The 123830-nt window shown below is 46.3% G+C and overlaps 4 protein-coding genes across 5 annotated transcripts; 2 read left to right on the forward strand and 2 right to left on the reverse strand.

Moving 5' to 3' along the window:
* The first annotated feature begins 31724 nt into the window (after positions 1-31724).
* On the forward strand, positions 31725-32326 carry LOC148592830 (GSK-3-binding protein-like). Its single transcript, XM_088533605.1, has one exon. The coding sequence runs from the start codon at positions 31763-31765 to the stop codon at positions 32324-32326; it is 564 nt and encodes a 187-aa protein (XP_088389731.1). The 5' UTR covers positions 31725-31762.
* An 18214-nt stretch (positions 32327-50540) lies between these two features.
* ESRP1 (epithelial splicing regulatory protein 1) lies at positions 50541-77539 on the reverse strand. Its single transcript, XM_088533637.1, has 15 exons — positions 77408-77539; positions 77163-77291; positions 76374-76487; positions 73963-74077; positions 68046-68144; positions 67900-67954; positions 66025-66135; positions 65806-65938; positions 65680-65722; positions 64121-64422; positions 62373-62591; positions 60078-60276; positions 58345-58513; positions 52339-52444; positions 50541-50827 (listed from the first exon to the last, which is right to left on the reverse strand). The coding sequence occupies exons 1-14, from the start codon at positions 77537-77539 to the stop codon at positions 52354-52356; spliced, it is 1911 nt and encodes a 636-aa protein (XP_088389763.1). The 3' UTR covers positions 50541-50827; positions 52339-52353.
* A 4306-nt stretch (positions 77540-81845) lies between these two features.
* VIRMA (vir like m6A methyltransferase associated) lies at positions 81846-106437 on the forward strand. Of its 2 annotated transcripts, none has more exons than XM_088533632.1 (24): positions 81846-81915; positions 85139-85254; positions 85502-85588; positions 85991-86039; positions 86605-86773; positions 87302-87424; positions 87914-88201; positions 88900-90043; positions 91053-91544; positions 92271-92425; positions 93479-93561; positions 95383-95476; positions 95601-96145; positions 96735-96970; positions 97669-97921; positions 99076-99293; positions 100494-100626; positions 101752-101904; positions 102279-102439; positions 102630-102726; positions 103821-103987; positions 104167-104498; positions 105282-105425; positions 105892-106437. In XM_088533632.1, the coding sequence occupies exons 1-24, from the start codon at positions 81853-81855 to the stop codon at positions 106047-106049; spliced, it is 5460 nt and encodes a 1819-aa protein (XP_088389758.1). In that variant the 5' UTR covers positions 81846-81852; the 3' UTR covers positions 106050-106437. The 2 variants fall into 2 exon arrangements, with proteins under 2 accessions (XP_088389758.1, XP_088389759.1); XM_088533633.1 differs by having other exon boundaries at positions 97672-97921.
* Positions 106438-111982: 5545 nt separating this feature from the next.
* Positions 111983-118577, reverse strand: LOC104571898 (E3 ubiquitin-protein ligase NRDP1). The gene is made up of 6 exons (XM_010219039.2): positions 118339-118577; positions 117021-117160; positions 115444-115606; positions 114428-114548; positions 113223-113464; positions 111983-112349 (listed from the first exon to the last, which is right to left on the reverse strand). The coding sequence occupies exons 1-5, from the start codon at positions 118542-118544 to the stop codon at positions 113228-113230; spliced, it is 867 nt and encodes a 288-aa protein (XP_010217341.2). The 5' UTR covers positions 118545-118577; the 3' UTR covers positions 111983-112349; positions 113223-113227.
* Between the last annotated feature and the right edge of the window lie 5253 nt (positions 118578-123830).

Genomic DNA, 123830 nt, shown 5'->3' on the forward strand with positions numbered 1-123830 from the left:
TAGCCCCCGCTGCCCGGCCCCTGCTCTTGCCTGCTCTGCCCCTGGCTATCACCAGACGCCCTTGCTACCCACTCGCTTCTTTTTCTGCCAGCTGTGGTTGACCCTCTTCTCCTCTGTAGAACTATCAACCCAACAGCTCCCCGAAGAACTTTTCATTAATATAATTTATTAGTTAAATGGTTCCTCTGACCTACTTCTCGCTCGACTAGCACGTCTCCTCGTCCACTCAGGGTAATTGCTGCAGCCCCTGAACTCCGCTGCCGGGGTTTAAGTGCCCTGACATATATCACTGAGTCACAGGATATTAAGAGAAAGGTGAGAGGATTATTGGCGCACGGCCAGCGGGAGCAGATTGGATTTCTTGCCCAACCACTGAGACATGCGGTTGTGCAAAGAGGGCTCGTGAGGGCTGGTTTAGCCCTTCCTCATCACTCCTGAGGGGGGCTACTTGCACAGAGGGGACTTTTCCCCAGGGATTGGAGATTGCATCCTGTGAAGACTGGGCCAGGCGAGGGAGCCCTCCTTGCCCACCTGGTCTTACTTGCTATGGACCCCCTCCTGTGAGGCTTTGCAGGATGAGCTGCCCAGGAGAGCCAGAGCTACCTGCTCGTTTAGGAGCCCTGGGAATGGTCTATCGCTGTCCGGATGTGCCAGCCCTTGTAAGAGCCCATCTAGGGGGCCTGCTCTCCCTGTCAACGGGCTGGGGTTTCTCCCATCAGCTGTACCTCAGTGCTCCCCCTGGAATCTCCTCTTTCTGAATTTAAGGACACATGAATTCTGGGTTACGGATTTCACTGAAAAATTTTGTGGCCCGGTATTCGCACTTCTAAACTACAAAGCATTAAAGAGCACAAAACACAGACACTGCCTTTGCCAGGAGACCCCTGTTCTGCTTCCTTGCTGCTTTTCCCAGGGAAAACAGCACAAAGTGGTCATCAGCGCGCGGCGTGACCCCGGCAGTTGGCTCCCACCTTTCTGGGGCTCCTCCTTCCCTCCCCTCGCCCTCCCGTGCCCCCCACACCACAGCGAAGGGGTAACTGCAGAAACCAGAAACCATGGCAACCAAAACTATTCTAATTTATCTCCAATGAAAGGAATATAAGCGTGCAAAATCCCTTTAATGGTTATACCGGGCTACTTGGTCCAAATGTCTTTCTCCCTCCTCTTTGGAGAACAGGGATTTCAAGTCCGGCTCCTCTCCGAGAGCAGCACTGGGGCTGTGGGTGCCATTTGCCACCGGCAGCCACCGGCCCAGCTCTTGTCCCCACAGCTGCCCCAGAGCTATGGGGGTCCCCAGTGCCCCCACCCTGCAACCATCCCAGATGGACCAGGGTGCTCATATGGCGCTGGTCCCCACCACAGCCCTCGAAACCACCCTGGTGGTGGCCTTATCCCAAGGGCTCTTGCTGGGCTCACCACGTTTTTTGGTATCAGCTTTGAAAGCTTCAGAGCGCATTGTCCAGTGCTGCTCAGAGGTCACTCAGTAAAAAAAAAAAAAAAAAAAAAAAAAAAAGGTGGGTTTTTGCCGCTCTAAAGGAGAGTGAAAGATGAACTGTTTGACTCCTAGCCTGCTTCCAAAATAGAACGATAACTATAAGTTGCCTTCTTTAGGCGAAGAATGATGACAGTGGTAGTAAATTTATTTTTGAGCTTGCAGATGGATGAATGTCAAGTGATGGTTGGGAAAAAAAGAAAAAAAAAAAAACAACAAGCAAACTCTGGCAAGCAGCTATTTTTATAGGATAGTTTTGTGTTGAAATTTCTATAAGTTGGCAACAGAGCCGTCATGAGACCTTTTATCCAGATAAGACCATGCCAAAATCTTCAGGAAACATCTTGTGCATTTAATTTCTTATTTACAAAAATAAAGAGAGGGAGAGAGAATGAAGGCTCAGGGGAATATATGCAGACTTACAGTGTCTGCTCTACAAGAAACCAAATGCTTTTTACTATGCAGATGAAAATGGGACTTTTCCCAAACATGCCACTTTGGATATTCAAATCTGGTGTGACTCCAAGTTAGATCTTCGACTGGATTTGTCTGTGGGCTGGTGGGGAGATGTCATCCGGCAGGGGAAGCAAAGTTCACAAACCTTAGGTACAAACGTGGGGTATCTCACCTTTAAGGTCAATGAGCTTGCTGAGGGAAGACCGGCTCTCCAGTCTCTGCAAGCATGGCTGTCTTGAAGATAAGAAGTCAAAACCTGACCAGACATGTTGCTCCTGCATCTGGCCTCTCTCTCTGCCTCCAGACAAGGCCTGTTCATGAGAAGTGTTGAGCCAAACAGATGTCTTCTGCCTCCATGGCAGTTCCAGGCTCAGTCTTCTGAGAAGTGACTTCGTTATCAATGTTTCCTGCTTGTGTTTGATAGATGGGAAATGTCTGGACTTTCTTAGATTTCATTCTATGTCATGAAAATGCTGCTGTGTGTGTGTATGCTTGTATCCATCCCTGATATCTGCATGCAGAGGCACTATGAAGAAAACTTTTTAGGTTTAAACAGCACTCAATGTTGGCTCATAAAGACAAAACTGTTCCATATTTTAAAACTCTACAACACTTGAAACTGTCCCAGGTAATTCTGGTAGCTAAGAAATGTCAAAATGCTGCTTATTTGAGGAGTTCTTTTGACAGAGGGGAGGAAAGGGTTAGCCACTCTGCGAGAGCGGAAACCTAAGAAGGGAGCTTCATAACTGGCTCTGTGATTGGAACACTAGATAGTAACGTCTCAAAATTAAACTATTTAAGCAACTCCAGTTTCTAGATTAAATTGTCTTTAGTATGTTTCTTTAACTGAGGTTTGTATCCAGAGGGACAGCTGCTTCCCAAAGATCATTTCTTGAAGTTTGCAAGGATTTTTGTGTTACTGGAATTGAATCATTTCATTCCAGTCCAATACTGAGACCGTCTTGATGCATTTGTCAGATTTTGATTTTTTTTTTTTTAATTAGCAACTTAGCCTCAGCAGTATCTTTTCCTTGCTTTTACTCTCTTTGTTTAAACTGAGTTTCTTTTAGTAAATAAGAGGATCAGGAAAGGATGGGAATTGGCCATCTGAAAGCTTGACTGGCTTTTCCAAAATTGTCCCCAATTATTTCTGTAAAGATCCATAGCGAATTCCACAGTTTTTACACCCATATGCAGTTGCAAGCAGCTCGCTGGTGTTCCTGGTGCGATCTGTTGCACATTTGAACGCTGAGGGAAGTTTTGAAGCATTTTGCTCACAGTGCCCAAGTCTTCACAGTACATCAGAGGTTGTTTGCTGAGGTCACATCTGTGGCTGAGCAGCATTCATGCGTTCTCAAAGGACCCCACGTGCTCACCCAAGAGCTTGTGTCTTTTTTACTCACCTTTTTTACATTCAAGACATGGCTGCACCGCCAGGTTCAAACTAAAACCCTGAGGCATCAGCCACTAAACATCCCTGTGCTTGTTGCATTCTTGAGGAGCCTGATCCAGGCAGATGAAAGAATGTGAGAGAGGGAGAAAAGACAACAGAGGGAACAAAAGTTTAGTCAGGGCACGACGAAGGAAAATCATTATAGATGGGAAGGGGTCAGGGGCCCTGAGGGTGGGTCAAACTGTCTGAAAAGGTCAGCAGTGGCTGTCTGAAATGGTCAGCAATCCCTAACCATCACCATAAACCTTTCCAGAGTGAAGGGGCACAGAGATGGGTGAAGAAGAAAAAGGAGGATGAGGCAAAGAGCACTAGGAGATGCTCGTGAGCTCCTCTGAGGAGCCAGAGTGTATGCTCTTGAGCTTGGTGCCTGGGGGTCTCACAAACCAGCTCCCCTCCTATGTGGTCCCCCAGGTGATGGGATGTGACTACACGATGTCAACGAGATGTGACCCCCTGCACTGCAAATGGAGCTGTCAAGTAGTAGGTGAAAAAGAAAAAAAAAAAAGTATTTTGCATGACATGCAGCTGTAGATAACAAGGTTCATATGCAAGATATCAGAGTAGGACCCATTCTGACGCACGGTTACCCCTTTCTGCTCTTCCCATGGCAAGAGGACAAACTCCTTTGACAACCTGAATTCTGGCCTTCACAGCAGATCTTTAGCAGAAGCTTCACAACTTGAGCAGAACAAAACCAAAAGACCATTTAATTTTGTGCCACAGGGTTCAGCTGCTTCTATTGGAGTCATATTTTTTCGGATAACATGCATACTTTAAAGTGTCTTTGAAGGTATTTTCTTGTTTTCTTTAGGGTATCTGAACTTCTTCCTTAGAGTCTCCATTTCCCTTACAATTACTAGTTCTCTTAAAAGCTGTAGCTAATCATTCCTCAGGCCTGCGATCTTCTTGCAACTGGATGCAACTACAGACACCAGCTGGATATGCGTGTCCATACATTAGCTTGCGTGTAATCGTTGGCTCAGGGCTTCTGCCTGCAGGAAAAGCCACATAGGCAAGACATGGGTGTTTCCCATGCAGAGGGCTCAGCCGAGCCCATTGCATGTGCAGTGAGGAGGAGGAATACATCATCCTGATGGAAACTCGTGGAGGTTTTGTGCGGGAGCTGGAATGCATGAGAAATGATAATACATTGATTAGTCCTCTGAGTCAGCCATGGACGCACCCTGGCCACGCCACCAGCTGGCCTGTTTGTCTCCCACGTGTGTGTCCTCTCGCTTATCTGCCTGACTCATCCCAAAAGCAGCTGATAGCCGAGATAGGTGGTGCAGGCTGCTCATGGTGGCCCTGGGGCCTGCTTGACGTGCAACTTCTGCAGGCCTAACTCTGGCACCGCCAGTAACAACACAGCAAACAACTTTTCTTTGTCAAATCGGAGGAGAAAAGAACTGAAGGCATCAGGTGTGTAATCAGAAAAAGGGATCCTGGAAAGGAAAAGTGAGTTATGCGAGCTCTTGGGAGAGGAAGACTTTTTTTTTTTTTTTTAAGAATTCCCTTTAAAGAAAGAAAGTGTTCCCCTTTCTTGCACTTCCTCTAAAAACCATGTCACACTGGCACTAGTCTCACATTTCACTTATGGTGACCTGCTCACCATGAGTAAAAGAGCAGCCTCTGCAGTAGCAAGGACAAGAGGTACAATCTTTCAGACAAGTTATAATAGGATTTCATTAATACATTAATATAATTCTTGCTATGTTATATTTTAATGACAGGGAGGTTAACATTTGTTAATAAACATTTGTGGAGTGTGCCTGATTATAGCAAAATAACCAGCAAAATGGCACTGACATGCCAGTCCTGGAGATCTGTGAGCACCTCCATTTCAGCCAGTTCCTCATTGCTTATGAACTCCACCATTTGGACAACAACAACAACAAAAGTCACCTAAGCTCCTCTACAATAGTTATTTTTGAACTCATGGGCTTTGAGCTTGGTGCAGCTGTAGTGAGTATGAAGGGAAAAAGGAATGAGGGAAGGATGCAGAACACTTCCATCATCTCCCCGGGGTTGTGTCACCCTGACCTATTATGGCCACCTTTAGAAAATCTAATCTTTTCCTCCCTTCTTTGAATTTGCAAGGAGAAAACAAGGGAAGCAAAAGGTGCTGCTGGGTGAGGGTAACTTGCTAGCTTGCAGGGGAGCAGCTCTTTGCTCCCTGCCCTACACTGCTCCAGGTACATCCTGTAGGAGCTGTATGGGGTCCTGTGTCCAGGATCTGATGGCAGTGCAGGAGATGACATGGGCCTGGGTGGGACTTACCAGCACATAGAGAGAGGATGGGACAGATCCAGCTGTGGTGGGGATGAGGGAGGACCTGGAGCAGCTGAAAGGAGCCTTACAGAGGTGCTTGTATGAGCGTAGTAACATCCTAGGGGAGATAAGTAGCTGGAGAGGTGCAGCTGTGGAGCTGGGATCCTGCAGTATGAGGCTGGAGTCAGAGGTCTCCGCAGGGGATGGAAGGCCGAGTGGAGCAGAGCAAGGTGGACAGTGAGGGCTGCATGTCCACCGGCACTGCCACAGGCTGCTGCTGCCTGCAGCCGTGCGCAGGAGCGACGGGAAGCCCTGCCGCTGTGCGAACTCTGCAGCGTTCCCACGTCTTGTGTGGGCGCTCTGTACCCACTCACCCTCCCTCTAAGCGGAGGTGGCCAGGAGGGAGCTGCTGTGCCCGGATGCCGTCCTGGCCCAGCAGAGCAGCGTTGCCGTGGGCCGAGCGCTGTGGCCGCCCGGGCCTGCCCCACGGCCCCTGCCCAGCGCTGCCTGCTGGCGGCTCACGCATGCTGCCGGCCCAGGCCCAAGCGGTGCCTCGGCCCGAGCGGCACTGAATCCCAAGCAGCACCTAATCCTGAGTAACGTCGAATTCCGAATAATGCCGAATCACGAGCAGCACCTAGTCCCGGGAACACCTAATCCTGAAACACCTAATCCCGAGTAACACCTAATCCCGAGCAACACCTAATCCCGAGCAGCCCCTAATCCTGAGTAACACCTAATCCTGAGTAACATGCCTAATCCTGATCAGTGCCTAATCCTGAATAACACTTCATCCTGAGCAGCGCCTAGTCCTGAGCAGTGCCTAATCCCGAGTAACGCCTCTTCCCAAGCAGCACCTACTTTCGAGTAACACCTAATCCTGAGCACTGCCTAATCCCAAGCAATGCCTAATCCCGAGTAACACCTAATCCTGAGTAACACCTCATCCTGAGCAGCGCCTAATCCTGAGTAACACATAATCCCGAGCAGCGCCTAACCCCAAATCAGCCCTCACAGCCTTTACTTTCCAAGCTAAATCCGGTGTCTCGGCCTGGCGTCGGCACCTCCTTCGCCTGGGTGAGCGTCACGCTCCATCGCCAAGGGCTCTTGCCTATTCTTCTGTTGGGGTGAATCTTGAGGAGGAAGCCCAAAGCAGCGTTGTTTTGTGGCACCCTCCCTTTCTGCCACTCCGGTTGTTGCCGTGCCGGGCTGAAGCCCACATGAAAGGTCCAACCAAATTCACTGCAAAGCCCAAAGCTCCTGGAGAGAGATACATGCTTTAATTTTTATCCTCAAGCACTGCTCTTACGGTCCATGACGTTCATTGGAGTTGAACCACCTGCCGGAGGAAAGCTGGGAGATTTCTAGTTTTCCTGCTTGCCTGGATTTGTTTCTTGCCATAGGTTTTGCCACCTCTGGCAGAAGCAGGCACTGCCTGGGCACAGGTGAAAATTCATCTTCAGCTGCTCTTTGGGCACATGAGCTCTGCTCAACATTTTGCAGCTTCTAAACCCCAAGGGGATCTCTGGTTGTTCCGTGTTGTTCCTGCTTCAGTGAGCGGAGGGGCTAGCAGAGACACCTAGTTAAAAGCACTGAAGGGGCTTTTCAGGCATGAGGCCCTAGACTCTTGAATTTACCACCCTGCCAACTGCCCAGATCTTTTAAACTTCTCAAACGCATTAGAAAGACCTTGATTTTCCACCATTTCTGTAGCTGAGGGGGTGTAAGAGCTCCCCTGGACAAGCATTCAGGGACGCTATGATTTGTATTATTTATTTAAATAGGCAGCTATATCTCGTAGATCATTTGCTTTGCTCTGCTGCAAATCATGCAGTTTACATTGTGCAGCATGTGTTGGGGATATGTGTTGCAAAGAGGCCGGGACAGGCCCTTACATGTCACAGGTGGTGAGATACTATCACACTGGACCAGATTTGCTTCTCATATCAGCAGTTACAATTCCTCAGTAGGGCAGGATTTGTTTGTGAAAGTCGTAAATTTGCACATTATTTCCAGTTATGGGGATGTTTGACCTAGAGCCAGGCAAGAGGGAGTTGTCAGCAGGACTGCTGAACTTTGGGCTCCGTCTTTATCCATAGTGAGGCTGAAAGAGGGGCACTTAGGTGGCTGCAGCCCACCCTGTTCCTCCCACCTGCTGTATTTGTAAATTAACCACCTGCATGCAAGCTATCCTATAGTCTGGTATGAAGGGATATGCAAAAGTCCACATACAGCCTCAAATCTACTTGCTAAAGACCAGGGTTTTTTTAGAAAAATGTGAAGCTAAAACCTTTCTTTGAGGGAAATTCTCCATTTGGACATTCAAAATCCTGCTGCGGACTGAACCTGGCTGTGGGGCCTGCGACACTTCCAGAGGAGTTTGACAAAACCTCCTTCAGCGAGCGGAGCAGCTGGGTGCCAGCAGATGCTGCGATCTGCCCTGCTTGTGGCGTGAACCCCGGCTTGGCAGGAGGAACTGGGCCCTCGGCGACTACAGAAAGGCTTTGGAAATAAAAGTTTATATTTACACAGTACATTTCATCCCAAAGGACCCTAAATCACACTGCACAAACTTCACACAAACAGCAGGCCTGAAATGCAGCCGGGTCTGGAATGGAGGGTGGCAGCCAGCTGGCGTATGGTAATGGGACAAAAATAAGAGAGCAGACTATTTTTGGCCAAGGACACCAGGGCAAACCTCTCTATTGCGAAAGTGCCTTCAAACCTTCAGAGAGCAGTTTTACTCTAAACAGTGATTGTGGGTAAATGGGTCTTTTGTAGGCAACAGACTTGTTCCCCAGCACATCTGGGGAATTCGCACTCTAAAATAAGTTTTCGATGTGTTTTATTCCTGCTAACGCTGCAGAACTTCCTCACCCAAGATAGCACATTTCTATTCCAGCTCCTTCCTCATAAGCAGCCCTCGTGGCTGAGGGCGGGAGGTCCAGAAGAAGCCTCCCTGGCTTTCACGACTGATCTCACACTCCCTTGGCAAACCTGGAAACACAACGGTTTAACTTGTCGGCTGGCGAATCTGCGTGTTGACCAGGACAGATTTCTGCAGCGCCTGCCAAGGTAACGTCTCTGAACACAACTGGCTTTCTAACATCAGCGCAGAGTGGACGGCTCCTGTGAAAGTCCTGCCTAAAAGACTTTGAGAAGAGACAGAGTGGGCAGTGTCCTCGCTGTGGGGCCCCCATTGCCATTACTGGAAGCGGGGTTGGATGGTGCAGTGTCCTGAAGCGGTTACTGAGACGTGCAGTGTTCTTACAGACATGCGTTTGCTTAGGGTCAAAGTGGGGTCAGTCTCACCTTAGCCACACGCCCGGCTGGTGGTGCCGCTACCTGCCTTGCAGCCAAGAGAAGGGAGGGAGCGAGAGGCTGGCGTAAAGGCTGCTCCTTCCGAGGAGCCACCCAGGCTGGTGCAATTCGGGGCTGCAGCTGCCCGCCCTCCCTCCAGGTTTGTCACCCGCCATGTTACCAGCTCCTGTGGCAGACGTTGGACACAACTGGCAGCCGGTTGCGCCTCACGCCGGCTCCCCTGCTCCCTCTCGCCTCCCTCTCCCATACCTGGTCACCGCGCTCCATCCTGATTTAGCTCAGGCCGCCCTGCGCCGAGCACACGTGTGGCGCTGTGCGCGACGTGAGCAGGCTCTGTCCACCTCACGTCGTCCCGGCACCCTGTGTCCTCTGAGCACTTTGTGTCCTCCTGGGGCAGGAGCACAAGCTCCCCGGGCTCAGCTGTGCACCGGTCCAACGAAGGCAACAACCAAGTCAGCAAATCAGTGCAAGCCCATCACTCTCCACTCATACACATGATTTATGGCAGTTTTTTGCCATGTGAAACTCACAGGAGCGTTTCCTATCAATAAAAATCTTAAAGTGGTATTTCTCTATCAGCACAAATGTATAAAGTTTGAGCAGCACATACACTGCAGATGCTGTTAATAAGACTTAGATATGGTTAGTTTTCCCACTCTTAAAATTCATTACAAAGCAGCACTGAAGGCCCAGTGGACTTGGAGCGGGGGTGCAAGGGAGACAGATGAAATTTCAGATGCTGAAAGTGCTGGAGTTCAGGGCTGCCTTCTCACGGGATCCCAAATCGTCTTCCAGCACAGCAGAGTATCTGGCAGTGCCCTTTTCGCAGCCTTGTGGCTCTCGCTGGGTTTCCCCAGCCCTCTGCACTAAAGTGCTTCTTAGCTCTCTGCTTGTGCCTGACAGGAGCAGACGGTCCCAGGCTGGGGCTGCTGCAGAGGCGCCTGTTGCCAGCCAGGTTTTGCCAGGCTCCCTGCTCTCCTCCTCTTCCAGCGTCCCCAGGCCCCCTGCTCGCTGCAGCCCCGGCTCTCTGCCCACGTGGAGAGCAGGACCGCGACCAGCCGGGCCCGTGCAGCGAGCCCAAAGCTGAACACAAACCCTGCTCTGAGGGTCCAAATCACAGAGTCGCTGTTTCCCAGATCTCCCAAGAGTGGGGCAAGGCTCCAAGGATGGTATCTAGAGTGGGGCCATCTCTCTTCCCTTTAATTTGGCTGGTCAGAAAAGTGGGTAACGTTTACATGTTACTTCTTTGGCTTTCCAGGATCCTGAAGGGACCTGAAAGTGAAAAAGGTAAAAAACAAGGAAGGAAATGTTTGGTGACCTCATTCAAGCTCTGAGAAATGCGGAAACACTCAGGAGAGGGTTTCTTTGGGAGGTGCAGAGACTCAAAGGGCCAAAGGGAATGCAGGAGTACTCTCATCCTGATCAAAGAAGTGGTGGAAAGGTGGTTCCTGAAGGTGGAGCCACCTTTGATATTGTGAGTAGATTGGGAAGCCAGGGCACACCGGTTCCTGAGATTTCGAGGCAGGGAAAGCTGGTCACATGCATTGGGAGGTCTTCCACTGTGAGTCAAGAGCTCCCAGCCGTGTGTGCTGAACTCTCTCCTGTCCTTTAATTTAACCCCCTTGTGTTTCCTCTGTTTGCATGACATCATTGTGTTTTCCAGAAAAAAAAAAGAAAAACAAAAAAATGTTTTGCACTAGTATTTGTCTTCACTTTAAAGCTGAACTAAGCTGAACTATCTTTTTCTTTCTTGCACTAAAATAATCCAACATAGAAAATCCATCAAGATCTAGACGAGGCCCTCAGAGCTTGTGTGAAGAGGCTGCAGGCAGGCAGTGAAGCCCCACAGGTCAGCATGGAGGGCCCTAAACTGCTTTCACACAAGTTCTGCAGTTTTATGCACTCAGGAGCGTACTCAGGCATTCCAAAAAAATCTCACAGAGCAGCAACACGGAGCCTGCCCCCTTCTCCAGCCCCTGCCTCCTCACACAAAGCCCTGCAGGGAAACGCACTGCTGGTGACGTTCCCCCACGCGCACTCACGTCCGTGGCAATAGGAACCATTACTAAAGGAGCGCAGCAGACACTGGCAGAGCTCGCACGGTTATGTGACATCCACGGGTCCATTCAGAACGAGCAAGGGCTTGCCGAGCTTGCAGGACTCGCACCTCATAGCCAAGGAAAGGTCCCCGCAGCACAGCAGGTCGCCATATCAGCGATGCGCTGCCCCACACACCATGACAAACACCCCAGGCACCACGTCAGGCCGCGTTCAAGGTGCTGCCCTCAGCAGAGGTGTGGGAGGCGCCCGTTCTGGGAATCAGTGCCCTCGTGGAGCACGGCTTGGGCTGCTGGAACAGCACGGGTGCACCTGGAGCTCCGCTCCCCGGCCAGCATAGCCCCTCTCCCTGCTGCTGTCACCCTGGCACTTGTGACTCCAGAGCGGGGTTGCTCAGCCGTTGATCCAGCTCATGTCGTCAGCGCAGCTTCTCACAGCTGGGAGCTCCGCTGCACAGTTCAACAGTTCGTTTCTATGATCCACATGTCCCATAAACATCTCGCGCAGCCATGCAGGAAAGGGACTGACAAGATCTTCTAGGAGCTACAGGAGAAACCCCAGCACTGCAGATGGCACTTTTAGTATCTCTTGGTACTCTTTGTAAAGACCAAGACCTTTTAGCATTTGCAGACTTTCCACAAGTTCTGCACTACAGCAGAGCAGCCCTAGATGAAGATTTACCGGGCAGCTGTGGGCCGGGGGTCCCACCTGTGGTGGGGTCAAGGTGGGCAGCAGTGGCTGTGCAGCGACATGGTCTGCCCCATGCAGGTCAGGGCTACGAGAACCTCTCTGCATTTGTTACCTCCAAGCTGTAGTTCAGGGAGAGCAGCAGAAAGGCCTGTGCTGCCAGTCAGGCTTGGAGAGCCAGGCACTCTCGTACCTGACATTAGCAATGTCACCAATTCCCTTGGGAACTTCCCTGTTCTGCGCTGGCGAATTCTTTGCACATGGTGATGGCTACTTGCTTTCAAGCAGAGCATCTCATGTGGGCATGGGGATCTCAGATAACCTGCCGAGGTGCCCTGCACTGCTTCTTCTCAAATAGCTCCTGAAGCCGGTCTGAAGCATGTTCCTGTCCCACAGAGTGGAGAAAAGGAGGGGATGGGACATGGAAACATTTCATGGGTAGTTCCTCCAGGAAAGCACCTTGCTAGGCCATAGGGAGTTCCTCATCTGCCTCCTTGCTCAGCTGGCACTACTGCACGCAAGGAAGAGAGTTTGGAAAAATGGAAGCCAAAATTGCGTGGGGCGGTTGTGCCTGATTTGAAAACTTGCAGCTCTCCAAATGTGTTCACACTAACCACCTGAATGCCTGATTACCAGCCCTGGTCCATGGGGAATTGTCAAGGGCTTGGCAAATGTGCCAGCTACTCCAAAGAGGTGAATCACAGGGAATTAAGTCTGAATGTCTATACGGGAATCTGTGACTTCTGGCTACACGCTGTTACTTTGTGCCACCATGGCCATGGCCCAGTGGCACCACGGGGCAATGTGAGATCCCCACGCACGTTGCTGGCCAGCTCCTCCCTCCCTGTCTCCAGGTAGAAACAGTGACTTGCAGTAAAGCAGGAGCTGTGTGTTCATTTGAGGACTGCTCCTGCATACTCTTTTGTATGAAGTAATTACATTGCAACACCACACTGCAAAGCAAACTGCTTTGTGTAGCCAGCCCTAGGAGACATGAGAGAGCTGCTCCCAAATCTAGGCTAGGATTTGAGCCTGTGTTTCTGCGAGAGCTTCAAACGCTTTCCGTTTAGGCCATGGAGTTACCTCCTTGAAAAAGTTATGAAAATCCACTTTGATTTTCAGTTTGTACTACACCTGCAGAGGCTGAATCAAAGTGACTTAAATCATGGCTTTGATGCCCATTCCCAGGTCCTGGGTAGCACGGAGTTTCCTGGGCTTGTGGGAGATTCGTGGCTGTGCGCAAGGCTGGGCCCTCGGCATGTGTGGGCCCATCGCCCTGCTAGGATGCTCCCAGCCCTCCCTGGCACTGCCGGAGCTCAAGCACTCGCGATCAGAAACAGCGGAGAGAGGTGATCCAGCAACATGGGGTAATGGGTGCAAGTTGAAACACAGGCAGTTCCATCCCCATGTGAGGAAGAACTTCTTTCCTGTGAGGGTGACAGAGCCCTGAAACAGGCTGCCCAGAGAGGTTGTGGAGTCTCCTTCTCTGGAGATCTTCAAACCCCGCCTGGATGTCACCCTGTGCCACGTGCTCTGGGTGTCCCTGCTGGAGCAGGCGGTTGGACTAGATGATTTCTAGAGGTTCCTTCCAACCCCAACCCCAACCATCCTGTGATTCTGTGGTTCTGTGTGCCTCCCACACACCCCAGTATAATATGCTGGGTATTCTGAGTTAGCAGTGTTTATATATGCCCATATCCAGTTGTTTATATTCAACTTTATGATTGCCTTCACGGAGCTGTTTTGCTGTTTCTGGGATGAGGCAATCTCTGTTTGCACTGCTTGGCTGGCACATGCTTTGCTGTATTAAGGGGGGTTGGGATACTCCCTTCTGGCGTCATTGCACAGACCCTTGTAGAAAATGTCATATCTGTTTTCTCATACAGCAGCACCCATAACAAGTGTCTCAGTGTGAAATACAGGGACTTACTTTCTGTCATAAAAAAGCAGCCTCTCATTGTACAGCAGAAGTTGAGATGAGTTAATCTGATCTACATTTACTGCAAAATAGGCAGGTTATTCATCTGTGCTAATGCACTGTCTCAAATCAAAGAGGGGCCAAAGGCTCGAGACTTCCAAGGCTCAAGCTCCTTCATTTCTCAGAGGCTGGTGGGGCTTCAGTTTAATCAAAGATCCCCACTTGGCCTGGGAAGAAGAAACTCGTGTGTCTCTGGGCTCGGATGCTCCCTGTCATGTCTAAGGGTGGGTATATGATCGTATAGGGTACTTTGCACATGAGCTGGGTAGTGGAAGGGGACCTAAACAGGAACAGAGCAGGTCAACTGCTGCAGTTCAAATTTGACTCTTGGCCCAGGAATGGGAAGAAGATGGGGGCATTTACCCTCTGCTGGAGGCGTCCTGGGGGCATGATAGTGTGAGTGAGTCCCTAGAAAGGGGCTAAAGGGACATTTATTCCCAGACATTCATTCCCAGTCCTGTCACTCACCTGCTAGGTGACCTACAAACAAATCGACTACCCACTTGATACTATTGGTGCTGTGTCTGTACAGTGGGTAGGAAATATCTGCATCTGAAAACACTTGGAGATCCACCAGTGGGAAGTGGTATCTATGGTGTCCCTGTCTCCTTACTCCTTGTGCACAGATCCCGATTTGTTTGTTGTCAGCAGAAAATAAGGTGGGACAGTGTCCCCTTCCCCTCCAGCTCTGCCAGGGGGGATGGAACTCGGACAAGGGCAGGAGAACACGGAAACCGCAGAGCAAAACCTTTAACCAGCTCTGGGAATGTGAATGGAAGCCACAATAGAGGTTGAATTGGTTCATCTTCTGTGCATCGATGAGCTCTTCTGTTCCTCAAACTGCCGCAAACAAATTCAGCAGCTCACCCATATATATGTATTTTAACTTTTAGAAAGATTAACATAGATTTACATCTAAGAAATCCAGCTAATTCCAGGCTAAAGCGCTGGACAATTCCTCCCGGCTCCCAGGAGGTAGCATCATAACCCACTATTAGTGGTGCCACTTGCAGTTATTTCCTTCCCACATTTCCTTTCAGGTGTCACACCAGAATGCTATTTCTTTTCTTCCTGAGAGCACTATTTTTAAAACGGGAGAATTGAGCATTATTAATATTGTAGGTGTTGTACTGTGCAGCCCCTTATGGAATGGGGTGTTTATAGCTCTGATGCTCTTACCCAGTCCATTCGTAATCAGAAGTAATAGTTCTACTTTAGCATTTGCTCTGCTTGAGGATGCTGCAATAAATTGTGATGAGGCAGAGCTTCACTGCAGCTGTGGCGTGCAGTTTTACTTCTTTAATGTTTATAGCTCTTTTACATTATAGGAATATCACCAGTCCCAAGGATTCAGCTGTCATGAATCAACCCTCAGAAAATAACGAGATTTTACAAAATGTATGCATTTGGAGTGGTTTTTTTTTTTATTGGTATTCAAGTGTTTCAGGCTTTGTGTCATGCTGCCGGGCTTTCTGCTGCCAGCAACTCATGTTCTCCATCTATAGGTTTTTCCATCCCTATTGCCCTTCCCGTCTTTCCCTCTTTATCCCCATCTCCTTTTGTTTTCCCATCTCCTTACTGATGAGCTCTCACTCCCCTCCATCACCTCTTACCTGAGGACCTTTCCCGACACTCAGACCCTGTTGCTGAACAGCGGAGCATGACTGGCAGCAAAGCTGGGAGCAGCAATGCTGCCCAAAGTACCTTTTCCTTCACGGGATCTACAGGCCCACGTGGGAGCTCTTACTGTTGCCTCAGTGCACGCCGACGAGACGCGGCGCTCCCTTTGCCCAGCCTCCTTCTCCTTCATCCTTTAAAAGTGCCCCCGGTGACAGAGACCATGTCTCCCTGGGAGTATGTGCAATTTCTAGCACATCTGGTCACTCCTGCAATATCAGTGCTGAGTAATAGTGAAACGAAGGCACAAGACTTGCCCGGCCTGCAGTCCTCAGCTGCCTGCACTTGTGTGTGGCCACAACCACCACCCGCTTATGTGGCACCGAGGACACTTACAACGCGGGGAGCCCCCTCCAGGGGTGATGGGGTGTCTTCATCCTACTGCCACGAGGAGGGGGACTCGTGGTGAGACAAGCGCTACGTCCCTGCCAGGCACCAGCCCGGTCTGCCCAACGCGTGTGGCTCCGCTTCCAGTGTTCGCCTTCGGCTGAGGTGGTGGAACCAGGATGTGATTTCAGAGGAGGAAGGAACTAAATCTGCCTGGGAGGAGTGAGTTACGAGTCCCCTGATGCAGCCACAGCAGAGCCAGTGCCTGGCGAAGTGCTGCCCATGAAGGAAGTGCAAGGGCCACCTCCGTTGCTAACGTCCCTGGTTCCTCTTGTGAATAACTTTCTCAGTCAGCGGCTCCCGAAGGGGAGTGCGCAGGGAACCCCTCGGCCTCCACATGGGCTTATGTAAGAGAGGAAGCAGCTGGGCCCTGACATTCAGTGTGGCCCTTCAGCTGGCAAACTTTGCTTGAAACCCTGCACACAAGTGTGCTTTGCATCCTCCCTTATTTTGCCCAATTAATTAACACTCAGCAGCAGCATCACTTGTTTCCATCCCCTTTTACATACCCCCCGTCACAGCAGAGAGCAGTAGCTGCTCTTGTAAAACACTGTGACTGCCAAACAGTGTGCATATAAGGAAGAAGATGGGAAAAAAAAAAACTGTGGGTACCCTCTTAGTACCAGGAATACTTTCAGACAGCAGCTTTCTAATCCAGGTCAAAATGCAAGTGAGAGTTTTACTCTAGACCCAAGTTCATTGGAGTCATGGGAATAAAATGCTGCATGATTTCATGGAGACCAAGACTCAGGTTTGGAGGAAGGGACTTAATTGTTGCTCAAGGACTTCAGTAGCTTCAGCTCTGGCTCAGGTGCTGGTGTCAGCACCGCTCCAAACAGCCTGCAGCAGCTGCTGCTCTCCTCGCGCACACCAGCTACGTGCCATGTCCCACGCCAGCCCCAGTGTTTGTGTAGCCAGGCAGTAACCTGCACTAGGAAACAAGCCAGCAAAAATATATATATTCCCTGGTGCCGATCACGACATGGCCGCCCAAATCCCTGAGGTGGCCCAGGCTCCAGGACGGGCAGGAGATGTCCCTTCTCACCACAGCTACGTTGTTAACGGGGATGCTCTCGGCCTGGCATGACCACAGAGGCCGAGCTGCTCCGGTGGCTGTGGTGGAAAGGGAGGAGACCAGATTTCTTACAGGCTGTTAGATGGCTCCGCTCTCCAGCGTCATTTCAACCGCAGCAGTCAGATCCGTGATCCATGTCACTTACTCAAGGACACACGTTGGTGGCCGTGGGCCTCCTCGTGCTTAATGGGGATGATCTGTACATGCCCTGTAAACGCCAGCGAACACAAGGCAAGAACGTGGAGACTGGCATTGCTACAGTGGTGTTTTGCTTACTGGGCTTTTCCAGTCGCATTCGAGAAGACCACACGGGCTCTCCTGGGAAGAAAGTCTGCTGACAGAGATTTGTCTTTCCCTCCCTTTGAATCCAAAACGGCGATGGAATTAGACACTCCTGTCAGATACAAAACTCCAAGTTTCACTTTTACATCATCCATTCAAAAACAGCTTAGCCAGGGGTGTTTTCCTTCCCCAGTTTCTCTTGACTTTGAACACCAACTTTCAGTCTGAAAAAAATATTTACAGCTGTGTTATATAAACTAATGAAAAACAGTGTTTAAAATGAAAGTGCTGGCACGACTTTATGGAGAACAGCAGTGGAAATAGCTGTATGGCAATAAACGGGCTACCCAGTATGGTTTATTGTTTAACTCGTTACTTACTTTAGAAAATTGGGTTTATGTTTCCAAATGTGCTCCCCAATTCTGAGCCCCCTGAGACATCTGCATGTACTGGTTCGGTCACCCAAGCCTGAACCCGGGTGCTCTCGTGGGTACGTAGCCTTGGAGCGGTTCAGTGGGAAACGAGTTTTTCCAAGCAAGAACTGTCTGTCCTTCCATATGCTTCACAGCACAGACCACATGGTAAATAAAGCCACAGTTTCTAAGGTAAACAGCAAGCAATCTTGTTTAAAAAAAATATAATAAAAGGACAAGGAAAGCTTTGGACACAAAAAAGAGGTTTTTTTTGTTGTTGGTGGTGATGTTTTTTTTGCAGCTTACCACTAGGAAAAAAAGAAACAAAAAAAGATTTTATACTACTGCAGCATTGCCTTCCTCATGGGTAGCTGTGATAATTTCTTCTCTTGGGGTGGCAATGTTGTGATGAGATATTCATAACATGCTAGGAAAAATGTTTCCTTTTTAAAGCCCATCACAGCAGCATAATAACGAGCCTTGTAATCTGTCTTTCCTATATCCCGAAATCACTCGATGGAAATGTGTTTTATAGGCTGGTTGTTGGTGTGCATATTAAAGCCATTGCCGAGGGAAAGCTGTAAAACACACACCTCCTCGCCGCGCGGCACACACGGGGCTGCGCAACGAGATGAGGCCATAAAAGTGCTGCCTGGGCCAGCCTGGGCCAGCCAGAGCTCCCGCCGTTGCTCCCGTCGTAGCTCCCGCCGTTGCTCCCACTGTTACTCCCGCCGTTGCTCCTGCATCCCAAGCAGCTCTGGCTGCAGCGTGAAGGAGGCAACAGTGCTAGCCAGATAAGCTGCAGTAAATCGGCTATAACATGGCTTGGCTGCTGGCCCAAGTAACAGCTAACCAGTTTTATTTTAATTATTTGCTCTCCTTCTACATATAGCAAAAGTTATGGGCCAATAATAAGCATAAATCATGGCAGCATGTAGTGGAGTTTCGGAAATTCTCTGCTTCTTTGACACACTGCATCCTTTGCCGACTGCCGGGAGATGCGAATAATTCTGCTTATTCCTTTTGCTGTGGCTTCTCTCTTGCACCCTCTCGTAAGGGTTAGTCCTAAGGCTGAACATTGGCTCTGATGTGGCTATCATCTGATCAGGCAGTTCATTCTGGAGCTCCCGTACATTTTTAATATGGTAATTTACCCTTATACAGGGCCTGCAAAATAGGCGTGCTCTCCTGAGACCCCTGGGGAACGGGCTCCAATTAGGCTATGTTTCCAAATCTGGATTGTAGCCACAAAGCAGCTGGGCAGTGAAACCAGAGCCCTGCTCCATCCTCCTGCAGCCATTGTGGCCCCTGCATCCCAGTGCAACAAGCCAGCAGAGCTCTGTAGGAGTGCACGGCACTGGGAAACTGCTCCAGCTTTGGAAAGCTGGCATGCTGTTTTGTTCCCAGGCTGCTTTTTCAAGCTTCTGTTACCAACGGGGCAGCAGGCAGCAGCATTGGCAGAGATGGGAATACCTTTGGCTGGCATTGCCTTCACTGCTTCCCTTGGTGGGCCTGTCACTGGTGTCCATCACAGAAGGGTCATATCAGGAACCCCCAGCTCTGAGGTACGCTGCCTCCGAGCCACTTCCACCAAGCCACTATCCGCGGCATACAAGTCATAGAATCATAGAATTGTTAAGGTTGGAAGGGACCTCTAGAGATCATCTAGTCCAACCTCCCTGCACACGCAGAGTTACCTAGAGCACGTGGCACAGGACTGTGTCCAAGCGGGTTTTGCAGATCTCCAGAGGAGACTCCACAACCTCTCTGGGCAGCCTGTTCCAGTGCTCTGTCACCCTCACTGTTAAGAAATTTTTCCTTAGGTTCCTGTGGAACTTTTGGTGCTTCAGTTTGTGGCCATTACCTCTAGTTCTGTCAGTGGCCACCAGGGCAAAGAGGCCAGCACCATCCTCCTCACTGCCTCCCTTGAGGTATTTATAGACACTGATCAGATCCCCTCTCAGCCTTCTCTTCTCCAGGCTGAACAGGCCCAGCTCCCTCAGCCTCTTCTCATAGGGCAGATGTTCCAGGCCCCTGATCATCCTTGTAGCCCTGCGCTGGACTCTCTCCAGCAGCTCCACATCCGTCTTGTACTGTGGGGCCCAGTCTGAACCTGGTTTGTCCCATAGGCAAGAGACTCAAAGACATGAACGTCTCTAAAGTGCTTTTGGAAGTAGTGGTGGAAGTCCAACCTTGGTCTCCACTGATGAGAACTTTGATTCTCCATGGTGATTTCTTGCCCCATCATTCTGAGCTGCTGTGTATGTAGAAGGACAGCCAGTACACATCCCTGCTAGAGATCAGGTCCCTGTGATCCTGTGAGGGCTCTTGGCTGAAGAGGTCTTGATCAAAGCATGGCTTTGCAGCATAACTCCTGAGCTGCTGTAGGTATTTTCAGGTGCAGGTAAGATCCTACCGAATCCCAAATATTCACTCCTTGATGTGCACTTTGCCCAGTACGAATGACTATCAAGAGCACAAGACAGAGGAGAATTAGGCCTGGGAGAGATAAGCTTTAATAACTCCACAGCCTCCCCGAGGAGGTAATTTGTGCAGCAGTTAGATAAAGCAAACACTATTGGAATTTAACAAATACTGCAGATTAATAATGGGGGGAAACAGTCGCCATTCCCGGGGCAGGACATGGGTTGTTTCATTGATATTGCTGCAGTGCAGGGAGACTGAAATAAATCGTGGCTTAATTAAAATAAAATGTAAATAACGGGAGACAAAGGCAGTGCTGATGTTCTCCCAGCCAGCTCCAGAAAGTGCCATCCCTGGTAACGATGGGCAGAGCTCACCTAGGCTGGCAGGAGGTGGACACGTAGGCCCTAAAGATAAAAACTGTGTGGGAAATGCTCTGTGTCAGTCTGACAGCTTGGTTAACCCTATATTTTTGTTGTTATTAATGTAATGTGTTGGTTTGTTGTCCTCTATTTCCAGCTGCCGGGTTCAGGCGGCTCTGGGCGTTGCCTCAGGGCGGGCGCGAGGCAGCCTGAGGTGAGAGCCTGGCGGCTGCCCAGCCATCCCCGGCCCGGCGCCCAGCCCCATGAGGGTCCTGGCGGTCATTAAAGGAAATGAGCTCCAAACTGCACGGGAATAAATAAACGGGAGCGGTGCCGGAGATCGGAGGGCGGGCACATTTGAAGGTTCGGCGGCAGGAGCAACGGCACGAGGAGCGAGGCGCCCAGGAGTGACGTCGCGTGTTTGGCTTGCCAGGAGAGCTGCAAAGGTTGCGCTGCACATGCAGCCTCCCAGAAAGGATCGCTTTGCTCCAGGGAAGCTGGCATCCCCCACGCTAACGACCTGTAAAGTCACCCCCAGCAGCGCCATGGCAGCATGTTGCTTCCAAACTCGGAGCAGGTCGCTTGCAATAAATCTGCATCTGACGCCGAGGCTGGGCTCATCTTACAAGGAGTGAGGAGAGGAGTGAGGAGCACTGAGCGCAGATGTCAGCGCCCTGCCCTGCAATGTAGCCATAGACGAGCGCGTAGCTTTGCTGACTGCTCTATATGTCCTTGCAGCATGCGTGACGGGTAGGGACAGCAGTACGTTCCCAAGGAAGGAGTCTTAGTTGACCTATGACTTAGAAAGGACTCTATATTTAAGCAGCTTCTTCTATTTAACAGCTTCAAATATCCTACGCTATGGGAAATCAGAAGTCAGACCTGATCTGGTTTACCTGCTGAGGTCTGAATTTCAAGGGTAGTGGTTGTCCTGCTGTCGCTGGCGGCAGGACTTACCTAACACAGCGTCGCAGGAGGTTGCATCTTTACGTGGTTATATTTAGCTCTTCTGATGCTTATCTGAATTGCAGCTGAGTACAGGGAAATAGATCCTGAACTCAGATCTGTGCAAGTATGAATAGGAATAGCAGCAGCAGCAGCAATAGTAATGCCTAATTATTGCATCTCCCTGCCCAAGGAATTTGGCAATTTTCCTGTTTTACAGGTATCTGTATATCATATTTTCCACAACAGCTTCTTCCCAGATAATCCCTACAAGCCAGGAAATCTGCCTCAATAGTAGGTGCCTGTGAAGCTGATCATACAGAACATATGACCACATGCATAAAATGAACAATCTAACATCTAGAGTATATTTGCTTCCTTTGATATCATTTAATTACAATTCTTTTTGTGTTATCTGCAGCAATAGGATCAAAAAAATGTAGAGTGACTTACCAAAAATATATCTCTATACAATTATTTGTGAATAAAACTCACATTTTTCTATTCTATCTATGGACATGTTTGCTTATAAACCTATTTAAAACACTCCTCTAAGCTTTCCGAGGTTTACTTGCACTATTCCGTAGTTCTTTCTACTGCAGAACAAAGCTGACATCTCCAGATGGCGAATATAAACATGAAAAGATGAACCGTCACTCACAGACACGTGGGAAACATTTGTGGAAGCTGAGTATACGGGGTTAGAAGAATTTCAGTAGTAGAGTAAAAGTTCTGCGTACGCCGTTAATGCTGGCGCAATCGATCTAACTGACACGCTGGAGGTGGCGAGCTGCTCTCAGTGCTTCGCTACCCACAAAATGGCACTTATTTCTGGAGTGCTGTATATCCAGGAAATTATACAGTAAATCAAAGGCACAAATTGCACCAAGTGTGCTATAAAATGTAGCATGTCTTAAGTGACATACACGAAGCACGTGCATGTGCGTGGCTAGGAGAGCATGTACGGGTCTCAGCCACTCGGCTGAATCAATATGTGAGTGTGTCACAGTTTTCAGCATCTCCTTTTATATAATCAGATAACTGTGACTGCAAATTTTACTTGAGGACTGACAGTTTTACATTACAATGGCTGCTTTGTTGCTCCTAGCAGCAATATATATACAACAAATCAGAAGGAAAATGCTTTCCGTCATATCAGTGTTTGCCTTATTATTAGGATGAGGAAGGATGTGCAGGAAGAAGTTCTTTTAATTTTTTACCAGTACTATTAGTCTGTTCTAGATATTGGCAGGGGTGGGAGGGGGATCTGCCAAAATACATTACACATTTTGTCTCAGCTGTAGTGACAGAAGGCATTCAGTGCGAGCTGTGCAATTCAGAGCATCTACGGATGGGAGAAAGAGTTCATTCAAACCCGTGAATAGCTAGTTTGAACTTTGCCACATCCCCCAGACAGAAATGGTTTTATAAGTAAAATATTTGATGAAGTTTCTGCAGCAGGAGAGGCTCAAAAATCTCACTCTTCCCTTACGCCAGCTTCCACAGAGAGGGCTATGGGTGGCACCCGCCTCATGCTGCCGGCACCCATTCTGCGAGACACGCTTGCATCAGGGCCCCATCGCTTTTACGGGCTTTTCTGAGCACAGACCCCAGCGAAATAGTGGGGCTGCCTGTCAGGACCACACTTTCCAGCACTTTAGTTCAAGTCTACATACAGGCACTTGCACGCATTTTTTTCCCCAGACATCACTATACACTACCACAGTTTACTGTCAGCACCGGAGTTTTGTTTATTCCTAAATTGTGATTAAAGTGGTGGTTTTGGAAGGGCTGTCGTGTGAGCTAATGAGTGGCTGTCGAGCAGATCCGCATGGTTCCACTCAGCAGAGGAGATGTGCTGTGATATAGAGCCCTAATAACTGTCCTGCACTTGTATTGGGGTCGCTTCTACGTCTGTCTGCACAGCAAGACTGAATGATGCACAGCCATGGTGTCATGTACAAGCCCAAAATAGCTATAATGGTGCTAGCAATTAGACATGCCATGATAGCTGTATGCTAATTTATTCCCCTAGCAGAATATTTTCTGTGGTTAAAACTGAATCTGCTACTGTAGCTGCCACAGTAAATTATTTTTGCCATTAATAAGCGCGGAGGGATTTCAGGTGCGTCCTAGCGCAGGATGCGACCCAGGCAGGTCCCTCCGGCTGGGGCACTGTGGGAGGCTGGTGCTCATCTCCTGCCTCCGCTCTCCCACTGCCCAGCACCTCGCTGTGGGGCCAGCAGATCTCCACGTTGGGCCAGTGCTCGGCTGGCCCCATAGCCAACTGCCCAGGCACGGCGGGGGAAGCCGTGAACCTCGGCTGGAGGCCGGGAGACAGCAGCTGGGGTGCTGGGATGATGTGACTAAACCCATGTGAAGCTCATTGCACCCTTGTAGGGCTGTTTTGCAGCTGGCTGAGCCCTCCGTGGCTCTGGTGAGCACCAGCCCAGCTTGGAGATGGGCATGGGTGGGAAGAGCTCCCCATGGGGTGGCCTCGGCCGTGTCACCAAGGAGCACCTCCATGACGAGGCTCCTCACGCTTGCTCAAGGCACCTTGCAACGCTGTGAAAGTGGCACTGTCTCAGCCCGGAAAGTACTCCCGTGGTCACTATGTTCAGCCTGTTACTGTCCAAGGTTTCTTACTGGGCAATACAGCCTTCATCCTCTTTGATGCCTTAGAGGAGCTTTTCTTTGGGCCTTTTGGGATTGTATGTTTCTTTTATACCAGAATGGTTTTATGGAGGAAGAGCACTCTAGATTCACATTCACTTCAAGAAAAGCCGCCTTCAGTTTAATATTCTGCCCACTCCAGTTGCAGAGGCATCGGTGAGCACAGCGTGGAGAGCTTGGCAGCTGAACGATGCTAGGAGTGATAATAAGAACGTACATGGGAATCCCAGGAAAATCTTAATCATCATCATTAACACTTTGGTTTTTGTAGCGCAATTCCTGCTCCAGTGCATCGTGTTGGCTGTACCAGACCATGCAGTGCCCAATGCTGATAAGAATATGTATGAATATGAAGAAAGGCAAATGCTGCAAGGCAGAAACTAATCACAAAGCTGGAATTGTCACAGGAGGTTTTCCTTTTGATATTCTGAAAGTATTCCATATGTGTGCTTCAGGTGAGGTCTGTTTTGAGGTAATAGTTCCAGTGTATAGGCATATCATGTCTAGCTCTCCTTGCTTCTAGCTTTGTTGCTTATAGATGCTTGCCCCTTCACAAACCACACAGCAGCTTCGAGGTCACCACTGGTTTCCCAGCTTATCTTATTCAACGAAATGATAAATGAAAGCAGTGAAACCCCCCAGGGCACAACAGCAATGAATTTTGGCAGGATCAGTGGCGAACTTTCCTCTTGGAGTCCAGCCTTCAAGAAGAAACACAAATTTCAAGTACGGGCCATTTTAAAGCAGATTATCGGGGTACATTTGTGAAAAGAGCAAAGGAAGGAACTTCTAAAATATATGAACTCATAATGCTAACGATACATAACTGGAGCGATGGCTTGCTAGCTGGATCTAATGTGTGCTTTATAGGAAGATTGTAATGGAAGTTAATATTATTAAGTGCTTTATAAAATGGTTCATTAACTGAAAAAAGAGTATTTTTTTCCTTGAGCAAATTGCCTTAGAAGTGTGAGCCTTCAGGGTCCTGTCTGCATTGTTACAACAGAATTGTGTCAGCAGTGCTACTTTATAAAGTTTCAAATCAATCTTACAATCAGGGCTTTTGTTTATAAGCTCTTTGGGCTTCATTTCACTGCAAAGTCAACCTGAGCTATAACTTATTCCAGTTGTAATTGGAATCCTCTCTGCACTAAAACATATTAAGTGTAGGTCTGCGGGTGCTTTTGATTTGAGGCAGCGAGGCTAATGGGAAGATATAGGCCAATATTAAAGTGAGCCTCTCTCGTCAGCTGCTCTGTATTGCGAGCACAGATTTGTACCATTTGAATGCTGCTGCTCTTCCAAAGCCTCCCCATTAGTCCTTTTTTATTCCCAGGAGGGATCCTACTAATGCCTGGGACAGAATTAATAGCACAGTCAGCTCACGGGGCTGCTAAGAACCATCAAGGTTCTTGGAAATCTCAGACTAGGGTTTCACAGTATGAAGTTTTTATGGGTAAAACTGACTTTAATCGTTCCTGTCCCATCACCCTCCCTCAGCTGTGCCCTTCCCCAGCATTGCTCATTTCTGCTGATCCAACACTTTGAAAAGCCCTGAGAAAGACAAGTTTGTGAAGGAGAGCTTGCCGGCCCACAGCGTGGGCAAGTGCATGGCAGGGGCTCCGGGGCAGGTGCAGGAGGAGGCAGGAGGGGTCACAAGCCCCTAACCCAGCGCTGCTGCTCAATGCTTTGTGTCCTGGAGCCGAGCCTACTGCACCAGGCACGGGTGAAAACAAGTATTTTGCTGCCCTCAGCCTGAATGATGCTGCCAAGAGGGAAGAGAGGGCAAATCTTCCATGATGATGAATGTCTCCCGTGAGCGGAGAGCACATTTACTGATAGCTACAGTGAGGGTCCTGTGAGAAGAGTTCATACTGTGAAACAAGAGGTGCTCCCGTAGCACTTCACCTGCCACGTCCCCCCTCCAGGTCTCCATCCCACGCTGGCACAATGCGCCAATTCCCGGGTGGGAAATGCTCACGCGGGACCAGCTGCAATGTTCCCCGCTCCCTTCCCCTCCGCCTGCTCCTCCCGCTCCAAGGACAACTCAACCTGCTCCGCTGCAGCTATCGATGGCTGCAGAGCAAAGCCCGGCTCAAAGGAAAAACAAAATCACAGCTTTGTGCTCGTGCCCTTGCCCGTGAAGCACGGCAGTTCAGCAGCACCCTGAAGAGAGGACGAGTGAAGAGCTGCAGGCAGGAGCTTCAACCTGTTCCAGGCAGGAGCTTCAACCTGTTCCGGCAGAACTCTTTTCTCCAAGCATCTCAAGAGTCCTATACTAGGAGGAGGTTCGTGACACGACCTCTGGTTCTTACTCTAAACTATGCATGTATAATAGCACCCAAGCATCTCGTGAAATCTATTACACCGGGCATTGTACAAACACAGCAAAAAGGTGTTCCTGCATTGAAGGGGTTGCAACCTAAAGGGCTGTTTTTCATTACCCACCAAGGGTGAGTTTAGCTCTACACAAAATATAGAGCAAAACACAGTTGCTAATGTGATGGAAATTATTACTGTGCAAGAATTTATGGATCTTGTTTGTTGACTTTGCTGTTGGGAAATTCACTGTCTAAATATATTGGCTTGATTTAATAAGGGAGAAGCAGGCTCAACTAATAGGAGGCTTTAAAAAAATAAGCAGACGGTGAAAAGGAGAGCTTGAAATAAGCCATTACTTCAGTAAATGCTTATGGATGTTTGAAAATAATGAGGGAAAAAAAAAAACAGAAAAGAGGGACACAAGTAGATCAAAAAGACTGTCTTAGCCAACAAGGGAGCGGTGCCATGGATTCAGGCTGTCACAAGCATAATTTTTTAGAAGGAAGAAGGGAAGGTCTTTAAAGAACCTACCCCTACCTGTCCTGTTCTTAGGGGCTAATACAACTTAGATGAAGTTTGCTGTTTTTTAAACTTTTTGCTAATTACAGACTCGTGCAGAGAAAAATGGCAACGATCAAACTTCTCACCTATTGAGTGGGTGCTGCTGGTGGACACCATGGTGTTGTCCAGGGCTAGAATAAGAGCAGGAAACCTGAGGCACGTGGGAGGTGCTCCTAACAGCACAAAGGGTCCTATCTGATGAGATGAAACAAGAGGGCAGAAGGCAAGAAACGTAGCCACTATCTATGGCCACTTCAGCTTCCCCAAAATGAGGCCAAGTGTTGGTCATGCCTCCACCCGGAGATGAGCAAGGCTGCAGCAGGGATTTTGATGAAGGAATCTGGCAGTCCTTCCGAGGTTGCTGTGATCCCATGGAATTGGCTCTGGACCCTGTAGGACAAGGTGCTCTGTAATTTTGGTCAGGTTTACTTCAAACACAACTAGAGCAGGAGCTTTCTCCTGCCTATACACAGAGCGGGACGTGTTCCCAGCAATCGCTCTGTGCTGCCTTACTGACTGTGGCTCTTCTGTATTCAATGTAGATAGACTTGTTTTAGCAGAACCGTCTAGAGACATGTCCAGGTGACAAACAATTACGTTGTTTTCCAATTACTTTGATTGAAAGTACAGCAATAAGCAGGGCTTTTTATCAAGAAGTGCACAGAGAGGCAGGGAATTTGGACCAAATATGGCATTCTTTTGAATCTGAAGTACATTTCAAGAAATGGGGCAAAAGTCTTTTCTCACAGAATTTCAAGTTAAACATTTAGTGTCACCCCTGCTACATACACTATAATATTTGAAATCGGCAGATGAATCGAAGCTATTCGCAGCCATCAGATGCATGGAAAATCTACAGGATCCCACACGACAGATCACACCAGGCCTTCGCTTTATATGCAACGCTGCCACGGACATGCACGCGGGTTATGAGGAGGGCTGGACGTGCCTCGGTGATGTGAACGCGCAGCCGAAGCGCTGGCTGCCCCGCGGCTCCGCGCGTCCCCGCGGCGCCCGAGCGCTCCGTGCCCACGGCGGCCGCCTCGCTGCTGAACTCACAGGGCCGTTGCACAAGGCGGCCTGGCGGCTCCCAACAACCAGGCCGCTCCGCAGCTCGCGGTGAAGCGACCCCTGTGATCCAGGCACGGGGACCCCCAGCATCCATGGCTCGTGAGAGGAGGGAGAAGGCCTTGGGGAAAGGGAAGGATTGAGGCAGCAGGCCGAAGGAAGCTTCCTGTTGTCCTGCCAAAGGGCATGGGAAATACTCACCCGGAAGGCATGGAAGAACTGGGATGCAGCAGCTCGATTTGCCAGACACTAGAAGGATGAGTGGAGCTAAAGACCACTTTTGTGTCTAAAAAGTGTAAGGAGCAGTAATAACGTCAGCAAAAAGGGATGATGTAACACCTGGCCTTGCTAGTAAGCAGTACTCCTGAAGTAAAATCCGTAGGTAATTAAGCAAACATAAACAAGAACGACACATAAAGATATCCCGTACATTTGAACTGAGGTTCTTGTGTTGTGACAAAACAGGCTTATTTAAATTTCCTAAGAATGACAGCCTACATTTTCAAAAGCAACTAGCATTTTCCATTTTCATTGAGGTCTTAAATTGAGTATTCCAAACTGCGTAAAACTGTTGGTCGACATATTTACATTCACTCTGGGAGCCAGCACAAGACTCGAGACATTTCTGCTTATTAATTCCCCCGCTTCGATGTGTTTGGATTTTTCAAGTTGTGAGATAGTAAATACACTTGTGTCACTTAGCAACCCTCGCTGCTTCTCAAGGAATGTCTTTTGTTCTTGGAAATCCACTGTGAAGGCAGGTTACAAAATGATGACTGGGGGAATCTAAGCTCATCTTATTTGGATGGTGCTCCGGCCTCTCCCCGCTCTGCACTCTAAAGTGTGCGTGGAGGAAATTAATTTATTTGCATGAGTATCGTTCAGTGACACTATTGTTATCAAGAGAATCTCTGCATATTTAACAGATATGACAGAAGTTTCTGTTGAAAATAGAAGACACGAGAAATGGCTACGGAAACAAAGGACTGGAAGGGACCTCTTGGCCCTGGGTTCACAGAGTTCAAAACCCTCTTACAGTTTTATAAACAGCCCTATAAATACTTGACTGTTATGATGCAACACCACTTAGCCTCTTCCATGAACTTATCAATATGATTTATTTTAATACGCAGCTCTCAAGTCTGACATCACCTCACACACTCTCAGCATAAGGTTTTGAAAATGTAAACACCTGCGCAATCCCTGCGCCTCGCGTCTCCTTCCCCGCGACGGGGCGGTTGTTTTCGCCCGCCGGCTGGAACATCCATACGCGTGCGCCCCAGCACATCTGTGCAGTGGAAGCGCCTCTGCTTCCGTACCGGCGATTACACCTGATTCCAGAATTCAAAGGTAGAAGTCACATACACGTGTTTACCTTGCCAGGATCAATACGAAAGATAAGATATATAAGTTGATCTTTATATTTTGCAATCCAATGTAACCTTAGGAAACCCTATAAAAATACACTTAAATTCTATAGATAGCCACATCATTAATAGAACTAGAATGTGTTTATGAAACTTCAGATTACGTCCCTAGGCAGAGGGGATCTGAGTGGAAAGCTCACTAAAAAGCTAAAAATACATAAAACACGTTTTATAAAAATATGAGCAGGTAAGTATAAAGACAGAATACAAATTAGGAATAACAATATACAGAAAGGAAACAACTATTTCTTGCAGCTGTAACCTCCTCTTAATAGAATAGATAACATTTTGCAGTGGTAATTTTGGCAGTCCCAGAACAGAAGCAGACAATACAGAGAAATGTATCAATCTCAGAGAACAAAACAAAACAAAAAATCATGGCAAAGTTCATTGTCGGACTATCTGACAGGAAAATGTTGTCAACGCTTTTGCAACTTTTCTCATCCTTACCTTTATTTTTAGAAGACCCTGACCCTACCCTGTACGGCTGGAAGATGGGGGTGTTGCTTCAAATCCTTGTGGGAAGCAAAAGCCCCGCTCCAGATCTCATGGCCAGCAGCAGGACACAACGCGTGGTGGTTAACCCCAGAACTTTCAAAAGAGAACTGTTTTCCAGGTACCCTCAAATCTTGCTATGGTGAATGCAGAGCACAGACAGATGCCTTCATGGCTACAGTGTGAGAGGTCACAGCCTCCACCAGGCAGTTAACCCTTGCTGATGGTTACAAAACACGCGCCGTGGCTCATGTATGTGCAACTCCATTGCAAAACCCGCTATTTAGGCTGTCCCAATTGCCCCGGCCGAGAGGCAGCAGCCAACAGGTAATAGCTAATAACCTGCTGGAGTCATTCCTGCCGGGACCACCGGGCCACAGCTGCGGGCAGGTCAGCAACCCCAGACCTGACTGGGGCTACAGGAAAGAGCCCGGGTGCTGCAGTGCCGGGATCTGCTCCTGTTCCCTGCAAGGGCAATTCGTTGAAGGGGAACTTCAGATCCGACTTGGGATATATCACCTTCGCGAGCAGTTAAGCCTCATCTTTTCTTTCACTAGTGTTGTGCAGAGGGTCGTTAGGACACCAGAGTAACGGCTGAGATTCATGAATTTCACTAGGAGAGCGTAAACCCAGATGCCCTTCTAGGAATAACTCCCAGCAATTCCCAAACACTCATTTGCTGAGGTGTAAAACTATTAACCCTGATTATCAGCAACCAACCTAAGTGTTTTCAGTGGGCTTAGTCCTGAAACCCTCAGCACATACTTAGCCACTTGTCAATCAGTTGTCACTTAAATTTTGCATTAGAAAAGATCTAAGGACAGGGGATTGTGTTGATGACCACCCTCACACCTCCCCATCTCCCTGTCTGCACAATGATCCGCAATGATCCGTGCTGCACTGTGCTCTTTTCCCAGCACATCCCAGCTTTTCCCAGCACATCCCAGATGGCTAGGGATGCAATGAAGGGCCATCTTTGGTTATCACTGCTGGGCTCCTCAAAGTCCCAAGTGCACATGTAATCACCAGCCGCACTAAGTTTTTGCTATTGCTTATTTTGCTGAGGAGGAGGGAAAGAAAGGGCTGGAATAAGCTGTATTGGCTTAGTGCAGTTTTGCTGCTCCCAGATTTACCTGTTACCTATTCCAGAGTGCTCTGAAAACAGAGCTGGCGTGGAGCTGACGTGGATCCACCCCCTACATGCATGTTTGCCCTTCACTATTCTCCTTGGAAAGACACCGCACACACCAGTGAGCAACAAACAGCAGAAGAATTAAATATATATATATACATATATATATACACACACATTTCTGACCAGGGGAAATGACATTCCCTCCTTTTGTTACCTGTGCGACACCCAAGCTCGGACTGTTACCAGCCAGGCAGTGCAAACACTCAGACTACACAGGGGTCCCGCGGGGGCGCGCGAGGCCGGGGCCACCCCGGGGAAGTGGGGGAGATGGCGGCGGCCGCCGCCATCTCCCCCCCTTCCCCGGGGTGGCCCCGGCCTCGCGCGCCCCCGCGGCCCCGCCCCCCGGCCCCGAGGTGCGGGGTTTGAAAGCGGGCGATACCACTCGGCGCGCGGCCGCGGGGGGAGCGCGCGCGGCGCGGGGCGCGCGGGCCGCCGCGGAGCCCCCCGCCGCCGCCGCCGCCACCGGGGCCGGGGCCGGGGCGCTGCCGTTCCCGGAGCGGCGGCCCGAGCGCGGCGGCCCCAGCGCGACGCGGGGCTCCCCCGCGGCGGCGGCGGCGGCGCGGGCGGCGCGTTCCCCCCCGCCGGCGGCGCGGTGGGAGGCGCCCGGCGGGCCGCGTCACCCATTGTTTACAAACCGAGCGCAGCGGGCCGGGCTCCAGCCTCGACCGCAGCCGCCGGGGCCGCGTGCGCTCGCGTGCGGCGGGCGGCCCCCTCGGCGCTCGCGGGCGGGCGGCCCCGCCGAGATGCCGTGCCGGCCGGGCGAGCGCTTCCTGCTGCTGGAGCGCCCCGTGGGGCCGGCGGGCTCCAAGGAGGTGGACGCGCTCGTGGCCAAGCTGGGCGAGGTGCTGCAGCTGAGCGCGCAGCGGGCGCCGCCGCCGCCCCGCCACGCCAAGCACCTGGGCCCCGGCAGCGCGCGCGACCGCGCCGCCCCGTACTCGCCGCGCTGCCCCGGGCCGCTGCCCGCGCAGCACCGGCACCGGCAGCCGCCGCCGCCGCGCGGGGAGGCGCCGCGCGCCGAGCAACAGCAGCAGCGGGTCGCGAAGCAGCTGTGCGGGCGCGGCTGGCTGCGGAGCGCCGCCCGCCGGGGGAAGCAGCCGCCGCCGCCCGGGCCCGGCGAGGAGGACGAGGACCCGCAGCGGCTCCTGCAGCAGCTCATCCTCTCCGGGAACCTCATCAAGGAAGCCGTGCGGCGGCTCCAGCTCGCGGCCGCCGCCGCCGCCGCAGCGGCCTCCGCGGCGTCCAGCGGCAGCGCCTCGGCGGGGAGCGGCGCGGACGGCGACGCGGCGGCCCGGCAGTCCCTGCAGTAGCGGCGGGGGGCGGCGGGGGGGCCTCTCGCGCCCTCTCGGACTCGTGGGCGGCGGGACCGGGCCGGGGACACCCCCCTCCCGTCCCCCCCACAAGGTGACCCGGGGCCGCCGGGGAGCCCCGCGGCCGCCCGGCCCCGCCGCCGCCTCCCTCCTTCCTTCCTCGCCCCGCGGGGCTCCTCCTCCTCCTCCCCCCGCGTCGCGGAGCCGCCGGGGGTCGCGGCGCCCCCGGCCCGAACCGGCGCGGCCGCGCGGGAGCCATTTGCAATAATCCGGCGGGAGCTGCGCGGGAGGCGCCCGTCGTTTCCTCTTTTTATTTTTATTATTATTATTTTTTCCGTTGTTCCCCGTCGTGACTGTGTGAAGCCTTTTTTTTTTTAAAAAAAAATGTGAATCTCGCAAGCTGGAAGGCAGCTGGACTCATAACTGTAAAGCCTGACGCGTCAACGGAGCCCGAGGCGCGTTGCCCACATAAGGTAGCCGAAACAAGTTTGTTTCTTTATTTCTTAAAAAAAAAAGAAAAAAAAAAAGAAGAAAAAAACCCCTTTCCCTCCCCGCCCCCAAACAAGCTCAATGGCTCGACTACCGCGGCAGCTGTTGGTTAAATATGTGCACTTCGTAGCGGAGTGTTTGAATGCGTTCCTGCTGTGCAGGGCTGGCTGTCTCACCGAACCTGTGTGTACCGAATAAACGTGCTCTGGTTTTTACGCTCGGCTCCGTGCCTCTTTGCGCGGGGCCCGGCGGGGAACGCTCCGCCGGGAGCGCTACCGCGGCACCGACGCCTCCCGTTCTGCGGAGGGGGAGGCAGGAAAACGGGACGCCCGTCGGTCACGCACGGAGCGGCCGCGGGGCCCCTTTGTTCGCGGCGCCCGGGCCCCCCTCGGTGCGGGGCGGCTCGGCCTCCTGCCCCGGGAAACGCGGCCGTTGGCGCGGGGCTTCCTGGCCGTTCCTCAGGGAGCGGCGCGGGCCGGCGCGCGCTCATCGGAGCGAGCTGGAAACGGGCAAAACGCCGAACCTCAAACCGATATTGATGGGGTTTTAACACCGGCTCTGAATAGCCTTCCGTAGGTAAATCCTGCATTGGGTTTTCTTTTCTTTCTTTCTTTCTTTTCTTTTTTTTTTTTTTTTTACAAGTCAAAAAAATGAGCCTCAAGATGAGCACTGAGCGCATCAGACAGACCGGAGCAAAACAAGCTCCCAGCCCCCACTCAATTTGAGGTAAAAGCTGCTCCTTTGAAGAAGGTAGCAATCCCACATGAAGGAAAATGGAAGATGTTTGCCTTTGTCCAGGAAAGCCATCCGAGCAGCTAGGCTTGCTTGTGTGATTAGCGTTTTATTTTTTTTCTTCAAGAATAAATTAAATCCACAAGATACATTTATTTTACATTTCTCTGCTACTAGTTATTCATTAAAAGCTGCTGCTGAAGGTTATTTTTTATAGTGTTTCGTGGAAATCTTTGTGCAGCAGAAGCAGTATGTGTTTATTAGCAGCTTTATCTTAATTAATTTATAAGTAGATTGCAGTTTTCCATATCAAAGCATGTAAAACACAAAGGAACAAGTTCAGCGCATTTTAGAAAAATTGTATCATAACCTCCTTAATTGCTAACATCTGATGTCCTCCTTTTTCTCGTAACTTATGCTGTTTTTCTGGCATTTTGCACAGCATTTATCATTAGTTCTTACCCTCTCATGCAATGATGCCATGTGTAGGGTGCCTTTATTTCAAAGGAATTTTTATTGGAAAATCGTGTTGCCTTTTTTTCCCCTGTAGCCAGGACGAGAAAGTTCGATAGAACGTAAAACCATGAGCTTCAAATCTAACCACTAGCCGACAGCTAAAAACCTGGTTGCTCTTACGTTTGTCCTTGGGATGCTTGGACAGATAGGTATCCGCGGTGAAGCTGGACTCGGGGATGAGTATTTTAGTGATATTCCCCAAAAGAGGCAGGGGAGAAGAGCTAGCACCCTAAGGAGCTGGGGGCCGAGCTCTGCCTAAGGCCCAGGCCGGGGCGCCTGCCGTGAGCTCGTACCACTAACAACGCCGCATTCCCCCTCTCCGTCCCCCCGCCACAAATCCCAGCTTCCGGATACTAATGAGAACAGCTAACTTTACAAGTGTCCTTTGTAGTCGTTGAAAGCCTCGAGACATTCCTTTTAAGGATTTTACTAGAATAACACTTTTCAATAAACTGGCAGTTGAAGTGAGGCTTAGAAAAGATGCTAATAAATTTCACAGTGACTGGCTGTTTTTTGAGCTTCCTAAATTAGTTCTAGAATAGCTTTTGCTTTCTCCTCTGTGAGATGCTGGGAGATGTATATATGAAAAGGGTTGTAGTGAGCTAAGCATTATGTAGAGTGTGTGATGATTTGGTAAAAGGATTTTTGGCACTTGTTTCGGATAACTTGCATAACTCCCTGATGCGTCTTCGCTGCTTGTAATGTGAACATTCTAAGCTCATGCCAGTAACCTTTAATACAGCATCATATCTTCCTTATAAGTCTTTAAAATTAACTTATTCAAAATAGAGCATGTGTAGCTGCTTCTTAGGGAAAGAGACTAAATGCAGCTTATTTTGGTTTTGGAAGCCAAGTCTTACAAGATGTTGGACCTATTGAAACATTGCAGCAAGTTTTCCATTGATCCTGGTTCCAAATCCTGGTTTTCCAACACTGTCATGCAGCCTCACGCTGCGCTATGGGCACGTGCAGACAGAAAACGAGCTTCTATGTAGAAGTCATTGCCTGCTTCGTTTCCTGCATACAATAACAGATGTTGAAAGGAGAAGTAAACAGTTTTGCGAGCTTTCAAGATGTACCCATATTTTAAGGGTAGGATTTCCTTGATGTGTCTGACCAGATATGGTCCTAAACAAACAATCATCTGTTGGTTTCTAGAGGAGCGAAAAGTAATCTTGGGTACACAGTATCCTTAGATTATCTCCATTAGTAAGTGAAAAATAGAGGTTACTTCAGCTTTAAATTGGGCGTATTTTGGAATCAGTGTTGCATTAAGCAAGTCCATCAAACTTAATAGGGATTAAGTTTTCATAAAAGGTATTGCAACATATTTGGGAACAAGCTTTATTATATTTATAGGGGACTGTATTTGGGGGATAGACTTGGTTTTAAATATTCTTGTAACTGGACGCATGAAAGACTCAAAAAAACCATCGTCCAGTGTACTTCTCCATGGTGTTACATTACCATGACACAAGGCTGCTGTGCTGGCTTTGGCATTAGCAGTCCATGGTGCAGCTTAATTCCTCCTCTTCTCTCATGTATCTTTAGCTCAAGTGCAAGTAATTTATGCAGCCAGAAGTCTGGCAGACGGGATGGTTTTTGTCTGCTCTCCTGGCCTTGGGTCTCCCGTCTACCTTTCGGCTTCATAGGGTGCGTTGCAACTGCTCTTGGCCGCCCCTGTCGAAGTTACAGTGGGCAGAACAAACGTGGGAAAGCAGGGGCCCATGTCAGAGTCCTTAATGTCTAATTTGAAAGAAGACTTTTAGCATATAAGTAAGTGCAAGGGAGCAGAAGGTTGGGCGCTGGTTAGCGCACAACTTGCAGACTGTCTGACCAGAACAAGCCCCAGCATCGGCGTCCTCCAAACATTCCCACCTGAAGAGCATTTCTTTTTCCTTCCTTCCTTCCCCTTCCCCAGCCTCCCAATTCTCCTCTCCTCCTCCTGCGTTTTCCCCTTATGCAAGCCATTATTTTCAGCTTGCGTCTGTAATCTTTCATCCTCACCTGCCCCTTATTGCATGGTTTCCCATGTTATTACTCTTCCTTAAGTCCAAGTAGCATGTTCTCCTCATTGGTAGCTAATTTTTAGCTTGCTTTGTCCTTTGACTTCAAATGTTGTTGTTGCTTCGTCACTTTTTGCTAAACAAGATCTGTTTTGCTTAATAACTTTGCATGGTGTTTGTAGGAGGACTAGATGCAATATGTCTTTCATGTTGCTCCAGTTCATGCAAGGTAGGCCAGAAAAGAGAGGTGAAATCCGAGCTGCAGTGAAATCAACAGATGAAGTCAACAGAAAAGCTCCTCTAGACTTCAGTGGGAATTTCCTCCTGTATTTTTCAGAAGTAGCTGGAAAACACCACCTGAAGTGCTCTGGTGACTACATAAACACCTTTGCAGCAGCACAAAAGCGACATTTGCAGCCTTTATTCCCAAGACGTTTGTTCACATTCTCTCTTTCCCAAATCATGCTTCCCAAAAAGATATTGTAATTATCTGAATAAATTCAATTAAATCAGTACAAAATGGAAATCGCATTCTGCAAACTGTATGACAAAAGACATCCCATTAGGAAAAAGGAATTAGTGCCCCTACCAAGAGCAAGGCTGCAGAGTGATCAGAGCTATATTATTTTACCCTGTAGAATCCTCGGCAGAGTGAGCTACAGGAAATCAGGCTCCATAAATTCAGAGGCACACAGAATTAGCTGCTCCTTATGCAATATCCTGTACCTAAATTGTGTTATTTTTGCTTCCCGTGATCTAATCTGGTGATGCCTGGTAGACTAATACAGTTAGCTATGGGTGCTCTTCATTGCTAGAAGCACGAGGACAGCGGGGATCCGAAAGAAACTGTAAAAAACACCTCATCCCTGTGCGCACCTGGCAGCACGGACTCGGCGGGACTTTCCTGAAGGGGTGTTGAAGAAAGGCTGTAGCTACACAAAGTTCAGCAATGTGCCCAGTTGCCACCCAAAGAAGAGGTTTTACCGCAGCAACAGTTCTCATATCAAAAACTAAAAACCTACTGGAGCTTTGATAGTTGGAAGCAAAGTGGCAAAGTAGATAAAAAAATAAACCCGTTTTCATTTTCCTCGCATGTAGGCACTGTCAGACCCCATCTGTGGCGCCTTTCGAGACACTGTGCTGCTACCCTGAGCGTTACGAGGCTGGTTGCACCGGCTGCCAGTCAGATATTATGGTCAGAAATGGAGAAATGGTGTCTGATTGATTTTACAGTGCAGAGAGGCTTTTGTTTTGCAGCTCAGTGTGATCAGTTTTAGGAGCAGTACTGAATTAACTATCTTTTTAACGTACATTTGGTGTCACTTGATGAGACAGCACCAGGATGAAAATGTTTTAATTATAGAAAATGGACCCTGGCTGGCTTAGCACTGAGTATTTGCTGCTCTAAGCATTTTGCCACAAGAGGTCGATGCTTATTCTATCTGTATGACAGTGATTGTCCTACTTTGAGGGCTTAAATCCACAGAAGCAAGAGCTCTAAGTTAAGGTGACATTTTGGGTTATTAGTGTACTTACGTACTGCAGTGCCTCGTCATTTTTACGAGACTAACCATTTCCCACAGCAACCAAACAAGGCTAAAGAGACGACTGATTCCCATAAGAAAGGGACGGGTCTGCCTGGAGCCTCCCATACGGGGAGCAGAATGGAAATAAGGGACTGTTATTCTCACCTCTTCATTTGCATAGATCCTGTTTTTTGTTTGTTTGGCTTTTTCCTCCTTCCCTTTTTCCTGTGGCGATCCTGTCCTTCGAACTGTGGCAAGACAGGGATGATCTTGGGCGAAAGCGCAAGCGGACGCAGCTGGAGCGCTTTGGAAAGGCGCACGCAGCTGCTCTCTGAACTGGCACTTGTGCACAGGGTCCAATGCGCACGTCCATTAACGTGTTAACACTAAAAATGAGACAGTTGCACCTAAGGGACACATGCAATTAAACAGAAATAACTTTAAAAACAGATTTTTAGCGAAGTTTTAGGATACAGCAAAGATTGTGGAAGGATATTGTTTTGACTTTTGTCTCATTATCTCAAGTTTAGGGCAGAAATTCTTTTAGTGCAATATGATTTATGTCTCATGTGTGCCTTATCTTGACAGCAGATAGGTCTCACATAAGTAAAATAGCATCAGACCCTGCCAGAATCTATCAAATTATTTTAAGAAATGGAACTTCAAATGGGCTTTGTTTCACCCACTTGCTCCTACACAAAGCAAAAAGCTTCATCATAAGCAAAGTGTAAATCCATGCTGAATGATTCCTCCAAGGATACTGTGTTCATGCAGGAGTGACTTGAAATTTGCAGCTGGCGTAACACAGATCTGGCTGCCGATCATAATGGTTTAATTTGATGTTAGTAAAACTCCCAGTTCTTTGGGCTTCAGTATTTTTAACTGTGATTGCAAGTTTTTTTTTTTTTCACTCATATACATAAGAGTAGAGGTTTCTCTCATATTTTCCACAGTTAGAAAAGTTTTCCTTTAGTGTGAGACCAGAAGAAAAGAGAAGGAAATTCATCCGCAAAAGAACCTGTGAAAAACGTTTAGCGGTTTTAGATTGTATCTCTTTGGGGAAGTTATATTAAAAACTGGCCTTTGATTTTAAACGTGGCAAGCACAGCCACTTAGAAAACTGAACTAGATTATGCCAGAGGCACTTTTAATTTTCTAAATTTTAGAAAGGTGCGAACTGGAGGGAAAGGGTTAACCTGAATGTTAAAGCTAGATAGAAAGATAAGGAAGGATAGAAAGAATAAAGCTTTTTGGTGGGTGATTTCAGCTTTACAAGTAGTCCACTCCAATATGTTTGAACTTGTATGACCCAGCAGCAGAGTTGAATAGATTGACACCAAAAATGATCTTTCATTAGGGACAGTTCCACATGATTCAGTCTTTAAAACTCTAAGAACTGTAGTGCTGGGTAAGATCTGAGCTCTGGGTGGTGGCCTTGGTGTTGGTCAGGTGCTTGATGGCAGCTGCTGCGAGGTGGAACATCCCCATTTGTTCTCATCCTCATGTCAAGCAGTTTCACCTCCCCTTGGAATATCCCTTTCATATGGAGGTTTTGAATCTCTAGTCATGGTCTTAGGTGATTTTCTTGCTAGCTGTGCATGACTGATGGGGTGCTCCTGATAGCCAGGTCAGCTGCTGAGTGCCAGTGTGAGGAGCACATTGGGACCGTTGCCCATGGAAGCTGCCTCTGGAGAGGTGCGTAGGATTGGATGTTGCGCTCCCTGCAAGGACGCTCTTCAGGAAATATTGGAACTGGCCAGAAAGAGAAGCAGATGAGCAAGAGAACACCACCCCCAAAGTTGGGAGGTTTTGAAGCAACACAAGGAAGTGAGAGACTTTACAAAAAAGAATGAGTTCAGGCAACCCAGCCTGAAGTACCTAAGCTGAAGCCCAGAGGTGCAGTTACGCCTCAGTTCCCTTCCCAACTCCCGGAGAGGGCAATTACTGAAGCTTTGAGAGCAGATTATGGACCCTGTCACGAGAGGGAAGAGACCATTCGAGGCCCCTCAGGAGAGCTGTGGGCACCAAGGAGCTTCCTGGCGAGGCCAAGCGGTGGCGCAGAGGGGAAGCGAGGCAGGCCCAGCGCAGGCTGCCCACAGCAGCAGCTCTCCAGCCTTTCGTCAGTGCTCGTGTGTTCCTGCCTTCAGCACCCGCTGGGTCACTTGGGTTTTTTTCCCTTTTCCTTTCACTGATCATCATCTGGACCGTGGATCTGCACACGCAGAACAGAAGTAGGTGTTTGGGGCCTTGGCCGTGTTCACTTCTGTCATGGTACTCCCCAATTCCCAGCCCTTGGGGCCTGAGTCTTCGGTCCAACAGAGCACTCAGAGGCCTCTGCTTCCCCCATCTGCCCTAGGCAGAAGTGGAAGTAGAGCATTGCCCACTTCTTATTTCCGTCGTTGTGGCTATAAAACAGAACTGGGAGATGTGTGCAGCCTCTCCCCTGGTTATTGCAAAGCAGTAATTTTGAAAGCAGTGAAGCTAAGCAGTTACGTCTTCCTCCTTAAGTTACTTTTTTTTTTCTTTATTAAATTAGTTGCTGTTGGGCTCCAACCTATATGGCAGTGAGCAAAATTAAGTATAAAAGCTATCCGTCATTGTATTAAATACAAAAGGTATCTGTTGTCCCGCTGCTCTGGCCGCACATTCGTCAGTGATGACGAAGCGCTCGGCAGACCAGACCTCCGTGTTTGTGTGGTCACCGCAGCCCTCACTGCCCACGGCAGCGCTGAGGTCCACGGCGCGGGCAGAGCGGGGGACCGCCTGCTTCCCTTCGGCCACCGGCGTGATTCGGTGGTTAACAGCACGCTGGGTACAGCAGTACTCCTGAGGCGCTGGGAATCTGACTGAAGAGTTTGTCGCATCCTTGAGTTTCCAACTGGTTATAAGGAGAAACCTCTTGCCCGTGAGGCCAGTGTGGCACTGGAGGAGGTTGCCCAGAAAGTCTCCATCCTCAGCAGTTCTTAAGACCAGGCGGGGTAAAGTCCTGAGCAACCTGGGTTGATCTCAGAGCTGACGCTGCTGTGAGGAGGAGGTTGGGCTAGAGGCCCCCGAGATTTTTCCAACCTGAATTATTGCACGACCCTGTGATCCTGCAAAGTTGGACATGCACTGAAAGCAAAATACTCCATTCCAATGGATGAGATTTGCCTAGTATTTCCCTAAATCCTCAGCTACTAATACGGAGTTGAGGATACATGAATTCCTTCAGCAAGAATGTAGAGTTCAAGACTTAATTCATCCTACTTTTATCTTGAGCGCTATTCTCATTTATATCCTGTCACTTCCAGTACAGTTTTCCATGGCTTCTGGACAAGAGAGAAGCCCCCGTCCCCCATTTGAAGAAACTTTATTCCCTGTGCTCTTCGGATGATGTTTGTAACGGCAGTTCTTGTCTCAGTAAATCTCGTGCCCTGAGACCTGGCAAGAGCTGACAACATCCTCCATGTCCACATGTGTGATCCTAATAGGGCAGGGAATTCAGTATCCTGATTTCCTGAAGCTCGATGTTGCATCTTCAGTAACGTGGCCAGGAGCTCAGTCTGCTTCTGAATGGCAGCGTCTCCAAATCTCCTCTGGAACATCAGGGACACCTTCTCAGCAAAGCAGCGCTCCCTCCAGCCCCAAATTTTAGAAGCTCAGTGGCACACACAGAGAGACAGGGAGCGATCTGTGCTGTGCAGAGCATCTGGAGCTGCTAACAGCAGCACGTACACGCCGGGAGCAGAGCCGATCGGCTGACACGTGTCAGAGCGCCAGCTCCACAGGACGAGCTGTTCCTTCCCAATTAAACCTCAACAACATGCAAGATGATTAATCAGGCTCCTCTCCATCATTTTCTCTGGGATAGAAGATCAAGCACAGTTTTCTTTTCAGGCATGTCTCTGCACAAGGGCTGTTGTAGATCCTTTACTCTTCTCCCCCCTCTTTCCCGAATTTCCTTTATTTTTCCTGTGCGTGAGGCGTGAGCAGTGCTTCCCAGAGCGGCGCGCACTGGGCAGCGCCGCTCACTGCCATCAGGCACTGCGGTGCTCGTCCTCATCTCCATCCCTGCCTTGACGAAGCCCGAAGAAGGAAGCCCGGGAGAGCCCGGCAGTGACAGCGCACGGCGGCACTTCCCGCTAGATACCCACGCACTGAAAGCAGACACTCCATCACCGCAGCACACAGGCTGGCAGCGACGACAGGGGTCTGCTTACTAGTTCAGATACGTGCTGCCAATCCGGCCACCCTTCGTGCTTTATTGATCAGGTATTAATTGCAACTTCCACTTCCCGCCGCCAGAGTCGATGGCCGCATTGTGTGTGGCAGCGATCGCCCGCTTGCTCGTTTCTGCTTTTGTTGCTAGCTCGGGAAGCTCAGCTCCGCGTGCACGCTGCGTACACAAACACAGTAGTAGGCTTGTGCTGCTGTTTTTAAAGATACACATCTGCTGATACTAAAAATAGGTCTGTGTCAGCAGCTTGGTAATTTTAGGCTCAATGAGAATTCATCCCCATGGTAACTGTACAGTTGTTGAATCATTTATTATTTGAGCTTCAAAATCACAACAGTGCCGGCAGTTTTCATCCTTTGAGCATTTTTAAGGACATTCTGCTGTAGTGCGGTGCTGTTTGCTCCACGTTGTCAATGTTCATCAAGCAGCCACCCTCGATCGGCCTCCCTGCTTCTCCTCGCCCGCAGCAGGAGTGGGATCCTAGATAGCAGCGTGGCAGTTTAAATGGGTTTTGCTCCTGGCAGGGCTGTTTGGGGTGCTCCTGAACCCCTGCAAACTGCTGATTCGCAAAGCGATGTGGGCAAAACTTTTAAGCGCAGCCCTGAGGTCCGGGCTTCGTCTTTACACCCAGCAAAGAAGGTCCCTCACGCCTCTGTGTCGCAAGGGGGGTTGCAGATAAGGGGCAAGCAGTTTTTAGCGGTGTAGATAGGTGGTGGGGGTACACGGCCTGGCTTCTTGAAGATAAAAGCTGTTTGTACTTTCTCTGCGCACTGATAATGCACATTAGCATGTTTATCTTGTGCTAAAACAAAGAAACATCGGCCTGCTTGGCTGACAAAGCACGAGGTGAAACTCGGGCTCTCTGAGCCCAGCCTCCCTGGGACTCGGCCGGAGCGGGGGCCACCGGGAAGCAGCACAGCCTGGGCTGGCAGCAACCGCTTCCAGCCTTGAAACGGCAGAAATAATTCAGCACAAGAAACACCTGCACACCGTGCAAATGGCATTGAAATGGCGGGACTGGGAGATTTCAGGAGGTTTTGCATCACAGGCACCAGCTCCCTCACCAGCTGGTGCTGCCGCAAGCCCTTTTTTGTTGCACCATCGATGGGCTTGTGATTTACTAGAGTGCAAAACGCAGCGAGCTGCTACGGGTTAGGCAGAAGAGGTTCAGCAAAGTCCCTTTTAGTCTGATAAACTGGAGTCTGAAAGAGTGACCCAGAAACACAGACACTATTCCCAGGTTCAGGCAGTTGCAAAGTGATATGCTGCTTCCTCCTAGATTAAACATTATAGCTATTGTATATTGTTGTGACTGATGCTGTATTTTTAGTCCAAATGCACTTTCATTTCGTGAGCTTTTAAGAGGCTCGCGGACAACCTAATCTGCAGGGTGCTTTTAAAGTGGCTTTTATATTATTAGTTTACCCAGTTGAACAAAGCAAAACAAGGATGTGCAAGTGCCTCATACATCTTGCCTGCAGATGCCTTCCACCTTAAGCAGCTTTCTGTAAATCTGTCAGGATCCCAAGCATGTTGTGCATCATTAGCAGAGGATTTGTCAGGTGATCCTTGCGCACGCTGCAGGCAGACCACAAGCTGCCGCTAAGAGCAGCTCCTTCCCCCAGTCCATGCGGGTGTAATGGCTCCTGATGCCAGTTACGCACATGCAAAGAGAAAACAAACTGGTTTCCCCAAGGACAGGGTGAAAAATATCCAGTCTGAAGGTCAGAATCTCACGCTGAGGCTCTGCTCCCCCACCTCCTGGCAGGAGGGTCCACCCTCTCCTCCAGGAGGCTGCTCAGACCAGGGCATCGCTTGGGGACAAGTGTCCCCCCAGCCCCGCGGTGCCGCTGGGGCTCCTGCACCCACAGAAGGCCCTTCCTGCCCACGGCTCCGTGCTCTGGGGCTGGTTTTGTTCCTCGCCGGGGGCGGTACCGCTGTGGAGCTCGGGCAAACCAATCTAACCCCATTCATGTATTTGAATTTTGAGGGCGTTAAGTTGGAGCTGGTTTAGTTTTCCTGAGTAATGGCACAAAGAGAAGCCTTGGCGCTCGTAAACATGGCTTGCTCGCAGCTCAAGTGTTACACCCTTGTGTTTGGCACAAGCACACGAAAAGCCACTTAGGCCTGACGACACTTTTATATGGGAGAATGGCCTTGCATTCCTAAGGAAGAGTCATCCTCCAGTTAGCACAGAAACTTTTATTCCGCCAAAGGGAAAGAACAGGTGAAAAAAAAAATACCCAAACATCAAACAGCATCTCTGGGAACACTTGCTTCACGACGAAGGCTACTTCTCTGTTTTATATGCCCCTTTGCAACTGTCCGGGACTGTATGGACATATTTCCATTAATATTCCTGCCAACAGTCCCAGAACAATTTTTAATTCTAGAAGGTAAACCAAAAAAATAAAAATAAAAAGAGCATCTGGTTGCTCAGTCTGTTCATTTAATTAAACCAGAATTTTCCATCCCTCTGTCAGTTGGGCTCTGTACATTTATTCCGCAGCTTCACTGCACACAGGCAGAGCGGGAAGCTGCTGCCTTTTTCTGTTTCCACCTAAGAGCTTCCACCTCGGCCACTCGCTGCTGGCCGGGCTGCAGCCAGACCCTGCACTGGGAGAACTGCCCTTGTAGCAGGTCCAGGGAGCCGGTCACGGCTCGCAGGGTTGGTAATGAGCTGGGAGGGGGAGAAAATCACCTGCACAATGGAGCAGAAGCGACATTTATTTCCAAACCTGCCCTGGCCAAGAGCTTGTTCCCCGTGGGTCTTTCTCCTTGTCACGCGGTGCTTCGTGAGCCTCGCAGTGCTGGCCGTGGGCTCTTGCCCCCGCTGAGCGGGCCCGCGGAGATCAGACCAAGCACCCAGCCCTTCCCAAACATGGCCGCCCCCGGCCATGGAGGTCTGAGGAATGACCCCCACATTCCAGAACCACGAAGGGTTGAGGTTGGAAGGGGCTTCTTGAGATCAGCTAATTCTAACCCCTCTGCTCCAGCAGGTCACCTGGAGCACCTTGCCCAGGACTCTGTCCAGGCGGCTTTTCAGTATCTCCAAGGATGGAGATGTGGCGCTGCTGAACTGTGGCATGCAGCCAGTACAGCTCACCGTAGCGCCCGTTTTTCTCTTAGTCACCATTTATTCATACTTACCTTGTTAAACATTTTTTTTAAACCCTCCTTATTAGGGGAAGAGCCTGCCACTGCATGGCAACATCCCTGGCCACAGTTGGCCATCATGGGCCATGGCCCCATTGCAGGATGATGGCACCCCTGTAAGCAACCAGTTACACAGCTTTAACCCAGGGTGCCACCAAAGGCCAAAGCCATCAGCAGGTACCAGCGAGGTCCTACTTAACCTACAGGGCAGCTGCCACTGGTGGCCACGCTGGAAAGGGGAGCCCGAGCCAGCTTGAGACTGGGGGATCACAGTGAGTTTCAAACTTCATCTCTAAGTTGTCTCCTTCAGCATAGGGTGCTTTTTCAGCTGAAGTCACAGAGAAATAATGAGCATGTGTTGACATTACACTATTTCTGCAGTCACTTTCAGAAAAGAAAAGCTTTCAAAGCCATCTATCAGTTCTAGCTCAGTAAGTTTTTTCCGTCTGTTTGTAACCGTATTTTCCACCTGAGATTTTGGTTAGTAAAAATAGCTCACTCTATATTTGTATCACAGTAGTGACAAGGGTCTTTTAGCCGGGAGCGGCTCCCTGGCCGCGGGGTTGCTCCCCCAGCCTGCTCGCCACGGCTTTGTAGTGGGAGCCGGCGGAGGCTTCCAGCCCAGCCGGCGGTGCCGGTGCCGCCGAGCCGAGGCGAGGAGCAGCGGCCTGGGGCCCGCACGCCGGCAGGTGGCACACGCAGCGAAACGGCTGCTGAGCTCGCACTGCCCGGCCCAGCCCGGCTCCGTGGAGCTGGCAGCATCCCGGGGAACAGCTGCATCCTCGGGAAATGGCAGCAACGAGCATGGAACCAGCGTGTGTATGACGTCAGTGTATGTAGAGCTAGGGACAGGCGCAACTATCCCAAAGCACTCCCCGCTCTGGTATTGTGCTTTTATTGCTGTTTAGCCTAAAAAATCAGCTCACTGCCTACCCTGCTGACAGGACAGGCCCACAGCATTTCCAGCCAAGCCGCTCTGCCCCTCGTTTCCGTTGCTCCGTGTGACGATATTCGCTATCTCCCTCGAGGCCCTGCTCGCAACATAAAATCGTGGCCCCAGGGCATGAGCGTGGGGCAGCTTTCACTAACGAGAGTGATGAAGCTGGAACAAAACCCCAGCTTGCCCTTACCCGGGGGCAGGACCCCACACCCCGGGCGCCGCAGCAGCAGGAGATGGCGGCCGCGCCTCAGGGCGGCTCTGCGCCTCAGGGCGGCTCTGCGCCGGCGGCTCCCCGTCCTTCTTGCTTCGCGCCCGGCTCACGTGCAGCCTGGGCCAAGGGCAGCGCTGACATTTATTGTCTTTCCTTTAACTTTCCTTTTTCTCCCCGCTCTCGCCAGCGTTGCCTTTTTCACTGTGATGTGCTGCGTTCCAGCGGTATGGGTCTAGGATCTCACTACTCATAACTATGTAGGTTCCCAGTGGTTTTAATGCTCAAGGCAGGCAGCAGTGCTAAAAGCACCCTGGAAAACAGAATTTCCCTTGGAAGTACACGGCCATGTTTCAGCCACGGGACTTGTACAGTTGGGATGAGCCGGCTGCGAATTACGAGTTGTGCTCACAGAGCCAGAGCGTTCACTCACCAGTTATTTTCATCAACGTACATTTATCTTCAGTTTGCAATCTCCAGAAAGGAAACAGCCTGGACCCACAGACCAAAACATGACTAAAGACTTAAAGCATTGGATAAAGTTTGTTTTTGATGGCTGAGGCTGCACTGTAGGAAACTGGGGATGAGAAACTACACTGCTGTGAGACTGGGCAAAGCACACTCTTGGAGCAGCTCTCCTTGGCGGCGGGAGCTGCTGAAAAGCCTTCCCGTGATAGCAAGAGGAGACTCCATCTACTCTTCAAAACACAGTTTTTCATGACAGGCACCAGCTGTCGCTAAAGCGAGGGGAAAAGCTTCCCTGCATGCCTGTTCCCAGCGAGGGGGAGCCACAGGCAGGAGCAGCCGGAGCACCCACGTAGGATCGGGATCGCTGGTCTGGGCCACGGGAACAGCTCGTGCCACCCGGCCTGGGACTTCAGCCTCGATAACTCCTCATCACACCACCCGTCTCCCAAAAGCACCCATCAGCTGTCAAAATGTGGGGTGGAACTTTTAGGAACTCCTTTAGACTCAGAAATAAATCCTCTCTTAAATGTAGGGCGCTATTTTCATATTAAAAATCATGAAAGAATTCTCTTGTATTTGTTAAACAAATTGCAGTACAACAGGAAAGGGATTTTAGATGATCAATGAGGGTAATATCACACCTGCAGACTGCTGTGCTGACCCCAGGAAGCCCAGCAGCGTCAGACAAAAAAAGCCAATTAAAAGAAAAGGGCTCAAAAGTAAGCTCTTAGAAGAGCTGAGTGAAGTACACAAAGATTTTTAATTTGGGAAATTCAAAGTACAGGACAATATGTCTTCTTATACTCAGTGGAGAGGAGAGAAAGGAAAAGAGAGAACCAAGATGAAGATGTAGGAGCCTGAATAGTGGATATGTTTTTACCGTCATGGCGAGCAGAGCTGCTATTCCTTAGGTTATTCAGATTCGTGGAAGGTATAGAATGCATCCATAGTTTATTTATTAATCTTTTTAACATATAAAACCACCTAATTTACATATAGGTTTTACTAAGTCTGCAGTTCAGAAAGTAAATTTCCTCCATGTAGTACAATAATTTTAAATACTTAAGAAATTATAGTATATATTTTCAATTTTTTTCAGATTAATTCCAGTTATTACCTTTATATTACATAGTATTTACATCTCTGATGAGTGACACATTCACACCTTGTATCTTAGTCTACAAAACCTGCAGATCGTGTTCTGTGAAGAAAGTGGTATCATGATAGAAACTAAGGATGCAGAGGGACCCTGGCCTGTTCCCATGTAGGACAACGGGATCCCCTGGGCCCGCATTGCCTCCCCAGGCAGCCCAAAGCTCCAGCTCACTCCTCTGCTCCCAGGGCACTTGTTCCAGGTTCTCTCTTAATCACCGTGCTGTGGTTCAACCCACCCCTCCTCATCCTATCCCCAAAGGGAAGAATTTATTCCTCTTTTCTTTGTAGCTCCAGTTTTTATATTGCTGTCATCATAGCTATCCCTCAAGCTCCCTTTTGCCAAGGTAACCAATGCTAACACCTTCCATGCTCCCTCGGGATCTTGTTTTGACATCCTGAGTCCCTTCTGTCACTCTCCATTTGGTCCGTATCTGTCTGCAGTTTTCGCGCTGTTAGTTGTAACATTTTGCCGACGTTTTAGCAGCACTGCTCAGAAGACCGAAAAACTCCTAGCATGTCCCACAGAACTGCTGTTGTTGTAGCTCCCTGGGAGATATGCTTTTTTTCCCCCTCAAAAGCATTTTGTTCATGTTACCTGCATACAGGTTTTGCGATCTGTTTTCCCTACCTTTTTCTGCCCTACTGCTTCCCACCCCGTCCTTCCCCACCTGTATTTGCTCCTGTGCCATTAACAAGCTTTCTGCCAGCATTGCTTCCCGAGGGCCTTATAGAGACTGACTTTTCCCTGGGTGTAACTATTAATTCAGCATTGCACTCCAAAATTAAAGGCAGAATCATCTTCTAAGAAAGAAATGCTGAAAATAAGATTTAAAAAATATTTTGCACCTATTAATCTGAGAGACAACAGAAGAAAATCCTGTTCAGCATAACTCATGTTTACAAAACATGTTTACATGATTTAGAGGAATGTCATGGCAGCTATATCAGATACCAACAGTACAAAGTTCACTACAAGAAAATATAAATCTAGATTACTAACTTTATGGTGACGAGGGTTAAAAGGGGGTACATAGGAAAAAGGAAAGAGAATACGGGGAAAATGGAGAAAAAATATGTTTTTATATTATTAGCTTTATTTCTAGTATTGTTTGACTGCACAATTTTCCCTCTTTGCCCTGTTTTTTTCCCTTTTATTTCCTATTGGTACAAAAGTAGCTATTGTGGATTTGGGTTTAAGGTAAATAAATGCACCTTGGGGAAGAACAAAAACATCCATGACCAAGAATGCTCTGCAGAAACTCAGGTTCAGGATCCCCAAGAGCCTCCCCAGAACCATAACAAGTGTCACCAAACTGGTTCCCAAATTCTGCTCTCCCTGACCCCAGGGCTGGGTTTGGACAGAGGCCGGGGAGGCCGCCCTGGATCACAGGGGCCTCCACCAGGCCCAGCCCCAGGGAGATGCAGGCAGGAGCAAAGGCTGGCACAGGGTGGGCAGTTGTTAAAATAAATTTATGTTCTTTTGGGGACTGACACATGGCAGTAGCCTCTTGTCTTCCCTTGCTTAGGGGAATATCCAAAATATGGTTCCCCAGGCTGGGGCTCAAACACCCTTAGTGCACAGCCAAGCCATGTACATGCTTAGAGAGGCTCCCAAGAAAAGAAACAGGTTAAAACCTGACTTTAAATGAGCCAGGAGGGCACCTCCAGCCAGCCTTGATTCCCTGCAGAGCTGCTGCAGCCTCTTGGAGCAGGGGCAGCGCTTCCAGGGCCTGGGGCAGGAAGGGAGGCCGCAGGCTGCTCGCCCGTGAGGCCCTGCTCGCCTCAGGGCTGAGCTCTCCCTGAGGAACAGCACAAACCAGGGGCTGCAGGACCAAGGCAGCGTAGGGGCAGGCCCCAGCTGCCAAGCCAAGCAGAGGACATGGAGTTTGGTGTTAAGTCATGAGAAGGGCCTGTTTGCCAAAGATTGGGGCAGGCAGGGACATTCTCCTGGCAAAGAGATCCCGTTAACACAAATACTTCACGACTTGCTTAGGGCCAAATTCAAGACCAAACTGAGGGGTAAGGCCCTGGTTTGTAAGATTTGTTTTCAAGGTGACAGAGGTACTGTCCCACTTAGTCTTTTTTTCAGGCTAAAAGACATAATTACTTTCTTTACTAAGTGAAAAGTTGTCTGCTTAGAGCAAACAGGGACCACACTTGAACTACCAGCAACTCCCCTTTGAGATCACACCTGTATTAGCCCAAGAGCTGAACAGCAGCTTCTGCACTGCTTCCTGCAGACCCTGCAACAAACAGACTGGCTGCAAGGTCTGACAGAGCAGGGTTATTTCTTGGAGAGGGAAAGATTAAGTACGGAGCAGGGTGTGCAATGCATAAAGCAGAAAACAAAACAGGTGCAGTTATTTCTAAGATGCAGCATTATCAGAGTTTTGTAAGTGTCTACACATAGGTCATTTAAAATGTCAGTACCTGAGTACATAGAGCACACAAGGTAAGAATCAGAAAAAAAAAGTATTTAACATCCTACATCCTTGTATTTTACAAAGTTACTGCATTTTTTTTCTTCAGGTAATCCATTTTACACTCCTAACCATTTCTGTACTGTGTAAAAGGCACCTGGGTAGAATGATATGTCAAGCATACAGAAGCTTCTTTTGCCCAGAACAATTAGACAAATATGTACACGACAAGAACATAATGTTTTATAAAATGTCAAATGCAGAGTAAGAGGTCTTAAAATACATTGTTAAAAAATAAAAGGTAGGTAGTGTGCAAAGTTACATAAAAGAGCTTTTGGATATTTCAGAAAAAGTGTTAGAACAGTAGATTCAGGGTAAGTTATTTCTGTGTTCAGAGCAGCTTAATACTTGATGAACGAGAAATCCTCAAGACCTTGAGTGATTTCATCACCTGTGCTCAGTGAAGGGCTTACTGGTCTGGTGACAGTGGTTGGGTGTCTGTGAAAATTGTGCATCAAATTAAATTAGATGTCCATATGCTGATTTCCAAAGCTCTGGTGATTTTTTCTTCAGCACAGTTGGCTTGACCAGTAGTAAACTGGGAATGTAATCAAAATCTCCATCTAGGCATGCTGCATTTGTTCAAAACTTCAGAAAGTTTGGAGAAATCTGCATGAAATAGAGTTGAGCAGGTCATTACATGTTAGAGCAAGTCTTAATTTTTCATTTTCAAGCAATCAAATCTTAACTAAAGGGTTATAAGCTTCAGTTTTCACATTTCATTGTAGTATTTTGGTGACATTCTCTGTTCAGGAAAGCAGTGTTTCACCAAAAGTAAGGTAGACTTCATTTGACATTACACAACCCCTTAGTTTAAGGTAAAATTTTACCTCTACTTTCTAAATAGCAATACTATTACCATCCCTCACTGCCTGCTTGGCATCTGTCTTTCCATTTATGAGCCAGCACAGGTATGTAGTAAACTAGATGGGGTGCAAGCTTCCTAAAAAGATAAACCTTTTGTCCCTCCTTCGAGTTGTGTTCATGCAGGCACAGCCATGTTCATGCTGACACAGTGCAGGTGTGGAAACAGGCAGCAGTGCGAGGTGATCAAAGCTAGTTTATGCCAACATGGTCCAAAACATCTCTATACAACAGACTACTGTATGGATGGGGGTCTTGCTGTATCAACCCAGCTGAAAAAGCTGTTTGACTAGCTGAGGTGGCTTCCTACTTTAAGAGGCCTGTTGAGTGAAATGCAGCATCTGTTAAGAATAGAAGCAGCAGAGATGCCATAGCTGCAGCTTAAGATTTTGCCCAGAAAGGGATTACACACTGGGCTAAACTGCCTTTATTTCATAGAAGAGAAATTGCTAAAAGTTGCCCTCTTGTTTATTCATGTACAAAGGGAGGGTGAAGAGAAGGAAGGGCAATGAAATCACCCCATTTCTTTTGGCCACATTTTTAAAATACGTAAGACTACAGAAGCATTTTTGTAAGCATACTTCCAAATCCTGATCTATAACCACTGCACATGATAAAGCGCACAGTGCAGATGCCAATACACTGCTCTTTAGTTCAACTTGCGTTTTTCTGCACAAATGCTTTCTGGGTGACTTCACCCTTTGACTGTTCCTATACAGAGGATCAAGTAAACCAACCTTGAAAGGCTAAATTGGTATGAGCAGGAAGCCCACAAAAGCAAGAAAGTAGCTGCCAGTTATACAAACCCTGCCTTTGTTGCTAGAACTCTACCTCAGCACAAGGTTTAGAAAATAGTTTCTGTTGTTACCTAAGAGAATAGGTCATTCTGCCTAATCAACATGAAATCCTGCTTCTAAGAGCTGCAGTGCATTGCTAGCAGAGTAACATCATCTCCACACTTCGCTTCTCACAAAGAAATCTCTGAAGAGTTTTCTGGGAAAAAATCTCAATCTCAAAATTAAATCCTGAGGTAGCATGCACTTGGAGCCCTGGGAAGTACAGAGAGCAGCAGCCCATGACAAAACTAGAGTACTCAAATCCTTTAAATGAAGGACTCAGTGTGACATTCTGGACTATGGCAGAAAGCAGCCACATTCCCAGGGTGGCAAATGAATAAAATGATGTTGAGTAAAGTGCTTATCTGCAGTGAACACTTGATACCCCCAAGCCCATTTCCTGGGGTTCATTCTCCTTACCTTCTCTAGGCAAGTCTAACTGCTGGGACCTTTAAATGCAAATCCATTCTTTGGACACTGCGCTGGCCGCATCACTTGTGTGTACAAGTCCATCCTCTGCTGCATACTACAAACACAAGTTAAGACAGAAGCAATCAGGAGCCAGGCTAGTGCAGAAGGGCAGCTGGCTATGCTACCTTGACCTTTATGAAGGCTGTGGGCAGGTATCAGCTCAGGCTACATAATTGGCCATTTGTGCTGCTCTGTCACCATGGCATCAAGAGCAATTCAACAGCAGAAACTACACTGGGATAATCAGCCTCCCAACAGCCTAACACTTGGGTACACACAGGATCATGTTGGAGACGGCCTTTCGACTCGGGCAGCCAAAACAGACCCATCTCGAGTGCTCACCTCAGGAGAGCTGCAGCAAACCTCTCCCGCACTGCCTGAGCCACACACACACAAAAACGTTCCAGAAAAAAAAGTAATCCCACACCTAAGAGCCCACAACAAAAAACACACCTTGTGCAAGCCTCGTGCCTTCCCTGCGCAGCAAGGGAAGGGTCCTGAGCCAGCAGATGGGCTGTCCCCACACAGGGTGCTCTCGCTGCCCCAGCTGTGCGCTCCTGAGCCCCCAGGGCTCCCTCCTGCGCTGTGCTGGGGCAGCTTTTTGCAGGGACTGCCACAGAAGCCAGAGCAGGGAACACTCCCTTCCCATGCTGCTCTCACCAGGGCCTGCAGCTGCTTTTGCTCGAGTTGGGCAGCTCAAACTGCAGCTCAAACTGCAGCTCAAACTCACGCAGGCAGAATCTGCTGCCTTCGCACCCAGATGCGGCAAGCACTTGCCAGTTTGTTAGCCCCAGGCTGGGGCCAGGCTAGGATCCTCTGATGTCTGGCTCCCATACACCCAGGCAGTGTGTGAACATGCACTACCCCACAGCTGAAGGGCTACAGCTACTTAGAGGAACAGGGGTGGTCACGTTTCAGCATGGACAAGCAGCAGCTACAACATGTCATCCTTTTGCAAAAAAAAAAAAAAAAAAAAAAAAAAAAAAAAAAAAAAAGGCATTAGGAATAAGAGTGTGCAGATGGGGACAAAGTATATAACTGTTCTAGTCTGCTTTTTCCTAGTTAAACAAAGCCCAGAAACAAGTATTTGCATATTTTAACCTGTGGTCAGGGAGAATTTGTACAACTACTCTTCATAGGTTCATGTTGCCCTCTGACACAGGTGCACACAGGTGGGGCAGGGGTAGAGAGCTCCTCACATCAGCCTCACAAGGCACAGGCTGCACCCTTCCAGCCACACTTCTCATTCCTTCACAACAAGAACCACCTTTACTCTGAAGGGCCTGCCATCTAACCAGAGAAAATCCAAGTTTGAACCATGAATACAAGACAGAGCACTTTCTTCCACCTTCAGTGTAAGCAGAAGTTGTCCACCACATCAGCCTTACAAAACCTTCAGGAAGTTTGACACTCCACCCCAGGGTCCTAAGAACAGGAGATATTTCCAACTACCTTTGGGGCTGACAGACAGCAGACACACACATACAAACCTGCCACACAAAGACAGGAGTCTCTACCTTTAAAATAGGAGGAAAAACATCTATTAAATTGGCAAATACCAGAGGTATGAGTGAATTCATACAGTCATGTATTAATCAGAGAGAAACATCTAGATTGCCCTGTCTCCTCTTTAAACATGGATAAACAGGACAGACCATGTTCTCAACAGGGTAGGCTTCTTCGTGAGGGAAGTTATCACCTTGGGAGGCCTTACTCTAGGATGGGACCAACTCCACTTCTGGAAGCCCAGGAAGCTCATTGGAAACAAATGCCACCTGTGTGCAGCCAGATAGACTGCGCAGAGAGGAATGTGTGGCAGGTTCTGTAACGCGCAGCCTCCCGCCCACGTGAGGCGGCGGCAGAGCAACAGGCATGAAGCAGACAGCCCAAAGCAGCTGCGGGCGCAGTCTGCAGCGGTCTGTCCTCAACAGTGCTGGAAATGGTCTGTCCTAAACACTGCTGAGACTTTAGCAGCCACCAAGAGAAGGCTACTGGCTAAGCAACCTATCTCTGCACCCTGACCAACATGAGCCTCGCTAGCCTTTACATGTGAGCAGTAAAGAGCAAGTGGATGACAAGCCTCGAGGCACAAAGGATCTTCTTTCTCACTACTGGATTGTGTTCCTGCAAATAAGCAGGAGGAGAAAAACCTCTATCTTCAGATCAATCACTTCACCCAGCTTGCAGTGTAGCAACATCAATTAATCCCACGTACTAATCCAAATATTTCACTAGATACCAGCAAAAGTGTGTTAGGAGGTGGCAGCAGGAACAGCTAATTGAATGTCAATCACTCAGCATATTAAGTGAACAGAAGGGATTGGGATCTTTAAATAGAACAATTAGTTTCCATGACATGTGGGTGGGAGAAAATAGTTGGTCAAGTAGATCTTGGATACTGCTGCCAGCAGCAGAAACATTTCTGCAACTTTATGAATATTAAAGACAGAGTGCAGATGGATTTGTCAAAAAAGCCAAACCTGTGATGGAGGGTGACTCACTATGAGCAAAGGTAGGTAATGAGAAGTCCCATGTTCAACCACTTGGTTGTCCATTTACATTACAGTGATTAAAAGCCACGAGTAGGCTGTTATCCTCAGCAAGGCCAATCACTGAAGATGTGGTTTCATGCAATCCAAGCCAGCAGAGGTTTTAATAAGCGAGTACTGCAAGAGCTGTGGTCCAGAGTATTGCTATGAAGATGCTCTTTCTGGCTGCAGCTATTCTCCATCTGTGACACACCTCCCAGGCTAAATACACATATGGTCATTTCCTAACCTAGTTCTGTCAAGTGATCCTGGATAGAGAGATGCAAACAAAGCCATTGGTGGCAGCTCTGAATATCACTCCTAAGGCAGTCCACTTATTCCAGCCTCCTAGTTTTACAGGTTTAAACAGGTTGTCAATTATGCTCTCGTGGATCTGAGCAATGATCAGGGTTAGGAAAAAAAAAAAACACAGATTTTTTTTAAATAGAGTCATTTAGCCTATAGACAACAAAAAGCAATACATAATCCATGGCAGGAGGAGGTGGAAGCAAGCAGATGAGGACACTAACAGGTCTCCCTGAATTTCCTAATGCAGGCGGTGTCAGACTCATGCCTTTAACTACCAAATATAAAGACTTGCTAATGTGAACTCCTCCAGATATGGGCTGCAAACACATTGCTAGGAGAGGGGAAGTGATCTTTCAACCCAAACTCTGCAACAGTTAGACTAGCAGAGCTGACTAAAGGTACACAATCTTTGGAAGAGACCCACGCTCACAAGCACTACCAACATATTTCTAAAGATAATGAGGACACAGAAATAAACATTTACCCTCCCAGCTGTTTCAGTAGTCCAAGTGTTTACCATAAGACATAGCACATAAGAAAAACTACAGTTATTCTTAGTTCAAGGACTTCCTGAGCCAGATGCAGTTTTGTGTGTTCACTAACTTACAATGGGATTTCCTGGCCCCGAATTTATCCAGTTTGGACAAATTTCAGCTTTTGGCATCTACTGTGTCTTTATTAAGGAGTCATACCAACACATGGCCCACTGAAGAACAACCTACACCAACATACTACCCACTGAAGAACAACCTTCTGTTTCAGCCTAAAGTATTTGTTGCCAATCTCGTCCTCTCCAGCTGAGGTATGATCAAGTATTTTGACAGTTTTTTGATGTTTTCAAGGCACTCTTTAGAAGTGACCGAGACACCCCAACCAAATAAAGAGGACTCAGCTTACTATTCTAAAGCTACAAGCCCCACACTAATAGATATCAAGTGTCTGTATAGTAATGTTATCATAGCACATGCTAACGGTGGTCCAGAATACAGTTACTCTTGACTTTCAAAATATACATATGCAGAAACTAGTACATCTGTCTATCCAGGATTAGATAAAGAAATCCCTTTCTCTGAATTTTTTGCTTTCTTGAAAGCCAAACATAATTACAAGCTGAACAGAGATATCAAAAACTGACAGATCCCAAATAAAAAATGAAGAGGGAGAGCAAGCCATCTTAATAGCACAGAAGGCAGCCTTTTCTTTGCATTGTCAGTTTCATTGCCCAAGCTAGAACAATATTAAGAGGATTCCAAGAGTTCCAGGGATTTCCTGACAGATTCAAGAAAACCAAAGCCATTTTTCACCCCTTGCCTCCTATCTTGGAGGAGCGTGTGGAAAACAGAACCAACTATTATAAAGCAGCTTGACCTTGTGAAACACCTTTTGGCAGCAGGTTAAAGAAGCTTTCCTTAACAGTGAATATTTATAGAAATAGATTTATGACATTGTCTGATCATTAGCCACCAGCTCTGTATTGCTTTTCCATGCATTTATAAATGCATGACTTAGTACAGAGGATACCCCCATTCTTTTCTGCTGTACATTTAACTTTTTTGAATTAAATTTCAGAATGAGAAAACTTTAAGAAAGTTCTCACTGTTATGTAAAAGGAACCCAATTACTTATTACATTCTTTACAAAGCATGAAGCTTGCATTAAAAGTGAAATTAAGTCTTACACTTCTCTAAAATACATCAGCTTCAAAGGATCATCACTGCTATTAGTCATGAATAAGTGGTCTGTAAATCAAGTGTGTTCCAAATGAAAAAGCAACATCTAAATAACAAACTGATACCATAAAATGGAAAGCCAAGCTTATTCTGGAAATTCTACTATCTTTATTAAAAAAGAGTATTTTTTTACTACCATAGAAACTATGTAAAATTGCTTCCTAAGAATAGATTAAAAATAATTAAAGAGTGTTTTGACTTAGGATTGATCAGTCTAACCAACATGTGTCAACAGCCCAAACCACTGCTGACAGGACTCCTGTGAGATCTCGTTCAGTGAGATGTTTCTGTAGAGCTCTCCTGAGTCTGCAAGGACCATTAAGCAGGGCAGTATCTCAAACTCACTACAAACTACTACTTCATATTAGAATTGAGGTTACTGTGTTATGATGACACAGAAGTATTGAGAAACCTGCTTTATACTGCCAGGGCAAGTTTGGGACTTTATTTTTCTTGATCTTACGTAAGAGAGGTCAAATTTGATAACATCATAACTTGATGACAGACATGAAGGCATTCTAAAAATTCTCAGAGTAGAGAAAACTTACATTCTAGTGGAAAAGAGGATAAAAAGAGGAGCTCAAATACACTCTTAAAGAAGCAAGAAAACCTTGGTTATTTCACAGGTACTACAGAGTCCATCCTGTAGTCCAACAACTTCATGATCAGTAGCTATTTAATCCTTTCTCTCACCATAAAAGCAACCATGAAAACCTGCTGGAGGGCTTTTGTCAAGGAACTTGCTGAAAAATCCCAGAAGGGAAGTAGTTTACAGCCAATAAGGAGCCCACCTCTTTCCAAGGCCTCAGGACAGCAGGGAGGAAGTGGCATCAAGAGGTTTTTACCCTGGAGGACACAGCTAACACCCTCAGAAGCCCCTTCACAAGAGGGAGGATGAGGTTGGGTAATAACTTTAGATGTATCAATGATATTACATTGAAGCATAACAGAACTGAATTTTCACCATAAAGGTCAAGTGACACTTTATTATAGAAATAAAGCAGAATTTTGGCAGAAATGATTGTAATAGACACCCATCTACCCCTTCTGAAATAAAGGGCAAGGGGCTTCTTTACAGATGCAAGAAGAAATACTGGACCTGCCAGATCCTACCAAGGGTACTGCAGCACACGTCCAGGAGATGGTTCTGGGAAAAAGTCCTGCTTTAACTAGGCAAATCTAAACAAAAGCAAAAAATTGCTACCTGAAATACTCTATAACCTGGGAAACCCTTAGACATCCTGAAAATCACTTCCCTGAAGAGAACATGGAGCAAGCTGTTCAGGGAAGCCCAGGCCTTTGGGATAACAGACAATGTTCTTTCAAGGGCTTTGGGCATTCGCTTCAAAGGACATCTTTGCTCCTGCTTGGTTTCTCCTCCGCTTTACCTGGGGTAGTAGGCTGTGTAGTTCATGAAGAGCTGGGTCCCAGCAGGGTAGTAGGCTGTGGAGGGCTGCAGCGTTCGCGGGCTCAGGAGCACGGACGGCTGGTACAGGGCAGCTTCCGTGGGCACAACCGCAGCAGGAGCGGGAAAGGAGTAGGAAGGGGGCGAGAGGCCTAGAGGGGAACAAATGGAAAAGAGATCAAGACCTTTGAAATTCCAGCATATATGTGGTGTTCATTAGCAGAACCAGCTTTCAGCCAGTAAAGGCCCTTCACTAATTAAGGGGCTAATTCTCTTGCTCATCCCAGAAAATAAATCTCTGGGCCACTGATGTGGCTTGGCTGTAGCACCCAAAGTCAAACAGGCAAAAGCATGGGTTAATAATACACAAAAAGCCTCCTCACAGTCTAGGAATATTGGGAAACTCTGGGAACTTTGGAAAGAGGCCCTTTTTCCTCTTGTCTAGGCTCAGATTTGAATGAGGTCTCCATTTAAGAAGACTCAATCTCTACTTGAAGAAAAAATTCAGAGTCCTAAAAATCTACCTAACATTCCTCACTGCAGAAGGTAGATTTTTGTCTTGATGTTCTGGTTCCCCGAACAGATCTATCACTAGTGGAAAGGAATAGTGACACAACAGAAAAGTGTTCTGAAGACTACCTTATCTATAGCTAGAAAACAGGGTAGGGCAACTTAAGAGATTCCCAAAGTGTGAGACTCCACTCATGGACATGTTCCAGGAACTGTCTGGAGAAGCTTCTATTCTTGTCCAGAACAGCTGTCACATACATACCCTTCACTGTACACCTCTGCTTGCACTGCAAAAAGTGCTAGTCAACTGCAGAACTCGTGTCCAAGGGATTAGCTGAACTCTGCTCTCACTGCCCAAGAGGAACCACTTCCAGGAAGTTTGCTGTCAGATTTGCCAGTCTGACTAGACTTTAGAGAACATTCAATTTCTTAAAGGAAAAACCCCACACACATGCAGAGAGAGCAAATACATTCCCCTACCCTGGCTACCCTGCCACCTGTGACCTTGGAAGCAAAGGATTATTTTTCCCATAGGCTGAGATTTATATTGTGTGCATGCCTAATAAGTAAGCCCTTAAATTCTTAAAGCTTTTTTCCCCTGCAAGTATTTGTCCAGACACCCCTGTTCATTACAGAAGCTCTAAGGAGCTCAAGTTTAGAAGTTATTATAAAAAACTTCTGCAGTTCTCCCATGGAAGAGCTATGTGCATTTTGCTTCCACACAGGCAGCCTCAATGCTGCACAAACAAAAAGCTACAGAGGAAACTGGCGAGTAACAATTTTAAAGGTAGAATACTTGTGGTCAGGTCCCAGAGGAGGGCATTACCAACGGCCTCATAAACCAAGTTTTGGATGGGAAAAGGAAAAGGCTGTTCACCATGACATAAATACAAGTCAGTTTAAATGGGAAAGTGTTATTTAAGCCCTCGGCAGTCAAATTACTTTTCTGAATCATGGCTCACCCTAGCAGGGCCGAGAGGAAGTTTGCTAGGGGGAAAGCAAGAGTAATTTGAAAATAGTTCATTCGTAGCAATCCACAACCCAGGGGAAAAATAATGATTGCAAGCACTGATGATTTAAGATGGAAAGGCCTCATTTCACCACCTGCATTTGACACTCCAAGAACCAGAATCAGAGTCAAGAAAGCAGCTCCAACACCTACCCGCACATAGCGTAGAGTATTGGCAAGACCTGTGCCAAACTTACATGGTAACTTACATGGTGGTGGGGACAAGCCATTTCGATTTAAAGTGCCCCCCATTAATACAAAGTTCATCTCCTCAGCAGAACACTGAAAGACTTCAACATATCTGTCCTTCATAGTCTTCTTGTGACACTTCTGCGCAGCCAGAAAAGCTCGGTCTGCAGATTTCATCTGAATAAAAGCATCTCCCGATGGACGTCCCTGCAGACAAAGCAGACAGATGTTTCTGGAGCTCCCATAAAGCACCAGCATAACAAAGCTTTGAGCAGTAGGAGCACTCTTTATATCCATATTTTATCATTATTAATTTTTTTGCTCTCCAAAACCAAGCTCAGTCATTCCCAGACTGCCTGTTGTGCCTCTTGTTTAAATATGCCTCCAAATTTCCTACTATTGCCAGGGAATCCTACCTAGTCTTTCCACTACATCATATGGACATTTTTATGACCTGTGTTAACTTTTTTCTTTTTATTTACAGTTTCAAATAAGTTAAGCTGTATTGTAACTTGAACCATGTTTATTCCATTGTTAAAAGCAAAACAAACACATGGTAGATGCAGCACTTCCCAAGGGCACTTTACTGAGACTCTCAACAAATCAACTTATTGGGAATAAGCAATTAGAGTATCTGATCCACACTTAATGACCAGTGATTTTTAAAATTCAAAAGGTAAATACAGCTTCAATTGCCAACATTAAGCAATTTTAAGCCCTATATGTGCTAGAATATTTTAGAAGGGCACTTGCCTAAGGCTGATAAAGCAGGTGGGCTTGGTACACATTTGTAGGGAAAACACAGCCTTACAGACAGCCATAGGCAAATAATTCTTCCCTTTATGTGCCCTACTGCAGCCACACAGCTATTGGGCTTAAAGTAGCCAAAAATACAGGTAGAAATGTGAGGTCAGCTCTAATTTAAGTTCTGAGCCAGTTCTGCTAGTTTGAGGCAATAACAGCTATATTGCCATCCTTTACACACTACAGGAACTAGAGGAATTGAAGTCAGGAATGGTAGGAGTAAGTAGAATATTCAGGAAAATTAATTACCTTCTCCCTCCAAAAACAAAGCAAACAACAACAACAAAAAAACACAAAACCAAAAACAACAAAAGCCCCACACCCCTGCTTATGGGTGTCCATTGGCCTAACCCAAAAGGCTACACACTCGCAGCTGTTTCTTCCTGCAGACTATCTCACTGCTGCTAGCAAGGGCTGACTCTAGTGTGAGCCACTCATTTGTGCTTTAGCATCTTTATACTGGTCTCCTCCTAGCTGTGTAGATTCCTTATAAAATTTCTCAAGCCTTATCCATGGCTAAGTCAAGTCCTCACAGACCCAGGAAACTTAAGACAGTATTATAACTACAGTCCCTTCTCCCCCAACATAGAAGCCTTACAAGGAAGGATTGGAAGCATTTTGCCATTTAAGACAAGTGCTGCTCAAAAAAAAAAATAAATCTAGAAAAGCCACTTTCAACCAACAGTAGTTTTCAGTGCAACTACTCAGGGCATCTCCATAGAGTTAGAGGAGCTGCCTTCTCCTTGTCTTCACCTCCCCCTAAAGTCCCAAGGCTATGCAGATAGAGGAGGAGGTCACAACATGTGGCTTAGTTTCTATGGAAAGTTATTTAGATGGTTTCCAGGAAACAATGGCCAGAGATGTGACTATCTCTGCAAGTCAATGAGCTGTTAATTTTGGTGCTTAACTGTGAACATGTAAACATTAAAAGAAGTCAACCATGCAGTTCAGAAGAGCCAGAGCTTCCTCTGCTCACATGGCCCACAGGAAATCCTTTGGTCTCTAGGAGGCTGCAGTCACAGGTGTCCTCAGAGCCCCCTGAAGCAGGTTGTTCAGCGAGGCAGGCGCCAGCAGCCATGCTCCTCTGTGAGCTGCCACTGGCCACGCTTTTGTGGGAGGCAGGGTTGTGGAAGAGGAGGAATTCTGCATGCTGTTGAGCAAGGCTTTTAGCTCAGGCCTCCTACAGCGTGGATGAGAGCTGCTGCACGGGAGCACAGGCTGGCACATGCCCACCCGGGGGCGGCAGCTCAGCTTCAGGCATGGGCCTCTCCAGAGGAAAAAGCTCCGTGGTGCAAATGCAGCAGCTGTTAGCAGGGTTCAGATAAGCTAGAGCATCTGTTGCAGCTGCTTTCTTGGAGTAGAGCTGAAGGAGTTAATGGCACTAGTGTCAGTGCCAAAGGTGCCCTTCTAGCGAGGATATCACCTTCTGCACTGTGTTCGTGTACACAGGCAAGTGGCACAGGGCAGCCAGAGCTTGCACTTCTGTTGCACCTACCAACCTGGTGATTTAGCACCATGTGAACTCCGTGGGTCCGGATATCTGTCGAAAACTCGCCCAGAAACTCCAAAATGTCCTCAATAGTGGCAGCGTAGGGAAGGCCACGCAGGCGTATGCAGTCTCTGACACTGGTGGGAGGCACATACTGCTGAGGTAGCACTGGGAGGATGGGCGGCGTGGGGAGAGGGATGAGCGGCGTGGAGGAGTATCTGTTCAGCACCTGGACAAGAGAGAACAGACCCCCCTCGTCATTCTGCACTGCCCAAGAACTGAAACTCCAATCCCCTCTTCTCACTCTGGGCAGTGTTTTAAGAAAACTGAAAAGCTAGTTTCTGGACCTGCACTTAACTCCTATTGTTTTATACCTCCTTGGATCACTTTTGCCTGAAACATCATTTGGAGCATTTACTTGGACTATCAGGAAAGTTTCAAAAGGCCTCTTGGACCATGAAACTTGTACGTATACAGCATCTTTATTGGAAAAGTCTGAAAGCTTTTCCATCAACCAAAGGTGCATGGGAGATTTTCCCTCCACATTGTGTGTTGAATCTTTACTGTGGAACATTAGCAAGTAGAAAGAAATTTCACTTCCAGCATTGACTTGAGATACCACAGTCCAAGTAGCACCATCTGCTGGGTCACAGCAGTTGAAAGAAAACAAATAGACTTTGAGATTTCCTATTACTAACAACAACAGAGCCAAAACAACACACACCCCAGCCTTGCCTTGTCAAGAACTAGCTGACTGTTCAATCACTTCAAATATTAAGTTATCTGAATAAGATTAGGATCACTTTACATTTAAACAGGTTTCAGAGGTTTTTCCCTAAACAGAATACAAAGCAGTGCCTTACCACACTGAGCAAAGCAGGACAGGAGGAAGAGTTGCAGTTATACTTTGCCACCATTAGTGTCACCTGCAGAGCACTGAGGCAGGCAGTGAAACCTCTGTATTTGTGGAGTGGAGTGAACCCCCGAGAGCTGCTCCATTGCCTGGTTAGTGAAGTAGCTACTGGCAGGCCATGGTCTGCACCACGGGCAGGACCTTCAAGGTATGTTTAGAAGTAGGTTACTGACTTCAACCCAGGATAAGCTCTGCAGATCTTGGGAGACAAACACACTCCTCTCAGCTTCATTTCTTTTCCCTGACATGGGAATTGCAATTAACACCACGTCAAGCCCCATTTGTGCAAGAGGCAGCAGTTTCACAAGGCCCTGCCACCCACGGCTGGGCAGGCAGTGCTGGCACAAGTTAGCCAAGGCCTGTGCTCACAGGCAATTCTTGAGAACCTTCAAAAACTCTCTGAAGAGGCTACCTAGATCAAAAGGCTTTATTTTGCTATCCCAGTGACTAAAAATAAATCTTGTCTATCAAGATTTGTCACTGGCACGCCTCCTGAAGAGACCTAAGCCACTGGGGGCTTAGACAGAGCCAGGATCTCCAGTGCACAGCACTAGACCTATGTAAGGCTTCCTTTAGAACTGCTGCTTGCGGGGCTATCAGAAGATAAAAACAAGGGTTTAGCATATGTAGAAGAGTCATACACAGCAAGACCCTTCATTTAGGGAAATTAAACCCTTATGGAAATCAGAGAGTGCTCTTTCCAGCAAGAGGAGTCAGAGAAGGCTGGGGGGGAAGGAAGGGGAAGCTCCTTAGTCACAGCCAAGCAGTATTTGCTTAAGCTATTGTATGCAAATTTAAGACTCTGGATTACAAGCTTTACAAGCATTTGCAAGCTTTATACCCACCTGCTGAACTTCTGCTGCAGTGCTCCTGAAGAGCTCAATGTACCTCTTCCCCAGCAGGTCCTTGTGCTTTTTCAGGGCATTCTGCGCGTACTCCTCGCAAGCAAAGAGCACGAAGGCGTCCCCCGTGGGCCGGCCGTCAGGGTAGGTGACGAACAGGACGCCCTCCTTGCCGCCCGTCACGGGGCAGTGCTGCCCGAAGAAGGACAGCACTTCTTCTGTCGTTACGTTGAAGGGCAGCCCTCGCATCCTGACGATCACTTGGTTTTCTTTGGATAGGAACTGTGCCACCTCGTTGGAAGTGCCTTTAACACAAGCAGCACAAAGAGCTACGTTGCGGCAGCCGCACAAGCGGGGCTGGCACTGCTGCCGCCGCCTCCCCACACAGCTACTGAGCAAGCATTTGCCTCCAGAGGCAAAGATGTCCCGGTCTGATGAGCTAGAAATATTACATCTAGGCTGTTTCTCATGGACGTCCAGCACTGCTGCTGCTTTGTCTTCTGAAGGGGATTCATCCTTTTCCAAAGGGAAAGGAGCAAGTACTAACAACAGAGCCCAGGGAAAGCAGCCCGGGATTCTTTTGCATGAGCAGTACCTGTGCTGCCAGGAGCAGCTCTAGGAGATCACTGTTGCTCACTTTTATGTTTATACTACTCTATCCAAAGCTAGCTGGCAACCAAGTTCACACCTTAATACGGTCCTTTCACTTACAGACATCTCAGCTTTGTAGAACTTCACAGAACTAAGTTTGGTTGTGCCAGACACATGCTATTTTCCCTAGATTAGTGGGCAATGTCTTGACTTCCAATAGCATAGGTATTCTCAGTCCTATCGGTTAGCTAAACATTTGACATCTTCCCTCAAAACCTGACCCTTCAGCATCCAGGTAGCCACTTAAGATTTTTGTTGTTTCCTGACAGACTTCTTGTGGCAACCATAAAATAATATTGTAGATGCATAACAGTTCAGTGAATCTTACTCCAAACCCCATATGCTTACATCATTATAAAGGAAAGACTATGGGAGGGTTTGTAGGACAAGTTTTTCAGCCTTTCAAGTCAAGGTTTAGAAATATTCCCCTTAAGCAAATATTCTCTTTGAATTTCCCCTTTAGTTTGAGATGGAAAGAAGTGTTTGACTTGAAGAAAAAAATCAATTCCATAAATCCCTTGTCACTTACACTGTAAAATCTGTTTACATGCAAATCTCTGCAGCAACAGCAGTCATTGTTTTGAGAGACTACTCTCTTTTTCAGCAATCAGTAACATTTAAGTCCTGTCAGTTAGGAAGATGACCTGGCAAATTACATTCATATGCAGAATCACCTCGTCTAATCAAATCCTTATTCGACAGAGTGCATGAAAACAGCAGGGGTGTGAAAAAGAGGCAGATAAATAATGAAACAGCTTGGACTGCGAGCAGAGTACATAATAGTCAGCATGCCAACCACCTCCTTGTTCACAGAAAGGAAGAGGAAAGACCACATCAACAAGAGCAGATTATAACCACAAGTTACAGCTGCTGATGGAACAAGCCCTCCCTTTCCACAGCCCAGAATTTACCTCCTGCTATTTTAAGGAAGTCTTCACCTGTTGCCTTGTACACCTAATGCAAAAGAAAAGAGCATGTGATTGACACGCTACTTGCGCTCCTGTCAAGGAAAGGATTTCAAAGTCAGTATTACACACCTCAATATATCGATTCCCCATGTGATGCTTGTGTCTTTGCAGCGCTAGGTCTCTATGTTCTTCATTTACAAACCTCACGAGAGCCTCCCCATTCCTCCTGCCTTGGGCATTGAGACAGAGCGCAGCACCTCCCCTGGAAGAGGGAAGCCAAGCAAGAATAAGGCTCTGATTGAAGCAGACAAACACTGCAGAGGCAGGGATAAGCCCTTAGCCACTAACTTGGCAATATTTAGGCCTTTGAAGAATCTCGCTATGTCCTGGTCAGATGACTGCCAGGGCAATCCTCTTGCTCGTATCACAGCATTATTGTCCACGAGTTCCATCTTGCTGCTGCAGACACAGAAAGAGAGAGGAAATAATGCAGGGAAAAGTCTTCAGTGTCTGCCTCAAGAGCACTGCTGTCACCTCTACTCCAGCCACACTTCCATCCATGCTCCAGGGCTGCTGGGCAAGGCTGGAAGGCCAAGAGCCAGCACGAGCCTCAATCACTCAAGTATCTCCTATCTGTTCCACCTACACCCTTCAAGCAACTACCTTCTTAAGCCACCTCCCTCCCAATGAGCCCTTCCTGCTTCATCACATTTGCTCCTTGAGCTCACATCTTCTTGAGCATACTTCCAAATTACTCTCCATTCCCAACAAATACCAATATTTTGGGCTTCTCTGCGGTCTAAACAGAGATAGTTGATTAACACTACACACCTGCTCTTATTATTTTAGACAAATGGAATTCAAAGCAGACCAGTTAGTTGTGGTCATATCTGAAGCCTGGTTTTCTTATTTCTACCGTCTTTTTATACTGTGTTACAGTCAAAAGCACCCAGCACAGAAGACTCCTGCCTAAAGAGCTGTGCCTTAATTTCTTATTTAGGCCATCTCTGTGCTACTAGAGACGATTATAGCTACAGGCTACACTGCTGCTTAGCAGGGGAATAGCTCAGCCACAGAAAGCCCATTTTAATTGGTCATTACCTTAGTCTTTGTTCTCTTACAGTAAGAGTCCCTCTCTTGCTGTTAAAAAGAGTGTAGAACAAAACACTCAGGGCTACCAAGGCTGCTGGTCTGACTACTGTAAGAACAGGGTGTTGCACAGAAGAGACTTCAGTTTGATTAAGCAGTTGAAGTGCTGTGCATCAGCAGTGAGAGAGGCCTCTTACTCTACATTTCATGTTAAAATACAGACCTGAGGCTGAGGAGGAGAAAACAAGACTGTTATCTTTCTTAGTGACATGCCTGTACAGAAGCAGTTCAAGCAAAATAGCAACTTACACTTTTCACTGTCACAAGTGAGATGGGAACGTTCTACCTCAGCCCAGGATTTCATCAGAGAAAGGGAAAAGCTTAGAACATTACTAGAGCAGTCTCCTGAACATCCTGGTATTTTCCTGCCAATATTGTTGGTTTCTTTTCTTGCCACTTCTCAGAAGTGCCAGTATCATCATAATGAACCATAGTTCATTAATCTGAAGAAGGAAGTATTTATGCAAGACAGGAATCTAAGTAAGATCAGTTTAACACTGGTCATTTGTGGTACTGCAGAGGAAATATCTAACAATACCACTGAGAAAAATCTGTTTGAAGATGGAAGAGCATGATTACATTTTAAAAACAGCTATTGAGTATATAGAGCTTTATATATTCTTTACTTAAAAGATGTTTGAGAAGAATACAATCATCATAGTTTATGCAACTTACTGGTAGGACTCTAGTTTAGCACAGTAGCTTTAGGGAAAATGTTTTTCCTCTTTAAAATAATAGTTCCTGAATATATCTTAGGCTACACTTCTGCAATTTGTTTCAAAGTTAATACCAATAGGGCTACTGCTGCAAAACACTTCAGTTCCAACAGTGCAGCATGCCTAGCACTCACGATAAACACTTACGAGCCCACCAAGAACTACCAGCAGCAAACAAGCATCTAAACCTAGCTGGGAAACTGTCTTACAACCAGTGCAACTTCCCATTCCCTTTTCCAATTACAGTACCCAATTTATGCCCACAACAGTGTGAAGATAAAGAAGGCTTGCACATTAGGAGTGCAGAAGACTATACCTTAGCTAAGCAATGTCTTAAAGGTGGCAGGAGGATACTTACCAAGGCCCACTTTCAAATTTGTAATTCACTCTTTCTGGATCTGAAAACCTGTGATCTATGAAACAGTACAAGTTATTTTTTCCTCCCAGCATACAAGATAGAATAAATAAGCAAATACAGCAAATTAGTCCATCACAATCACTTACTGTATGGTTCAGATATTAGCGTTGAAATAATATTCCCCATATCTTCAATGTGAGAGGCTCCGTATGGAAGCGCTGGGCTGCTCTTGTCAAGATTTAAGTCTTTATGCAGGAGTTAAGTCAATCATCACTGAATAGATTTGTAATTGGCTTCTTGCTGGAGAGCCCCAAGCTTTCCCGTGACCCAGATGGCAAGTCAGCTTCCGGGTTAGCAGTTAGCCCGGGTTAGCAGTTAGCCCGGGTTAGCGGCCAAGTGCCTCTAGCTGCTGCCACCCGCGGGAGCAGGTCGCTCCCCACAGGGCCTGGGGCAGGAGACAGCCCCTGGTAAGGGCTGTTATATTTAGCACAACAAGGCACTATGGACACTGTAAGGCAGAGGCACTCTTGCAGGGACAGCACTGGAGTCTGTCCTTTGTAATTTATGTCATGCTGAGTCTCTAGGGGAAGATTTGGACAAGGAGAGGCAGCCACCACCAACACCAAAATTAAGAGGATGCAGCAAATATTTGCTAAACAAGTAAATCTCAAACTAAAATATATCTTATTTTACTGCTTTGACAAAATTTACAAGATATTTGTGCCACTTTGGGATTGATTTAGAAAAATAAGTGATATCTCAAGATCTAGGTTATCACCTAAACACTCAGGCTGTAGCCTCTGCTCTGTGGAAGCACCGTGACAATCAGGTAGGTCAGCACTGCTGTGGCTTCAGCAGAGCCAAGGAAGAACCCAGAGCCCACATCCTTCTGGAGAGAGGTTAGGGAGAGCAAGGATGTCTCTTAGAAAGACAGGCTGCAGATTCACCAGGTAAGTCATGTTCATACACAGGGGAAGACTAGTTTAAGAAGCACATACCATCTTTTTCTACAGGTTTTTTAAATGGGTTGGCTACGGTGCCTCTCTGCCATATCCAGTAGTTTGGCATCACAGAATTGGAAATACCTGCAGATCTGTTCCATCATTTATATAAGTGGTTTTTGAAAAGGCCTCCCCCCATCCCCTCCTTGAGGGGCAAAGGGACAAGGACAGAACAAAGTGAAACAGCAGAGCCAGACTTGCCTCAACGGTTTGTCAAGACTAGAGCAAAACTGCAAGAGTTTCCTACAGTGAGACCTCTCTTGGTCTGGCAATACAGCAATTTAGGTTTTTCAAGTAAGTTGAAGGCACTAGTGTGCTCATCTTTTGATTTCCACTATATTAGAAACACTTGAACAGAGCTAAGGATTGTGGTCCTCAAAGTTGTTGCTCAGCCCAAGGTATGAAGGTTCCTCTTAAAAGAGCAGCTTCCTCCACCTAGAGCTGAGCACATTTTGATTTGGCAGGTGCCTGGATGAAGGACAGTGAACAGAAGAACAACTTCTGCTAAAAACAAACAATAAATGAGCTTATCATACCATTATGCTCAATAATGAGTTGGGAGAATTAAGTTTGTTGCAAAACAAGACTTTCCTACTGTGTGTAGTAAAGTCTTACAGTCCTACAAACAGATCTTTCACCTCAGAACAAGGTAATGCTTAAACTTTGAACCTCATTGGAAATAAAAGTTCAACTGGATTCATGAATTCTCCTTCACAGGAAGGATGTGAGCCCACTCCTCCAGTAGTTCAGAGACTGATTTGGAAAATAGAAGGTGGGATGATGCTTCATCTCACAGGAACATTGAAGGCTGAAGTGACTGACTGTGGTTAAAAAAGCAGCTGGTGCTGCCTGCCTTCCAGCTGCTCCAGGGCGCCAGCCCCTTTCCCCCCCTCCCTAGATACCCTGCTCAGGAGCACAGTAATGACAATATTAAGTATTTCTCTTAAAACCAGCCCATTCCCTCTCTGCCCCTTCCCTCCTCACAGGTGGGCAGTGGGTGCAGAGGCTGTTCGGCAGGGAACCCGTATGCACACACACACTCCAGCTTCACCGTTAGGCTGTTGTAGCGGGTCACACACTTTGACACTTCCTTTTTGAAATCTAAGTCCATATTTAAAGGAGTGTCAGGAATTGGACATGGCTGCTAAAGCTACTGTACAAAATAAACACTGCACTCAAAGTGAAGCAAAGGACAAGAGATGCACCCAAGGGAGATGGGGAACAAGTCTTGCTGCTCAACTGTGGTACAAGGGGGGGGGAAGTCATTCCCCATCAGGCTCATCTACACGTACAGGGGTGACCCACATTTTCTCAGATTCTTCTCTGCAGCTTCACCCAATGCCAGTGTCCTTTAGACCTTCCACTTTCCTTCCACTCTCTTCCATGTCTCTGGGTCAACTCCTCTCTCAACTGAAGGCAAAAGAAAAACTGAACATCATTCATGTAGCTCATCTCAAGACCTGGGAAATGACATGAACTACTATTACAAAAATGGTCTCAATGCTCTTTCCTCTTTGGTTTATCTAGAGTCTCATCAGACATAAGATTATATCTTTTTAAATACTATTTTGTATAAAGATAATCTGGTATCATCGTTCTAGGTGCTACCACAGTAACCACGAGCAGAAGTATATAAGATGGTCAACCATTAATGCCAGAGTTAAGTACTATTGGTTAGAAGTGTGCTCCACACTTCTATATTTAAGACACTCAGGTTAAAAACCAAGTTTTCGTATTGCACCACCCAGATCCTAGGGAGCCCGCTCCGCAGATGGCCCAGGATTCCTGCGATTCCCAAGGACACCCTCCTAGCAAGGAGCCCTCCTCGCAAACCAAGCTCAGGAGGGAGCAAAGCGGGGCAGGCGCTGCAGGAAGCAAGAGCTCCTTGCCACGTGAAGGCTGCTGCAAGCCCAATCTTGAGGCAGAGCAGGATGAGTCTCCGGCAGCCCCGCTCACAGGGATAGTCAGGCAGCCTTTGTTCCCGCCACCCCGCAGGCGGTCGGGGCACTGAGAACTGGCTCAGCAAGCTTTGCAAATCAAGCAGCACAGCAAGTATGGGAGGTACAGAGGGTGCAAGAGGAACAGCCCTGCTTCTCTCCTATACTTACACATGTTTGAAGAGATTTCAACAGACCTGGGGTTTGTTCTTTGCAGGGAGATTATCACTCCTCCCAAATTTTGTTGCTCGGGATTTCTTGCAGTTGTCCTGCTGTCTGTCCTCTTTCACTACACTGACTAAAGGAGATCTGCCACAGGACTTTCCTATACTAAAAAACAACAGCTAGCTAGGAAGCAGCAGCACTCAGAAATAACCCATGAACTAGCTTCAGTTTTTCCTTCATTCTTCAAATTTGGTAGCATTTCAAATGTCTCCTTACCTTGCATTAAAAGAAGTCTGACTTATGGGATTTATCATTTCTTGGTGGTGACAGCAGGGTGGGAAAAAAAAAAAAAAAAAAAAAAAAAAAAACAGAACAAACAATCAACCTAAAGCTTTCACCCAAGCTCTTGGATTTGGAATAGCTTTGTATTGAATAGACAATTGCAGGTAGTTTGCTAGAAAAGCAAGTCCCCAAAGTGCTTTCTAAGGAAGAATAGGCAGCGAGTTATTCAGTGCCTCTCTTTTTCCCCCCAGAGGACAGCCTGTCTTCTTTGCATGGAATATACCACCAGACATCAACTACCTAGTGTTTTACACACTGGAATACACATCTTGAATGACTGTGTTGTAGGAAATTGTTGTTTAATCAAATACTGCTGGTCAAAATAAAAGCCTTTGGAAGTTATCCCCAGCTTTCCCGTAACAGTTCCTTCAGAGGAAGCAATCATTCAGAGAAACCTTGTGTGGCATCTCGCACGCGGGGACACCGAGACAGAAGGACACACAGGGATGTGCCCCAAGTCACCCAGCTCCTGCCAAGCTACCAGTTTGCGGTGGCAGCGCCAGGCAGGAGACGCTGCCCGAAACCCCAGGCTGCTTCTCCCACCAGGCACTGACTGCCTTGACCTAGGAGCCCTTGTCCCCTTGTACTGGGTGAAGGGAGATCCCCATCACGCAGCCCCTTTGGCTGCAGGGTAGGAGATCTGTGATTCTTGGTAGAATAACAGACTAGCCAGATTCTGAGCACCAATCCACAGCTTTGTTTCTCTCCACTCTATTTGTTCCCAGCTTGTATTTATTCCTTAGCATACCCTCCTTCAAATCCATGTTTCTTTTCATTTAGCAATTGCTTCCCTTTACTACACAACTGTTTCAGAAGGAAACTAGTTGTTCCACTCGCTTAAAGGTAAGACTTCTATGCACAAAATCACTTAAACTAATCCTCAGGCTTAATCATCAACAAAACTTATCAAAACCATTACATGCATGCCCAGACTCTCCAAGTGCAATTACAATTTATACAACTCCTGATGCCGAGGAGGTGATTAAGCTGGTACATTTGAGCAAAGGGAGGAAAAAAAACTTATCACATTTGGCAGGAGCAAGGAAACAAGATTTCACCTTTTCATTGACTGCATGTTTCTCCCATGTGACACCCCAACAAACACCCTCAAACAATGTAGGGCACAAACGGTTAATATTTCATCCATGTTACATAAACAGAGCAAGCTTGCAAATAAAAGCATTGAGAGCTACGAAACAAGACAGACCACAAAGATTAAGATAAGTTACTGAGATTTTTAGATATAAAGAGAAGGGTATCAGAGCCTGAATTGAGACTCAAGTTGAGACCGTTTGGATAAGTTGTCCTAGTCTTCAGGAACCTGGAGGAAACAGTATTTGTGACTGCTAGCTGCAAACACAGCAGCAAACCTAGACAAGAAGTGAAGCTGCAGGAACCACATCACCAACTCCCACTCAGTTTGGGTCCAGGAAATAATTCATCTAGCTACAAGCTTAACATTAGGCTTCGCCATTGCACAAAACAAAAAGCCAAGCCTGTTTCCTTCCCCCTAACAAAATCACTCTAGCATGTCTTCACTAGAAGTGTCACTTGTTCTCCAGGACCACCATTTCCTTTCCTCAACAGGGTCAAAAATCTGCACCCCGCACACAACAGCACCCACACACTTTCTCCCTGCAGAAGGGAGTGTTTGCGCAGTGGCAACATCAGCCATTGACACCAGGAGAAAGCAAAGGCATCTCTTTGCAACAGCTAAAGCAGCCCGGTGCCTCCAAACAGCCCCTCCAGTTCGTGCTCTCTGCCAGAGAATCCACTAAGCTTCTCAGTCATCCCCTCAGAAATCACCGTCATCCAGTTTTTCAGACTGAGCACCCGAGATCAACTTTCCTGCACAGTAGATGTAGGACTGTTGATTTCTAGGAATACTGTTATGCTTGAGATAGGAAAGGATGCCTCTTAATTTGCAGATGGCAAAGCAGAGTAGATGTTTTCCAGCACTCAGCCTTGTGGTATAAGAGAAAAAGTTTAATAAAAAAATTACTTGCATAGATACTTTATGCTTTGCTGCCACAGCAGGTACAAAACCTCAGCAATACTGTCAAGGCAAGTCTTAGGGACTAAGACTGAACTATTTCACAGACTTCCAAGTTAAGGAAACACAAAAGAAGAGAAAAAGCAATTTCTTAATGGCAAATACTCTACAGACATCATAAGCTGGACAAATATAGATGAATGATTAGTGAGGTGGATACTGCTTGTACCACAGCAGCTCTGTTGACAGTCAGTCCTGAGTCAAAGCTTCACTTCAAGAATACCCCCTATTTAAAACTCTCTCCATGCTCATCCAAAAATCTAACTCAACTCGCACAATAAGCAACTCCACAGCTTTACTATTAGGATTCACATCATTTGTATAAACACACACCACTTATCTAAATTGAAGTTTGAAGAAACAGAATTATCAAGACAGTGCAAAAAGTACACAGAAATTAAAGAAATACAGGATTTTTTCCCCTTCAACTTGGTGGGCATGCTCAGTACAGTTCGAGTTACTCATTAAAGTTGGACTATCTCTAAACATGTATTGCAAGCTCCCACCTCTGTCCTAGAGCTCAGAGCTGTAACAGTAGATATCATTGGCGTTTAAAAAAGGATACACTCTGCCATAGCTGCGACATCAAGTTTGCTAGTGTCAGGTGAGCCAGGGCAACACTTCTTGAACTCTTTTCTCAAGTCAAAAAAGGAGTAGAAGCATTCAGGCAATGAGATATTCTGTAAAAGAACAAGGTAACTACTGTCAGCTGTGATCATTTCCCCTACTTTCTCTCAAGATCCCAACTTTCTAACAATTTCTTTCAAGCAGGTAAAAAGAAAACAGCCTGTACTACAGAGAAGCTCATACAGCTCTCTTTAGCTAATAATCATACTTGAATAAGTATGCCTACCAGCTTCTTTTTTCCCTAGATGGTTTAGAAAGAGATGTGTTTTTTTCCCACCACCAGAGATACACTCGCTATTGCCTTACAGTGCAGTGCCTTGGATCCAATATACACATAGGAGAGCAAATGAGTGTTATTGCAACATTTACCATCAATTCTTAATTTCAGTTTTAAATGAAAAGAGCCAGAGGGCACTCAGTTCAGCTTACTGAGCCAAGCAAATTTTGCAAGACTAGCAAGAGACATTTTGGTTTATAGACAAGGTTGAGTTTTCAGAGCACAGTCACACTTCAAATATTTATTCGCTCTATATAATTAAAACACACACATACACCACTGAGCTCATATGGTTTGATATAATATAAAGGTTGTCCATCTATGCCTGATAACTGCATTAATCACAGTCTATGAAGCCAAGAGTAAGTTACAGAGCTCACTGGAAATAAGTAACCCCCTTTTGCACCCCCACTACTACACCTACCCCATGCTTTAGTTCAGGGGGTGAGGGAGGGCAGTGAGGAGACTTGGGGGGAATCGTTAAAGACCCCCTTCTCCAACTCCTTCATCCCAGATGTCCCTACCAACAGCTCAGTACCCCATGTGGTTGATGCTAGACTCCTGCGCCTCAATTTCTGTGATTTAATGACTAGTTAGAACCTTGACATTACAATAGAACAAAAGGACATATGGATGCATGTTTAAGAAGCCTCAAGAAAGGAGTTTAGGTTCTAAAACAAGTTCTGCTTTGAAAATATTAGAGCTTATCTTAGCATATAGACAGGTGCATTAGGCAAATAACATCCTTTAAAGGCAAACTTAGGAAAATGCAGGTGTACTTGCCAAGACTTCCTGCTCTAGTTTTACCACGGCTGCTTCTCTTCTCCCATGAGATATCAAGTTCTGTTCTTACTGAAACTCAGCTGAAAGTTTATGCTGATTCATTCTCTGAATACTGAGAGCTATGAGACAGTCTCAGACTGGGCATCTCAAAACAAAAGTAGAGAGAAAAGAGGCATTTACAATATCCTAGACTTGTGCCCATCTGAATTTTAGTTATTTTTCTCCCATTGAAGCTCAGTATTTAGGGATTCACCAAACAGCTATTGCAGGTCTCATATGCATCTATCTTACTTAATCTATAGGTAGTGCAGAACATATTTCAATTGAACATTCTGTCCTGAAACAGAAGATTTTAATGAAGATTTGATTCCTAAAAGTGACACTGTGGTGATGCATATATAAAAAGTGACTGGCTATCCTTAGGGCCAAGTAAGCATCAATAAGAATAACTGAAGGATTGTCCTTTCCTTCATCTACATTGTTTAACTGCATAAAACACATAAACTTTGTTTATAATGGGTAACAACCTGCTTCCCCATCTTCTTCCAGTCACACTATATCCTCCAAGACAAAGGTAGATGTTTGAAGACAAGTTCCTTCACTGTTAATTATGCTCATGGTTTCTCTACTAATGCTTCAAAGAGATAAACACAGCACCAGCAACTATTAAAAGCAACTCTTTTTATATCAGTTTATATCAGCAAACTTGCAGAACTTAACAGATGAGGCAGAATGACAGACACAGATCAAGTGAGGAAACTCCAACAAAATGACTGCAAAACAGTGCGAGTTCATAGCAATTCACAGAACAAGGCTTTTTTTTTAAAAAAAAAAAAAAAAAAAAACTGTTGGGGCAGTTATTTTATGACAAGAGGCCGAGGACATTGCAGCAACTCTGTACTAATGAAAAGGAGGCAGGAGCTCACAACACTGCTAGAAATTTGGCAACTCTAAAGTTATGGGAAACTCTAGACTACAGGACTAGTCATCACTCACAGGTGGCTCATACCACCTTTCAGCTCCTTACAAACAGGAGCACCGCCCTCACAGCACCACCTAATCACACAGAGATTGAAAGTAAAGGTGAATGTAAAGTTCCAAAAGGCAGCAGTTAAGGCAGCTAACTATTTTGCAACCTTAAGTCTGGTAAGGATATTGACTGACGAGCAATGTCTGGATTATGAGCGTGAGAAACTGCCCTCACATCATGCATTTTAAAGAGATCTTGATCAATTTGAAGAAAACAAAGCACACAAGGAGTAGTTAAGTTTGAAGTTACAACTACGTACCTTTTTGGAAGCTTCAGGATGCAGAACTTGCCTAATGTGCAGCTGTCCATCAGTACAGAAACAGAAGGAAGTGCCCACGCCGATATTCAACTCATTGCTCACAGACTGATTAAACTAAGACCAGGAAATAAAGATACACAGAATGGAAATCAGAGTTGCTGCACTAGTCCATATAATCGTTGAGCAATACATTATTCCTGGCCATGGAGCTGTGATTTCTCCTTTACATGCCTAAAGCTTTTTCAGTATCTAAGGACATCACACGAGCCATCTCCTTTCCTTAGGAAGAGGGACGTGCCCTGCAAAGGCCACCTCAGGAACCCTCTCCTTGTGCAGGGGCCTTTGTGGGGCTCCGCAGGAGACGCGAGCCCAGGCGCAGCGCTGGGGCAGCCCGTGCACAGCAGCCTGTGGGGCTCCCGGCACTCGGGGCAGGGAAAGGGCTCTCTGCCCTGCTTGCACCAAGGGCCACCCTCTCCTGCCTGCTCAGCCAGGGGCTTCAGTGCTCCTTCCTCCCAACCCAAACCAATGCTTTTGCCACCAGCACCCTGCATCAAGGGACACACGGGTGCTGAACTGCCCCCGCTGTGGTAAGCACAGCTCAGCCTTGGCTGCGACCTGGGGCTCCAGCACAGCAGGAGAGGGCAGGAGCGGCCTCAGTAAGTTCAACCCCTCTCAAGGGCCACTAGCCCAGGGCAAGTGGGAAGCCCCAAGCCTGCCCCAGGGCCAGGCTGCGCACAGCTCCCCAGGACCCGGGATCCCACACATCACTGGGATCCCGCACGGCGTCACCTGTCTGAGCGCCTGCTCCAGCGGCGGAGCCAGCGCCAGGCTCTGGGCATCCACCTGCGTGACCTCCTGGCACTCGGCCGTCAGCTCGGGGTGGTCGGGCTGGACAAGCAGCTCGTGCGGGCGCCCCAGCTCCGGAGAAAGCAGAGGCGGGTGAGTGAGCAGCCAGCGCAGGGCCCAGGCCGGCCGCGGCAGCCCGGGCCCAGGCCGCCCGTGCGCTCCCTCCTCCTCCTCCTCGGGGGAAATACCTCCTTGCTCCTCAGGTCCACCACCCTCCAGAGGAGCTGGAGCAGCTCGCGCTCATCCGAGCCCAGCCGGGCGCCGTTGGCGCCCGCCGTGCTCACGAACAGGAGCACCAGGTAGTCGGGAGACGCCGTCATGGTGCCGCCGGGGGAGAAAAGAGGGAGAGGGGCGCAAGGGCCGCGGGGAGGCAGGAACGTCCCCGGCGGGGCGCTCCCGGGAGCGCGGGCGAGGCGGCGCCCGGGGAACCCCTCGCTCCCGTCCCGTCCCGTCCCGTCCCGTCCCGTCCCGTCCCGTCCCGGGGGCGGCGCGGCTCGCAGGAGCCCGCAATGGCCGCGGCCTTTTCTGCCCGGGCCGCGGCGCTACCTGCCCGGCCCGGCCCCGCCCGCCCACGTGGTGCAGGTAGCGCGCACCTGGCGCCGCCGCCCATTGGCCTCGCGCGCCGCGGCGGGGCGGGGCGGCCGCTCCGCCTCGACGGGACGGGCCGGGCCGGGGCGGGGCGGGGGGCGGAGCGAGGGGCGGGCCAGAGTACGGGGCGGGGCGGGGGGCGGAGCGGGCCGGCGCGGGAGGCGGGCCGGGCCGGGCCGGGCCGAGCCGAGCCGAGCCGAACCGAGCCGAGCCGAGCCGAGCCGAGCCGAGCCGAGGCGGCCGCGCGCCCCTCGGGCAGGCGGCTCCGCGGGGCGGTAGCCGCGGCGGTGCCGCAGGTGGGTGCGAGGCCGGCGCCGCCTCCGCGCCGCTCCCGCCCGCGTGTTGACTCCTTGGCAGGGGGCGCCCCAGGGGCTCCCCAAGCGCCGCGGCTGGGGACGCCACCGACTCCTGAGCATCCATCACCCTGGGCTGGCTTATCAGTCTGATCAATGAACGTGCCCTCGCTCGGAGAGCTTGCTCAGCCTGTGACAGGGGGGTCACTGGAATAGAGAGTTTCTCTCTCACGTCTCAGTATCGTGTGACTGCTTTCTTTTATATATATATATATATATATATATATATATATATATATATATATATATATTTGCCTGAAATATTAAGGAGAAGCCCAGAAGTGTGTCTCTGAAGTGAGTTCACACTGGAGCATGCCACACAAAACCCGCTCGCTCAGTTGCCCTTCAACTGAGAAGTGCAACTTCAGTGCTTGCTCTAGACAGTTTCCATCCCAACAGCTGCTTCTTTTTTCTGGGTGTTGCCCTTCTTATCCTTTCCTTTTCTGAGAACAGTTCCTGGATGGATATGTGTTCCTTTATTCATGATTATATTTTAGGTGTGTAAGGCTAATTTCTTTTCTCCTCCTTATCCCCTCTTGTCTTTTTCTGTCTAGGAACACCGGATTCCCTGGCTCACAGCTATTGCAACCTGCCATTACACATAGTAATCCCTTCAATAAATGGGGCTGCACCCTAAAAGTGTTTTCAATGCCCATGATGCTTCTTGGCTAAGCAGGATTTTGTTTATTTGTTTTGAAGCCACTCGCCTCTGGTAGTTTCTGCAGTGCCATAGCCTTTAACGTTTCTTTCTTAACGGATTCCCTAAAATGCCTGGCTTCTGATCACTGGTTCCATTCCTCCCTTCGTACCAGGTGCCTGGCCACACGCACCCGCTGCTGGGCTCCCTGCGCCGGGCTGCCCACGCCACCGGGCTGCCCACGCTGCTGGGCTCCGTGTGCTGGGCTGCCCACGCCACCGGGGTGTCCACGCTGCTGGGCTCCGTGTGCTGGGCTGCCCACGCCACCAGACTGTCCACGCTGCTGGGCTCCGTGTGCTGGGCTGCCCACGCCACCGGACTGTCCACGCTGCTGGGTTGCTCGCGCCACCTCCTCACGCTGTGGCGCCCCGCAGACTTGGCCAAACAGGGTGTCCGTGCAGAGCCCTCAGCCAGGATGGCCCACATAAGGGCTCAGGCGAGGGGACCTCTCAAGGTCCGTCTCAGCACCACGTGCTCCTCACACTCCCTCTTCCATCTCTATCGATAATTTTCAGCCCCGTTGCTAATCTCAGTGTCACTCTTCCTTGCAAGACTTTTTATCCCTGTTCTGCTCTCCCCACCACACCTCCTTCTGTGCCACTTATTTTGAATTTCTGGAGCTATTCCCGTCTTCCCTCCCCGCTGCAGCAAGAGGTCTCTCTGCCCTCTTATTTATTTCTTCCGTATGTTCCTGCGGATTCCTCCCTCTAATCCTTCAGCCCCTCACCTCATGGATTCCTGAGTGCAAACCCACAGCTCTGCACATCTCATCTTCTCCAGCTTTTCCCACATCCCCAAGTTCTGCATCTCCCAACCTTATTTATTGCTCTGCATGAGCCTCCTGTTCACCCTCGTGCTCCAGAGTCCTTCCCTGTGCAGATCCCAGCTCCATGCCAGATCTCCCACCATGGCACCCTCTGTCGCTCTTCTTGATGTTTTCTTTCACAATATCAACATTTTAAAATGTAATGGGAGAATCAGCAGAGCGGTATCGTTTTGCTGGAATGTGTTAATGGTTACCACCAGCTGCTTTCTTAATCTAAGATAATTACTGCTCATAGCCAGATTGTTTCTCCATTTTCATCAGTCAATAAATATCAATATCTAAATCATTCTTTGGAATCATGCAACTGGATGTGATGTAGAAACACCGTGGCTCTACCCTGAAGTACAGAAATGCCACTGACTTGTAGGCTCAGCCAGCTACTGAAGTCAGTGATGTAACATTTGCAGCCACACAAATACTGCAGACCTGATGGAGCTGCAGCCCTCCCTGGGTGAGGGGCAGGACAGGAGCCGGGTGGCAACACGGGGCTGGAAGCCCCTGTGGTTACGGCAGTTACTCGTGTTCGCTGTCCCCCTCATGGGCTGGCCCAGGAGAGGCCACCTGATGGGATGACATCCCCAGCCCCTTGGTGCCCATGTTGAGATAAGAGCTGCAAAACTATTCGTGCCCCCGAAGAGCACCACAAGCAGAACTGAAGTTGCAGCAAGCATAACTAGTGTCTTTCACATAAGGCAATGAGCGAGCTTAGAAAAATAGATGTAATCTCAGGATTTTGTTTTTCGGTATAAAAAGTTATACGTACAATTCCAGACGTTTAGGTCAGGTTATCCATCAGGACAAGAGCAGGTCTCGGCATAGCCCAGAATGAGAGCTGGCAAATCTGCCAAGGGAGGCCCCTTGATTCTCAAACCCGGGTATGTTTCCATGAAGAGATTGGCAATATTTTAACTAGCTGTGGAATTTGTGTGTGAGGAGGCACTTCTGTGATTTCAGCAGATTCAGAGGCCGCTCCAGTTCATGGAGCTCCCGCACTGCAGCAACACGGATCCTCGTTTGTGCCAGCAGCACCGCGCGCTGTGACGCAGCTTCCCAGCGCTCCGTGCAGGCAGGGAGGCTCCGGGATCAGCGTCAGTGTTGGGATGGGAGCATCGAGACCCCCCTCGCGGGAACAGCCACAGCTCTTTCATCATCATCATCGTGGACTCCCCAGCAAAGGGGACTGCAGCGCCTGGCGCAGCCTGGTCTCTGAGAAAGAAGCAAGTTCAGCTATTGAAACAAAGGGACACATCATTTCCAGGGCAAAAGCTTCTTTAAGGAGCTGCGCCAATACAAGGCTTGGATAATCAGGTGTGATTGTCCCTATCACTGTGAGGGAAAGCGCAGAGGCTGGTGCTCAGGCTGGCAGTTGGGAGGACACGTGGCAGCTCCTGCCCTCTGCCACCTCCAAAGCCTTGCGGAGCTGTGGCGGGGGCCAGCGCTCGGGCGTTGCAGGGCCTTGAGCAACCAACCGCAGGTGAGACCAGCCCGGGCGCCTTCTCCTGTCACAGCCTGGCTTGGTCCTTGGCGTACCGAAGGCCTGCGCAGAGCTGCGTTCACAGGGCGGCAGCGGGTGCTGAGACTGAGCATCTGGTGCTACATAGAATTATCACACGCGCATGGAAGATATTTACATGTTAGCATGCAGTTTGTATATATTTAATCTTTGAAGTCTGAAAAGGGGCTATAGACAGGCTGGAACCCCGTGGGTAGGGGCACCACGGTGGTGACGTGGCCACAGGACCTATCCTGGTGCTTAAAGCGCACCGCCGAGGGGCACGAGGCTGCCGAGGGGGAGGAAACCCCCGAGCGGCGGCGGCGGCGGCGGCGGCGCCGCCGCCGCCGCCGCCGCCGCCGCCGCCGCCGCCGCCGCCGCCGCCGCCGCCGCCGCCGCCGCCGCCGCCGCCGCCTGCTCGCCCTGTCCAGGCTCCCGCTTTGCTCCCCCGAGGCCCCGTCGGCGGGGCCGCCCCGCCAGAACGGTTTAACGGTCACCGCCCCGCCCCCTCTCGCCCCGCCTCCCGCCCCGCACATAGCCCCGCCCACTCATCGCTATCTCCGCCCCATCGACGCTAGCCCCGCCCATCTCCCCGCCCCTCCTCCCGCCCCGGCGCCGCGGGCCCCGGAAGCGCTCTCTCGGCCGCCCGGAAGTGCCTCCTCCGCGGGCGAGCCAAGATGGCGGTGGAGGCCGCTACGGAGCTGCTGTTTCTGGACACGTTCAAGCACCAGAGCGCGGAGGTAACGCGGCGCTGCGCTCCGGGCCGCGCCGGCCTGCGGCAGCGCGACGCTCCGCCCGGGCCTGCCCGCTGCGCCGCGGCGCAGAGGCGGCCTGCGCGGCCAGGATGGGGAGAACACGACGGGCAGCCCGGCCCGAGAGAGGCTGCCTGCGGGGCCGCTGTCAGGGAGGGAAAACGGAGCGCGTGGAGCCGGAGCTGCCGAGAACACAACTCGGAGGGGTCGGACCTGACTCCGGGGTCAGGCAGCCAAACATGTTTCCAAATCCCCACTTTGAAGTAGCGGTGGGTGGGAGATCCCACTGCTTCTGTTCCCTTACAGGGCAGCATCTTGTCTTGAAGTTCTTAAATCACTCAAAGCCTTTTGGCACTTTTGTCTTTGTCTATGACATCTGAAGAACCTGAATAACACCTTATTGTTATTTATTATTATTATTATTGTTATTACTAAAAAGACAAAACAAACTGCCTTGTGCATTATAATTATAATAATTCTCTACCTAAATGGGTTGTGAAAGCTGCCTTGGAACCGGCACTTGCTGGAAAGTGCTGCCTAGCTTCTTAAAATAAGTATTTGATTTAGTTGTGCATTTTGACGTGTATTTTGCAGCCCCTTTTCAATTACTTGTTACAAAGATGTTTAGCAGTATGTTTTCCTGCAGAAACTTGTGTTTTTGCGTGATTTATATATGTCTTTAAAGGCAAAGCCAACAGTTCCTGCAGCTCTCCCGTGTCACCGTTCCTTAGAACAACATGTGTCCTGCCCTAGCAAGTTGTGCTTGTTCCTACCAACCTGTGTCAGCCCCTGTGGCAAGGTGCTGCGCTTCCATGCTGAAAAAGGGAAGCATGGATTTCTTCATAAAAGAAATAGGTGCCTCAAAGCACATGGTTAAATAGTCTTTTTAAAGCTTTACTTTTAATTGTTTCCTCATTTATTAGCTTTTTGAAATCTTAGTATCTCCTTGCTTTATTCCTGTAATTGTATGTCTTTTTTTTTCTAAGATATTTTTGTGTGAAAGATATATATATATTTGATTGAAGATCTCTTTTTTTGTTTCACTTTTTTAAAAATTATGTTAATATATTCATATTGGTTGAGTGGTTTTTTTGCTGCTGTGTTCTTTGCAAATACAACATTGGAAACATTCAATGAGAAATGTACTTTTGAGCTTCTGTTTAAGAAACAGTCTTTAGCTGTTTAAGCTGCTGTTTAATAAACAGGTTGGACATTTATTTTTCATATTTTATGGGTTTGTAGGTAGGGCCGATCAAAGTATAACAGTATCTAATGAGTTTAGTGAGAGGCGACTTGCAGCATTAGCTGCTTGGTGGCTACTGCATGGGAAATCAGTGTGATTTTCTGAGGACCTTCTCGTTTGCTCAAATAGAACTTTTAGTGGGGTCTGTGAAATGTTGCAGTTAGAAAGCCATGGTGATAGTGGTGGCGGGGGGGAGAAGGAGATATCAAAGCAGTATCGGATCCACAGTCCGTGGACTGTAGGTTCGATCGCCTTCCTAGGAGCGAATCGAGTTCCCAAATAGTGTAATCACCTATCAGCTCGACTCTGGCAGTATCGGATTCTCAAACACTCTGTTAACTGTAGGTCCGATCACCTCCCCCAAACAAGTAGCCGAGTTCACAAGCAGTATGATTTATTCAAATGCAACATTTACAAAGCAGGTTTGGGATGTCAGTACAGGAAATTCTCTACTACAGCGTGGGGTTTTTCACTAGCTCTGATGTACAAATGTGCAATCATCACTTACCCCAGAATATGGGAGAGGGCTCTCAGTCTCGAGTCTCCTCTGGCGGCGTTCGAGTCTGAGGGAAGGAAAGGGAGATCAGTGCATCAGCTGACCCAGGAGTTATGATGGATTCTTCCCTCCTCACTCCTTAGTCTCCTCAGGCAGCGTCCCGACCTGAGGGGAAGGAAGGGGGCTCATCCCATCGGCTGACCCAGGAGTTAGGATGGTTTCTTCCCCCCACCTTTTCATCCTTAGTTCACCTTTATACTTTTCTTTACGTTCAGGTGGAGCTTGAGTGACTAGAGTCATACTTAATATTGTTATTCATTGGTGAAAAAGTTTCTCGCTTGCATTTAAAGGTACAGTCTAAAATCTAGAGCACATGCTCAGTGAGGGGTGGTCGTACCTCAGAGGCGGGTAACTTTTGGGATGGAGGTGTGGTTTTGACATTATAATGAGCAAAGTTCAAGCAAAGTTCATCCAAAAGGAGTGATTTGCCACCTTTACTGGCTCAGTACCGGACATGTTATCCTACATCTCCCATTAAACAGCCACTGTGCGGCTTCTCAGCAGCCCAGCACAGGGAGTGCAACAGAGTTTGGCCGCGGTGTCTTCACTCCGCTCCATCCTCCGTCACTCCCCTTTGCAGCAGCGAGGAGGGCAGATTGTGCTGCCCAGGGAACCGTGGAGGAGCAGAGTCCGTGCGCACCAGCCATCCTGGAAGTGGGAACTGTGAATCACCCCAAGCGAGCTTCTGTAATGCCAAAACTTCTATTAGGCTCTAGTTTTCCTCTGAGTTCCTGCTTTCAAACAATGCTTCCACAGGGTCAAAGTGCAAGTTGCTTTATATTTGCTATTACTATGTTGGAAATGGAAATGTTATTTTTAAAAAGTATTCAAGTGTTGTTGCAAAATCAGAGAAGTAAACATCATATGTGGTTTTGTATAACTCTAACAAAGCAGTACTTACATTATCATTAATGTTTCTAACATAATGTTTGCAACATAATGTTTGCAACGTAACATTCCTTGGTCTTTAAAAATAAAACATACGACCACACGTTTTCTTTTTTTCTTGGATTATAAATTTGATGTGGGTTGTTAAAAGAGAAATGTATACTCAAAGTCCTTTTTTTTTTTTAGTGTTCCATTTTTTGTCAACATATCTTTTGACTAAAAGAAAAAGCTATTACTGTTTCAAATATTTTCATGAGTGGAGGGAACTGATCATGAAGCATGATCATGAGGCAGTAACACTTTCTGTGAAAATTATATATTAAATTTATAAAATGTGCCAGAGGTTTATTTTAAAAAAATCTGTCCTGTTTAACAGTTGTATAAGTTATGCTCTTTAAGGAAATTAATTTTATAATAATTATTTTTCTGCCTTAATTTGGCTCCCTTTTACCAAAGAATATCAGAGTATATTGCTGCGTTCCCATTTTGTATTTCTTAAGCCTTCTTTGTTCTTTGTTTTGCAGCAGAGCACCAATATCGACGTCGTTCGTTTCCCGTGTGTGGTTTATATAAACGAAGTGCGGGTGATTCCCCCGGGAGTCAGGGCGCACACCAGCCTGCCCGACAATCGAGCCTATGGGTACGTAGAGGTAAAGAGAAGGGGTGCCTGACTCGGGTTCCCCTTCCTGCTGTTTTGTCTGCCACCTGTGTCCCTCAGTAAAACTTCCTGTATCAAAAAGGTAAATTACATTCAGGCATATGTAGAACTTGGAATCATTTGGGGGAATTACTTAAATAGGAAAAAAAACCTTTTATTTTCTTGTTTGTCCTATTTATTCTGACAGGGAGCTTGGCAGGTTTAACTTTTACCTGTGTTTTGTTTCCAGAGAGACATCTCCGCATACATTTCAACTGGACTTGTTTTTCAACAATGTCAGCAAGCCAAGTGCCCCTGTTTTTGATAGGCTTGGGAGGTATGTAGTCCCCAGATTACTTCATAATTTCATTATCTACCTTTTATTTTCCTTCTTGAGAATTTTTGAGTGCAGAAGATGCACAGCAGGAGATGCGTGTCTCCTACACCTCTCCTCTTTGGTCTGTCTTTTCCTATCATTTATTCTTCTTGCTCTTTTCATTCAATCTGTTTGTGAGAAACAGATGTTCATGCATAAAGGATGTGAAGATTTTATTACTTTTAAACTGACAGCACTTTTTGGAGTCTGTGTGTGTCAAGAAGTATTTTATGAAAATATTTTTGCATTATGTGTGCTTCAGTATTCTATTATTGGCTTACCCATTCAGTATTGACATGTTTCACTTCTGTAAATGTGCTTTGTATTAATGGAAAAATAACTTCATATATTTTTACTTAACAGCCTTGAATATGATGAAAATACTTCAATTATTTTTAGACCTAACGCAAAGGTAATGCAATGTTATTTTAAACTTCTCCCTCTTTTCACATGCCTGTCATCTGAGTGCAAGTATGGTTGAGCATGGTGTCTTAGCACTGTGTAAAGCTTTTATTGCTTAAGACTGTTTAAGACCTTATTCTAAAGCTACCTGGTAGTTCTAACACTTATTGCTTTAAAGCTTGCACAATAGATACTAGATTAATTGCATGAGTCTTAGAAGATTTGTTTGCTTGAGGGTTGCTGAGATTACAACAGGAGAATACATTAATTGTTAGATCAGTGTTTGTGTGAACCTTGAACCTTTTTCTTTCTTTTTTTTAAAAAAAAAAATAAATTGGCTATAGTAGATCAGGCAATATATTAAAAGGAATTGAATGCTTTTAGAGAAAAAATATATTTTTCCTAATTGATATATTTGAAGTTTTCTCAGTTTTCCAAATGCAAAGAAAAGGGGTAGCGTAGTGTTCCATCTCCTTTCCTGCTTTTATGCAGAGAGTGATACAGCAATAATAAAACAGTAACTTTTCTGAAGTTCCCTTATGTTGTTTGCAACTGCTTTTTCTCTTACAAAACAGGTCAACACAGATGGATTGGTTCTGAGAGGCTGGTACAACTGTCTGACTTTGGCCATCTACGGCTCTGTCGACAGGGTGATAAGTCACGACAGAGAATCACCTCCTCCCCCGCCGCCCCCACCGCCTCCCCCCCAGCAACAGCCTGGTTTGAAAAGAAACCCCAAACATGGTAAGCCCCTTAGCACCAGCTCAGAGGAGAAATAGATGTTTTTAAAAACCAAATTACATTATCGGAAAAAGCAATTCCTTCATGTTTGAGATTTTTTTGGACTTATTTTTCTGGCTTTATATTTTTGTCATTTATTTTTCTATTTTTAAGGCTATGTTGAATGTTTTTAGTAGATTTTTGTCTTTTTTTTTCCAAGAGTGGTTTTATTATCTGTTGACAGTTCTCTACAATGGGCAAAATTAAGTATTTTAATTTGCGTGAAATATTTAAAAATTAGATGTTAAGTGTCTTTTCAAAAAAAGCATACAAAGAAAATTTCTATCATGAAAATTGTTTTGTGACTTACAGGTAACTATTACCAAAGAGTATTTGCTTGTGTTAATGTTAAAATGGCAATGAATGAATTGAGGAGCAAGCTGAGAAATAAAGGTGTTTCCTAATGAAAAGCAAGCACTGAAATACTAAAATGTAACATTTATATTCCCGTGTTTCCATTAAATGCAATTTTTATTTTCCCAACCAATACAGTTGATGGGGAGAAAGAAGACCAGTTCAATGGCAGCCCTCCACGACCACAACCAAGGGGCCCGAGGACACCGCCAGGCCCCCCTCCTCCCGATGATGATGAGGATGAACCTATGCCAGTGTCAGGTAGGATGAGAGCAGACTGCTTCATCCGTTGCACATCACTGCCTCGCGGAAGTCAAATTCTGTGTCCCTGCCTTGTCATATGTTTTCTGTCTATTTTTACTGCTGGACCAATTCAGTTTCATCTCTAAGAAAACTGTTGGATGTGTTAAGTTATATCCATTTAAGAAGTCAGTGTATTTGAGAATATTGGCTATTGACCACTATGTTGCTTGATCATATTTTATACAAAATTTCCATTGGCTTTGGCAATCATTATCCTCCTGCATTATCTGCTGAGTTCTGAGAGCTCCATATGGTTTAAAATACCAAGAATTCTTTACAAAATTCTCATGGTCTTACTGTCTTCAGTCAAACCATCTGAAATTTTCCTCAATATATTCTTTTTGTGTCTGCAGCATGTAATGTGGTATCATAAGACCTATTATTGACAATTAGATTTCAGAGAATTACAGTAATTTCTTTGTATTTCTTTATTTCTTTATTTATTAGTGGTTGGGGAAAAAGAAGATGATGTTGATCACAGGGAGGATTACTTTGAGCCAATTTCTCCTGATCGGACTTCCATTCATCAAGAAAGTCAATATTCTGATGAGGGAGAGGTAGAAGATCAACCAGAAGAAGGAGAGGATGAAGAAGAGGATGTGGATGTGGAGGAGGAGGAGGATGACGATGATGATGACGACGATGAGCAAACAGTAGAAAGTATTCCCGATGAGGAGGAGGAAGATGAGGAAGATGATGATGAAGAGGAGGGTGAAGAGGAAGAAGAAGGTGAAGGTAAGTAATCTGGTAAAAATAGAAACAAAAATCAGTTTATACATTTTGACTATATTGTTACAATGACTAGGAGTGAAGAGAACTAGGTCTCATTTTGCCTTGGTCACTGTGGTGTTTTTATGGTTCTGACAGCTCTTAAAGAGAACTTTTGCTGTGGAGTAGTTATAGAAAGAACAATGAGATTTACTAAAAATAGAGAAAAATAGATACAGCTTTTTTTAGATGAGAATGAACCTTGATATTTGGATTTTTTTTTTTAAGAAAAAGAGAACTGGAACTAACATTTCCTTAACTAAAAATTAAGTCAAGTAGTTTGACTTGCCAAAAATGTGTATTATTTGCCATTCTCCTTTGTTTAAGAATGTCGGTTATCTTACTGAATTATCTAAAGTTTCCAGCTATGCCTGTGTAAATCTACCTGCAAGTTTTAAAGTAGATACATCTTAGAAAATTAAACTATGTTCTTGTTATTTTGCATATTTCAGTTGAATGGACTTCAGGTTTTATGCATACCTATTAGTGTATCGGTTTTTCTATAAAAAGCTGTTAACGGGTTTCGCTTGTAGATGGAGAGAGAAAATTTACTGTACGTGTAACATATTTTCTAAACTTCTTTTTAATTTAGTTTCAGCAGTTATTCAGATAATAATATTACCTATAATTGATTTTGTTTCATAAATTTGTCTTTTTCTTTTTAGGAGATGATGGATATGAGCAAATCTCAAGTGATGAAGATGGAATTGCTGATCTGGAACGGGAAACATTTAAATATCCAAGCTTTGATATTGAATACACTCCTGAAGATCTGGCATCCGTGCCTCCTGTCACGTATGAGCCTTTTGAAAGGGAGCTTGGACCTCTTTTGTACTTCAGCTGCCCTTACAAGACTGTATTTGAGAATGAAGTTGGTAAAATAAAGGACCAAGACCCAGAAAAAGAAAATTCAGGGGCGGTGGAAGCCTCAGTTAAGCTAACTGAGTTGCTGGAATTATATCAAGAGGAAAGGGGTGCAAAGTGGGTCACCGCTTTAGAAGAAATTCCAAGTTTAATAGTAAAAGGGTTGAGCTACCTGCAAGTGAAAGACACAAAACCAGGCTATATTACCCAGCTTGTAGACTGGACCCTGCAAGCACTAAGCCTTCAGGTAGCTCTCAAACAGCCCATTGCTCTGAATGTCCGACAGCTGAAGGCTGGGACAAAGCTGGTATCTTCATTAGCAGAATGTGGAACCCAAGGAATAACGGCCCTCTTGCAGGCAGGAGTTATCAATGTGTTATTTGAACTGTTGTTTGCAGATCATGTATCATCCTCCCTTAAACTTAATGCTTTTAAAGCTTTGGATAGCGTCATTAGTATGACTGAGGGAATGGAAATGTTTCTAAGAGGTACCGTAGATGTACATGAAAAAAGTGGTTATCAGAAACTCCTGGAACTCATACTGTTAGATCAGACTGTGAGAGTGGTTACTGCTGGTTCTGCAATTCTCCAGAAATGTCACTTCTATGAGATTCTGTCAGATATTAAAAGGCTGGTTGATCAGTTAGCAGAGAACACTCCTTCTCTTCCCAACCACACTGAGCCAGAGCAAGAGCAAGACTTGGACAGAACCAACCAAGAATATGAAAATGATGTGGAGGCTCCTATGGATATGGATCATCTTTTGGAATCTTCTAATATAAGTGAAGGAGAGGTGGAAAAGCTTGTTAGTCTTCTTGAAGAAATCTTCCATTTGATGGAAACTGCTCCTCATACAATGATTCAGCCGCCAGTGAAGTCCTTCCCGACCATGGCCCGCATTACTGGCCCTCCAGAACGGGATGATCCCTACCCTGTCCTGTTTAGGTATGGCAGCTGCAAGTACACTTTTTGGTGTGTTTTCTCCCCCAGTTTGCTATAGATAATCATTAGAGATGACCTTGTGGACTAACACTTTTCTAGATTTTTTTTTGTTTCAATTTGTACTTTACCAAAGGATTCAGGGTTTTTCTCATAAGTCAAAGAGATCCCAACAGTTCATGTTAACTGTTAATTTGGCTGTCAGCGGAGTCAGCAGTGCCCATGATGGGAGAGTTAACATCTTGTTATTGCTGCAGCTCTGCTGTCACATCAGGCCCCTTCACAGCTCCTGCAGTAAGAGCTGCAGTAAGTGCTGGACGAGTGCAGCATTGGGGACTGTTACAGATCTGGAGCTTTGTCGCTTTGTGCTCTTGGGATGTGTCTGTGCATATGGATAAAATCAAAGTGCAGCATCACTGTCTACCTGCTGGCCTGGCCAGGGATGCAGCGCAGCCCTCGCTGGGAGTCGTGTGCTCGTGTCGGCGCGGCTCGCCAGCTCGGAGCACGGGCAGAGGAGCTGAGGCCTCTCCGCGCTCAGCCGCGTGAGAATTACCATTGGTTAACTCTCCATGAGCAAACTGCCATCCAGAAACCATGCCTCTTACCTCTCTCGGGTTTCTTTGATAGTAACAGTGTAGGTCAGAGCTGAATATAATCTAAAAGAAAACAGTCTTCAAAATACCCCTTCCTTGGGTTCAGTGGTTGTTTTCTTAGTTTGTTTTCTTAGTCTTAGACAAATCTAGTGTCTAATTCAAATACAACGAATTTAATAAAAGACATTTTTTTTTTTTTTGTAATCAGTACTTTTTATGTCAGGGATTTAGCTCTTGTAGCCATAGTAGCAATTATTTTTTACGATTAGACTTCTTTTTACTACCTAATAGGTTGTTACTTCTCACATCCCCCAAGAGAACAGGCGCTGGAGCCGGGAGGCCAATACCGGCGTGTTCTGTCGGTGCGCGCTGTTGGCGGTCGGCTGCCACACTGCTCCTTCCTTTCCTGTCCGTTTTTGCAGGTATCTGCACAGCCACCACTTCCTGGCGTGCCTCACGCTGCTGCTGTCCGTGCCGGCGACCAGCGCTCACCCCGGGGTGCTCGCGGCCGTGCGGGACGTGCTGCGCTTCCTGGCGCAGTCGCACAAGGGGCTGCTCTTCTTCCTGGCCGAGTACGAAGCCACCAACTTGCTGATCCGGGCACTTTGCCAGCTCTCTGATCCCGACCAAGAGGAAGGTCTCCAGTCGGACGGCGCGAACGAGGATGCCTTTGCCCTGTGGCTCCTGCATTCGACGCAGACCTTGCAGTGCATTTCCGAGCTCTTCTGCCACTTCCAGCGGTGCACGGCCAGTGAGGAGACGGACCACTCGGACCTGCTGGGAACCCTGCACAACCTCTACCTGATCACCTTTAACCCCGTCGGGCGGTCTGCTGTGGCACATGTGTTCAGTCTGGAGAAAAACCTACAAAGCCTTATAACTTTAATGGAGTACTATTCCAAGGAAGCCTTAGGGTAATTTCTATATTCATTTATCTTCTTTAGTTTTTTGCATTTGAAAAGTATCTACCGCTAAAAATAGTTCATTAAATCTAAAAAACTTTCATTCTGTTAGATCATGCTGATTTTGTGAAAGCTTTTAAGTAGAGCAGCATAAGAGAAAATCAGTCTTGTCATTTGTGAATGAGTACCTAATGCCCAGAAACGATGTAGATTTTCTGGAGAGGTGCTATGATACATAGCTGATAAGAAATGATTAATAAGCAGGCAATTTTCATTCAAGCATAACATTTGACTGCGAAATAAGGTCTGGGGAGATTGAGCATTGCCAGCTTGTCTGGGATGGAGTGAGTATCTCTCAGTTCCTGAAGTTTTTATAAGTGTTAAATATTGTTTTCTCTGAACAGGCAAGGTTGCTATGTCAGGTTACAGTGCTTTTAGATCAGGATTTGAAAAGGACACAAAAAAATTAAAAGAAAAAAGATTTGCTTGGTGCTTGATTCTAGTGAGTGATCACAGTCCCCCTCCTTCCTAAATGCTGAAGGGAATGTAAATCAAAGAGCTTTCATTTTTCAAATAGTAAAGGAGATTTTTTTTCCCATGATAATTATATGATACAGCCTTGGTGAAGGTAAGAGGGTTACTAAGATGAGGTTAGAGCTCAAGGTCAGAGAATGAGTAATCTAAATAATACCAGTTGCCTTAGCTGAGATTTAAAGAAAACCTTTTTCCTCGTTTCAGGGACTCAAAGTCTAAGAAGTCAGTTGCTTATAATTATGCCTGCATCCTTGTTTTGCTGGTGGTTCAGTCTTCCAGTGATGTCCAAATGCTGGAACAGCACTCGGCTCCTCTGCTCAAGCTGTGTAAGGCCGACGAAAATAACACCAAATTGCAAGGTACAATATTTGTCATTAGCAACTGAATTGTTTGGATGTATAGAAGAAACCTTTTATATGTGAGTAATTGGTACTTCACAGTCATCTGGTTTGGCTAATGTATATAATGAAATTCCTTTTCTAGCAGCATCTGTTCAGTTGAGTCACTGAGAGATGTGTAATTTTTTCTGTTAATGAGAATTCAATGGGAGATTATTTCTAGTTAAATATTTTTTCAAGTAATATTACTACTAAGAATTTTACATAATTACAGGAAGTTTGCAATTATTTCTGTGTTGAAAATAACTTAGGGCAGCAAGTTTTAGTAAGCCTGGGCTAGTCAGTGCATGGCCTTTACTTTGGTGGTTTTGCTGGGCGGTGTAGGCTGTGCACGTGCTGGGAAAAGGAAGGTTCCTGGGACTGTTTTGTGGCTGTCAGGCCAACTGGCATCCTCTAGCTCTCTATTACTAAATATTTTGGTCCCCAGCTTATCTTTTGGGGATGTTTCCTGGCCTGTGGTCATTCACATATCAGGTGTGGGATCAGATTGGAAATGGAGGTGTTCAAACAAAATGCTGCTGGAGACCATTCTGGCACCTGGACTGTCGTGTTCAGGGATGACCTCTCCACTTGCTCGACTGACTGGTGTAGACAGACCATTAATTTCTTCTGAAGCTTAAATGCACTTAAAGAAATCAGAACTCTTCAAGAGTTTGTTTGATTTCCTCTTCTGGGCTCTTACTTCTTTTTTCTTCACCCAGTCCTTAGACCATTTCATGAGAAGAGGGGCTAGTTTATTAATCCAACTCATGAAGTGAGACTTAAAATAGTTGTCGATTCCCAGTTGTTTGACCTTTGAACTGTCACATTCTAATGGGTAGTTTTTAGGAAAAATAGATTTTGAAAAGTTGCCCAAGAGGTTAGGACATGCAGGTTGTTTTGGACTAAGAGTATATCAGTGTGTAAGAACTTTAGTTTAAGTACAATCGTATTTCAGAATGTTTTATGCTAATAAATGCATTGACAAGATAGTTGATTAAATGTAAATATATTTTTTTCTTTTTTCCTCCCCAGAGCTTAGCAAGTGGCTTGAACCATTGAAAAATCTTAGATTTGAAATTAACTGTATTCCAAATCTTATTGAATACATTAAACAGGTGAGTAAAATACTAATAGTTTTAACTTTAATGATTGTCTGTGATCTTGCACTTTTTTTAGTTTGGTATTTATGAGTGTACTAATGTAATTGCTTAAGAGGTTATATTATTATCCAAAATGTATGTTTTTATTAAAGCTACCCTCACTTTCATAATGGAACCAAAACTAAGGTAAATGAGTGATGCAAAGTTTGTCTCATTGTGCAAACAATCTAGAGGTAATTTGGAAAAATGTACAGATTCTTTGCTATATGCATTTTTCTATATTGTTTCTGGTTCTGAGTCTTTCACTGCAGACACTCAAGTAGCAAAACCAAATATAAAAACTTTGATTTAAATGATGCAAATTTTTGGTTTACAGTACATTCTCACGAGTTGGAAAACTTTAAGGTGTGAGATCTGTAACTATACAGTGATCAAGAACAACTGCATGGCTGTGTTCAGGGTGGAAAAGGTGTGTTCTGATATATTGCAAGACTGTGAGCGGGAGCTGACCTGAAATCCAGGAGGTGCAATTTAATTAGGAAAGCTGTCAGATCTTCCAGCAGCATAGTGGGAATTAGTGGCCAAAGCAATTAAGCCAGTTCTGAGGTTGCTGCTTCAAGCTGGGGTGGCCTCTGGAAGCTGAGAGTTTTAGCACACCCTACCCTGGTTGCCTGCAGCACTCTAAGAACTGCACCTCAGACTTGGTAGTGAGGGGGAAAAAAAAGAGAAATCCGATTAAGAAAAAGATAAATCATGTTGTTTTATGCATGGCCTTGGCCCCAAGCTATAAAACTGCTGCTTTCTTCTGAAGGTTTGCTCAGAGCCTTGCTATGTGCCTTTCCTTTTCCCCTTGTTAGTTCGTGCACTGTTATGAGTGCACATGGGGTGAGGTGAGGTGGGTAGTGGCTCCTCCTGTAAGGGCAGCTGGTCACTGCAGAGGTGGTTGTGCCTCTGGACTGCAGGGACTTGTATCCTGGACTTGTGCATTGGGAATGTAAGGCATGGGATGCATATGATCAGTCTAAAGAGGTCTCAGAATAGGGGCTTGAGTGGTAGGCTGCCAGTCGTTGGGAACTAGCAAGGCAAGCTCTGTTTTCAGCTGTAATGAGCAGCCAGCAGTATTTATCTGTCAACTGCAGTTACTTCCCAAGGCCAAATAGTGAGTACATTTTCACTAGGCAAGCTGACAGGGACTCCCAGATGGCTTCTTCTGAAGCTGTCTCCCAGAGGATAACTCTCCCCTTTCAGCAGGCTCCACTGAAACACAGTTTTAGCACTAGCTGTTACTTTCCCCCTTTTCCTTGAGAATTCATCTGAAATGTACCTTTCTTGCGAGTAAAGAATCTAGGAAAATAGTCATGAGAGACAGCTGAAACACATGGTCCATTTGTTTTTGATTTGGTTAGCTGGCCAATCGTCTCTGGAAAAAGAGTCCTGAAGACCTTTGTTCCCTTGCACAGAGACAGATATTAGTCAGTGGATGATAAATGGATGTGAATACCTGTTTTAAACAATAGCAGTCCTTTGTTCATAAGTAGTTTTCAAGCCCTTTGTTCCAGTGGAGTTTTTGATACATTGATGTGTATCAAAATGTATAACTGCAGGTTGTCAGAACGAGATGATAATTAGTAAAGAGTGGAACTTTTTATTTTTGAAAAGTGGGAAATGAGTGGCACCAAGATCCAGATTCTCTTTACATTATTGTTAGATTTGCTCATCTATACAATTAGATGTGTTGGCAATTGTGTAACTATATATTCAGAAAACTAGGCTGGTAATACGTTCTACATAAAGTTCTCTCTTGTAATAGAGGTTCATTTTTTGTTTTGTTTAAAGAATATTGACAGCTTGATGACCCCGGATGGTGTTGGTCTTCCTACTGCGCTGCGTGTTCTTTGCCACGTTGCATGTCCGCCACCTCTGGTAGAAGGTAGGGCAGTTGCACCTGTACCACTTAGCCCCAAAATCTCAGCTTTTTCCACTGAGTCTGAAGCATCACTGTGATTGCCTAAGAGGAATTTGGCTTATAGAAATGTTATTTTTCTTCTGCGCAGGTCAGCAGAAAGACCTGAAGTGGAATCTTGCCGTCATTCAGCTCTTCTCCTCCGAAGGAATGGACACGTTCATTCGGGTCCTGCAGAAGCTCAACAGCGTCCTTATCCAGCCCTGGCGGCTCCACGTCAACATGGGCACGACGCTTCACCGCGTCACCACCATCTCCATGGCCCGCTGCACCCTCACGCTCCTCAAAACGATGCTCACGGAGCTGCTCCGCGGCGGCTCCTTCGAGTTCAAAGACATGCGCGTGCCGGCAGCGCTCGTCTCCCTGCACATGCTCCTCTGCTCCATCCCCCTCTCGGGCCGCCTGGATAGCGACGAGCAGAAGATTCAGAATGACATCGTTGACATCCTGCTGACTTTTACCCAGGGCGTTAACGAGAAACTCACCATTTCAGAAGAGACTTTGGCGAATAATACGTGGTCCTTAATGCTAAAAGAAGTTCTCTCTTCAATTTTGAGAATTCCCGAAGGCTTCTTTTCTGGACTTATACTGCTTTCAGAACTGTTGCCTCTTCCACTACCTATGCAGACAACTCAGGTAGAGTTCAAATTTATTCAGATTTTAAAGACTTCTGATTATGCCTTTTAGACCATTCTTGTAATGAGCTGAATTCTTGTAATGAGCTGAAGAATGAATTAAAGTTTCTGTAAAGCAGTTGAGTTCAGACTGATTGGCTGTAGATGCATTTCTTCAGAAACAAAATTGTTCTTATGTGGGATATGTTTTTAAATTAATGGATTGCTTTGTCAGGCTCCCTGTAGTTTCACTGTATTACTTAAATGATTGATTTGGAAGCCTTTGAATTTTACATTGAATGCTGAACTCCGGATGACTCTGTCTTTAGGACTGTCCCCTTTTTGCAATGAATCTTGATTTTTTTTTTTTATTTTTAACAAGTAAGTTGGCATTAAAGATGTTTTTGATTTTGTGTATTCCTTTGGGAATACCTCACTTGGTGGAATTTGTTTAATTTGTTATTTCGTTATTTCAAATTTTGCCCCATATGAATGCAAATGGCACTGCATGTCTTTGAAGAACACTCTGTTTATTTATTTATACCTTGTGGTAGAATTCAGGTTTCCCGATAGGAGTTGAAGGCAATCCTTCTGTTTTCCTGTTCCTGCAGGTAATCGAGGCGCACGACATCTCAGTGGCTCTCAACACCAGGAAGCTGTGGAGCATGCACCTTCACGTGCAAGCCAAGCTCATCCAGGAGATAGTTCGGTCGTTCTCGGGCTCTTCTTGCCAGCCTATCCAGCATATGTTGAGACGTATTTGTGTTCAGCTCTGCGACTTGGCTTCCCCTACTGCACTTCTTATCATGAGGACTGTGCTGGATCTGATCATAGAAGATCTACAGAGGTAGTTGTTTTCTGTTGCAAAGACTTAATGGATTGCTTGAAATTCAGCCTTGTTCTGTTCAGTAGTTTATCAGGAGAAAAACAGTTAATTTCGGAAGTATTGTTTATCCTTTGTGAATTTGAGTTCTCGATCCAGTAATATACTGCTTAATATTGCCAACCAACAATGTCCTTTATATATACATATATTTATACAGTTTAACATTATACTTTTATAGGAAGGTGTTTTTCAACACCTATGCAACCTTTTCTGTTTCTGTGGACTTCTTCTAAAGGATGTCTTTGAAAAAAATGTGAGAAATAGGCCCCCTGATAGTAGGGGCAAACTTGCTCTATTGGGGTGAGCATCTCAACTGGAAAACGTGTAGGAGTCTGCAAGCAGTTGACCATCATCATTTGAGAGGTTATTGAAACAATGAGTACTAGGTATTTAAAAGCACATTTAGCCACATATAATTAGATGCAGTGTAGAATGTAAAAGGAATGGTAGGTTAGCTAATATGTAATACAAACAAAAGACATCTAGTGAAATTCGAGCAGTTTTCTAAGAATACTGAAGCCAGAAGTTTAAGTATGTAAACTAGGTGTTCTCTTTAAAATGCAGCATTGTGACTCTTGCAATCGTTGCTTTTATAGTTAAAAATCACTTTGAATATGTGGGAAAAGTTATTTTGAAGTGTTTTTTTAATTCTCGTTCAGCAGCACAGAAGATAAAGAGAAACAATACACTGGACAGACCACCCGATTACTTGCTTTATTGGATGCCCTGGCTTCACACAAAGCTTGTAAATCAGCTATTTTGCATCTGATCAATGGAACTAGTAAAGGTGATGAAAAATACTCAGAAATTTTCCAGGAGCTCTTGGCGTTAATGCGATCAGTCGGGGACAACGTTGTTCATCAACAGAGTGCTGAATGTGTGGCTTCCCTTTTGCAGTCCCTCTGCGATCAGGTATTTATATATTTAATGCATACCACGTGTGGAAATTGTACTTCTAGGAGACAATTGTAGTGAGGTTCTTTGTTCAGGCGCCAGTTTTGTCCAAAAGAAAAGCCCTATCAACACTGCTGCACCATAAACAGGGAAGGCTTGTGGGGTTGGCTCTGACCCACACGCTGTGGGTCTTGTTTCACTTCAGTGCAAATTCTTTCATTTCTCCTTTGCAGTAGACTGTCTTCTCATAGAGCATCAGAGGCTGAGAACTGGATGGCACAAAGATGGACTGTTCTTCCAGCAGAGAGGGTGTCATCTCTCCTTGTTGGAAGATTTTGGCTCATTGGCAGTGATCACCCTTTACCCAGTTAAATAAATGTTTCTGTCTTAGCCGTCTAGTTCAACCCTCTTAAGAATTTATTCCAAATATAAAGATAGAAGCAAAACATAAGGATACACAGTTACCATAAAATTTCACCATTAAAACAAAAATCATTACCATAGCAAAATAAGAAATGCTACCTGAAGATTCTTTTATGGACCAGACCAGGTAGTTTCTCATTGGTTGCTTGCATAGATTTACATGTTACTGCTTGTGTTAGTAGCTACATGTATTTATTTGCTATAGTGCTTACCCCTTTATGCAAAGAACATTGTGGATTTGTTGGCCAGTAAAGAGATCAGTCAGTCTTATGTGTATGAATAAGAACTGTGAATAAGACCCTGGCAAATTCATTGTAAAATCTTGTTTCATGTTGCATAAAACACAGAGGGGTGGGATAATAGATGTAAAGCTTTCCAGGTGGTATTTGAAACGTCTTAATTTTGATGAATATGTTGAAATAAAGACATAGTTTGACTACCTAAGCAAGAAACTATCTGCAAGTATGAGACATTATTCGGTGACAGTTTGACTTTTAGTTGTGGCTCTGCTATCACTTTTTGCCTTTGAAGCTTTTATAATTTTAAAAATCAGTAATTATTTGTAACTCTTACACTGAGGATACACCGAGTTAGTGTTTTACTGGTCAGTAATCAGCTGTCAAGTACAGGAGAGGGGGGGTAGCAAAGAAATGTAGTGTTTTCTGAATTATTGCATGGTTTATTGCTGGTATGCTGAAAGCTTTTTTTTTTTTTTTTTAAACCATATATGTAATAACCACTTCTTACAGGATATTGCACTCATTATACCAAGTTCGTCAGAAGGTTCTGCCTCTGAATTAGATCAGCTTTCCAATTCCTTACCAAGCAAAGAGATGATGCCCTTGGTTTGTGACTGCCTTATGGAAACCCTGACTAATGCTGAGAGCACTTACAGCTGCCTGCTGACGTGTATCCGGACCATGACGTTCCTCACAGAGCATGACTACGGCTTCTATCACTTGAAGAGGTCTGGTGCTCCAAGATAACTCCAGGAACTTCGGATTTGTAAAAACTTCCGTGGTGGGGAGTCGGTGATGTGTTTAGAAAGATTTCGAAATTTTGTAAATTGTCACTTCTTTAAGAATCTCAAATATATTTGAAATAGTGGTCTGCTAGAAAGACAGTATTTAATGAGAGTTTGCAAGATTTACAGTTTAAAAATAGTGGTGTGTGGCAGGGGAGGATAATCAAATGATCACACTTTTGATATAGGTGGAGTTTTAAACACCATCATCATTTGGTCGCTATGAAGGAAAGTAACTAAGCTCTTTTATACCTTGCATGCGAAAAATGCAACATCTTCCACTGAAATACGAGCAACATCCAACACCCTGAGTAGGGCACTGCCTTAGGCTAGCAGGAAATTCAGAGGATAAGTCACATGAACCTTCATTTTTGGGGCGTGTGGGGTGTGTGTGTGTGACTTACTTTGTACTTCAGTCTCCTTTGGCTTGAATTTTAAGAATTTTTTTAAGAACTGTGAATTTGAAAGAAGCACTTTCTTTCAAAACACAATCAGCTAAAAACACTTGTGCCCTTCCCTCCTCCATCTAAAGGCAAGAGGATGGAAGTGAGGGTTGGTGCTTGTGGCCTCCCCTTTGAAAGCACCAATAATGTCGTAGGGAAGGCCCTTTCACAGGACACTGGAGACCTGTTTCTCATCCCATTTGTTATGGGGGATTCAGGTGGCACCTTTCCTTTCTCCAGGGTGAACTGAAGTTCTCCATGGAGAACGGAGGATTTTGTTACTATTTTGTTGAGCCTTTTTCATTTTAATGGAATATAAAAATGTGTTGGACAGTCTGCCCCCTTTTGGCGCTTTATCCCCCCCTGTATTTGGACCCATTTTTACCTATATGCTACTTTCTTCCTGTGCTACTAGCCCATCTCCACCAGAGCTGGGAATTTAATTTCTTAGAGATACTGCCACAGTATGTGTGTCAGTGTGTGCAACCTGAAATACCTGCACACACCACCAGTGAGAGCAGCAGCTTAGTACAGAGAAAATACTGAAGCTCCAACTTCATAACCAAACTCTACCATGATAATTATTAAATTACTGCACTTAGCTTTTATAGATGTTGTTTTCTTCTTACAGCTAGTTAGTGGAACATGTTCACAATGTAAGCGTTAATAAAACATTTTCTTTTTCTTACTGTGGAAACAGTGCCCTAAGAAAACACAGCAGTGCTCTGTACACTGTGTTAAAGAGAGTAATCAGCAACTTCAGCAAAGACACGGGTGAACTGGCCTCTTCTTTCTTGGATTTCTTGCGACAGATTCTAAACTCTGATACACTGGTGAGTATGTCGTAAATCATCAGGAATTCAGCTGCATCCCCTTGAAATTTGCAGTGTGGGATGTATTCAAGAGCTGTTATGCCAGAAAATAATGACTGTGTAGATTGTTGTGTAAGCGTTTTCACAGACTCACAGAATGGTAGAGGTTGGAAGGGACCTCTAGAGAGCATCTAGTCCAACCCCTCTGCTCCAACAGGGACACCTAGAGCACGGGGCACAGGGTGGCATCCTTTTCCATCAGTATTTTTAGTGCAATCTTTGTTTTCTAATAAATTGGTGAAAGCTAGGCAGAGTATACATTATTAACAAGTTTTCTGAGATTTTGTGATTTTTTTTTTTGGTAGGAAGAAATGGCATTGTGATTCTCTAAAGAGAAAAGTGCAGTTACTTGTTTTCAAACCTGAAAGGAGGTGCTGAACATTAAGTCCCACTGGCAGTACAGAGAAAGGAGGGGCCCAAGCAGGCATTCCTTGTGCTAACCCTGTGCAGAAAATGTGTTTCTAAAAACACTGAAACTGAATTCAATGCATATTAGGAAAGCCAGAGTTCAGTTACAGCTCTTACTAGGAACTCTGGAAAAAAAAATTAAAAAGCAAAATATTTTGGTCTTAGCAGACTTTCATTTCTCAGAGAATTGTTGGTAAAATACATAGTATTTCTGGGAGAAGAAAAGCCTTTTTTAGACTTTTCTATTTTAGAGAAGGCTTTTGAAATGTCATATTTAAAACTATCAACACTATATATGTACTAACTGTCCCAGGTAAGCACTTGTGTCCAGGTTTTAGAATTTGTGTTATCCTGCTAGAGAGTTGCTGGGTTTTGAACTTGAAGCAAGATACCATAAATGTTTAGTGCAAAAAGGAATCTAAAATATTTATTAGTTCTGATACAAACCTCAGCTTATATAGGAAAGGATTAAATCCATCTTGATACAACAGCTGCACTTTCCTACAAAATTGTGGTTTATTAAAAATCTGTGCACAATATGTTTCTAAAGCAGTAAAAAATACTCTTGTTTTGCTCGATTTGCTCTGCTGCACATTGGATTTCAAGGAGTTGCAAGATTTCAAGGAGAGGACAACGAGTATTCGAGGGTACTTATTTCCCACTCGTCCTGTTTTTCAGGGATGCTGTGGGGAAGATGGAAACGTTATGGAGGTGGATGGGTCTCATCCTGGCAGAACACTGGGCCTGACCACGGCCGAGTTAAAACATGTGTTGCAGACCAAAGAAGAAACCCCAGAAAACCTACTGCTTGAGCTGGAGAAACACGTTATGGTAAAAGAGTTGGAATAATCAAGCCCCTGCTGCAGTCTTGTGCATTGAGCTGTTTTTAAACCATGCAGACTATCCCTTCTTGATGAGAGGAGCACAGATTTCTGTGGCATGTTTCATGGAATTGATAGTAGCTGCTGCCCTTGTTTTACTACTGACTTGAATGCTTAGCAAACCTGAAGTGTCCATGTGGTGCCCTGGTTTTTGTAGTGTGCTGAGGAGCTCACCGCTGTTTCTGTGTTTAGGCTGCTCAGCCTCACTGTTTATGGGCAGAGGGGCTGCTTTTTCTAGTGCCACTTTTCTCTTTTAGCAACAAAAACATGTTCCTTCCTCTGGGAAGGTGAAAAAAAATTCTGACTTGCCATGTGTTCACCTAGGATCGTTCTAAAGAAGACGATGGCCTTGAATCCTTACTGGACAACATCGTTGGTGTCAGGCAAATGCTGGAATCAGCAGGTGATTCTTGTCCGCTGAGTGACCAAGACATAGAGCCAGTTCTTTCTGCACCAGACTCTCTGCAGAATTTGTTCAACAACAGGTAAAATTCTTAAATGCGGAGGTAACAAAGTGTATTTGAAAAATGTGTAGCTATATTTAATGAAGAGCATAGGTGTAAGTGTGATTGATTTCCCTTGACTCCCGCGGGAAGGGCGCTGCAGGCCCTGCGCGCTCCCCGCTGCCGCGTGTGCCTTGCAGGCAGCAAAAGGCCCCTCGTTGCTGTGTTGCAGGACCACGTACGTGCTGGCCGAGGTGGTGGACGAGCAGCTGAAGTCCATGTGGTTCTCCCCCTTCCAGGCGGAAGAGATAGACAATGACCTGGATATGGTAAAAGGCTTCGTTCCTTTGTGGGTTTAGAAATGAGGGTGACTTGAGCTGGTAGTGTTAGAGAATCACTTGGCAAAATGATTTGTTTTCCTTAGCTCATCCTTTTAAATTGACCCAGCTTGTAGGGGTCGTCATTTGTAACAGTTTCTAACCACACACCTTCAAATTCCTAGGGAAACTGCCAGAAACTTATCCTTGTCCCAGCACCCTCGTGCAGGAGTCACCTTCTTCCCAGTAGCAGTGGGTGCATCAGTCCTGGCCTGGCTTTTCTGCCCCTCCTGGGGCAGTGGTTTGTGCTAAATGTGGAAAAGAGCCTGGTATCTTTGCTATCTTTGCTCTTTTCCTCTCACTTCTTTGCTGTTTTCCTTGTTTACCTTCTGTCTCTGTAGCGATACCCAAAGAACCTGGTAGCTACACTCTGTATTTTAAAATCTTTGCTTGAACACAGAAAGAAATGGCAGCAGTAAATGAAACTACTTGCACCAAACCTTTCCACTGTACTTGTAATTTGGTTCTTGTAACTGAAAGTGTAACTGCCATTTTGGAAAAAAAAAAAAAACAGTGACTTTTTAATTCCTAGGCAATTGTTAGAGTGTCTCAGTTTCCTGTGTGGAAAGCTATCAATTTCTGTAGGCTTCATTCCCTTTTTTTTGTTTTCTATATGTTTTTTTTAATGATTGCACACAAAGACATTTTATTTCAGTTTCTATAATTTCTCCAGCAAAACCAACACTCCTTTATGAGAGCAGCATTGATAAACTGATAGGCCTGTAGCTTAGGTGAAAAGAGGCCTCACTTCAGGTCCTCTTAACGCCCAGATGGCCCATGTGTTTGGAAGCTCAGTCTTTGCTTTCTTGAGGTTGAGAACTGCCAAGTGAGTAATGCTGCAGCTCCTGCAACTTCCATGGTTCCTGCTGCCTTTGCTTTGAGCCACACTAATGCATGAAAAGGCAGAGGACGGGGCTGGCCCCTGTTGAGAGGAAGAGCTCGAGCAGGTTAGGCCCCAGCTGAATCCCTTGTCCTGCTGCAGCGCGTTCCCTTCTTCAGGAGTCCTGCAAGGATCGTTGTCATCAAGTTAAACTCTCTTGCTGCAGGTCAAAGTTGACTTAATTGAGCTGTCAGAGAAGGGCTGCAGTGACTTTGACTTGCAAGCTGAATTAGAGAGGTCGTTTTTGTCAGAGCCCTCGTCTCCCGGTCGTACGAAAACCACCAAAGGGTTCAAACTTGGCAAGCACAAGCACGAGACCTTCATAACTTCAAGGTAAGATGCATTTACCTTGGTAGGCAGTTAATGTGCCCTTGCTGTGAGGATTGGTAACTAGTGTCTTGTGTACTCTCAAAATGTAGACTGCCTTTTAAATGGCATCTCCCATAAGGAGAATGCCTGACATTCATTAATAGACTTTATCTTAACTGAATGATCACGATTTGTCATGACAGTGGGAAATCCGAGTACATTGAGCCTGCAAAGAGAGCCCATGTCGTGCCGCCGCCACGGGGAAGAGGCAGGGGAGGATTTGGGCAAGGGATTCGACCACACGACATCTTTCGGCAGAGGAAACAGAACACAAGCAGACCCCCTTCCATGCACGTGGACGACTTTGTTGCTGCAGAAAGCAAAGAAGTGGTGGCTCCTGACGGGATTCCGCCTGCCAAACGGCCCCCCAAAGTCTCGCAGAAGATATCGTCCCGTGGGGGGTTCTCGGGCAACCGCGGAGGCCGGGGGGCTTTTCACAGTCAGAACAGGTTCTTTACTCCACCTGCTTCCAAAGGTACGTTGTCTCTTGCCTCAGAGCTGCAGTAAGTGAATTAGCAATGCTAAAACCAGCAATTAACACCCCTGCCATGAGCCCCTGGGCCCTTGGAACACTCCTCTCGAGTGGGCTGGAGCTGCTGGTTCCCGTGTTGTCCCTGCAGCCCCCGGCCGTCCTGCCAGGGTCCCCGGGCAGCCGCTTTCCTGCTGAGGCAGCGGCTGCAGGGAGGGGACACCCTGCCCGGCCCCTGGTCATCGCCATCGGGAGCTCCTCGAGCCGGGTTTCATCCTGGTGCATCTTGGTGCTTACCTGACACGGGAGGAGGGAGGAGCACGGGAGGAGGGGGATGCAGTTTGTGGTGGCCTTGGAGAAGCTGCTAGAGTGTCGGCTCTTTCATTACAAACAAGGTTGCAGGCCCTTCCTCTCCACCTGCTATTAAGGCAAGTGTTCCCGTGCTCAGTGGAAGCAGGTAACACTTGCGCTCAGCAGACTTAAAAATACTAGGATTTACTTTAACATAAAAGCTTAAAATGTAGAAGACCCTCTTAGTATAGCAAATAATGCCGTGAAATGTTTTAAAACACGAGTTTGTGTCTGAAAAGTAGATATTTTTCTCCTGATTCTGTTCATAATACACTAATGTGCAGACTATGATGAGGTGTGTTGATGCAGAGGTAGTTTCATTTATTTGAGTTCTGTAAATACTGCCTTTATTTACTTACCCTAAACACTGAAAAGATTAAAATGGAAAAAAGAGAGAGATTTATTCAACCCCTTGTGCTTTTCTCCCTCCGTGTCTAGGAAACTACAGTCGTCGTGAAGGTGCTCGGGGCTCCAGCTGGAGTGCGCAGAGTACACCCAGGGGCACCTACAATGACAGTAGAGGTGGTCAAAGCAATTTTAACAGGGGTCCCCTGCCACCACTGAGACCATTGAGTTCAGCAGGTACATGGTATTCATATGGGCATCGAACTATAGAAAATTCCTTGAATTTCATTTTTGCTTTACAAATGAAACCGTGCAAGGATGCTACAGACACCTTGAAATTCAGCAAATGTTTTAAGCATATATGAACCGTTGTCACTGAGACTGTCACGTACTTGCTCTCGTACGAACCAGCCTGTAATCCGTAAAACTTGCCGAATTGAACACTTGACTGCAGAATCTTAATTTTGCATTCAGATTTTTGCAATTCAGTTGTCTCCGTAACTACATGGTAATTATAGAGGCAGTCGAAACAAAAATGCTTGCCTAAAAGAAAAGTGAAAATTAAAAGGAGAGAACAGACCCAGGTTGTGTCTCGTCCTGTTTTTGTTCCTTGTGTTTTCCCAGCAGCTGCTCTGCCTAGGGGTTTTTTCCCTTTTTTTTTTTCTTTTTTTTTTCAACTGAGTATACTTTTCTTTGCTTTAAGGCTACCGACCGAGTCCTCGCGATCGTGCGTCCAGAGGCCGCGGTGGAATCGGACCGTCCTGGACGAGTGCTAATAGTAGTAGCAGTGGTGGCTCGAGAGGGAAGTTTGTTAGTGGAGGCAGTGGAAGAGGCCGCCACGTTCGTTCCTTCACGCGCTAAACTCGGAGCTCAAGGAAGAGCCGCCCCGTGGACTCCTCCTTCTGAAGAAGACAAAGGAGAACGGAGGCACTAAAGGACCAATTTGGACTTCCTGGGTATCTGGAAGACACCAAGAGAATATTTTTGTCTGAAGAGAACAGTTTTTGTTTGATACAAGACTTGAAATTTCAATAAAATGCAAGACTTTTTGTGTACTATTGTATATTTTTTTTTGTTCCTTGGAAAGAATGTTTTTGTGGACTCTGGTAGATGATATTCAGTAAAGAAACTCTTGGAGTTAAGACTTGAAGGACTTTCAAAATACTCATTGTGCCAAAAGAAAGGTACAGGTGTGTTGTATGTGACTTATTACTGCAAGAAATTAAAAAAACAAAAATGTGTAAGGAAATTTTAGTGTTTTCTCTCAGGTTTAGAGCTGTTAGCCCTCTCCTCCCGCTCTTTTTTAGCTAGTCTGTAGCTATAATTGACCCAGAGCTGAAGTAGCAGGGGAAACATTTAATATAAAATTGACTTAGTCTGTGAAAGAAAACAAAGGTATGAGCGTAATTTATATACGTTTTGTTGAACATCCTCGATGCTGTGATTAGACACTTAAGTAACATCCTGCACCTCTTGAACTCCGTAGAAAATCTTTCATTGACTTCAGTGCGAGTAAGATGACATCCTGCTATTTACTTTACCACTAGATTTACCTCCGAATTAATTTTTTTATTAAGCTAGTGGCTGAAGTAAGCGGTTTAGGTGCTTGCAGTCCTTGGAGCCCTATGGCATTTCACAGAAATGACCCGTTCCCAGTAACCTTGTGCTGGATATTCCATGGGCTGAGCAGGGGTAGCTTTTTTTTAAAGACCATGTAATTTTTTTACCTGTGATCTCCACCTGAGCTTGATCTTCCACTGACTCCTGGCTCTCTTGCTGTGACAGGAGGTGCGGTAAAGGAAGGGGTGTTTATCTGTTCAAGGCCTCGCTTTTGCTCTTCTTGTTTTAAGTCATGGTACTTTGGACAGCTCATCTGTGTAGTATCATAAGCTTTTACAGCCTCTTTTAAGTGCTCCCTAAAATAGGAGCGTATTTTAAAATGAAAATGTCACCTCGGTACTGCCAGGCCTTAGCTGAAGGTTTCCATGGGCCGTGTAGAAAGGCCCTGGTGCCCGTTCGGACTTGGCTCTGTGGGAGCCTCCCGGTCCTGCGGTTCCTGAGAGGGGCCTCGTTTGCACCGAGCCCCTTGGCAACAGCCTATGAAAGTGCTGAAGTGAATTTTTTCTGTTTGTTGACTGAGTGCAGTTAAAGGGAGTAATGGGTTCACAGACTTATGGATTTTAACAGCATTTAGAAAACAAGATGGATGAACGTTGCTTGGAAGGCAAAGCTTTCTGAGGAGTGACAGGAAAATGTAGTTTTGCAATGAACTGTAATGCCTTGAATGGGTGGCGTGCTGAGACATTGCAGGTATTTAATGCTATTTTTTTAAGGAGCACTGCGTAAATATTTTTAAAGCTGATGAGCTCCTTCGTGCCATCTGTTTAAGGGGTTTTATTTTTTTAGAAACTTCACAGCACTTGAAACCAGAAGGGATGTGAATGATTTCAGTCAGGGAACTTGAAAGGTGAAGGAAAAGCATCAACATGGAATAAATGTGTAAATATTCAGTACTAGTGCTTGAAAATATGAAACTTGAAAATATGAAGCATGTCACACTGGTCATTGTCAAACTAGGAAGAAATAAAGGGTTGCTTATCTTGGTCAAGATGAACAGTCTTTGCAAACATAGTCCAACTTAAAAGTGTATGTCTATCTTTTTTGAAAATAATTTAGTTCTGAGGTCCTTCATGGCACAGAGGGTGGTTCCTGTCTTGGGTAACTTTAACTTGAAATAATGCTGTAAATGCCCTGTTTGAAACATGGAGTTGTTTTGACTCTTAGTTCTCACCTTGAGCAAATAACATCATTAAATTTCACTTTTTATACCATGCCAAAAAAAGGAATTTAAGTTTTGTTTCCTGCCTGAATCACCGGAACACTGAAAATGGCTAATGCTGCTGTCAAACACCTGCTCCGTGTCGCACGCGTCACCTGCTGAGCAGAGCCCTGGGGAAGAGAGAGCCCAGGGCAGCTCCTCCTCCCCGCGCCCTGGGCCTGCGTCGCTGACAGGGCACGTTGAGAATAGGAGACAATATTGACAAGAGCTGCCTTGGGGGTTGAATTGTGTAAGAGCTGTCGTGGTTAATCCACTGTCCTAGTTAAAGGGCTGATAGGGGATGCACAGGATGCAGCGTTGAGGGGCTCATGGTGGTACGAGTTGTGTCCGGTGTTGCTTTAATGTTCGGTCGGTGGCAGCATGTTACTCTGTACTGCCCGAAGCCCAGATGACGGTGAAAGCAGCTAGCAGGTGATTTGCAAGACACAGTGATACACTGCTCTTTAAAGCTGCGACACGTGAGCTTTTAGCCTTTTTTTTTCCCCAGTGTGTAACATGCCCTGGGGCTGAAGGAGCCACACAGAGGCCAGGCAGGCCACGAGCGCTGGTTCTGGCTCGCTCTGTGCCCTCCCTGTTAATGCTTAAGCAGGAACAGCTCCAGACTACACCCGTGAAGTGAAAACGTGCAGACCAGATTCTCATTTTACTGATGTAAAACATGTTCTTACCTCACATGTCAGATATACAGACATATAGCAAACATACAGTAGGGTTAAGAACCCTGTAACTCATAGCTTATTTCTCCCTCTCACCCGTGCGGTAGCTGCTGTCCCTACAGGCCGTCGGCCCCTGCTCCTGTTGCTGACTGCTGCTCCCTCTCCCCTTCCCAGGGGCTGCTCTTCCCCTTCAGAGAGTCCCTCTGGAAAGCAGGGAAAACTGCCTCGAGCAGGATGCTCCTTGAGCCCTGTTTACCACCACACCTACCTCCTGCCTTGGCCAAAGCCTGTTGTCACAGACCGGGCTGTAGTCTCACCTGCTTCAATGCGCTGACCCTTTTTTAGTGCAGCTTATTCACAGCTTTTGGATTGTGCATCTGCTCTGCTTGAGCTTTGCTATTTATTTCCTCTGATAAAGAGGATGCTCAAAACTAACAGAAAGAATGAAGAGACTTCCCATCCATCTTTATATTTACAGCCTTTACTAATTCAACTTTTATACAAAGAGTACTTCAGATTGATACAAATACTGTTATTGTTAAAGGTCCAAGATACCCCTGTTTTATCCTTACTGTATGTATAAAGGTAGAAAATGTAAGTAGATTGGCAGTGAACTGTAATGCTGGAAGACAGGTCAGTGTTCTCATGTTGTATAAAGTTGCATAGAGGTGTAGGTCCCGGTGAAGGCAGCCGTGGCTGGGACCCAGGTCGAGGCAGCAGCCTGGGAGCCCAGAGAGGTGAGAGCTGCTCCGGTTCCAGGGCAGCTCGGGAGGCACCGTGGTCACAGCAGCACCAGCAGCGCCGGCACCTCTCGACCTCCCCAGGCTAACGCGTCAGGAACTGCTTACCCCAGGATTCACCGATACGCTGAACCCGTGCAGAACCAGTGAGATGATGACTATTTTTCCCCAGTTAAACCACAGTACTACGTGTTCTGCGTGGCTGTACAGATGTGCTCTCCTGACCCTGGGCGCTGCCGAGCTGCCTCACGGCGCTCGGAGGAGGCGTTAACCGCCCGCAGCGCCGCCCTCCCGCCACCTTCTGCTCTGCAGGCCTTGCGGGAAGCCCCTCACGTAGACCCAGAAGATGCTTTTCCCCGTCACTGCTGCCTTTCAGCACCGGAGCGCCCAGGTCCCCTGTGGGTGCGGGAGCGCAGGGCTCGCAGCTCTGGGACGGGACCGAGCGGCGGAGGCGGCTCCCGGGCCTGACCTCCCTGAGGCGGCCTGGAGGCGGCTCCCGGGCCTGACCTCCCTGAGGTGGCAGCCGCTGCGAGGAAACCGACTCAGGTACAGGAGGGTCGGCCTCTCAGGTCTTCAGAATAAACACGTAAATTGTGATTTCCTTTCCAAGACAAACTCACCCCCTGGCTTCAACATGCTAAGTTATTTAGATCCTTGAGTTATTCTTTACTGTCCAAGTTAATGTAGCTGTCAGGATTTGCTCAAGTCCTCATAACTTTATGTGCTTAGGAGCTTGCTCCCTACCAGAACTTCATTAGAGAAGCTCCCAGGTTTGATCCTGCTACATTTAGGACCCACTTAGTCGTGGATAAAGGTTGAAGTGCAAGGATAGAGGATCAAGAAGTGAATCAGTCTGAGAATATTCAGGATTCTTGCTACCAGCAATGCAATTTCAGCAGTCGTTCATATTATCCTAAAATACAATTATGACCAGAGAACTAGGCATTTCTAGTGCACATGTGCACTTTGAGTCTTCTACAATATTTGGACCTTCCGTTTTTATGAAAAGGATTAACAGACTATTTGAAGAAAGCAAAAGGAATTCTTTGTTCCTGCTGCCTGCTATTAAAAGCTGCAATACATGAGATTGGAAAAGCTAAATTTAGACAAATTTCTAATATAACGGGCTACCCAATTTCACTCTCGTTTAATAAACAGGTACAGTGATGACAATGTCCAGGCAAACACAACTCCGTGTCCGTGTTTGTTAGTAGAAGAAAGCCCTAAGTGCCTAAGTCATCACCACGAAGGAATTTGATGAAGCCCAAAGCAGAGCCGTTTTCCAGCGCAGACGGAGGCCATGGCTAAGAACCCCCACCGGCCCCGGGGAGGCTGCTCTGTGCCGAGGGGAGCCCCAGCTGGGCCCTCGCTGCTGCCACGGGACCCGGGGCCCTCCCGGGTGGGATCACTGCGAGTTCCAACCTGGAGCCAGCGCCGGGAGCTGCCCGGAGCGCCCGGCGGGGAGGCCGCTCTGCACCAAGGAGCTGCTGCCTGGCGAGTCTGGGGATACGGACAGCTGAGCAAGTGCTACGTAAACACCAACTAAATCCTACTCCCTGCACTAGAATTAGGAACGTCACCCTTTATAATTAAACACAGAGATCCAATTATGCAGAAAGCTTGGAGCCAGTAATGGGCTTTTTGCGGTCCCAATGTGAAAGCTAAGGTGATCATTCCTGCACTCCAATGCAGGCAGGACGATCCAGCTCTTCTGAAGGGTACAGGATTTTGAAGGATGAAGGGTACAGGATTTTGAAGGGATTTTCTTCTTTCACTTTAAACAAGGGATACAAGGTTATGTCACAGAACCACACGGTTACACTACACAAAAAATACCCCGAAAAAAACCCATTGATTCCAGTAGCATGAGATCTGGAACGGCCAAGCGGCTTCAAAACCAGGGACCACAGAAACCCCAACCACCCCAGCCTGCTTGTCCAGAGCCCTGAGGCCCAGAAGTTTTCCTGGGCTCCAGCTCCAGCCTCCGCACACGTGCGATGGGCACCAAATGCGCGGTGTGAAGGGAGGTTTCCCCCCAGCTCCTGCTTTACTGCCTCACGCTGTTGGATAGGGCTGCCCAAGACCTGTGCTACGTTGTGAGCTGGGAAGCACTGCTGGAACCACCTAAATACTGTCAACTATTGTAACTGCAGCTAGAATTTAAGTGTGAACTAAAAAAAAATAAACAAACATTTGGAATGTTCCTATGAGTCCTTCTCTTTTTCCTTTTTTTAAAAAAGGAGAACATACAGGAGAGTTATTTCAATCCATGAGTGCAGACAAGAGCTAAAAGCATCTATATTTCCTTTCAGTGGCACTAAAAAAGTGAAAAAAAAAAAGAGAAAAACTAGAAAGGATTAAAAAGATTTACTGACACTGGAAATTTAATTGAGCGCTGCTATAAAGATGTTACCACACATCTTTACACTGCAGCATGATGTGCTAAAGCAGGTGGCTGCCTCTCTCTTTGGTGTGTTGTTAGCCACGAAAGCTTTGATCCGAGTGACAGCAAGGCACATGCAGTAGTGAGCTGCTTCCTACAGCAGAGAGCAGCTTGTTAAGACTGTTCCACCTGCAGACCGCTCTCCTGCGAGCCCAGAAGTGATTTAGCACATTCAGGAAACAGGAGGCCAGCCTTCCCCCGACATACTCCCGTAACAGAGGACAGAGTATGGCTCAACGACAGCACTGAGAACAACACAAACAGGCTGAGAGAGGAGTTCAGAGAGGACTCTTGAACTGTGCAGATTTCTTGAGCATCCTGCAGTCCTTACAGGCAGATGCCCCCTTGTCTCAGGATTGTGGCTCTGTTATAAAATTCTAGCTCTTGGCTATTAGACTTGAGTACCAGTTAGGAAGCCTGAAGCCCACACGACTGTGCAAAGGTTTGTCCATTGTGGATACTGATGCTCAAGTAGCTTTAAACCTGCCAAAAGAAAATTAAAGATACTAAGATACCCATGCATGCTTTAAAGATGTTTGAAGAGTACAGGCTGATCTTCTGCTCACAGCTCTCTAAAAAATGGCTATTACTTCCACAGTAAGGGAACGGTGATGAGAACTGTCAAAACGGGCAGAGCTCGACACGCGGCGGCACTGGCTGCGCGTACGGATGTCACTGGGGTGACAGAGGCACCTGCATCCCCGCCAGCGTCCGAACACAAAGCAAGATCCTCTCCTGCAAACTCCGCCACGTTATGCACACGCCTGCATAAAAATTCTTAGGTGACACCATTCTCTATCTTTGGTGTTAGCGCCTTATTAAACGTGTGTCAGGGAAAATGGAGCAGCTCTAAAGCAAAGAAAAAAAAAATCAATCTCACTTGAAGCTGTTATATAGCAGTAGAGTTAGAATTTCAAGTGATTTCTATTTGCCTTTGAAATACATCTTCCTCCAGCCTATAAACAAACAAAATCTATTACTTTCCACTACTGACTTTCCCTAAGCTAAACTACACTCTGAATGTCAGAGCTGATTACAAAAACTTAAATGCACTCTAAAGGAGCAAGAAGGAGGAAAACTTACTGTATAATTTAATTTAAAAGGTTTTAATTTCCAGGCTTGAAGGAATCCTGTAAGTGATGCAAAGAAGAAGTACAAATCAAGCCTCTCTCTCCCTTTTTATGAAACCCTTAACTAAAAAGGTCTTTTTATATTACAGGCTCTAAGGTCCACTGTTCCATAGGAGAAAACTCCACAGCACGCACGATACACGAGGCTTATCCATCGTTCACTCACAGAAGGCAGGCCCGTTTGTTAGACCACCACATAGTCTGAAGAAGGTGTTTGTGAGCTTACTCTGCTCAGATGACCGTCACCTCCCGGGGCTTGCGCTTCCCGCTCTCCAGCCGCGCCAGCGGGCGGAAGCCGGGCGCCTTCCTGCTCCCTTCCGCGGCGTTTACCCGGGAGTCCTTCTGCAGGCCCTTCAGGAGCTCCGTGAGCTCCCGCTTCTCCAGCTCCGCCTGCTCCAGCTCCTGCCGATGCCGCCGCTCGGCAGCCATCAGGGAGCGCACGTCCGCCAGCACCCGCGACATCTGGCTCTGCAAGGCAAAGGGAGACGCTGCCCGCGCGCCACGCACGCTGCCGCCCGCGGGATGGGGCACGCGCGGAGGGCACGGCTTCCACGGCTGCTTTTCGACAGCAGAACAAATGTAAAGGTGAGACGTGATCCAGCATTTCCCTTCTGAGCAGTCTTGTTTCAAATATTCCAATAGAATTTTCCCATTAGGCATAAAAAGTTTCCTATAAGGTGTAATACTGGACAGTAGATTTACCTGGTTGCTGATTATATTTTGTATTTCATGACTCCAAACAAAATAAGGCTTTGGTCATGCTCTGATACATCCTTCAAGGATTTAAAACCTAATCTCTTAAGCAGAAAAATGTAATACACAATATCCCAAATGCCTCGGGCTTTCAAAGTCATTACTTATTTTAAAATAAGAAATAGTTGAATGGCAAAAATAATCAAATAACAAACAAAGGCCATATTAACTTCGCTGTGCAAATCTCCAAATCTTTCACCACAGTTGAACTGTACTGTAAATATCACTGTCTACAGAATGGCTTTTGTGTCAGTATTGGACTAAACTACTTTGGACAGCACTAAAACAGGAGCTGGATTTTTAATTACCTGCAGTTTGTGAAATACTCTCTATATTTAGGCACAGGGAATGAGTTTGAGACTGATCTAGCAACGCTGTGTGTCCAGACAACAACGCAAACTAACTTCAAGACGACAACCTGCCCGAGGGCAGCACCTGGACGTGCTGCTCCACGGAGCTCGCCACCCGCGGCAGCCCTGCGCGACCAGCTGCCTGTTCCTGCACTTCACCACGGGCACCCACAGCCCTAGGAAGTTCTACATCTATGAAATGTAAAAAGAAACACAAGTTTCTTTCCATAGGAAAAGAGAGAGACTTCTACTGGGAAGAGCAAACAAAACAAAAAAGATAAACTATTAGGAGACAAAAATAAAGAGAGAAGAAAATAGTCATATTTACCTTCAGTTCTTCAATTTCGTTTTGCAAAATACTCTCTTTCTGGACCATGTGTCTTCTCTGTGAATCTAGTCTTGACTCCATCTCGTGCTTTGCCTCCTCCACTCTGCAAATCATTTCTGACCTAAAAAAGTTTTTTACTCTTAAATCTTGTAAATATGGCTAAAATAAAATTTCAAATTCCAGAAAAACTTCTGGCAGCCTAGAGCAATTCCCATCATACCCTGCAGGACACTTCTCATTTTTGCTGCTCTTCATGCAATATTCAGTATCCTTTTTCCCAGCCAGAATGCCCCAGCCCAATAAAAAATACTGACATCAAAAAACAGGGTTTGGTGCCCAAATGCAGCAGCAAAGCACAACATATGTAAGGGTCAACCCTATCATATATCTTAAAAAAAATTAAAAAAAAATGTAACAGCTTAAGATCTTGTATGTTGAGCCTTAAATGATTTATTGCCTTTTACCTATAGTATGCACTTAAATAATACTGGTAAGCACAAGTAGTTGAGATAAAAACTGTGAGTATGCAAACATGTACTCTTGTCTCTTTTATGGAGGACATTAAATAATACAACACACTAAACTATTATAACCTAAACATAGCCAAAAACTTGTTGTTACTACATTATACTTCAGAGTTTAGAAACAGGGCATTCTAGCCCCCTTATTAGCAGAATTCCTTTCTGTCCCAGTACCTTTTTAAAAAAGATTTGAGTCTGAGTTCACAGTAATGTTCAAGGGTGCAGGATTTTAAGAGCAAGTCCACAGAGAGAGAGAGAAATGAGAAAGAATGTGGGAACACAAACAAACAAAGACTAAATGCAGCATCATGGAAAGGAAAAGCTAGAGGAACATATGGAAGAAGAGGTTGAAAAGAATCAGCACATTCACCGACTAATATCAGCTGCTTCACTAACACCAACTGGTTAATGGATTATTTAAATGAAACGAGAGGACAGTGCTGGTATGTGAAGTGTCCTCTGGACTCGGGCACGACGGGAAGGGGAGGCCAGTACCGAAGCAGCTCCAGCTCTGTCCTCAGCTCTGCCACGCAGTTGTGCTGCGTGTCCTCGGCGCCGAGCACGGTGCAGCCGCAGCCGTTGGGGCACGCGCGGCTCCGGTAGTCGCACACGGCCAAGTGCCCGTCCAGGTTTCGGCGTTCGGTTTGAACCGGGCAGCCTGGACAAGGGACAGCAAGGTAAGGCAGCTGGTTACAACAGAAACCATTGCAGTTCATTCCAAACAAAAACACTCGAGCAAGGAAGCCACAACACCGTGAGCTAAGCAACCGTCAACCTGGTAATTAAATAGATGTAATTCCTTCAGAATAGGCACTGAAATTGTTATAACACATCCACTAGTAACAATGCAAACTAAAGGTCTTCCCAATGGTTGGTATTTTCTGTCAATTATCCTGTCACTTGTCTAATATTAGTGACAGAGGAGACCTCTAAATAGAAATAAAGGTGTAAGGACACATAGTAAAGCAGTGTGTGAGCTGCAATGCAGCCTTGTTCTCCTGAACATTGATCTTGGGGATGACCTACTAGACCACATAAATAAGTGGGAACATTTATTTATGAACCTTTAAGAACCAGTTGCAAAAATAGAAGCATTTACATCAAAATTCTAGGACACAAACTTTCCAAACCAGTAGCAACTAAAAATAAAGTGTGGAGAGCCAATAAAAGAACACCACACAGATGACTGCCATGTTTAACACTGAAGTTTGTAGACTTCTAATTCTAGGCAGTGTTTGCTGTAGTATATTTTTAGTTTCTATTTCATTTAAAAATAAAAGAGGGGAACTGAAACAATTGCACAACGAAACTTGTCCACAAACTATTCCCACCCCTCCAAAAAAAATACTTCTCTCAAATAGAGATTTACTAATATTGTGAATTATAAGTGAGTTACTTTGGAAAATACTTTCGCGTACTTTTGAGAAAGAGTTCAAGATATTTAAGAATCTGCAGTCCCCAGAATACGATGCATCGGAGCTGGGGTGTGGTAACTCATACATGCTACTAATCTGTTTCTGTAGAACATAGATCTGATTAGTTTGCTGATTTCGTGTCCTATAAGCATGTGACTTCTGGAGATGCTAATACATTGATTCAGACACAACAATAAAAAGTCAAAGTTGAAAGACACACTTTGACATAACTTGTCAAAAAGCAGAAGAAATGAACTACTACATTCTGACAAACTTGAAGACAATCTTTCTGATTCAATTTAGTTAGTTTTTGGAAAAGAAACCGTTGTTCCTGATCAGGACTAACACAAATTAGGAATACATTTTGTATGAGGATTGCTGCAAGCAGTCCTAATGCTCTGACTTTGTCTTTAGCTCTTTCCATATGTTTGGCAGTCACACACCAGAGCTCACATCCATACAGAGAGGCATCTACTTCTTTCTGCCAAGAGTGTTTCCTTGGCTCATTTTGGTCTAGCATTTAGAGGATCACGCAGATCCTCTAAGCGTTCAACCCAGAAGCACATGAATGCCAACTTTTGCCATTCTGGTAGACAAATGATGACAGATACATGTTCTCTGAATAAAGACAGGTCAACTTTGTGCAATGTTACTCACCGGGATTGGAGCAAAGTATCTGACTGTATTCACACTCCCTCTCATGCCTGTCTATAGACTCTAGAGAACAAACCATTTCACAGCCATGCTTTCTGTTTTTGCAATGTAGCTGAAGACGGTTTAAATCATTTTTCATATATCTATGTAAAATAAATAAACAAACAGATAAATAATTCAAATGTTGGGTGTAGAATACATTATTTGTCAGGAAGAGAAAGTGGAATTGTTGTTTCCATGAGGAAACCTGATGAATAAGCAGGGTACATTTTTTTTTTATGGACACAGTTAAGTGACCATCCTGGAAGACAACATGGAAGATTATGTTGGCTTAAAAGAGAGGAGCAATGGTAGTGGAAAAGCTAGTCTCCAAAATGAAATGAAACCTTGAAAATAAATTCCTGAATAAAGTCTTAACTGTATCCATTAATTAGCTCAGCAGATATTAGCAATAACAAACACTAAGGCTACAGATCAGTAGTCATTCACACCATTCAAGTTTCTTCTGTTTCTGAACATGCGAAAATAAACAGAGCACAATAAGCACAGGCAAAACAAAGTATAAATTATATTTGGGGACTCTGGCCACATTATACTTCAGCTTTCTATATATATATAATCTATTTACTGATGAAAACAATGGGAATACCAATAGTTAAAAATCTCTGTAACGAGAATCAAATTGAGCATAACATAATTCATTAATTTGTTTGTGCAAGTAGAAAACACAAGGGTTAAAGACCCAGCAGCATCTACTGTTTGTCCTGGACACAACAGCAGGAATTGTGGAAAAGTTACTTGCAAAAACAGCCTGCTTTGTGGAACAAGGAGCAAGACACATATTCCTACGGCTAAAGTCCATCTTTTAAAGGGAATTTGAATGCAAGAACTTTTATTCATATCCATGGGCACCTATTCATTAAAAACCCAACTACAAAGATATCGTAGCATGGGTGAGTGGAAAAACTAAAGATACAGTGTTTAGTGAAGGTCACTGCACTACCTGATTTCTCTAAGAGCATCATAGTAACATCTAGAAAGATATCTACAATCAACAGTCACAATATAAAAGGAGGGAGAACAAGCGAGAGCCAGAACAAGAAAGTGGAGAGCAAACTAACTGTTCTATCCATTTTGAAGTCTTCAATACCTCAACAGTCAGTCAGAATAAACAGAAAATGTTAATGTGCTTATCCAAGGGATCAGTTTCTGCCAGAGGCATATCGGGTAAGGCTAATTCAAGCGAGAGTAAACGAGAAGAAGCCCTGCAGGCAGGGTTGAGGAATCCTGCATTTCTAGGGTTTGAGCACGGCGTGCCTACCTGTAGAGAGGCCGCAGCAGAGCCCCGTCGAGCGGCTGCCTGTCCTCGGGGCAGCTGCTGTGGTGGCGCAGCCAGCCGCGGATGCAGGCGGCGCAGAACGCGTGCTCGCACGGCGCCTGCACGGCCTCCTCCAGCACGGCGCGGCAGATGGAGCACAGGAGGCCTTCGTTAACGTAGCCCACAAAGCGCTCGGTGTCGTAGCCCATGCTCTCCACACCCTCTCAGCCTGGGGAAACAGCACAGAGAAGGAAAAAATTGTCCTGAATCCACAGGAAGCAGTTAGAGAAACCTTGGAAGCAGTTAGAGAAACCTGGGAAGTTAAGGTGCACGAGGAACTTAACTAGCAAGAATCCAAACACTTATATATTTTGGAGACTTTGACATCTAAGTGAGAATTTGAGGCGCGTACTGCTGGACTGCAGCATCCTAGTTTTTACTTTGAGATTCTCTGAATGATGAAAGCAAACGTACTGACAGATACATGACCCTTGCTTGTTCTGTACTCTGCCAAGGAACACTGTTCTCGTAGCCACAGGGAAACATAATTTCTATTTACCTGAACTCTACCTGAAGTAGAAACATCAAAATGTTCAAATCGAAACATCTGCTTTCTATTTTATTGCCTTTTACAGTAACAGCTGCAGTACTTTCAGACAGCTAATTCTGTATTTTATGTTGCTTTCATACTGGGGGAAAAAAAAAAAAAAAAAAGATTCTCTATTCATCTCTATTTGCTGTAGACTTCCTTTCAGAAGGGAACAGCATGAAATCTTCCCAAGCCTAGAGAAGCACACAATCTTCAGGAAGAAAAAGAAGCCAGAACAGCAGCTAACCTTGAAACATCTTCTCCTTCAGAGTCTGTTTGCCTGTTTGTACTGATTGCCTTTTAAACTGATTTGAAAGTTTTGTGAAGAAATACTAACAAGTCACCTGCCTTTATTAAAATCCTATCAGGAGAAACTCAGAATTTGGTAAGACTCCACAGAACTCACTTAACAGGCCAATACTTTAGCCTATGCATTCCTCTTAGGTATATGAGCTTACTTTTCCAACCCCACTGAGAATCACAAAACAGGTTCCCAATATTTCTGAGGTTTTATTAATAAAAAAAGGAAGAAAACCTACCTTGTTGGATTTAACTACATAAATACTAAGTCCAAAGACTTCGGAAACAGTTTTCAGATCAGTAGGACACTAACACTTCCTTCTTCCAATTTCTCTTCGCTGCTTTTTTTATGTCTATGAGAAAATCAAAGAGAACAAGATTTAGCTGTGCTCTCCAAGCTGATGAGTCCTATGCCTAACTAGCTGGCTGCAGAATATGCAATGCTCTCTTCAGTCCATGGAAACTGAGCTGAAAGCTGAAGGGTGGCACTAAGAGACCTGCCACTGAACACAAACAAATCAAGAGTGTTAATGTAAGGTTTTTAGAAAGTGTCTTGTGTTTTGAGAGAGTGGATCTAGGCAATAAGCAAAATATCTGGAAGACAAAGTTATAACCACAAACTGTTATAAAAAGAGATTTTAAAAGGCTTTTTTTTTCTTCCAAAATACACTTTCTAAAGTACTGATTTATTGAGAGAATTAAAAGGACCAATTTAAAATGATCAAAAAAAAAGGTGAGAATAGCTATACCTTGGTTTTAACCAGCATTAGATAGGTCCTGGTGAAAGTCCACAGGAATATTTTCATTATCACTAGCAATATGTTTGAGACACAAAAAGGGTAAAACACACAGGCACAAATGCTTCCCTCCCCCCTGCCCTCGCACATTTTCGCAAAGGGTTTTACTGTGGATTAAGGACAGTTTTTTCTTTCCAATTCAAATTCCCATTATGATTTCTATACCTTAAAAGAAATCTCAAAGTCAGGACTTACAAATGTTAACTTCTTATTATAAATAAAAAGTAACTGTGGGAACCCTAACAGAATTGAAAGCTCTAATGCAGCTGTAGTGAACTTTGCAGCTGGATGAAGCAAGAAATTAGAAACAGTATCCATCTATATCACAGACAGGGTTTGTTTCAGCTTTTTTAACATGTGTATATTATAAATGTTTGTATCCATAGAAAACTAATGTGCCTTGGGTTATATAAACCAAGTAAAACAACACCTTCCCCAAATCACTTAACTCCTTTCCCTTCCTCCTCCAAAGCCCCACATTATTTAAATTCCCTGGAAAATATCAGCTAGAGTCTTATTCTCCTAAAGTACGATGAAAGCAAACACTGCAAGTGCAGTAAGGTTCTGCTGCGCATAGTAACATGGCAAATTAACATTGGGTTTAGCTCACAACTTCAGTCTCTTTATGTTATTCCTGATAATTTATTACAAAACTTAACACAGGGCCATTTAATTTGAGGTATTAAATATTTGTCTGTAAGACTGAATAAAACAAAATACTGCAACTAAAATTGTATATGTTAAAATGAAAGATTCTTACCTATCTTGGTTTTATTCACTATTAAAACAGAACCATCACAGCCAGGTTCACAGTACTGACAAAGATGGCTCTAATTCTTAGCATAACTAAGGAGGCTTGCTTAAAAAAGGCAAACAAAATTAAAAGGAAATTATTGCTTAAAAGCCCTATGCTGAGATCTAATAATTCTGACGACTTTCAAAGAAAATTTGGACCATCTAGTCAGAGTTGTGATTTATTTATCTATGCTGCTTTCGAATGGGATTAGACCTTTCTAAAACAACACAGATCTGTAAGGACTAATGTTAAATTCTGTTTTATAGTGCCGATATTTGCAGTTCCTCTAAAAGAAGTATGATAGGCTTTTCTCTATTCCAGATTTCTATGTCATATGTCTGCTAGCAAAGCATACCTTCATTGACAGTGAAAAGTGCTTGCGTTTGTTAATTTAGAGTTAATAAAACCTGTAAAGTGCACAGAACACTAATGAGCACACAGTTACCCAGACAGAAGATCCATCATCTGCTGCTCGGTTTCTACACTGTGTTTTGTTTCTCCTGGCATTCTGCTATGGACGACACAAGTTACTAAATTATGGGTATCCTGGATATGCCCTTCCTTTGCAGTAGGAAATAATCTGTGCTTTAGAAGAGTTTGCAGAATAAAATACTGCCTTATGAAGATAATCCAATTCTTTTCATACTGATGTTTCCTTGTATGCCTTTATAGGTTTCCTGCCTGCAAAGACAGGCAGTTCAGGACTTCGCTAGTTCAGGATAACCAGTTTTGATGTCCTAGAGTTTCTGCTCTAAGTGAACTGTAGAGTAGTAATTTATATTTCGTGCACACTTTGCAGAGATCTGAACATGCAGCCTTCATGACACTCCTTGGCTTATTTTGTCATATTTAATGTCTATCAGAATGGAGGAAAGAATATTTTCATCAAGTGAGACACAAAAACTTCATCTGAACTTGAAACAAAAATGATGCGTCTCAGATATAGATACGAAAAACCTCAAACCAAAAGAGAGTTTAAATAGAATGAGTGATCTCTGAGGTAAACAATACGCTTGAGGCATTTTTGATAAAAACTCCAGTAAGCTTTAAAGACTGATGCTGTAGCAGCACCTACACAATGCCAGGATCTTTGTGGCCAGTATGAGGCAAGGCATGTTTTCACTCTGAAACCTAAGACAAGGTCTTTCACTAAGCTCCCTGTCATGCCCTCTGTCAGCAGTAATTTCTTGACCTGAAGAACTGGAGACATTTTCTCTTCTGCTAACTTCAAGAAATGTACATTAATCAGGAAACAAGCAGACATATGCCAACCTATCTAGCAGTACAGATTGCTTATTTCACCCCCCCAAAACTGCATTAGTTTCAACGTCTGTTCTTCCCCAGCAATTTTTCTTGTCTTGACTTTGACCGCCAAACCTCTTCTCATGCTTTGCTAACATTTCCAAACCTTGTTCTGCCTTTGCTTTTAGCCCTCCAGTTTGTCCATCATCTGGCTGTTACCAGCAACAGCATCCCCAAGGATCTGGAATTCACAGGTGCTAAACCTAGAAGGCAAGAAAAGACAAACTGTGACACGTTGCTTGGTTTCTATTTTTAAAAATATGTTTTATCTCTCCCTCCAGTTTTTGAAGTGCCGCAGTCTCTCTTAACGCCACAGATGATATGTCCTTTTTTAGTAGCTGGCACCCCATGTTGTCTGCAGACACACATCTGCACCAGCCTTGGTGCAGGCTGTAGCCTGCATGGCCTTAGCACAGGTTTGTAAACGGGCAATAGCAAGCAGAAGAATGGGATGTGGTTCCCGACTAATCAGTGGCATAGCTTGCCAAACATCTGGCACCAATCAAGGATACACTGGAAATAAAGACAGTAAAATCAGATTAATGACTTGCATTTTTTTTTCTCCAGTAGTTTCTAATTTTGGAATAAAATGTTCTTATTCCCAGTGACAAAATGGAGCAAAACCATCTGAAAGGCTGAAAGGAGTCAGGAATCATGGGATGTGTAGCACTAAGAAAGCACTTCCACAAGCCCCATGGGAATAGGGGAAAAGCAAACTATGCAGGGCTCTGACGTGAGGTTAAGATTCTGCTAGAATCCACTAGTGCTGCTGCTTCTATTTTTACAGGTAGTTATGGTCAAAAATATAGTGTGATACGTCCTCCTATATAGCAACACTTTAGAGTGTTTCATACCATTGTCAGTCACTGTAACCCAGTTTAAGTCAGCATTAACATCAAAAGAAACAGCCTCATCCATTCAACTGTGAGAGAAAAACCTTGATGCACTGTAGGGATAACTGACCCGGTTTAAGACTGAACTGGCAAAAAAAAAAAAAAAAAAAAAGTCTCAATAACAACATACCGAAGAAAAAAATCTGAGTCCATCTACCTGCTAATTAATGTTATTTTAGCCTTTTTCTGCTTCTTCCCTTGAATCAGTTAAGAGTAGTTCATGCGGCCCTTTCCTCACCTGGCTCAACACACTAACCTGCCAAAACTATTCACTGATCTGCCAGGCTGGGTTTTGCTGCATTAACAGGCTAGGACGGCTTAGCAAAAGTTACAGTGACTGAGGAACTGGTGCAAGACAGTGACTGAGAAGCTGTGGCCGGGGCAGAAAGGAAAGAAATCCTTGCAGCAGCAGCGATGCTGGTTGAGCCGCCTACGGGACCAGAGTTTCAGTCCCCCCAGGTTGGTTCAGCATGAGGCCACATTCATGTTTGGGCCAGCAAAAAAAAATCAGATGAACCAGAGCAAGACGAATGGCCAGCCAACAGCGACGGAAATAAATAAATAAAGGGTCATCCCCCACGGAAACTCGGAGCGATTACTGCGCACTGCCCGTCACCCGCGGGGTCTCCGCAGGAAGCAGCAGAGGAAGCTGCCACTTGTCAGCTGCAGGGACTCGGTCCCAGCCGGTCCCATCGAGCCCGAGCCCGGCACCCCACGCCCCTCACCCCGCACCTTCCCACACCGAGCGCCGAGCCCCGCACAGCAGCTCCCGCCGCCCCGCACGGGGCCCGGGGCCGCCTCCTCCCAGCGCGAGCGGC

Source organism: Tinamus guttatus, unplaced genomic scaffold (genome assembly GCF_059628265.1).
Source record: "Tinamus guttatus ecotype Peru unplaced genomic scaffold, ASM5962826v1 Tinamus_guttatus_pri_ptg000510l, whole genome shotgun sequence".
NCBI classification, from domain to species: Eukaryota; Metazoa; Chordata; class Aves; order Tinamiformes; family Tinamidae; genus Tinamus; species Tinamus guttatus.

What these genes read in the sequence shown, in the direction of transcription:
- LOC148592830 (XM_088533605.1), top strand. Translation starts at nt 31,763, where the DNA reads ATGCCGTGCCGGCCGGGCGAGCGCTTCCTGCTGCTGGAGCGCCCCGTG.
- ESRP1 (XM_088533637.1), bottom strand. Translation starts at nt 77,539, where the DNA reads ATGACGGCGTCTCCCGACTACCTGGTGCTCCTGTTCGTGAGCACGGCG. An exon ending in CTGCAGCAGAAGTTCAGCAG is followed by an intron (nt 62,592 to 64,120) that starts GTGGGTATAAAG and finishes TCTCTTGTCCAG; the next exon opens with GTGCTGAACAGATACTCCTC. An exon ending in ACCACCATGTAAGTTACCAT is followed by an intron (nt 58,514 to 60,077) that starts GTAAGTTTGGCA and finishes GTTCCCCTCTAG; the next exon opens with GCCTCTCGCCCCCTTCCTAC.
- VIRMA (XM_088533632.1), top strand. Translation starts at nt 81,853, where the DNA reads ATGGCGGTGGAGGCCGCTACGGAGCTGCTGTTTCTGGACACGTTCAAG. An exon ending in CCCGACAATCGAGCCTATGG is followed by an intron (nt 85,255 to 85,501) that starts GTACGTAGAGGT and finishes TTTTGTTTCCAG; the next exon opens with AGAGACATCTCCGCATACAT. An exon ending in TGCAGTCCCTCTGCGATCAG is followed by an intron (nt 97,922 to 99,075) that starts GTATTTATATAT and finishes CACTTCTTACAG; the next exon opens with GATATTGCACTCATTATACC.
- LOC104571898 (XM_010219039.2), bottom strand. Translation starts at nt 118,544, where the DNA reads ATGGGCTACGACACCGAGCGCTTTGTGGGCTACGTTAACGAAGGCCTC. An exon ending in ACAGAGCTGGAGCTGCTTCG is followed by an intron (nt 114,549 to 115,443) that starts GTACTGGCCTCC and finishes AAACTTTTTTAG; the next exon opens with GTCAGAAATGATTTGCAGAG. An exon ending in ACGAAATTGAAGAACTGAAG is followed by an intron (nt 113,465 to 114,427) that starts GTAAATATGACT and finishes TTTGCCTTGCAG; the next exon opens with AGCCAGATGTCGCGGGTGCT.